We start from the raw sequence: 118,412 nt of genomic DNA, 5'->3' as shown, positions 1-118,412 counted from the left end.
ATACATTTTTTCTTCATTTCTATTTGAGTAATACCCCAAAATTTAACCTTCCATATTTCAAAAAAAAAACCAAAACCCCACTATATTTTTCATTATAGAAAGTAATGAAAATTTCTCCCTCAAATTCACTATGATTTATATTTTAATTTACATGGATTTGTTTTTATTGAGCCTTAGTCGGAGATAGCCTTCATCCAACTTGCATGTCTCATGTATGTTTTGTTACCTACTTACCTGAATGCATTATATTTAGATGATTTGGTTTTTCAATCATATTCATCTATTGAAGATTGCCTTGGAGGAAAGTGGAAGGAGTGGGGTTTAAATGAAAACTCTATTCAGATTTTATGTATATTGGTCCAAATATTAAATTACAGTGTAAGAATAGCTCTTGATAAGATTTTTAGCGCATAAAGAATAAGTTTATTCTTATTCTAAAAATATTTGAAATTGTACTTTTCTTCTCTTATCAATTAAAAAATATGGCATCTAAAATGGGGAACATAAATGAAAACACGAAAGTAAAAATTTGAAATGAAATATCGCTATGATTTGTGATTTGAATGAATGTGCAATGAATATTATTACAAAATGAATATTGTTCATTTATTAAAAATGTAAGTTAATGATTTCCATCTTTTTTGTAGATAGTTATTTATTGTGCTGTTCAGTTTTAATATTTTTTCATGCCGTAGTAGTTGTGAAGCAGTTCTGTTTGCAATTTTTTAAGTTTATCTATTCAAATATCTAAGCGATTTTGTGCATTCCTTCTCACTATCAAAGCCTTCTTGCTGAAAAATTCGAAATCGATCAAAGAATACGATTAAAATTCATCGAGTCTTCTAATGGTCTAAAGATATGTTCTATATACTAAATCTATTTGAAATATTTCGATTGTTTAGGAATATTATTGTTCACGTTGACTATCGGCAACGGTATTGTTTAAAATGACTAGTAAGAAGAGATAGGAAACTGCCTATTCGCAGTGTTCATTTTAACCCCGTAAATCAAGTTCCGTTCAAATATTCAACTAAGATGCTCATGCTCATCCTCTATAATTTTCACTATTATGGCATGGCACAAGCAAGCTATCTATATGGTCGATTGCTTACGATAGTTTGGTGCATTTATTTAGTTCACGATAGTTTGAAGAATATGTAAGCAAGAGCTTCAAATTTTCAAATTCTTTCAAATCAGTGTTGCTATTTCATCAAGAAAATATACCGTAGAAGAAAGTCATGATTTCATATTTTTCTTATAACAGAGTATTATGAAAAAATACTGTAGAAAGAAGTGCTTAGAATACTTTCTTCTAATGTCACAGTATTCTTCTAGACTAAAGCTTATCAATTGATTATTCCAAAATAAGCGATTTGAAATTCTAAAAAAGCGACTTGAAAGTATCTAGTTTTTTAAAAGCGACTCAAATGATCGTTTTTCAACTTTTTATCCTATATATCCTAATCATAAAAATCCTCACTGATTGCTTTTTCCTTTCACGTTCTTGAACATAATTCTTCTAATACTGTTAATGAAGGTTAATAAAGAATACACTGTACCACATTGTTAATATTGCACTTAGTATTCTAATCACCTTGTTGGCGGATTAAATTCTGAGTCCTGCAAGAAAGCATTCGTTGGCTCTAGTTAAGTGTTGTAAAGATGGAAGATATTGCACCAATTTAATGCTTATAGAATCACTATAATCAATTAAAGTAATAGTAGCTACTTATTTGGATTTCCGTTTATTTAATATATGGAATTATTACTATTGACTTCAAATTTATTTCTAGAAATATAAGGCTGAAACTTGATATTTTCAGTATAAATATTTTGTGCAAGGATATGAATGTCAAAAACTGTATCAAATACATAGCTAATGCTTTCCGGAACTTGATTTACAGAGGGTAATGTACTACTAAGTCTATCGAATTAATTACTAGGGTTAAAAAGGCCTTCACACTATCACTAGAATTTGAAACTCCTAGAATCTAGTAATTGAAATATACTAACTCGATCAAATCATGCAGAGTTTGAGCAATAATAAGTGGAAAATTAAGTTGTGTGGGTTTAAAGAAGTTTCAGTAAGAGACGAAGTGTTTATTAAGTTCTACTAGGAAAGTTTTGTAATTTTCTCAAGTTATTTTTGTTTGGAACAGATTCTGTGTCACAAACCGCCAGTTATAGTATTAAACTCACCAATGTACCTATAGTAAAACGACATGTAAATTAATTTGTTGTTTCACCTTTTTCATTTTTTTCCACTGGAATTATGATAGATATTAATTTTTTATGTGGGTAGGATTCTCTTGGGCATCACTTTTTTCTTTTTAGTGAAATAGATAATCATCGATCAAAGATAAACTATTAATTATTATTACCGTCAAATTTTATCAATAGATTCGACAATAATCATCCTTGTGTCAGGTATGGCTGGAATAGATGAGAACGTTTTTATTGTAGATTCCTTTTGACTTTAATGTCCATTATTTAGAATTTTTATCAACCAGTAAAATTAATACTTGAATAATTAAATTTCAGTGCTGTTCTTATTTAATGCGAAGACGTTCTAGTTATTGTTATATCACAGTTAAAACCTTGAAATTGAATCAAGTATTTCAATAAAATATTACAAAAGTTCAAGACTTTAAATAGTGCTTTGAATATATCAAATATTTCAATTATAAGGAAACTTGATTTAAAGCTAATCAATAATTGATTATTTTACCTATGAATATAAATTTATAGCTTATAGCTACATAATTTATTTTAGAAGAGACATTTTTCAGGAAAAGTATTATCATCCCTAATTCTTCTTACTATCACATCATAAGGTATAATATCGTACATTATTCTTTTAGTCTCCTTTGTAATCACCTATCAAGGAAGCTATTCATCTCATCCAATAACAAAAATTTTGTTATAAGATTGTGCTTGAAACTCATCGATTATATAATCAGCACTTAGTTATTCTAGTTTTAAATTTTATCTCATAAAGAAGCTTCTCCATGTACAATAGAACAACGACTCTGTTGTACTGCATTTTCACTCAAGACTGAAAGAAATAGTTACTCTGATAATATTTAATCTTTCCATAACAGTTCAATTTCAAAAGCATTTGGAGATCATTTCGGTATTCCAATGTCTCGAGTAATACATTGAAATACAATATTTTATCTTTTCTTCACATCATTTACATTGTTAGAATAGTATATTGAAAGAACCCCTTTTCTTTTTATCTAGATGAACTGGTTGTAACCGTTCATTTTGCTTTATAAATTCTACTAATCTTAAGATGTTCAGTTTTAATATCAATAAATTTTCTACAACAACCAATGCTGCTCTTCAATTTTGAAAACAAAACTCTGTACGATGGTCTCAATTTTGAATGAAACCTTTTGAAAACCATAGTTCAGTTTTACAGGATCTTTCTAAATGATGGACCCATTTTCAAAGATTGGTATTTATTAAAGTAAAAATGCAAAATGGACAACCTTTATACAAATGGAAAGAGAAAGTTTCAAAGTTTTTTTTTAATACCTTACAAGTGTTCAATGTGGTCTCCGGCTGCTGCACGACAGCGGAACCGTATCACTGCTGCCGTGCACTCAATAACACCAGACACGCTTTCTCGCGTGTGGGACGAGTTTGGTTACCGCGTAGATGGGTGCCGTGCAGCAGCCGGAGGCCACATTGAACACTTGTAAGGTATTAAAAAAAAACTTTGAAACTTTCTCTTTCCATTGGTATAAAGGTTGTCCATTTTGCATTTTTACTTTAATGAATAACAATTTTTGAAAATGGGTCCATCATTTAGAAATACTCTGTATATTCTCAACCATAAATGTGTCCTTGTGTATGAATGTGAATATGCTGATAAAACCATAGAAGCTTCACATATAAGGGCTTTATTCATAAATGAACGTTCCTAAAACGTTTCTAGTGAAACTCGTTTTAGTAAACCAATCATTTCAGTATAAATCTGTGAAATCGACTACAGAACTTGCTTCAAACGATTTCTTATAGTTTCTTTTATCTGTTGAAACCCAAAAGTCAAATAAATTGAGTACGCTTTCCAGCGGCCTAGCGTCATGAAATCAGTTTATAATCACCAGTGGCGCTTCGTGGATTTTTGAACTTGTAGGAGTCTAAAAGTATAAGTAGGGCTACAACCCCTCTCCCTAGTATAGTCGCAATGGAAAAGAACACATTGACTTTTTCTGCCATAGACAAATTCAAATGTTGTATGGACGCTGGCAAATACATAAGGTGCGTACAGATATACTTGCCGCGAACATGAGCAATTCACTTCTAATCAGCTGATTATATCTGTATTTTTAAAGAAATGGTAAGATATAGTTATTAAAAACTTGGCATCAGCTGATTAAAAGTGAATTGCTATTGCTCATGTTCGCGGCGCACCTTTAGGCCTATATAAACACAACATGCAAGTTCACAACTCAAAATGATAAGTTACTCACATCATGGTCTACTTTTAATTTTATTCGATTCGTCGATCCTTCTTTGAAGCAAACATTTTGGTGACAGAGTCGTAGAATTTTGCTTCTGTCATCAATTTCTTGAAATACTGTTCTTCAATACACAGGGAAGCTAGTCCATTGAGTCGATTTTGATGGTTGAATTCCTAGTGTTTTTTTTATGCATTTAAGAGCCGAAAAGGTGCGTTCGGCAGAAGCACTTTGTAGCTGGGATAGTGAGCACTAGATGAATTAGTCTGCTTTTTCAATAAAAAAAGTAAATTCGTATGGCTTTTGTTGGTGGGGAGTCCCTTGCGGGAAGGTCCCACCGCCTGAATATATAATTTAAGCCGTCAATGGACCTTACGACTGTCATACTTCAGCCGGGACCGACAGTTTAACGTGCCCATCCGATAACACGGGAGTGATCTGGTTAAAAAACTTTTGGTTATGAGAGGGATTGAGCCCGGGATCTCTGTGCTGCTACGCAAGCACTTTATCCACTAGACCACGGATCAATCCTGCTTTTTCAATGAATGTCCCTGTTAAATATTTGTCCACTAAATAGTCATTCAATTTAGAAATGCAGTTAATGATGGAAGAAGAGGAGTAAATTACGACAACTCAGCCTCCAAACTATTTACATTGAAATATTGTCCGTGTCCGTATGGAGACTTCATTAGGTCTTGCAGAAAGCAGAAACATTGTCGGCAAGTCAATCGATTGGATCAAATATCGATTATTTCGTTTCGATAATCCATGTGGTTGAGGAGCTACTTACAAAGGACCTTATTCAATCATTCATATACGAGTAGTTCCTTCCGCGTCCACTTAGCATGTAGCGCAGCGCTAGTGTCGAATTGTAGGAATAGATGAGACTTCCTACAATGCTACAAGCCTTCTTATGTTGCAAAACCTTACTGCTCCGTATCTTTCAATTCCGTATTTTCTATAATATTTTGATAGGTATTCGCATGCTCCTATAACCTATAGATACACTATGAAGACATTATTATTATTATTCTGTATCAAAGTGTAGGAACTTCCTCACTTCCTACATGGAGGAATCGCCCTAGATAATCACATAATTTTAATTGCAAGTATACTCCCATTGGTTCAGCAGAATCACAGAATTATAGCTATGAGTAGGCTTCTATGGCTTCTCAGCATCATAGTCATATTATCAAAAAAATCAAAAACGAGTATGTTTCTATGTCTGTCACTATCATGATATCAGCAGTATCACAAAATTAAGTGGCGAATTTTCATTTTATCTATCGCCTCTCAATGAGTCAGGTTCATATGCACCATTCACGTTTAGACTCAATCTACGATTATATGAAGTTACGGTAACGTTTATTATAATGTGTTTCATTCTGGGTTTAACCAACAGCTGATCTATCTCTGTTTAAATTGAGATGGTGCACATGGTCCTTGACCTTATGGTATCATCAGTATAATCTTGGAGAAAAGATAGTATAAGATAATAATGATGCCTAGCTGGATCAGTTCTGGGAGTTTTCAGGTCGCACCTGATCAATTTCAGAGCCTCTGACATGACTTAACAACTAGTTTTCAGGCAGCCGGGACCAACAACTTAACGTGTCCATCCAAAACACGGGAGTGGCCCGAGGAAAATATCTTGCGCAGGCCGGGATTCAAACCCGGGTCTCTGGTTTACAAAATCAGCTTCTAAACCACATGAATATGCCTACTAAGTGTAAAGTTAAGTAACCTTATACTATCTTTTCTGTATGGTATGTTAACTGAGTTGAGTGGTGACTATGTTTCTGTTGCTTCTCAGCGTCATGGTTGTCATGAGAAAAAGTCGACTGTCCTTAGCATAGATACACCATACATTATTATTTTTGGATGTACGATTTTTTGCCGTCCTTATAAGTTCTATTAGATTGAACCAAGGTACCTAGAACACTAATTACATTGTATTCTAATTACATTGGATTGAACATAACTTGACAAAAATTATGATGTGATCATGTGTTTGTCAAGTTTCATTCGATCTGGTAGAATCTATAAGATCGACAAGATATCGTCATTTCAAAAAATCGATGTGAGTAACTGGCTTTACGCCGCTGGAATATCAATGTTGTTCTTGTGACTAAACTATGAGTAGAATGTGAATGAGAGAGAGGAGATTAGAAGACAGCAGTGGTGCGATAGAGACCGGTGTAGCCGCACAGCCGGGCCCTGAGGGCTGGAATGAGCACTGCCGCCGCAGTCAGGTCTTGCATGAAGTTGGAGCACTCGACCAGCAGCAGGTACAGCTTGTCGCCGCTGCCCAGCGACTTGTGCAGTGTGATGCGTCGCAGACCCACTGACTTCGGCAGGTAGCGGTAGATCATGCGAGCGCCTGTCAAATCAAATCAAATCGTTATTATTGTCATAAACAAACATTGATTGCATGGACAAAAGTCAATTAAACATAATTATTCATATAGAACATACACAAAATATACATAAATTCACATAATCTTGAAACAGACCAGAGTTAAAGCAATTGAGAACAATAATATTATGGATAGGCATTGCAGTTCAACATTTCTTCAACCGAGTAAAATGCTCTTTCCTTCAACCATTTCGTTACTATAGACTTGAATCTTCTACTGTTCATATTTCTAACTTCAGATGATAGAGCATTGAACATTTTTACACCTGAATAGCTGTTCATAAATAGTACATTCTCTGCGTCCTAGCAAGTCTGACCCGACACGAATCTATCCGACCACCAGATCTTGTGTTATATTCATTAATTTCTCTTCTTAAATTGAAAATACTAAGGTTATCTTTCACAAACATTCCAAAATGAAAATACAAGGAAGAGTTAACACACCACTAGCTGAAAACACAGGTTTATAAGATTCCCTCATGCCCAAATTAAATATTGTGCGTAGTACTCTTTTCTGACAAAGAAAAACATCTTTCGCACCACAAGAATTACCCCATAACAGAGTTTCATATTGCAGATGGGAGTTGAAAAAAGCATAAGAACTGATACAATATTTTAACCTCTTCAATAAAAATGAATCAATGTTTTATTGAAATTATTTGAATAAAAGACTTTTCTGATGTGTTCTTGTGGCATTTAATCACCAATTTAACAGACTTTTGTGCAGCGGAGCCTCAAAACAATAAGATAATCAATGTTGTATCAACGCTTTTCAAAATCAGTCACCCGAATGAACCATGCAAGCGAGATCAGTAAACACCACACTGTTAAGCATGATTGTATGATTAGCTAATTCAAGATGGTTATCTCCCACTTTATGACAACCCGGCTTCGAAGAAATTTCATCCAGAATCACTTGAAAGGCGAACGCACATAATGGAACCCTACTTTTAAAATCACCTTCATATCATAGTTAATACAACAATGCTTGTATTGATGAATTACCAGTTCAGTAGAGCTCCAGTACAGTAGGATTGTCTCACTGATATCATTATCATAATTTTATATTCAAACCCTACTGCAGCAGATGTGATCCAACAATGTTTGTATTGATGAGTTACCAGTCCAGTTAAGATCCAGTACAGTATTATCATAAATTCATATTGAAATGCTTGCTAGGAAATCCTAAGCCAGGAGTTGCCACTGATAGGATTGTCTCACTCATAGGCCTATTATAATTTCATATTGAAACCCTACTTTTACATCCACCATCAGAGCTGATGCAACAATGTTTGTATTGATGGGTTGAGCTCACCAGTCCAGTAGAGCCAGTTCTTCTCGAACTTCTCGCCGTCGTCGCCCTCGAAGACCTTGTAGACGGAGATGATGAATCCGGTGGCCTTGGTGTGCGGCCGCTTGCTCTGCGTGTCCAAGGGAGGTCGGGCGATGGTGGCCACCTCCTGGAACAGGTCGAAGGTGTGCGCCGCCGTGTACTTGAAGCTGCGCGGGTCGAACTTCTTCAGCGACGCCGCGCGACACTCGTCGAAGAACGAACGCGGGTCCGTCTGGCTCTTGTTGATCACGTAGTACGAGATGAACGGAAATTCCGCTGCAATCGAAATCAAAGAAAAAAGATTTATGATTAACTAGCTTTGATTAGTGATAACTTAGTGGCTTGTTACGAGATGAACGGGAATTCGGTTGCAATAAAAACCAATAAAATATTGATGATATTAAAACACTTCACTTATATGGGCTACTTTTGTACAAATATATAAAAACAATATAAAAACTTGTAGTGCCCTTTATTATTGAAAACTTAAGAATATTTCAACGACTAGTTTCGACCATAACTTAGGTTATTTTCAAGTTAAAATAATTGAATTTTCAAGTTAATTTTTTTTAAAAGTGACAATGAACAATAAATGAACAATCAAACAATATGAATTTTTACAAGGAACAAATAAATTTTAATTTGAGTTAGTCATCTCCTTAGCTCGAGAAAATGGCAACTTAAAGTTTCATAAAAATGCTAATGGAAAATGGTAACTTGAGTTTATTTTGCGTTGGGAGCGGGTAAATTTCAAAGAATAAATTGAGATGAACCTATTATACAGTGTTATCCGCTCGTTGGGCAAGACATCCTACTAGAGCTTGATAGATCTGTGACACTGACATCAATACTTAGATTCTACTCTACTATACAGAGTGTTTGAAAAAGAACTCCCAAGTTTTAGGTTTACATTAATTTAATGTGTAAATTAATGGAAAACTTCATCAACAAGTACATACAATGAAAGAGAGAACCTTCAAGTTCTGTTTAACATCAGTACACTTCAACATGGGATCCATTTGTTGCCTTGCACACGTCGAGATGATATTCAAGCTATGTATTCACCAATATATCAGGTGTAACTGTCCAACCACCGTGACGATTCTTTCCCGTAAATGGTTTATGTCTCGGATTTTTCCACTGTACACAAGATTTTTTATGTTTCCCTAAAAGAAAATGTCCAGAGGGGTTTAGTCCGGGCTTCCTGGTGGCCAAGCAATTGGGCGAGCTCTCCCTATCCACCTTCCCGGAAAGCGAGTGTCAACTGAAGGAACTGTTCCCTGGTGCCGTCTTAAGGTCAAGCAGCTTTGCCAACTGCAGGGGGGGGGGGGTAAAACTTGGACAGTTGCTGAATCAAACACCACAAACTAGAATAGTGTCACTTTTTACAAATTCTATGACACATCAAAACTAGGGAGTTCTTTTTCAAACACTCTGTACTTAGATTCATCTATATTATACAAAACACTGATTCTAAAACTTAGCTCTGAATAGGGTATACGGTACCTAGGTATTGAAGAAATGCAATTTTATAGAGCTATATTATTTCATTTTATTATGTCATCATCCCTCCTATAATATTAACCCCACTCATGTAGGCATATTTTCAACGTCATCATCCCTCCTCTAATATTACCCCCACACATGCATATAGGCATATTTTCAAAATTATAAAATCCCAGAAAACTCAGTGAAAGTTGACTAACCGTTCTTCTCGAGATTGGCCAATAGCATACCCTCAGTGGCCGACTTGGCAGACCCGACTTCGCTGAGCAGATCGCAGGCGGCCGACTTCTGCTTGACCAATGGCATGGCGAGTGGCGACTCGAGGATCGGCTCAATCGGTTCCATTTGGGTCATCAGGTGGATCAACACGCACAGCTTCGGATCATCCACCTCTAGCACGCTCAGCACGCTAGGCTTCGCCTCGGCCAGGGGTAGCTACAACAAATGTGTTTATATTCATTGAAAAACTGTAATATTCTAAAACCTTTTTTCAGAAAATATTTGTGACATGGAAATGCGACAGTTTTTATTGGATCAATTCCAATTGGAATAATATTCTATTAAGAACTTTCTATTCTGAAAACCTTTGCGACATGGAAATGCAACGGTTTTTATTTAAATAAAATATTCTAGACCCAATTTTCCGGAAAATCTTTGCGAATATAGCCTACCGTTGAATAACTTAATTGAATTGAAACAATTATCTGGAACCGTTTTTCTGAAAATCTTTGCTACATGGAAAAATGTTACAGTTTTTATTGAGATAAAATATTCTAGAACTATTTTCTCCGGAAAATCTTTGAGAATATTTTGTTGAATAATTTAATTGATTTGAATAATTGCCTATTGATGGTGGAGTAGGATGCAAGGTCTTTTTTGTCACACAAAGGTAAAGAAACCCTCTATGATTGCTCTAAGAGTTTGAGAATTCTTATGGAAAATGTTGAGACAGTTTTGGTTGCTCCATTCGACAAGTTTTTGCGGGCTTGCAGATTACAAAGTTGAAGGATTCTTTTTGAAGAATTCAAATAGTCTGCTACTTGTTATATGACTACCAAAATCAGATAAGGTAGCCTAAAAAGAATACAATCTAATAAGATATAATCACATTAGTTATGTACATAATCAACACAGATTCAACCAAAAAAACCTGATCAAACTCAAGATATTAAGAATAAGTCTATGTATTTAATTCCAATTAGGGCTCAACAAGGAATAACTGATAGAATTTATATATTTTTTCATGTGTACGAGTTTATTTCTTTTTCAATTTTATTTTTCTGTAGCCCAAGTAAAATATATTGTTCTCAATATGAATATATATTGTTCTATACAATATAATTATTGTAAAGGCTACACTTTAAAACTACTCTCAAATTGAAAGCTTACACACTACTGTTCTAATTGCTATGGCTGGGAAAAGATAAAAAAAACTTTATGTGAAAAGTATGGAATGATTCATTTGAATTCTTCATCAAAATGATAGATAAATTTATAAATAAATAATAAGAGTAAGTTACGGTATTCCATGTAGACCTAGAATTTATTGACATTGAAATGGGTTGGAGCAGCCTGCGCTTATCTTCTTACCGTTTCCATGATAATTTGAGAACAATATATTTTTTAATTATAAGAAATGACAGTGGATGTTTGGAAACTTCACTATTTTGTCTTTTCTTCCTTTTTTAGTTCAATCCTACCTTTGCAACTACTGTATTGAAATAATCTCCATTTTTATATAACAGTGTACGATATTTATAAAAAACAATTCTTATAATTTGTGCTTGTATTAATAAATAATTGTAAACAACTATATAGCCCCACCCAATAGGATCCCCTGATATGATCCCCAATCACACCCACCATCAAATTACCTTTGTGTATGAGATATTAAGCCGTTCTCGGAGTTTTCACCCACTCTGTATGTTCGTGATTTCTCTTCAAGTTTCTCTGTGTTCCTCCATCTCCCTCTCTTAATTGAATTTGTAAAGAATTCAACCAACATAATTTCCAGTTTTCTCTAAGATATTCATGATACTTCGTCTTAGTTACTTCCACCCTGTAACCAACCTTTAGTGCCGGTTACACAAAAGCCGGTTAAATTTTAATCAGCTTTTGTGCAACCGGTGGCCATTGTCCTCATTAATATTTTTGGTAAATCTATAATCAATTTGTTAGACACTTTTAGAGTTGACACCTGTACGGTGGATAGTTGTTTCTCTCCTGTGGTTAAAATCTTCATTTGTAGGTAAGCCTTTAGTTTAAACCTACAGGTAAAACAACTGTGAACAAGTTAAACGAGGTTCACCTTGGTTTACATTTGTTTACTATAGATAAACGCTATAATTGTAGTGTATGTAGTAAGTTAACCTGTAGTTAAAACCTATACAGGTAAAACAACTGTTAACAAGGTGAAAAAGGTTCACCTAGGTTTACAGTGTTTACTATAGGTAAACCTGTAGTTGTAGTGTAGTAAACTTAAAATTAATAAAACAATATTGGAAAAGAAAAGAGATAAACAATATTGGAACTTGAAGTACCCTCTATTATCTAAAATATTACAACGACTAGTTTCGACCATAACTTAGGTCATTTTCAAGTTGAAATGTGGAAAATAAATAAACAAGTAGATACTATTTTAATAAGAACATTTATGCTTATTTTCATATGATTAATTTATTATTTCTTATTAATAATTTTTTTGGTTGAAGTTATTGAATTTAAATTTATTCACTTTTAATTTTATCAAAAATAGGATTATTATTAAGTCAAATTGAATTATAGGCCTATATGTATTATATTATTCTTATTTAATTTTGCAGTTTTAAAGGTATAAAATTCTTCTAAATGCAATTTATTCCTTTCATTAGCAATGCTTAATATTTCCATATTAGAATTTATATCGATATAACTATGATTAGTATCAATTAAATGCTCAGCAAAAACGATTTTTGAGTAGTATTTTTTTTATTTTAAAACCTGAATATGTTCATTGAACCTTTTTTGAAAACATGTACGTGTCTGACCAATGTAAAATTTTTCACAATTACTACATTCCAGTTTATAAACGCCTATTTTTTTATTAGAAATCTTCTTTGTTAGTTCAAATAAGCCATTATTTGTTGTTTTGTATCCTACATAAAATTTATTTTTTGTGAAAGTCTTCCTAATTGCCTTATTGAGAATAGTGTTGTATGGAACACAAATATATTCTTTATTATCTGAATTTTTATCAGTTTGTGGATTAATTTGTTTATATTTTTGCTTATATATCATCTTATCAATAATAATTTTGGTATCATATCCATTTGTTATTGTAAAATGTTTTATAATTTTCACTTCTTATTCATAATTTTCTTTTGACAAAGGAATATTTATTTTTTGTAGTAAACTTGTAGCCTATTTGAAATCTGTAGAACAAACCTGTACTTGTTCGCTCAAAATACGGTTTGAGCTGACAACTTGTTAACTGTAATATTAGTCACACAATTTAATCATTGAATGATAACAATTGAATAATTTGATGATATTGCGACTGAAAGTCAGAAAATAGATAAAATTGGGACTAGGCTGACCGGCACTCCAGCGGGCAGGAATCGGTCGACGCTGGCGACGGGGATGATGAAGCAGTCTCGGTCGAGGGTGGCCAGGGTGAGGGGTTCCGCGCGGGGCACCTGCTGCAGGCTGATGGAGGGGGTTGTGCTTCCCCCCATGGCGCCCCCTCCTCCTCCTCCTGTTCTCGACTGCCCGTTGTTGAAGCTCACCTAGTCAACAACATGTCTCTCAACGTTCTCATTAAATTTGTCAACTCCAAATTCTACAAAATTATGACAAACATTGTCAACTGATTTCATCCATCAACAGATTCAAACGCAAGATGATATTTAAATTTCTCAATTTGGTATTCTAGTTTTTTCTAATACCCACCTCGGGATTACCAACTTATATTGTTTCTTGGATAGAGAAAAATAGCCTTTTTTCTAAGAAAATCACAAATTGTATCAAATAACCCTTGAAACAAATCACCCCGTTTATACCAGTACCGTACAAAAATGGGAACTACAGTTGAGGTTGTCAGAGCATAGGCTCATCTTGTCAACTAAAGGTTTCTGCTGGTTTTGATTAAATTTATCAACAAAATAAATTTTACAATTTTTCTCTTACAAATTACATTATAAATACTACACACGATATTTCTAATTCAATATGTAAATGGAATCCATAGGTACTTTTTCAATGTGAGGAATGAAGTTTGTTTACTCTACGACTGGAGCGCTTTCAAGTCTCATGAAATCACCTGTCACTGAGTTATAAACGTAAAACTATGCATTTTCTAATGTTTAGCTCTGTGGCAGTGATCGATGGAGATTGTTCGGTAGAATTTGTTAAGAAAACATGTGCGTACGTCACCACTGTTGGAAATGAGTTTATGGAAATTAGAAAAAACGTAATTATTGTACTGTATAATAATTGTTTCATACATGAAAATAATTGTCTGCACGCTTGTATAAAAGTAAATAAAACTAAGTTTTATTACACACAAGTCTTGTGTGTGTACAGTGATTTATACATTGTAGTTTGGAATGAATCAAAGAATGACTAAATAAAAAGCATTCGAAAAGTAAATGAATAAAAAAAGATATTGTTCATGGCTTAGGTGCATAGATGGCTTTTTCAATATGTCATTTACAAGAGACAAACTCATCTGTGTGAGAATCTAGTTTTAAAAAGGGATACAATAATAGCGTGTAGGCCTGCCTAATTTTACATTGCAGTTTTAAATGAATCAAGGAATTACAGTTTAAAGTTTATAAAAAAAACATTGCTGAGTACGAGTAAATGAATGAAAACAGATATTGCTCATTACATAGGTCTATTATTATATAGGTGCCTAGATTTTTTTCATCTGTGTGAAATATGCAATATTATTGTTTCTATATATTCATCTTATTGTTTAGAAATTCCACTAATTTATATTCCTATGTCTCAATTATTACAAATGATAATAATATCTATTTAATAGTAGAATTGTAGAGTATACATATCAATTTCTGTGTTTTTCGGTGCTTTTCCATGATGAAAAACATGTAGAAAGAAAACAATTTTGAAGTATAGAAAACCAAATACCGTATAGTTTCAGTAGATAAGTTATTTTGAAATTAAAATTCGACCATATCATTGGTCCTATTGATTAATGCTATGGAGTAATAACTATGAAGTGGATATTAAAATTGATGTTTGTATTCTCAATGTTCAATAATTAAGTTTATACACTTTGCACTGTGAAAGTTTAAATTGAATGTGATTCACGTTCAAAATTGAAGATATTCTCAATTAAAAAATCTCTGAAACTGTGTCTTGCAATCCTGTCAGGTAAAATTGTTTATAATTTTCTGCTTGAATTGGATTTTAAATAATTTTACAATTTCAACTTCTTTTCAAAGAATATTTTAATTGTCCTATCTCACTACAAATTGAAGACATGGATAATTAAAAAATAAGAGTAAAACTAGTTTAAAATAAAAACATGAAATCTGTGTTTCATAAAAATATCCTCAAATAAAGAATTAATAAATTTTGAAATAAAAATGATATCCAAAAGTGAGATTAAATAACAATAATTATTATTGCATAGACAGTAATTTATTTTCATGTAGAGTAATGTTAATAATGAATAAAAGAGTGATTTCATTGAATATCACAATCGTAACTTATTTATACCTTGCTTCAAAATGAAAATACGATGGTGTATGAAATAATGCAACTTGATATAGTTTTGTACTAAGGGTAATACGTCTCCTACTGAATAAATTCCAGTCACGTTGCAGCATATTGTCTCGAAAAGAGGGGATTTTATCACCAGAATAAAAATTCGAAGCAAGGTCCACATTGAATGTAAATCGTCCGGCTATTCTCCCCTTCACAATGGAAAACTATGGAAATTATATGCTAATCTTAGCTTTATTTAGTTGGCGTTTCAACAGAAATATATTCAGGAAAAGGTGATTGTCCTAATTCTAGAATATATTTGGAATAAGCAGCGACATCAATAATGTAGTCAAGGTGCTCCTAATGTGCAATCCATTTACTTGGGAATAGAAACGGGTGGTAAAAACTAAAATTAGGTAAGTTGAATGAAATAAAGGCTAAGAATTACTGTCACAAAAAATACTATTCTCATCTTTCATCTCGACTTAGTCTTCTTAAAAATTAGAATTTCAATGAAATTATTAGGCTTCAAAAGAAATATAAATTTTATTCTATATTTTGTGAATATTTGAAGTTTGGTTTTTGTTTTAACGGAAGTTTTATTATCAATTTATCTAAATTTGAAATTCTTTGTTTTATTCTGATTCATAGTTTCAGATTGAAGATTTGGTGTTGAAATTGAAGTGAACATAACCTACATAATATTTGGACGATTTGTGACAAAATCAGGAAATTGAAGAAGTTTTGGGCAATAGCCTGTTTTTTCTTTTCCGACTATTGTATTGTTCGCTCTATCTAATAAATGAATAAATAAATAAATGAATAAAGCTGTAAAACTGTAGTTCAAATTTTTCTTTTTTGTACTTTGTACTTTTCATGAGCTGATAATTTGTAAAGACTACTTTGCTGATTACTAACATTCATTATGTAAATCATTTCGACGATCACTGTTCATTCTAATAATGAATATAACCATGTTCACAATAATAATAATAAATAAGAAGCTTTCATGAATCATAAAAAATATCGCAATATTCTCAGCAGTTTCTAAAGTTATGCCAAAGAATTGTGATACCGAATACTCAACTGTGAATCACATGAGCAGTTTTGATTTGCTAAGTGGCCTATTAATCTTTCGGGGAATGAATTTGCTAAGAATTTATTAATTAGCAACAAATAATAATATCAAGAAAGATCATCATTGTAGTTTTGTAATTCACACTATAAAGTTCTCGTCTACAATAATAATTGTTTGGATTTTCAGTAATACATATCGAACTGATGATATATGAAATAATGACTTATTCTGAGTAGTAGAATCGATAACTTCATTGTTTAGATTATTTCTATTGAATGCTTGAGCTAACAATGTACGAAAAATGTTCTAAGCATAGAAGTGATTCATTTTTATATAAAAAATTTGTTTTGAGAAGTCGGAAAAATATTTTTTGAAGATTTTGTCTGAAATTCATTTTTATTCTCAACTAATAAGGCCTGACAAAATTCTCATTAATTTCAAAACTAGTTGCGTTTCTACTTGAATACAATGAATAATCTCAAGGCGTCAATGATACACCCAGAAGAAACGTTAATAAAAAACTGAGCATCTCTCTTGTAATAATAATTGATGTTTGAAGAAGCTGAAAAACGGATTTTCAATTTTGAGTTTTGAGGATGATATTTATGAAGAATATCCTTACCAAGGAAAACATAATAACTTTTTATTGTTCTTTGATTCTACCCTGAATCATCTCAAGTGAAAATAATAGTAGGCCTAAGCTTATTTTACATCCAATAATAGATGATCATGAAAATTGAAATTAACAGAGTAGTTTGACGATTTTTGTGAAACCTTGATTACATGTGAATTTCAATATCATGGAATATGAAGAATGTTATTGTTGAAAAACAAACGATTATCACAAAACAACTCTTGAAATTATTCCGGGTCCATCTAATTTGGAATTGAAAACAGGGACGGCTTAGCGACCAGGAATTTCCGTCGTATAATGAGTGAAATTTCAATCACAGATCAGTATTTGTTCTTTTTCAGTATTGGGAGTCTCACTTCACTAGCATGCCAATCTGTTTCTTGGATAAAAACTCACAAATGAAAGGAGTAGAGAACCACAACTCATTTTAGGGAGTTAGTTTTCATGCAAACTGTTTTTGGAAAAAGGATATCGATGAAATAAAAATATTTTTGACATATTTTCACAACTGGTAGATAAGCCAACATTTGTGCAAGTATGAGCACTACTGGAGAAATATTTCCTGAAGCAAAGAGAAATCCCAACATTAATAATATGAATAAACTGTTGTAATTTTGGAAATAGGGTAATGTAATGAAATGTTGACCAATGGGGAACTTTCACAGAGACTAAAACCATGCAAATGGAAAAATCAATAAAGGAACGCATGAATTGTAAACCAGCAATTTACATGCAAATTCCTCCCGAAAACTGACTTATGAAAATAAAATAAAATTTACACATAAAGCTGTGTCGTAGCCAGCTAAAAAATCAAAATCGCACACAAAAAATGTTAAAAACTCAAAAAGGTGGGCATCACATTATTTTTAGTCTGTATAGTGTAACTTATATATTGCTTGAATTCGAATACCTAATGAATTTCATACAGACATTGATGACAGTGCTTCTCAAATTTACACAAAGTATCTTCCAGAAGATGAAATTTGAATTTTTTCTTTCGTAGCTTTTGTTCTACTCATTTTCTTGCAAAACTGAATGCGACAATACAATAAACGTTTTCAATAAATGATATTTTCTCAATAATCACTTGCTTTCTCATTTGGACTCAAATAAAGTGAATACATTTTCACTAGTGACTCAAGGTTACGAATCAAAGAACAATAATATGAATTTGAATAATTTTCTGGATAATACAAGTACCGTATTCATTTTAGTTATGAGTTCTTTATATTTTTAGCTTCAAGAAAGCTAATTCTCAAAACTTTTCTGAATCACACTCACCCTTAATTCTGAAAGGAGGATGGAAAATCTGTGACTTGTATTTTCAATTATAATACTTGAATGATATTTAGAAGACTTATTCATTGTATTTGTATCACGATCTCAAGTTGATTTTATCATGCCAGCTTATTTCCAAATTTACTTGTCTGATACAATACACCATACAATATCGTATTGAAGAAATCTACGATTTTTCTTGCACAAGTTTTGACTTATCTACCATGGATTTATTTATAATAGGTACTTGAAATAATATAGTACCTATATTTGTTGAATTTCGCTCTACTAATGTGAGATATCATGGGAATTGAGCAGTTGCAGAATTATAAGAGATGCTTGTTGAATAGAAGATAATCAATTTTCCTATGATCTTGAACTTGTATAATGAAAAGAAATATTGTAAAATTTGATACTGTACCAAATCAATTTCTTGCAAAGATAAAAAACAAAACAAAAGGAATATTTGTCTTCCTGTTACCGTACTTGGAAACAGTGTCATATTTTGAAACCCTTTCTTTCTCAGACAAAAATTATAATTTAGACATACGAGCGTAATATCTAGTGTGATCTGCAGTCACGTATATAAAGTGTTTTCTGATGTACAGTATGAGACCTTTATTTTTTTTAGTCTGATCTATATTTTTATGGTCATTTTCTGATCTCTATCTGGATAATAACAATAATAATAAATTGATATCACAGTAGCCTATAGCGTGCAAGCTGTGCTAGATGGGAAGGGGGTGTGCTAGGGTATTATTGTTTGCAATTTGACAGGAAGTAAGCTAAAAATGAGTGCAGTGGTTTTCAAAGGTAGTAGTGGTGGTGGTGGGGGGGTTTCAAAGGGTTGTGTTTCATGATAGATGCTGAGTGGGGGGAGGGTATCGAACGATAAAAATATGAATTTTATTATTAAGATACTTTAATTCATTGGAAAGTTGATTATCGGTAGCTATGTTTGATTATGTTTATTCGCAGCTTAAAATCCATCTAAAAATGTATAATTCACAACTTTTCTTACATCACATTGTTGGCACGAGACATGATTTTTTCAAAATTCAATTAAAATCAGAAAATTAGAACATGATAAGATTTGATTTTGTACCTACAAACCGCAAGTAGCTTGGTCCAGTAAAACGTTTACAATGAGAGACATCAGTACCATATTGCAGAAGTGCTCTAGTATATAATGACAAACAATGGATAAATTAGATTGGTGAATAAATTATTCCATAAAACCATAGAGAAAAGATAACATGCTATATTTTCTCTATGATGAAATACAGTATTATTGGAATGGAGAATCTGAAATGTATTTAAATGTATTTTATAATTTTCATTATATATTATAATGGGCTATTCAGTTTGATTTTATTGTGAACGAGTCGATACCCATCCCTGGTAGTTTGGTGAGTCAGAGGGAGGAGGAGGTAAGGTGCAAATATAGTGAGTGAGTGAGAGAGACAGACCTGCCTGCTAGGAGTGAGTTGTCCGCCGTTGGAGGCGGGAGGGGCGGCCGGATATTCAGTTGTCCGTCCTCCGGACGGTTTCCGTTTGCCACCCCCGACCGCCCACTTCATAAGAGTGACCGAGGGCCGCTTGGCCGCCGCCCCCAGGCCTCCCAGAACACCGCCTCCGCCTCCGTACCGTTCCGGGTCGCTCTCGCCGTCCGAATCCTGCAACCCCAAATTAGACGGACTGAAGAAGATGTGAGTACGCACTGTGTGGTAGCCAGAGTCCTCCATGGACGAGTAGCCGCCTCCACCGCCCCCCATCGGGTCCCGGGTGCGTTTGCCGTGTACCCCTTTGCCGCCCCCGCGACGGCCCGCCCCCTTGCCGAACCTGTCCTTGCTGCCTCCACCGCCATCCGAGTGGAAGTTCTTCCTGATCAGGATGTTCATTTTAATACTGTTAATCCGCCTCCGAAATAATCACTCGGAAAAGAATAACTCACTAGACATCTAGTGTGGTTACTCTCCATAGAAACACAAATAAGTAGGCCTACTGGTTATTTGTGTCATCACTTTCACTCTCAAAAATTCATCACTTGAAATAAGTTTTTTCAGCAAGGAGGATCTCCAAAAAAATTGAGTCCTTATAATAAAATACCAAAAGTACTACGGAGAATACTGCTTATTTGTGTCATCACTTCCACTTTGTCTCAGTTAAATCACCTATGCTCCTTATGATATCTAGTAGACGCCTGTCCTGTGTATGACTACCGATACTCAAGGATGGTTGATATATTCTCCACAATTTATCTACAATATTTAAGATCTGAGGATTTGTCCTGAATATTGTTCTCTTGAACAGAATAAAAATTCATGAATACTCCATGAATGGTACATTCTTCACAGCTCGATTAGTATAAAATACAATATGAAAGACCACAAGGAATGACTAGACTGTTCTAGACTGAAGTACTCGACAAGTAGTAATTAATGATGTGAGTGATCTATGATGCATCTTGCTTCGTGTCAACACATGCATTCACTCTCCAAGATCAACTTGGAATAACTTTTTCTTTTTGGGATCATGTGTGATTAGGTGAAAGTTCTGCATTGCAAGAGGGAGGCACTAATGGAAGCACAAAGTATACTCCTTATTCAGAAATATTATTTTGGTAGATGCACTAGGTTTATTGCAACAACTGCACACATTCACTGTCAATTACAATCTAATCACAGCCTATACGAACATAAAATTGCGATGAACTGGAGCTTCACTATTTTCGAAAATCCAATATTGGATCAAATTCGATTGTTTTCCCATTGTAGTTTCATCATAATGTTTTTGTTGGTTGCCTGTGAAAATGTGGATGGATGGTATTGATATTCGATGATTTAATAAAAGTTTCCTACTGAAAATAATTTTGAGTAATTCCGAACGCCTAACAAATAGTACTGGAAAGTGGGAATACTAGAATTGACCAAAAAACTGAAACTGAATAGCTTGTGATATCGAGTATGTGTATCGAGTGAAATGCAAGTCAAAATCTCAATATGAATTTCCAAAATCAATTGTTAATTTATGAGGTTAGTCTCATGTATATCAATACCGTAGTCTAACGTTTTGTAGAGAGCACCAGTTTTCTATTATTAAATTGGATGAATCAAAATTATTATGGGCTTAAACCATTATCATTATAATGAGTAGGGAGCTGCTTATTTCTCAATGAATTCATGTTTTGATTCATGAATAATATCTAATTAACTAGGACTTTGATTCTTTGAATGAGGACAGATTGCAACTGGATAGATTTCATATGAGAAACTGTTTATATTGAGAACATTGGAAGCAGACCAACCAAAAATGTATCATCTAAATGTGACCCGAAAAAGTTTAGCCTATTCCAAGAGTCGAACTATGTTCTCCGAACTTAGAAACTTAGAGACTGAGGACTTCGCAATAAGATATTCTGATTTTCGGTGTTTTTGGAGGGGGAGCCTAACGATCTCGCGTCTCTTCTTCAAAAGTGAACTTCGGAACGTATCTTTTACGGCAGCTGTTGCCAATATCAATAAAATTCTAAGCTATACTGACTATACGCTCAAAGCACTGTGAAATACGTTCCTTCTAAAATTGAAATTTCTTCTTTGAACATGTCACTGGTAATAGAATAGTATAATAGTATTGTAGGTACTTCAAAGGAGATAGCCTTCATATTCCTTTGCTGTAACATCTTAATTATTTTTAAATGTTCCATTCAATAATATTATGTATTCCTCTCAAGCTCTGGTAATAATTATTTGTCAGTTTGAATATACTAAACACGTTTTTCGATAAAATCGGATTTGATGTCGATGAATTGTTCACAAATTTGATAGTTCTAAATTGTTAAGATGTCACGTAGATTACTATTTATCATGAAATTTCCAGCTCCGCGGTAAAACCTTGATGAAGTAATTAATATAAGTTCAGATTCAAAGATGAGTAGAATAATTTTCAGATTTTATTAGAATAATTTCGAGAGATAACCAAATTTGTGAAGCTCTTTCTAGAATCCTGCTATTCTATTAACTCTATAACGTTTTGGAAAATTAAATAGTTAGAATTAATAAATGTCTTGTAGATGCTTTTTGTTTGGGAAAAATGAATAAACTATTTTAGGAAACTTTTGATGTATCAATCATCCACATACAAGCATCAATGGAGAATAGAAATGTAATTTCCATTTATTATACTTGTAATAAGAATATGGATTGATTTTATTTTAAATGTTTGTCAATAAAAATAAATCAATTTAAATAAATTCAAGTAGATGAATAAATGAATTTGATTGCTTAAAGTATTGAGAAAAATGGTTTGGATGAGTTATGTGCTTCATTATTTTCAGGTCTCAGAATCTTCATGAATTAAGAAATACGAGTACTTTCAAGTATGACTTCATCAAGAATATTTTTCAGTTCAAGAAGCATTCAAAATTCAATTACAATACTAAACTTGTTTGGAGATTCTTCTAAAAAGGCTAAGACTTTATTGGAATGAATGAATGGCTTTCTATAGTAATAATACTCATTACTCATGAGCTATAAACTAGAAAACCATAAAACTCTGCAAATCAATACCATAGAGAAACAATAGCGTAAGTAGATATCCCATGGTATAGGGTGTTTATGTCGCAACTTTTACTGTTATCTCAAGTCGATTACTATCGATTATTGTAGATTTTTACTGTTTCGGCCGGGTGAGAGTGTATGAACGGCACAATATGAGAGACTACCAGCGTCACACAGGTTTTTGGGAAAGAAATACGTGGACTATCGGCTTGAGATAATAGTAAAAGTTGCGACATAAACGCCCTATACCATGGGATATCTACTTACGCTATTGTTTCTCTATGATATTGATTTGCAGAATTTTATGGTTTTCTAGTTTATAGCTCATGAGTGATGAGTATAATAATAGTATTATAGTTGCGACATAAACGCCCTATACCATGGGATATCTACTCAAGCTATTGTTTCTCTATGTCAATACTGAGTATTTTAATGAGAAGTATGTGGTTTAGCATTGAATATTCTGTTGCCAGAATCAATAGATAGGCAATAATCCCTCAAGATCTTCTTTATCATTATTAGATGGACAATTTCCGTAATTGTTGAAATCTTAGGAGGGCTAGTATTCCACAGGAAGTCTGTTTGTTCTGCTCCTCTTGTGTTTTGTGAACTAATAAATAATAGAAACGATATTAATATTATCATCATGAGGCAGATAATATCTGATGGAATGTTCAGTGAACAATATTTATGGGGTTGAAGTATTATATGCATGAGCTCTCTAATAACACAATCAACTACTAGTATTCCCAGAATTCGTCGATATAACACTTTTATCAGAATTTAGATGATATATGCAGATAATATCTGATTGAATGTTCGGTGAACAATATTTATGGTGTTGGAGTATCATGAACACGCTTATAACTCAATCAATTAGTAGGCTACTCCCAGAACTCGTCGATGTGACACTTTAAACAGAATGTTGCAATTCTCACCAACGATGTGACAAGGTTACACTGTACACTAGAAACTAATAAGCGAAACGATGTTGTAACAATTGAGAACAGTGTTGAAGAAGTCACAACGATAATTTTTCGCGGCACTTCCGACCGAAAATAAAAACACGAGTCTTGGCCCAAGTCTGCTACTCAACTGGCAACAGAGAGGCTACTAGCGGAATTACTGTGCAGATGACAGTTGGGTCGCGATACATTGCGGGTGATGGTGATAGCTCCAAGGTTTTTGTCATCTTTTCTGTTTAGAAGAGGGAGAAAAAAGAGTTTCATTTTTGTCTCATTTTCTGTGAGACAGAAAATGGATTTGGATGGAATAGGGATTGCGAAGGGAGATAGAATTGAAAGGGGAATGAGAAGGGATAGAAATTGGGATGAACTTGAAGAGATAATTGATTGAGATGGTATTCTGTTGAGAGAGAGTAAGAACAGAATGAGAAGGATAATAAATTATATTAATAGAGAGAGAAAGGAGAGGATTGAGAGGAGGTAGGAATCGTGGAGTAAGAGGGGATGAGAATAAAAGTGAGGAGTACAGAAATTCAGCAGAGAAAGAGAAAAGTAGATCAAAAGAGTATGGGGATTTTGAGAGAATGAGCGGGAGAGCGCAAAAATATATGAAGTAGAAATTGAAATTAGAATGTAGGTGGATGAAGAAAAGAGAATGCAATAGATCAGGAATGCCTAAAGATTTGAAAAAGTAAAATAAAAAGGGGATAAAAATTGTGTATGGTGAGAAAAACATATCGAGAAGAGTAAGAAAGAGTTAAAATTTTTGTGGAAAATGGAAATGAATGAAGAGGAAACGAAATTTATATGTGAGGAGGAGGTAGAGAACGATGAAGATTGAGAGAAAGAAAAAAACAAGGGATGAATATGAAAAAGAAACAAGAGACCAGGAATAGAGAGGGAGAGGGAGAGAGAGATAGTAAGTACAAGGAGATGAAATTGAGAGAGGTCCAAAATAATATCATCCAACGAAAATTTCTTACCCAGAGAGAGATCTCAAACGATACAAAATTGAACAATATAAATAGCATCACAAACTTTTTGGCTTCGATCTACATTGTTGATACAGATCGCCTTCACTTGAAAACAAATGTGCATCAAAATTCTTAATTGTTAATTACTCTGATACAGTAAATTGTTTTTTACTGAATATACTGTATATTGTTTTGGTCTGCTTCACTTGGATTGAAAGTTAGGGAATTGTTGAATCCCTTATTCTCCTCACTAATAAAACCGTTGATTCAATTCAGATTAGTTAAGGGAATTGAGAATTGCAAAGATTCTAAGTTGAGAATTCATTCCAAGGGATTGAGTTTTTCAATTTCCATTAGCCGGTCACATTGTACTGGGGCGGATACCGATAGAAAGGACATCTCTGGTGGGAGGGATATCCGTTATATGAGGCAAGTAATTAAAAGTTTGTATCACTCATCAGATTTATTCGGGTCACCTGAGCTTTGAAACATTGTTACGAACTTTAAAAAAATTGGTCGATTTCCAAGGGGATTAGATTGTTGTCACTCATGGAAATGTGTATGAATGAAATGATATGTCCTATTAAACGTGTTAAGAGCTTTCAAATTGATATAGGATCAACTGACTTAACATTTTTTCTACCATTTACACATCTGATAATATTCTCCTTGCACTTTCCTCTCCCAATTCCACCACTTCTCATTGAGGTTTGAGTTTTCTTCATTGCTCTCTAAATATTTCTTTAGCCTATGAATTTCATTATTCGTATCATAAGCATATTAGTTCACGATCACCTAATCTAATTTTTTGAAGTTTAGGGTAATTCCACAAATCGCTTGAAATAAAATATATTCTCAGTGAACAATAAAGCTAGTAAAACTAAATAATACTGTACTTTCACTGTGTATAGTATTTCTAGATTTGATGTAGTATTAATAAGCGTGTTATTAATATTAAACATTCTATTATCTCCACAAGTACAATCAAAAACCGACTTCAGCCAAGAAGAAGAAAATGTGATTTTTTGGTGGGCATTTGAATACAAATCCATCACGTTATCTATTAGTACCATTTCAATCGGTGTAATTGATTTATTACAATTAATATCTACTAATTCCCTCTTCAAAGTTCATTTATATAACTCTTTCTGATGAGTGATCACTTCATCAATTCTGCAATACATTATTCTCATTTTCGACACTTTGTTTACATTAACTTATCCACTCATTGTAGGCCTAGCTTCAAATAGCTACTTTTTCCACACACTTCTCCTGGAACGCAATTACTTCTTAATTTTCGACGTCAACAATTTTAATCTTTCATTTTCGACGTCAAAATTTCTATCTTTACTCTGTGGAATTATGAAATTCTGATTGCTATTATCATTCGCTCAGAAAAAAGAATTATTTCATAAGTAAATAAGTCGTACAGAGAACCTCCTTTGAACCGACCTATTTATCTTCCATAATGCAATAAGGAGTTTTCATCGCTCTCTGCTATTTCTTAGATGAAATTCTTACGACTGGAGGCTAGAGACACGTATGCACATTCATGCATAAAACACATGAGAATGTGTAACGAGCATAAGTACTTCACTAACTGTCGTCTTTTGTATCTTGCAGAGCTTCCTTTCAACTGAATAGCAAGAAGCGCATCTACTAAAACCTCGTCGCAAAATTTGGGACAATTTTTTACTGCTGAAAGCTCTTTCCCTGTCGCCAGCAGTATCAGTCCGACTATAAAAAGAATATGAACATTCTTAAATATACTGAGAATATATAGAGCTGTTCTATTTTTCAAATCACCGGGCTCTACGATTTTAAATTTACGAACGCTAGAAATTAAACGTGGATATAATGTAGAATGTCTATAATTTTCCTTGCATATTAATGATGATTATTTGATGTTATTCACTCAAAAATGAAAAAAAAATCCCATACCAAATGGAAATTCAGTTTCTTCTGTTTGAAGCCAATGACTATCATCATAGACTATGTAAACGATTAAATCAGTGCTACCATTGGATTTACATCAATGTCAATTATTGATCTCTTACGCTTGAATCACTGTATAAATCAATGATCTTTTGACCAGATTATAGGCGTTCGTATAAACATGATCGATCCTTTGAAATTCCGACTGAATTTCGATACAGATCAATTTTGGATCCGTTTTCATCTTTGCCTGTAGACAATTTCCTATCAGAAGCCTGCATGATTTTGATCTATATGTTATAACATGACTCTTGTACACCTCGGTTCTGTTGAGTTTTCATCAATTTCCATAATTTTATATGGCTATACACAACTTCTTACAAAAAACTTTGCTTGACCTACATCATGACTTCATATTACTCTAGTACATCATGTACTATCGTTGATCTATCATTGTCAAGTTGTAAAAGGTATAACCTATTATAAATTTCAATAGAATATATAGATTCGCTGATAATATGCACAAATTGTCAACTATATAGTGATAGTTTAGAATGACAAGTTTCCTGATCCTCTCAGTTACCAAATTACTGATAAGGCAACTTCTCTGAACATCTCTGTTACCTACGAAGGATTGTGATGTATCAATCATATTATATTGATCGTTAAATTTATATACTCAGGGAATTTACGTCAGGGACTCCCCACCAATAAAAACCATACACATATTATTATTATCATTATTATTGATCGTACAATAATTTCTTCCAGGTAATGTCGATCAATAAAATATTATTCATAAGATTGTGGTCAACAACTTCTAGTTACAAACCGACTCATTTAAATATTTGTAGTTTTCGTATATTTTTACAGTTTCCACGCCCATAGCATCTCACACCTTCCCGCTGTTATGTTTTCATTTTTCATGTTATGTTACATGAAAATGATTACATGTTATGTTATGTCATGTTACAGTTTTCATTTTCTCTCATATTATACTCTTTCCTCTTTTACGCCACTATTTTTATATTTTCTCCTTCTTCATCAGCCTGGCTATCTACTTTGAAGATCTATTTCGGTTTGAAAACACGCAGGCGTATCCCACTCATTTTCAGCTGTCTGATAATATTCTCGAAACTCACCGACTTCTGTCAACTTCCTGATTCTTTATGACTTCCATTCACATTTTATTCTGTGCTCTCATAATCCCGCTTCCCGCACTCCGGCTATTTATATCCATCACTGAGTCATCCCAGCTTATAAAAAGAACTTTATGAGCAATTGCTTCGGAATATTATGTCTGCAAATCTAAGCCCATGAACGAGTGATATGACTTATGGCTATGTTTAATATTGTTGAATATATTGTTTGTACAAAAAGTAGGACTTACTATACGGTTCTATGAAAGCAGTACTAGAAAAAAAGGATTTACCAGATAGAAAAAGTCATCAAGACTTATATTATGATCATAGTTGGATCAATAAATGGATCGCAAAAATAATGGTTTGATTTATAAATTTGATTGAATGATCTCTATTTTTTATTGAAAAGCTTTAATCACCAACAATAAGCGGTTGAGGAATAAATTGATTAACAATATCACCAATCCATACTCATTATCTGGAATTGATACAGTAGATCATCGTGGATTTCCTCTTGAAGGAAATTCTGATTTGAAACAGGGAATGTTCTTCGAGAGAAGAGGTGGAGTTTTCAAGCTGAAATTTAAGGCGTGGTTTTGTTTGAGTAGGCGTTTCTAAAAAATGTTGAGCAACCAATAGCAAGCCTCAACCTTTGAAGGATCGATCAATCAAAGACGAGAAAGAAACTCCCGTTCATTCATTGAGTAAAGCTGCTATTCTAGTTCCAGTTCGATATTGAAGATTTGGTGATGATGATTATTATTTAGAATCAAAAATTGTTTCATCACTCAAGTTTAATATTATAACATCACGACTTAGACTTTTTGGAAATCGAAGTTGATAGAATCATAATACAAGTGTTATAGATAGATTACAGATTACTGTGTGCTATAGATTACTCATGATTTGTAGCGTTGAATGCTTAGGAGGTTAATCCAACTTTATTCCATGTTTGAAATTCTTCGAATATCAAAGCTTTCTATCTCTTAGTGAGAGATGTGTAGAGTTGAGTATTCAAAAATAAATATTGATCTCAATAAAAAAAAATCTGGTGTGGCGCACTCACACAACTTTCCTTGCCGTTATGAAAATTCATCACCTGACGCTAGTGTACACGCGAATCTCAAGTCTACTATTCAAAGATCCAAGCCAGCTGGTGACAGGACAATAACGCTGGAGACACACGAAGTCTGCTATCTTTTCATAGTGAATGATTCAATAGAATCAACAGTTGCCAACAATTTGCAATTGAAATAATAACATTTTCTCGAATTTCGAGCTTATTTTGAATTTTAGGTGAAAATGTTACTGAACATTAATAGTAGAGATTTTCATGCTCAATCTTTTCCACTTGAAATTTTTTGTTCAAATTGTATCTGAAGCCTGATAATTGGGAATCTGAAACCAAACTTTGGATAGATGGGGCGGAGCTCTTGGAATTTTTACAGATATGAGACTTGTGGCAGTTGATTGAGCTTATCAATGACTATTTCTGGTATAAATTTGATCAAAATCGTTGGAGCCGTTTTTGAGAAAATCGCGGAAAACCCTCTTTTTGACAACATTTTCGCCATTTTAGCCGCCATCTTGGATTGCATTTGATCGAAATTGTTCGTGTCGGATACTTATAGTGTAAGGACCTTAAGTTCCAAATTTCAAGTCATTCCGTTAATTGGGAGATGAGATATCGTGTACACAGACGCACATACACTCATACACACACACACACACACACACACACACACACACACACACACACACACACACACACACACACACACACACACACCAATACCCAAAAACCACTTTTTTGGACTCAGGGGACCTTGAAACGTATAGAAATTTACAAATTGGGGTACCTTAATTTTTTTGGAAAGCAATACTTTCCTTACCTATGGTAATAGGGCAAGGAAAGTAAAAATTGTAGCCTATATAAAGTGACATGACATCCGTAACATGAATAATCGAGCAAGAAACATCTGAAATGACCATGGCCGTACTACAAGTGGAAAGAGAGAAGGAACAAGAAGAAACGCTGAGAAAGCAACAGAGAGAAAAAGAAGAAAGGGAAAAGTAGAGAATTTATGAGAATGGGCTCTCATAAAATGATGGGATTTACGTGGCCACCAAAGTAAGTATTGTATCCTATAAAATCAATGCTGTATTATTAAAAATACCGTCCCAGACAGAGCAATACATATTCGATACATAACTCGTTTTCAGTTAGTCCAACTAAGGGAATGTTGAGCGCTATGGATATTTTCCAACTCTAATTTATAATAGAGCAGTTTTCTTGTCAGTAAATGTTGACTTCTTCCTCAATGACCGTGAAAAATTCAGACCCGAAACAATAATTTGTTTGGATATGTTTGACAAGGTGTTAGAAACGTTGGCAGACGCTCTATTTATTTTGGTTTGTTCTGGTTTCATCTGGATAGAGAAAAGCTGAAAGCTACTACATTCACTTACAATATAGTGTTCAAATACTACTGAATAGTGTCTACAATCGAGTTGGAAATATCAAATATCAGTATAGAAATATCTGTTAAAATGTATTTCTATTCTCGATTCTTCATTGTTCAACACACCTGTTCTTTTTGCAACGCTTGCATAAATTTGAAAACTCGCACTCAGAAAGTACAAAGTTCTGTTGAGCGAGAAAAGTAGGTTGGCAATAAATTCCGAGCATTTCTAGCAGCTATTTTGCCAACAGTTAATGATGGAAAAAAGTTGAACAGTCATTTATCATGTGGAGGATGAAGAGCCAAGAATGTGCTCTCTGATTAGAAAGTTATATCTGCCGTTCTTGAGGCCAAGAAACTTGAAAACGTCTGATACAACAAAGGTTTATTACATTTTCAAGTAGTATATATTGATGAAGTTGATCCTCATTCATTTCAAAATTGAAATGTAGGCCTTTTAAGAAATTTGTTTTTGGATAATCTAAGCTGGCAATGTATTTTCCAGTATTAAATCAATCTAGTGCACTCTTGATTTGTCGTAGGAGTAGAGTAGCGAAAAAATCTTCAACTTGGAATTCAGTACTCAATTCGTGCAATTTCCTGCACAATGAAATCAACTTCCAAGTCTGTATGAAGTAAGCATCTAGTAGTTATAAGTTAGTATATTGATGAAGCATCCGTTTCAATTCCTTTTGAATTCCAGTTGATTGGAATATTGTTCGATTTAGAAGAGAATTTTACAAAACATATAATATTTACTGGGTTTACCATGTTCTGTAACTTATAATTAGACTGGATCATTGCTAGGTTCCGAAAGGAATTTGACTGCCTATGTGTCTATACCTGGTCAATAAACTATCGATTCGTCAAACATGTTCTCAGGCTTTAGGCCCCTTCACCAAAATATACCTCACAAAAGTCCTTTCCACCAGACGAACGTTTTCAAATGTTGAGTTATAAACACGCAATACCAGCGATAAAGTCGCCGGGCCCAGGGAATAAGAAAGAACACATTGCGACAAAACAGGGAACAGGGACAGTCGGTGGATGTTGTACGAGTTTAAATCGTAGATTAAATCTGAATCCAGGACAAAGCCCTGGCTCGTAGAAATGGCCAAACTTTGAGAGCACACAAGTGACGATTACGTTATAACAGCCTGCTCACTGCCAGAACTTCGTTTTAGTGGGTTCACAATAAACAGCCATTAAAACTGCGTTGAAAGCTTCTCACTATTTGCAGCTTTGCTATGATAATTAGCTATAGGAAAAAGGCTGAGTGATCCCATTTATCATCGGGTCTTCGCTATTGTTCAACTTTTTTGTTTATGTGTGAGTTGTAATAATTGGGAGGGAATTAAACCCTTTTCTGTTTATATTAATAGTGCTTTGTCAATTGATTCAATCAATTGTATTTGAATAATTTGGCAACCTTACTTTACTCTTCAGATCATATCATCATCATATCATCATCGTCGTTGATATCGACGTTCCATCAGGTGTGAATAATTTTCGTGTAATTTGTAATTTTGCATTTTTTTGAGAGTATTCAAAGTGGTGTTTTTGTATTTTTTAATGTTATTATTCGATAATCAGATTCAATTCTTATCTTATCATTTACAGCTCTCAGCGATAGTTTGATATTTCGTTCATTTGTGATGGGTATTGATTGGGAATCCCATTACTTCATATGAATATTATGTGTGCTCTATTACTTTATCATGATTCATCTATTCATGAGTTATTGAATTCTGTAATGTGTAATGATGATCGTATTGAGCTGATATTTCCAAGACACGATGGCTTTTCTGTGTAGGCTTTGAGTCGTCTTATGATACAATATGATACCTATAATACAATAATAATAATGATACAAGTAAACGCAGGATCTACACGGTTATCAACTCCAATAATATTGGTATACTTCGAGTGAAGCTCGTTTGGAAGTTCATATCGATTTTGAAATGCTGCACTCAACACTTTATTGAACAGTGAGATCAACAATCGTTGAAAGATGCAAACTTATTGATCACAGTCACTGTTTATCCCCTAAATAGTCAATAGGGACAATATTGGAGACCTCTATTGAAGAGGATCCACAATGGGGTTGATAGTACTGTACATTGCCTGATCAGACACGCGATAAACATTCACAATACAGAATGTTTACATGCTGAAATCTCATGAATAGCCTACAACCACAGCTTTTTCCAGTTGTTTATGCAGCTATGCTGCAGCACGTAAAGGAGTGGCAATATGAAAACTATTCTATAGTTTCCAACTTTAGATATTCAAAGTACAACTTTAGATATATAATTGAAGAGACTTGAAATGTTGTCAATCTTCCACTTTATGTAGGACTGTCTCCAGTCTTAGTCAGTCGATGCCTGGGTTGACGAGATTGTTGCAAGGTGAGTGAATGAATTTCTACTTTTTTCATCAATGATGAAATACTATTTAGATACGTTTATTTGTTTTATTTTAGATGTATATTTTTCCTCATTCTGAAACAAATTTTCATCCTGAAACAAATTTTTATCCTGACTGACTGAGGACTGATGCTTTTCTTACGTTACTTTTGTTTTCTATTATACATGATTCAATGGATCAAAGTAGACTATATATTGTTCGAACCAAATGAGAAGGATATTTTCGATATTATCACATCACTATGCTATGCTCCACAAAATCAATGCACCTGTTCTTGAAGGAAACACTCAACAGCTGTTCCAAGAAAACAAAAAGTAGAAGGATCTACGATAAGAAATGAATATAATAAAAACCTGGCACAGCGTTTTGCAGAAACTTTTTCTCTTTTTTTCTCAATAATCACGCAGTCTCGTAATAATAGAATTAAGAGTCCCGTTTGTTGCAACTGGCATTATTCCAGGCTATCTTGCTTATTCGTTCGCACCCTTCTCACAATAAATCATTTCTCTCTCAACAACGAGTGTGATAATATTTATACATTTCCTATTAATCTCGTACCAATTATTGTCAGATATCTTTACAATTATTTTTAATGAGTGTGAATAGTAGTGTCAAAAATGATGTTCTCAAATTAATTTTATGGATAATTAGATATTATTATAACTAGTACTATTTAGGAAATTAATATCAAAAGATAGAAGTTCTTTCCCTCTTTCTATTTCATATTTTTTCAAGTAATGAGTCTGTTCAAAATTTAGGCCATGATAAAAATCTGAGTCATAAAATCAAAAATTAGAATTTTGTGGCACTACAGTATTGGCTAGTACTTTCGTTCATTATGTGATTATGTTTCTCCTTCTTGTAAATGCAGTAGCATCTTTGGAGGCTGCTCTAAATCTAAAGAGTTCTACTTTCTTCCCGTTCTATTCGCGTAGAATATTCAAGCCGCTTATGTTTCCTTCTGTTGTCAATTATTATACTCAGAGATTCATAAATTGAAGTTAGAACATTCAAGTTGATGTGGAACTTTAGAGGAATACAAAGGGACTTCAACAGAATATTGAAAAGAAGCAGAATAGTTCTGCCTCTCTAAAAAAGAGTTCCAGCTACATAATCATAGACAATGAATCACAATAACTTCTCAAAAATAACTAATAATACATTATTATAGTATTTCAAATACTGTGAATATTGTGAATACTGTTATTATTGTGAATACATTATTCACAGCACTGTACAGAATAGATAGTTGGGAAGATTGAGGAGTACATTATTTGGAATGATGATTCTCATGATTCTTTCTAGGAAATCATCATCAATAGATTATGGACCTGGAAAATCTACACCTCTGATGGTGACGCGGAATTTCGGCACCCCTGAAAAGTGACACAACTCCAAAAAATCCAATGGCTCAGATCATGAGTAGCCCTACTGCAGCACTCTTGTGAACATGTGGTTAAAAATATGAAGGTATGAATAAATAAAGAATCCTAATCTCCATTAAAGACAATCACTAACAATAGAGCGTGGATGTATTAGAAGGCACACTTGAGAAATAGTGTAGATACATAAGAAGATTGAGGCAGTTTCTAAGCAAATTCAATTGATTCAGTAGGTGAATGGGAGCTATTTGAGCAGTACATGTAATGACAAAGCCCTCGATGAGGATAATAATAATAATGTTCAAGCCAATACGGTGTAGCAAACGGCCATTAATTCCATGATAGCCTACTATATCCATTTCTGATACTATGGATTCTCTATGGTTGTAAGACCATTACAATCTTCGATCCAAATGGCCGCTGTTAATAGTAACTAAGTGATTTGACAAAGCTGATCTGCAACAATTTGTGGTCCAATGAAACCCTTAATTTCCCTTGCTAATCGGATGGTGTATCAAGAACAGCTGTGGTGTTATTGAAGGTCGTGTCAAGGTTGGAGTTAAACAGTCGGTGATAAATTCGAATGTTGTAATATAATGTTGTGTATCTGTTATAATCTTATGTCACAGGTTGCTAAAGTGGACTCATATTTTTCCTGATATCCTCTCTTATAGTCTGGATCATTGCAGCTATCGAGGGACACTTCGCTATAGTATCACTCAGAATTCAAATTATGATAGACTTCTATGGTTTCAACTTCCAGACAACTTCAACAGGAGTCTCAATATTTATTTATTAATTCGTTGATAAAATAAGTACATCATAAAAATGATAGGGAGAGAAAAAATAAGGTAACCTTGTGCTATTCCTCTGCCAAATTTAAACAGGGTTACACATAGTCCGAAATAGGTTAAGTCTTGTAGTTCCTCACTTCACAGAATTTTCAGTCCTTAAATATGTTCACAAAGTAGATTTTCAAATTTAGATGCTTCGAAACCAAAAATAGAACAGATATTTCGTATTATTATCACTGAAATAGATAAGACTTACATTAGAAATAATTCCGAAAAAGGAACGGAAAAACAAAATCAATTCTAAAAGCACTTTATAATATAATTGTAAAGGTTATTAAGGAGTAGGAATAATTGATGATTAACATACCTATAATTGTAAATCAATGTAGATGAATCATTAGAGCTCAATAATTTCAACTCTTGATCAATTCTCTCATCAGTTGGTGAAACATGAAATCAAACATCAATGACCAAGATTCATTGGATCACATAGAGTATATAAATCAGGGTAGGATTTTAAAACTATTGTCGAACCAAGTTTGGTTCGGTTTCAGAACTATCAAATCTAGCATGAGAGGAGGCATTATCAATTTTTCAACCTCATATTGGTATAATGTGGAATTTGTTGTGTAAGTCTAGATTTATGACCTAATTTTCTAACAAACAGTGGAGTTTCATATATATTCAGTTGCAAGAAAATATTCTGTAAGAATAACGATGGATTGTCAGAATGATTATTGGAAACTAACGTAATATCGGAGCAGCGATGGAGGCAGAATGCTATATCATTCACTACACGACTAAGTATCGGTAACAATAAATTGCATTAAATGAATAATTGATGAAGTATCAAAAAATGAAGATAACACTAGATTCAGAGAGAGTGTAAAATATCGTGTAATTTATATCATATATCCTATACACAATATAACAAATATTGCCAACCATTGTACAATTGAATAACAAGAACCTATGAAGTATTTGATAACAGTAGTTATTCGAAAGGAAGCCTTGTATATATAAAGGCTACTGTAGTTGCAAAACTGAAATTATTGGAAAAATAATGAGAGATCAATATGCAAAAAAGTAATATGAAGGAATCAGATGAATTATTACTGGATGAATCAATAATACATCTTGAAGTATGTTTCATGCAAATGCTAAATGAATTTACAAAACATGATACAATTACTATGAAAAATGATAAGGTGATTGATTAAAAAAATACTTTGTTATAAAAAATGTGAAAGTTTCATTAACTGGTACCAATTTGAGTGCTCCAATTGTTTTGACTAGGCCAATATTCAAATACTACCTTCAAACTATAGTTGCCTAATTTTAATAGATAAGTTGAAACTATTGATTGATGCATCATGAATTTCAGATGTATTGCAGTTCTACAGAGAATTTCGACGGAGAAAATGAGTAGCTGAAGTTGAACTCATGCATTGGGATTTATAGATATAATAATTATTATTATTTTCAACGTTGGTAGAATTAAATGAGATAAGAAAATGTCATTATGATATAAGATAATTTTAGTGAGTTTCAATGAATCAATGAAGTCAGTGAGTAGTTTTCCCCAGAAATTCTCTAAAGAGGGAAAATAATATAAACAGCGACTAACCTCTTAGAATAATAACTGAGGAGACTTGCACTAATTGGGAAGAAGTTCTGATATAAACATTAATAGCCGGACAGCGAAAACCGAAAAGGACGTAAGATGCTTTTAACCAAGTTAAAATCAAATAAATTTTATTCTTACCTTTAAAACTCATTACTATTCATGACAAGCTCGTTCTACACGAACTTTTCGCTTCAAAACCTGTCATCCCAGAAAATATTTTTCCCATTTTTATTGGCTAACTAACTAAATGAGAGTTCATTTTTATGATTTTTGAAACTCAAATATAATATGTGATTTTAAACATGATAGAATAATAATAATAGTATTGTATGGTCGAATGAAGTTTAGGAGTAACATTGAATGAAGTTGAAGGAATAAAAGCATCAAAAATGTAGTAATTTTTCTCTATTCAGAGAATACTTTGTTTCCCATCACATATTATAGAAACCCTAAGGAACCCTAAGAATACTACCGAGGTTTTAGCGGAATTTCTCGTGGATGCTTAATTGCAAATAATCATAGGATAAATTTCATTTTGTGTTGGATCATTGATTCCAGCAGATACTTTTGACAAGAACAGATATCTAAGTGTATGATATTTTAGATTTCGAAGATATAAATCGGTCGAATAAACTATGAAAGAATTCAAATAGAAACTAACATTTTTACAGTAACATTTGTATCTCGTCAAAGTACCATTTTCATATTTTTTCAATGACACTATAATATGTTTTGACGTATGAAATAATATAAAAATGAGACTTACTAGTTGTGTCATTCTACAGAATATTGAGTAGCCCTAGATATCATAGCCGTCGTTTCTATTATATGTTAGTCTTACGGCAAACTAGGAAAAAAGTTATAAGCGATAATTCAAAGAACTGTAGCGCTTTCTGAAGCATTAGAGAAGCAAACCTGAGACCAAAGTTCTTCTTTAATTCTTTAACATGCAATAATAAGAATTAAGAATTCTATATTAAAAGATTGAAACAGATTAGGGAATATAGCCTCCACTTCAAAGTTATATATAATTCTCTAATTAAGTACTACTCAACTTGATAGAGGATAAATATTATTTCTACGTCTATGGTAAATCTTTATGAAAACTATTTTATAACTTTGAATAAATTTCCTCATGGAAGCCAGAATGTTAATGCAGTGCACCGTAAGCGTGAATACTGTAATAAAATTATTCATCAGTCAATCGTTGAGTTCATGCAAAATTCAAAACTTACAAAAAACTTATAGTGAGCCAGAGGCAGATCCCTGGGGCACGGCTCGTAAGCCCCACATCCGGCATCACCAGGGCAATCTACAAGTAGATCACGACACAATATTTCAACTCTAGCGTTCTACCTCAATCTAGATAGTTTCAAAAATAAAAAGTTCACTAGATTCTCCGTATCTACTACTAGGATACTTTTGAAACTGGGTAGAATGAAATACCCATTCTACTAGAATCATCCTAAATGACTGGAATACATTTTGAACTAAAAGATAAAGTAATACTCTGGAGACTCTATAATTATAGAATTTCCAGTACAATGATAGCAAATTTGAAAAAGACTAGATTCTATGCAGATTCTAGATAATTATATAGTACTAAATCTCTAAAATATTTAATCTATGCTGTAGCTCTAATGTAATCTTCTCTCTTAGTGCGAAAAAGTCTCTCATGATTTAAAAGGTTGAATCACCATTATTCATCAACTTCATAAGCTTTCATTCATTGAATCATCATTCATCATTTAAGGAATTTGTATCGAACTACGTGGTTATTAATCGAAAATAATTATTCTATTGTTCATGATCTTGAAAAGATGAAAATGATATATATTTCAATTAGATGATAAATTCGAAGGAGAAACGTAAATGATATTAATAACAGAACATGATTGTGGACGTTATTCACAAATAAGGAAATACAAAATAAAATTTGATTCGCTCTGTAATATATGGCTTGAAAAATGAAAATCAATTCTATAGAAACTAGATTAGAAAGAAGGAAAAAAAATGTATGAAGAGAGAAATCTGAAACATATACTTCCAAGAAGAATGTAGGAATATTGAAAAAATCGATTGTCGTATATTTATGAACAAAAACTTCCAACTGAGCTAGAGTGCATTGGCAATTCAAATCTTTTTCAAAGTTATACGATATACACAAATTAACGGAGTTGTGCAGTATAGCTGCAGCACAGAACAGTTTATCAGTATGTATACATGCCCTGATTACAGGGATAAAACTGAAGATACAGTCAATGGCAATAATACTGGAAAAGAAAAATACGATCCTGATATCAAGGCATATCAATACATTCAGGTTTTGTACCGTCTTAAAGGATTATGTTCTATATTCTCCCACTGGAGAATTTAAATCAAGTTCAAGAGCTAATATCATTTTAATTTTTCTCATAGGCCTACAGAGAAAATGTGACTGCAGAGGTCACCCTTTACAATAGACTTGCGAATAATGTTGTAACAGGAATAATGTTGCATGTCTTATTTATTATACCTATCCAATATGCATGAAGGATAAGTCATGCAAAATGAATTCATAAATTGGAATTGAAACCTGAGCAACGAATTACGTACATTAGATACAGATTTCAAGCCTATAGAAGTAACTCTAGCTAGGCAAAAGTCATGGTGGAAATATCTCGTTTGAAATACCTACAATGAAACATTTTTGAGAGTAGAGTACAAGAGTTTACAGAACTATCTAGAAAAAGGAAATTCTTCAAGAGAAGAAACTAGTGGCCAGCAAAATGACAGCCATCGAAACGCCATTTAACACCACATGATTGGTCGAGAAAAGTTGTGCCCACTCAATCATTCGCAGCAATTTGATTGGTCATGACTGGGCACGCCCACTCATACAACCAAAAACCTACAACGTATACTCCTACAACAGTATGATCCAAAGATTCCTTGTGTTCGAAGTTTGATTGATAATTATACTGTTATATTGATTTTAATGTGTGAACAAATGAATTTGTTTATTTTGTTTGATAGATTAATAAATATTAGGCTATGTTCTTTCAACGGCGAACATGAGATGCATTATTTATTTCTGTATTCATATGCAAATAGAATTATCAATTTATTAGTATGATAGATGTATTATATTATTATTGATGAGAGTTTTTTCACTGTAAATAGTTGATAGTTAAAACTATCATTCAATTCAACTATTTTAAGATATATATCATCATTTTTGATAAGGAGAAAGTAGCATAAATGGATTTTCAATTTTTCAATCAATTTGAAAAATATTAAATGAGATTTTAAAGTGATTAAAAATCAGAAATGAGAATTCATGAGAGGTTCTTATAACTTTCTTAGTGGCATAGTGAATTATTTCTCAAAAATTCCCTATTCCCTATATATTCTTCATGCAGCATTCAATATTCATATTTACTGCCATAAAGAATAGCCTCTTGGGCGGGTTGCATACTTTGCCCCTTAAAACTACAAGATTCTTACTGTAATCCTTTTGGAAGAACAACTGTCGCTATTGGGATGAATATCGATATCTCTCGAGAAATTTTCATTGAATGAAAACAATTTTATATTAATTTCTGATGATTGCAGTTTCTCAATATTTCTCTCGTAATTATTATTCTCTATCTGACTTATAATAAACATAAGAACAGTAGTCAATGATTATTATTAATCAATAAAAATTATAGATCGAATGATTTGAAACTGTTCAAAAATCGACAATAGTATTGGAGCGAACATATGACACGGATATTGAATATTTCTACAATCTCACCCAATATTTGAAAGTTAAATTATTGTGAAAATTGAAGGAATTGGCATCTTAAACTCATTTAGACTAACATCAATTATCTTAATTCGAGAGAGAAGCAGTTTTGGATTAGTTTTGTTGTTTCTCTCCCAATCATTGTTTTGATTCTGTGCAGGTATGAATGGAATAAATGAATAAATAATTTAAGGCATTCTGTAAGAACCGTTGTATTCAGGTATTTGATCATTCAGAATTACACAACTTACAGGAAAGTACCACAGGCTTATAAGCCCAAAACGGTTCCAATTCTAATTTATACAACAGTCCAAATGTAGCTAGGTTATGTGTCACTTAACATTCTTCGATTAAGTACTCTTTCTACAGTTGTGATATTCATAAATTGAGTGTTATGTAAGCAATACTTGCGGAACAATTTATGATAAGTCCATTGTATCGGGAATTTTCTGCTCTATTTTTATAGAATTCACACCTAATAACCACAGAGCTTTTCCTGGAAAATCTTACTCGAGTCTAAAAACTTTCCACAAATAACTAATTTGTACCTGGCACAGGTATTAAAATCATGAATATCAGTTTGTTATGGAAGAATGTAACCGACAAAAGTTCCAATACCATCCCAAAACCCATCAAGAAAAAGTATTTCAAAGTTTGGTCAGAAGTTTGCCGTAACTTACAACTTTAGACCTCCTATACATCACGCCAGGGATAAAAAAGGATGAGTGGAGAAGAAAGAGAAGAAGAGGAACAAGAAGACTTTGAAAAGTCCAAGCATGGAATAGAACTGAGGAATTATTGATGAATGGGTGAAGCAGAAGAGAACACGAAAGTCTATGCCCCAATACTACTCACTCTGTAAACTCAAATGAGAACAATAAATGATCAATTGAATGTTTCTCAAACTTCCAACATAGAAACCAACCTTTTTTGAACAGGATTGAAATTATAAGGCACTTGATAATAGACAAAGAAAAAAAGAAAAAAGAAAGAGACAGAGAATTGAATAATAATAATAATTGTCTCAATTAAGGTCGGAGTTAGGACTCTAGGTTTTTTCTGCCACACAAACCTAAAGGGAGAGAGAGAGAGAGAGATGAAGAGAGATAGAAATGCTGTAAAAGAATGTGAGAGGGAAAGAAACGTACCGCAACAAAACCGTGTTGTAATAAAAAATTTCAATAGAAAAAATCGAGTAAGTTACAAAAAAGGGTTGGAAAGAGAGATAGAATGAGTCAATATTATATAGGATCGCTGAGATAGAATAGCAATCCACTATATAGCTGAGGAAAGTAGGAAAATAGAAAAGCAACTAGGGGCAAGAGGGCAGGGAAATTGATAACATTGCATTGTTAATTTCAGCTCGTAGGTCGATATAGCAGCCTACTCTATAAGTCACATGGATTTTGTGGGTGAGTTCACCCATCTTCACCCATTCTCCGAAGCTATTTGAATCAGTTGAATGATATTATTGATGATATCCACTCTGAAGCTGTGCAAGGGTTGACGTCTGCTGCATTAAGAATCAATAGAAGTAGATTTCCAGATTTTCTCATGTTGTATCATGGGAGAAAAATCGCTCTATTTTAAAGTATAACAAAATAGGATATCTGTAGAAAATAAAACTCGCATAATATTGTATTGTATTGTATTGTATCACATCGTATCTTATTGTATGGTATTCTATCGTATTGTATTTCATAATACTGCACAGTTTTATATCGTATTTGATGCTTAAAATAGTTAACTTTGAACGTCTTAAGATATCATGGTAACTTTGAATGGGAAAACTTGTGAATGTCATATTACATTGATAATCTAATTGAAACCATTGTTTATGATGAATCCATTATAGAAGCTTCATCGAGAATCAGAAGCAGTAATTGAGAAAAGGCTGTACTTGACTTCTCCAGCGAAAGAAAAACGTCAGCTTTCATTAAATAAAGACGGCATACTTGACCTCTTTGCCTCTTTGTAAGGTGCAGTTATTAACAGAGTAAACTTCAACGAAAATTGCCAAGCTGTTGCCATTATCAAAGTATAACTACCAATTTCAAAGTTTGGTCTTGAATTGCTTCTAGTTGATCTTGAACTTCAAAGTAGTGAACACTATTTTCCAGAAATAACATGAAGACCTTAAGTAACGTTTAAGTACTGGAGGATATATAAGTCATTATTTAGAAGTTTGAAATTTATTTTCTGTTTTCTATAGAATAATGATAGCAATGATCTTTTCAAAGGATACTAAATGTTTTAGTTCTCCTGACCTGGTTCTTGTGTGATCGACCATTAGACAACAGAAAGAATAATATTGTTCTGTGACATAAAATTGAAGCTGGTAAAACTGAAAGCCCCTGCAAAGTTAACATGATTCTTGATTAAAGTTTACATTTAGCTTTTTGTCTAGAGAGGAAATTATCCCACTACTCCACAACCGTAATGTCATTGGAAAACCGAATTAATTTATTAATAAATGTATATCAATAAGCTAACAACCTCAGATCTTCGTAATCATGTAAAGTTCAAATTGCCAGTCTACTTGCAATTTGTAATCTAAATTTATAATCGACTGAGTTTTATAGAGTTCTACAGCTTATCAATATTATATGATATTCCAATAATTAGTTCAAAGTTTAAACAGAATCTAATCGTTGTATATTGAATATTGTAAATTTGCAATTTGGACTTACAATTTCAATCAATCACCTACATTATGTAGAGTTTGTGCTAATTGAGTTTGAATACTAAATTAAGCTACATTGTCATAATCAATTCATACTCTTATGTTTATGGAGACTAATTTGACTGGATGGTCAAGGCACAGAAATATCGATGACTAGAAAAACCAGTAATTTTTTCATTCCCATACAAACTAAAAATAAAAGTTAATTTTAATAACAGATGATAATTTCTGTTAAATGACAATAATTTTTATACGAAAAATATGGGAATTGTGAGAATTTTTCAATACTATCCAAGAGAAAAGTAAATGATCTTAGTAAAAATGAATCAAGTGACTTCAAGTGGAATTCTTGTCTTGAGGAAAGCAATGGCAGAAACTGATTAAAGAGGTTTCACGTGAAATAAAAAAACTGATCAAATTTAGAGGGATATGGACGACTTTTCACAACTCTCACAAGAGTTTAAAGATAGGAATGGCAGAAATTCAACAGCTAATTCTCCGTTCCACTCTCTGCTTCCTCATGTAAACGAAGGGGGGTGTTTCTACTCTTCTATAATATTTACTAAAATTGAACCGCTATCGAATCATCCATTTGAATCCTTGATTGGTTGGCAGCTTATAGTGGATTTGTCCATTCAAATGCACAGATTATTATCATTATTTAATTGTCACCTTTTTTAGCAACTAGAACCTAGGTTTATTGAATTCTAAATAGAACGGATGAATAAAAGTAATGTAACATGTCAAATTTCCAAACAAAGTTATCCAGTAATTTATTATTGATTTTGGACTTGAGGCATATTCAATGTTTAATTCTCACACTTGGGAGCTTGCTAACTTGCTGCAACTAAATTCGGGCCTCGGTCATTCTATGTAACTAAACTTTGAGCTATATAAGACAACAACAAAAGTTTGGCATTCACCATTTTAACAATATTTAAACTTTGAGTGTTTAGAAACACTCACATACGATTTAATCAGATTCACCCACGCAATTAATCTCCTAATTCTACTTCTACTAATTTAATTTTATCGGGTTCTTCTTCAAACTAGATAAAAATTAATGATATAACGAGAACTTGTCAATTTGTCCCTCTGAATGGAAAAAGATCCATTCAAAGGACCGAGGTTCGCACACCGTTACATTTTTCCCCGGTTACGTCTCGATTCGAACTGTGGCCTTTTCACTGAAAATTATTCCCCCTCCACGAGAGTGAGCATAACTTCCAGTGGAAAAGACAAAGCTGCAAAATGGTGCTCGTACAATTTTCAAATATAGTGGCTTTTTCGACATGAAATTGAAACTGTATTTGAAAAATGCACGAAAATTGTTTTAATTTTGCAAACTTGGTTACAATTTAGCAAATTCAATAAAAACATGGTCAATTATTCTCACACAAAAACTCAAAGTTCATTCAGTTCAATAACCTAAAAAGAAGACACAGAAAAAAACAACTACAATGATACCCACTCAATTTCACACTATTATACTCATAAATGTTCCAATTTGTTTTTCAACAATTGAACAATAAAATTCGAATATGAATTTATATTATTCTATATTATTTATAGTGGCATCATTTAAGGTGAACATTTAAAACATAAAAATTTAGTTTGATAAAAAAAGAGAATATGAATGACTTTTGATCCCATTCACACCTCACTGTCCAACTCTGTGTCTCAATCTCTTCCTGAGTTTTCCCTCGACAACGCTAAATTATTCAATGAGGGAATATGCAAGACACTTCAGCGCCAGGCTACCTGCACCGAGAATCCATGGGATTTATGTGAAGGTCGCATCCAATGTACTTGTACTGGTTGCGTGGTTGGATAATAAACAACTTGATGAGAAAAAAGAAGGTTGACAGACATGTTGACATGAAGAGCAAAAAGAGAATGGATGAGTGAGAAGAAGGAGGGAAAACTGAGAGAAAACTCGAGAGCGTGAGCGAGAGAGAGTTATGGCTTGTACTGCGTGAATGAGAGAGTAGATTGTCGCAGTGCGTCATTCATTCCTACAGCTGCAGTTGGAAAATCTTCCCTCGCACCCCTAAACCGGGCCAAACTGTTTCGATCCCCTATTCACATGCCCAAAACGAGGGAATTTGGCGGCGTCAGGTTGGCAACGCATTGAGAAAATATCTACGATTCCGGGAATCCCGTTTGGCCACAGCAGGTAGGTTACTGCTTGCCTCCAGGATCCATTCAAGATAAAAGTGTTTCCCCACCCCCTCTCCATCCGCCACTCTCATACCACGTGGAACTCTTGACATGAATGATCGTCAGTTGGAGATGAGTGTGTGAGCATTTTGGCCAGAACTCAAGCAAAGGGATCTCTTCCAACCTTGAAAAATGCTATCTCAATCCGATGAGCTGGGATTCTGGATTAACTTCCGTCCAGCAGTAAAGTCCTTCTCTATTTACTGATTGCACTTTTTCGAGAAAAGAGTCCGATGTCATTCAACGATAAATTTTGGGACGGAAAAGGTACTGACAATGATATTGAATATAACCAATTAAAAAGTTTAAATTCCAATAGACCTAATTAATAATTGAAAGTTATTAATCAACCCTTCTATCAGAATAAACTCTAAAAGCCAAATTCAATGACATCATGATTAATGTGTTATCTGTTTCTGAAACTTGAAAAAACTTTTTCGTCAAATCATTAAACGGTATATTCTCAACTCTATTCAACATGAGATTTTCCAAGTCTCTTGAAATATTTTTCTCATCATACAAATACAATAGTGAGAAAATATTTCTAAACTTATTCAATATGGAGCTATACTACCGGTTTTCCAAACAATGTGATTCGCATAGAGTCGAATTCAGTTTTTTTTATTGCCTGAACTGAGCAGTAGAGGAATATATCAAATTTCAATTAATATGGTTTCATCAGCAAATCAATGCAGTTTATGGATGTAGAGGAACAAGCACTGGTAACAGGTTACGGCTGTAAAATCCAATAACTATTCTATCGATGCTCCAATTAATTTTTGGAACGCAAAAGCAATATCCCACCAAGATTATTGTGTGATTTCAATATTCCATTTAAACGGTCCAATTCTGTTATGGGATATGAGCTTATAATATAATAGATACAATTTACAATCGAATTACAAAGGAACAATATTTCAAGTAAACAAGCTCTACAGAGTTGAGGGAAACACTATTAATATACAGTAACTATATTATTCATTACTATATTGGATAATATAGTTACTGTATACTAACACAGTCATGTGAGTCAATAAAAAATTGTGTCTGAGTAATTTATAATAATTTTTCTCGTTAAAAATCGACTAAATGAACAATCTAAATTGAACATATTATATAAACCTTCATGTTGTTGAGACTAGTAAAAAAAATGAATCAAAGCGTATATCTCAACTTACCACACTGTGAATGATTCACTTCCTGGCACTAAAAATAACTCAACGAAAATAACCTATGACATCACAAACTTATGACCTGATTGTACTAATAATTGGATGTATGTAGAGAAAGACAGTCGAATAATGGCGTGAGAGGGGTGAGAAACACAGGGGATCAAAATATTGAGAGTAAACTTGTCTTGTTCTGTATGTGGTTACCAAATTGAGCAAATGACATGTAATGCCAGACATAACAGGAAGAGGCTTTCAACTCATTCAAACTCTCTGAAACTCTCTTGCTCTCTCTATATTTAGCATCGCTCTCACTCTGGGCTTGAGTGAGTGGTCTTGGTCAAAGTCCGACTGACTTGGTTTATTTTTAGCGTGTACCCAATTAAGTCGGCCAAACAACCACTGCATTCAATTAGGAAGCGCCAACAATCTGTGATCCACCTTTTTAGTTGTGAGAGCCACTGTTATTAGATAGACTACTTGACTAGGCTACTGCACAACACTTGTCATGCACCTCAAGGAGGCTTCTATTCCTTTATGCAGCTTTCATTTCTCATCAGTGTTATCACAAACAAACACTTTTGAGGGCAGAAACGTGATCAAAAGTAACAAACTATTCAAATTTCTTATGAACTGTTACTGAAATATTTCACTGCTACGGTATTGTCTAGATTGAGAGTAGGTAGGCCTATGGACTGTCTATGAGTACTTCATGTAGTTCTGGGAGAATCTATTGAGATTACATAACGTCCCAGGTGTGGAGTGTGGGAGTACATCAGCATCATATAACAAAGGATAGGGCTGATCGTAATTCAACCGTTACAGGAGAAAATAATCAATTCCGCTTCACGTAATTTGAGGAGCATCATCCTTTCGCACCCTTGTCTGTTAGTTTCAACGATGAATGGACCATCATCCTGAATTTATCCAGTATTTATCAATCTTCAGATTATCCAATCGAATTTATTATTCCAGGGATACATAGTTCTGGATCACTTCAATATTTTCAAGTGAAAAAGTCGAAATAGTTAAAAGTAAGGGGAAAAATGGATCGATGCATTTTCACTCAAATCCAAGTTCTTATGAGTCTCAGTAACATTACAGCAAACCTAAGTAATGTTACAATAAGTTGGATATTGAAGTCTGTACTAAGAAGGAGAGCTTATGTGAAACTCAACTAGAAACAAACCTACACAGAAATTTTAAACAAGTTTTGAAGAGTCTATTGTAGTTCAGGCCTATATTGTATATAATTGAAATGAATTTACATTCTGATGTACCCTACATGTACGAAATCCGACGTTATCTCATATCATGTCATATACGTTATCTTATCAACCTACTAGATAAATATTATCATTCTATAGATTAATGTATTGCTCAGAAATTTGTGACTTCTGTCAACAACTATAGCAGTATTATCTATAGTTACTCCAAATTGCTTTTTTTCATATCATATACAGTTCAATAATCATTTTCTCAGTTAATTTATCCAAATAAATAAGTTAATTCATCTCTTGTAAAATTTATCCAAAACTTTGCTGTATTGTAATCTATTGTATATATTTTATAAGCCAGTATATATTGTAATCTACATGAATAAAGAAGCACTCAATCAATCAATCAACTGCCAAGCGAACCATAGTGCAAGCTGTGTGAATCAAATAATGTGAATTATTGTTCAACAAGTTTTGCTGTAACATTGGAAGATTTTTGATTGGGAGGAAGCGGATTGGTTTTACTCTTTTTCATAATGTTAATTTGGATGATGAAAATATAACAGTAAATCTCTTACAATTTGTTTATTGTTTCTTCAATCATTCAATTGTTTATGTTTTAGGTCTAGATGGCGAGTGAAATTATTGTAATTTCAAGTCTCTAATAGATTATGATTCCTACATTTTCCATTTGCGATCTAATGTAAATTCATCATCAATAGAAAGGTTGATGTCCTCTAATAAATCAAGATTGTGTACGGGTGTGGCAGTCCTCAATCAGACAAAAGCCTCCTAATTGGAAAGTCTCATTCGAAATGACAGATGTGATTGATTGACCTGATGAATTGTTGGGTTCAAGACAAAGTTTCTAAAAACTCAAAAGCTGTTCGGTCAGAAAATATATCTTACCAAGGAATCATTTTATTATTCTAAAAATAAATTAACAACACACAATCCAACATAGTATCTTAATGAATACAATCCAAGTCAAAATTTCATTCTATTAATTGATATTGTCATATTCAAGAATATGGAGCTTTTCAATATTTTGGCTCAAGTCACTCTGTTTTCAGAAATATTGTTACTGTATTTTTCAAAGATTAATACATGGAAATGAAGTTTTAAATTGTAATCTTCACTGAAAATTAGGATGGAACGCCAATTGGTGCGTAGAACAAAAAATAGACGTATTTAGTAGAAAATAGAGCTTTACTGCTTGTGAAAAGTTTGTGGTTTCCGCAATCCTTTTATTGATTTGTCCAATTAATTTGTTCATTGTTTCTTCAGGGATTAGGCAGGTTTACCTAGTTCAATGACGATAGGCTATGGATGCCACGTAGGGTAACGGAAAACCAAAACTAGAAAGAACCAAGCTCAAACTTAGTTCAAAAAATAATTTGATCTGGATTTAATTTTTTGCTTCTCTAAAGGTTTTCAGAATACTATGTCATCTTATGGCTTTTTCGCTCCGGCAACCTTGGTCAACATATTGGTGACGTCATAGCCTGTCAGCGCTTTGACAGCTGGAGGAATTTGGCTGGTGAGTCGATTCACTTCGCCCGTCACCCTATCGCTGCCACCGAGGATGACGATCTCGTCTATTTTGGAGAGCGGTGCACTGATCTCTGCGGCTATTTTCGGCAGCGCCTCCAGAACTAGATGAGTGATGGCTGCGTCTCCGAACTTCTTGTAAGCTTCGGCCTTCAGACGCATCCTCTCCGCTTCCGCCAGCCCTGTTCGCTTCGAATACTCCGCTTGGGCGGCTCCTATCTTCTGAATCGCTTCACCATCCCCAGCCGCAGTTTCCAGGGTTTCATTCCGTTTTCCATCCCCTAACGTCTCCAGTTTATAACCTTCAGCATCCGCTTTCAACATCACTTCCGTTTTTAACACCTTTGTATTCTTCTCTATCTCCATTTCCTCCACCTCGATCATCTTCTTCCTCTCCACAACATCTATCCCCAACTGTTCCAACCTGATATCTTGGGTTATTTTTGCCGCCTGTAATTCGTATGCAAGATCAGCTTCAGCCCGTGCTTTCTGTACTTCTTTATCGAATAAAAACTTCTCCAACGAAAACATCCTCTTACTATTCTCAATCTTCGTGGAACATTCGTAGGTTATATTTTCGGATTCTTTCAAGCATTCAGCTTCCCTTACTGCAGCGTCTCTCTCACACTCAGCCACCCTGATAGCTGCATCTCTTTTCACGTTGGCGATATCAGTTTTTCCCAATGACCCCAAGTAGCTTATCTGATCGGTGATGTCTCTGATGGTGAACGACAATATCTCGATGCCCATTTTTGCAACGTCGGGTGCCGCCACCTCCATAACCATCTGAGCGAATCTACTGCGATCTTTGTAAGACTCCTCAACCGTTAGCGTGGCCAGAATCGCTCTCAAATGTCCCTCCAACGTTGAAGTGATCGTTCGCCTGATCATAGCTACTGATTTAGTCAAGAAATGCTCGGCAGCTATCGGTAGCATCTCTTTCGAACTCATTATCTTGCATTGTGCCACTCCCGATGCCGAAATTTGTACACCAAGTGCTGTTTCAGCAGACTGACACTGTAAATGCGCTGTTATAATGCCTAGCGACATTTTTTGGATTTTGTGTGCACATCTCCACGCCCATACCCAACCACCCACAACATACTTAACCTTCCGCTTACCACAGAAACCTCCCGATTTCACAAGAACTTCGTTTGGTCCGATGGTGTGGATATTTCCCATTTTTACGGCTTCATATTAAACTTCTCATGTTAAAACTGATAAAATCTTGACAGAAACTTAATAACTCTTAACGAATACAATACGATCTCAAATAAATACAATCTCAAAGAATACCATATTGGAAAATTATAAAAACTCTTTGTTTTTGTAAAAAAGTCTCTTGACTTTGAATTTGTCTGAATCACATATGTTTCGACAGACCACATCATTAGATTACGTAGAACAGCTGAAGTCCCATTGACTATGATTTACAACGAACATTGAGATCAAGTGAAATCTTCAACGAAACTCAGTCGGTGACAATGAGTGCACTGGCAATATTGATAACATCTGAATATTCCCATTCTGTGCCAATATGATTGTGATACTGTGATAATATATTGTGAGTTGGGTCAATGCACGGTATTTAGATGAAAACGGTAGGGGTCATGAAATGTGTGCGCAGTGGCCAGCCACCTAGATTGCGTCATCACCACCAACATATAAAACATTTAAAAAGTTAACATATAAAACATTTAATTATAAATTCCATGTAAGCTTCATCCCGTTTTTGTAGTGACTTGTAGACGGGGAAAGTAGAGACTGGCGGCCAGTGATTTATCATTACGTCACTTCCCATAAATTTCCATTCAGGCAAATTTTTAGTGAATGACAAATTAGTGAAAGTGCCGCAATGAAAAGCACCAATTTTCTTTTAAAATGCTTGAAATAAGAATAAATCATACACCGTTTTGATTGAGTTTGATATGGCTGGATATGTCTGTGGTGGATAGATAAAGTGATAGATATTATATTTTAATATCAATAGAGTTTATTCTGTTTGTGTACAGAGTGGTGTATATCATATTAATAAGTTCAAGACTGTAAACTTCTGCATGATATAAACTGCACAAGACTACACAAAGCATTCTCAAGCACGCGAGTCATCTTCCTTGATATAGTACACTATGGAGTGGACAGTTTAATAGAACACAATTCACCCTCGTACATCAGAGCTGTACTTCATAATAATTGGTATTCACCCAATAACGCAGAGATTCCCTAATGAACGTTCTAGTAAAGCAAGAAATAATCTTCAATACAATACCTAAGCGAATATATTATTTCTTTGTTCAATAATTTTAAAATGAGATTGAGCAATACATAATGTTGAGAAAGCATTATTTATTAATCATTCAATTCTTAGGGTCTCGGTCCCCAAAATTCTCATTACCCACTCAACTACAAATACAACTCTATTAACAACCACTTAATTTCTTGAACGAGCATTCTCTCAAAGACATGTTGTTCAAATTTGCTCCGTTGAGTAAACTTGATTCAAGTATCAATGTAATCGCTCCTCTAATCGTCATCTCTCATAAATAACAGCTGTGCTCTTTCTTTCACTGTACTTGATAATAAACATAAATACTACAGTGGTATTTTTATTACTTTCCTTGCCCTTTTACCATAGGTGAGGAAAGTATTGCTTTCCGAAAAAATCTGGTGTGGCGCACTCACACAACTTTCCTTGCCGTTATGAGAATTGCTAGTGTTCTCGCGCATCTCAAGTCTACTTATAAACAAAGATCTGAGCCAGCTTGTGACAGGACAATAACGCTGGAGACATACGAGGTCTGCTATCTCTCCATAGTGAATGATTTAATAGAATCAACAGTTGCCAACAGTTTGCAATTGGATAATCACATTTTCTCGAATTTCGAGCTTATTTTTAAATTTTAGGTGAAAATGTTACTGAACATTAATTGCAGAGATTTTCATGCTCAATCTTTTCCACTTGGAATTTTTTGTTCAAATTGTATCTTAAGCCTGATAATTGGGAATCTTAAATGTCATCACGTTCTTACAAATTAAACGAGCGCTTACCCTACGATTTTGATCAAATTCATAACTAAAATAGTTATTGATAAGCTCTATCAACTGCCGCAAGTCCCATATCTGTAAAAATTTCAGGAGCTCCGCCCCATCTATGCAAAGTTTGATTTTAGATTTCCGATTGTCAGATCTCAGATATAATTTAAATGAAAAATTTCTAGTGGAAACGATTGAGCATAGACATCTCTTCAATTAATGTCCAGTAACATTTTCATCCAAAATTGAAAATAAGCTTGAAATTTGAGAAAATGTAATTATTCAATTGCAAATTGTTGGCAACTGTTGATTCTATTAAATCATCCACTATGAAGAGATAGCAGATCTCGTGTGTATCCAGCGTTATTGACCTGTCACCAGCTGGCTCAGATCTTTGACTTGAAATGCGCGTTTACACTAGCGTCAGGTGATCAATTTTCATAACGGGAAGGAAGTTGTGTGAGCGCGCCACACCAGATTTTTATTGTATACATACCACACCATACGGTCGAAGAATAAATAGTGTGAGATAACCTAAAAAATTCAAACGAAAGTAACCTTTTCATAACATTGGTACATAACCTTCAAGGTTTATTAAGGGAAATTTGGAAATTTGTCAACCGAAGTTGTCGATGGGTAATTTCTACACGACAGGCCCCAACAGAGTGATGGTTTTATACGGCGGTTGCTGTGGCAAGAAGACCAAAGTGAAGTACATAATAGGCGGATGGACTTGGAAGTGGGCTGCAGCAGAGAAAATTAATTACATTCCACTAGAAATAATAAGCGCTCGTTTAATTTGTAAAAACGTGATGACAGCAATGGGAGTTCCAATTACGGCAACCGGATTGGCTCACTTTAAAGTGATGAGTGCAAGGGAAATGTTGCCTATAGCTGCCGAGAGTTTTCTGGGGAAATCTAAGGAACAAATCCGCCACACAATAAAATTAACATTGGAAGGACACCTGCGAGCAATTCTGGCCACGTTAACTGTGGAAGAGATTTTCAAAGAGCGCTACCGATTTGTGGATCTAGTGCTGGAGATTGCCAAACCCGACGTGGCTAAAATGGGTATTGAGATCGTGTCGTTCACGATCAATGAGTTGAGGGATGAGAATATGTACATGCAGTCTCTGGGGAGGAAGCATGTAGCTGTTGTGAAGAGTGCGGCTGCTATCAGAGCGGCCGAGTGCGAGAGAGATGCCTGCAAAGCCGAGGCTGAGTGCCACAGGGAGACAGTGGAGGCTTGTATGCTAGCAAGGCTGATATCGCGAAGAGAAAGGAAAAGGTAAACCTTGTATGAATCATGAAATAGATCAACTTTGCTTCTTGAAACTGATAGATATAGTAGGAATATAAGTTTGTAATAGAATAGAGTGTTTTCGACTTATAGTAGATACGGTATATTTTTAGGGAAGTAATCATGAGGGTTGCTTTTTGAAGTGAGTGCGAGATTGAATATAATTAGCGCAAATAATAATATAATAATAGAATTAATGAATTTTGTTTTGTGTATTTATTTATTTATTGTACAAAATACTATAATCATAATATAATTATGACATTGAAGAAAAAACTAGGCTGAGCCTGTACTATTTAACAAAATGTGTAGCACTGAATAAGTAACATTACTACTGAAATTTGAAATCGCTTCTTGAATCTTGGCTTTCAATTCTTCCATTGTTACAGAATTGAAAGCTAACATTCGAGAAGCGATTTCAAAATCTAGTGGTAATGTTACGTCAAACCATGAACAATGTGATGAAGAGACTACAGGAATGTTTGCGTAGAAAAGGAATAGACCTGCAAGATGTCATCTTCAAGAAATAAATGTTACGGTATTATTTATTCTGAAATGGCATCATTTTTACTATTGAATGATATGAAAAACTCAATTTAAAGATTTGTCCTACTTGAAAATATTTAACTTTCAAAATTTCCCGTTTCTCTGAAACACTGTGTATTATGTAGTGTGCTGTTAATGAATAAATGGATGGGTGGAACAAATAATATTTGAACAAGAAATGAATGAATTGAGTGAGTGAGTGGGAAGAATGGGTGGAAATGTATGTTGATAAACATGATGAGTGCATTCCTATAATCTGTGTCATTTTTAATAAGTAGATTTGGTTTACAAAGAAATAAATTATTGGTTCTCCATATTGTTTCATTCATTGTTGGTTTCTCCATATTTTATTGTTTGTTTGCAGATGTATGCTTGAAAAGATGGTTTACGAACAGCAAATAAACCGAGCAAAAGCAGACGTGGATCTCGCTTACGAGCTGCAAGTCATCCGAGTGAAACAGGAGATCGAAAAAGAAACGAAGAAAATTGATGTAATTGAAAGACAGAAAATGGTCGAAATAGAGAACAAAGAAGTGGTGAAAACAGAAAAAATATTGTTATCCGAGGTTCAACTTTTAGCTGCAGCTGAGAGTTATAAGATTCAAACAATCGCCGAAGGGAAAAGAATTGAGTCAATTAAACTGGCTGAGGCGGAAAGTGAGAGAATTCGTCGGATTGGATTATCCATGGCTGAAGCGTCGGAGAAATTGGGAAAGGCAACTGCGTTGAATATGAAATTGAAGGCCGAGGCTTATAAGAAATTCGGTCGAGCTGCGTTGCAAAATATCGCGTTGAACGCTATTCCAAAGATAGCAGCCGAGGCTTGTTATCCTCTATCAAACGTGGCCAACATTGTGATGCTTGATAGTGGGGAAGTTGCTTGAAATCCTGTTAGAATTTCAACGGTTCCTACGTTATTAAAGCAGTTCATGAAAGTGATTTATTTTTATGACGTTAACGCTTTCGAAAAACACAATAATATTGATGAGCATTGAACTCGTTTGGGAATATTAGATGTTTTGACCAAAAATAATACATTCAACTACAAAAAATACCTGATTTTTTCCAATAATATTTCAGTCGAGGTATAACTTATAACAGTTACAATGCTTTAATATTTTCTACAATTGTACAAAAACTAGGTCTAATTTTGTAATATATTTAATTCCAGTACATTGCAACCCTGATATGGAAGACTTTGCGTTGATTGTTGTTCACTTTATCTAGTTGAGAAAGTTATATATCAGAATGAAAAAAATATATAATATGCTCAAAACCTATATTTGGGCAGTTCCTCCCTATCAAGCCTGTGCACACCACTGCAGTTTGCATGAAGGCGACGATTTCAACCATTTAACCAAGGGTAAAAAGTTTTCTCGTCGCTGTGATATGAACAAAGAAAACTTTGTCTATGGCTTCAGACAGATGAGACGTTATACTTCTCTGTTTTATGTCCCACATTGCATTCATTAATCCCAAAAAGCAATAATATGTCGGGTGAAACACAGATTTGAGTATACATTTTATGTGATCCCTACATGAATTCCATTAAAGATTCTTTCAGTCTATAAATCCCTTACTTATTACATTTGTTTGTCAAATCGGTTGGTTAATGAATATCGAGTGTGAGCATAATACAGTCATCGGTACCGGTAGTCAAGTATGGTAGTCAAGTTGCATTATGATGCAATGTTTTCATGGAATGATCATTTATTCTCCTGAATAACGTTATGGTACCATATTCATCGGTCATCATCCTTTATTCATTATTATTAAGTATGTTTGATCTTTAAATTATTAATCGATTAATATATTGAGGCCTATAACACAACCATTACGTATCATAAAAATCTGGTGTGGCGCACTCACACAACTTTCTTTGCCGTTATGAAAATTGATCACCTGACGCTAGTGTTCCCGCGCATCTCAAGTCTACTATTCAAAGATTTGATTGCCAGCTGGTGACAGGGCAATAACGCTGGAGACACACATGAGGTCTGCTATCTCTTCATAGTGACTGATTAATAGAATCAACAATAATTTGCAATTGAATAATCACATTTTCTCGAATTTAAAGCTTATTTTCAATTTTAGGTGAAAATGTTACTGGACATTAATTGTAGAGATTTTCATGCTCAAACTACTCCACTTGATTTTTTTTGTTTAAATTGTATCTGAAGGCTGATAATTGGGAATTTAAAATCGAACTTTGCATTGATGGGGCGGAGCTCCTGACATTTTTACAGATATGGGACGAAAAACCCTGTTTTTGACAACATTTTCGCCATTTTATTTCCGCCATATTGAATTGCATTTGATCGAAATTGTTCGTGTCGGATTCTTATAGTGAAAGGACCTTAAGTTCCAAATTTCAAGTCATTCCGTTAATTGGGAGATGAGATATCGTGTACACAGACGCACATACACTCATACATACACACACACACATACAGACCAATACCCAAAAACCACTTTTTTGGATTCATGGGACCTTCAAACGTATAGAAATTTAGAAATTGGGGTACCTTAATTTTTTTCGGAAAGCAATACTTTCCTTACCTATGGTAATATGGCAAGGAAAGTAAAAATATTCATGAATTATTGCTATCCCTTGTTAATTCTTCCCAAATAAAGTGCAAAGAATCTCTTAGAAAAATTAAAGAGGACGAGACCTTTCAAAGCTCACTTCCCTAGCATTTTTGTTCAGAAGTCATTGCTCTAAATAAGATTGCTAACCGTTGTTCTGTTGAGTAGCTTTTAGCGCCATTTGAAACTTGCCTCTTTATTAATGTCCCGGGACATTAGGGACATTCTAAAATGCTTTTGTACACGCTTGCTGCTGTTTGAGCCCTCAGCCACTCAAATGAATTGCTGCTGAGTGGAGAGTGATGAAAAAATGTTTATCATCAGAAAATGATTAATAAAGTCATCTCCTTGTTGGAGAGACATTAAAACTCAAATAAATTCTTGGCAATATCTTCATATTATGTGCTAATGGACAACTCTGCTCTTTGGAGAGTTCATCACAATAGTCGAAAGCAGTCGTTGGGTCATGTCAGAGACTCTGAAATTGATCAGTTGCGATCTGAAAACTCTGACACCAGACCTGAACCAGCCAGGTCACTCAATATTATTATTATTATTATTATCAATAGTTCATAATAAAGCACAATAGTTGTTGACATTGTGATGAGATTTCATTATAGTTAAAGTCATAATAATTTTAAGACTAGTTTGCTTTGTTTGCCTAGTAATCGGGAACTGTAATGATCACTTTCTGCTACTGACTATCGAATACTAATTATTGACTAATATCTGGTTTCTAGGAAACTTATTGATCTGATAAACCATGAAACCTATTGAATTGATGGTTCATTAGATTCAACGAGTATCCTAGGAACCAGTCTTCCAATTCGGGAGCTCTACGGCTGATAATAATAATAATCACAATTTATTTCTGGTTATACAGTATATCTGAGCTTCACTCAATCAGAGAAAAGTACCAGAATTCATTCTTACTTATTTGAGAAAATATAACATTAACAATGGAGAAGTAACGACAATTCATTTGCCAAAAAAGAATTATCAGTGAAAATTATTGTTGATAGTACTAGCCTGTGAGCAGAAACGGTTCTTGAGGTTATATATATGGGTTTCACCCTATCAGAAAAAATACCAAAATTTATTGTAAATTGTTTACAAAAATATAACATTAACAACGAAAGAGTATCAACAGTCTATTTTCCAAAATGGAGGATAATCAATGATATTTTTTCAACATATCTTTTGAAAATGTTACTGTTTAGAATTTGTGGGAAGAGCAGTTCTGGGCTAAGCCCGATGCTCTCTCATAGTCATTGCTATTACTATAATTTGCTATGGATTTGTAATTTTATTAATGAATGAATAAATAAATATTACTGACCTGTGGGCAACAAGGGCTCCTGCGCCGCACAAAGGGCACAATCGGCGAAGGCGTAGCCAGGAGGGGGTGACGTGGCGGGGGCCACGCGACATGCTATGACACGCGGATCCCCCCCGATCATGCAGCTTGCATCGGTGCACAGCATCATGTGTGTCTCTCTCTCTCTCTCCTTGTCACTCTCCTTCTCAGTCCCTGCACGTCAACCAGCTACTTGTCTCATCTCATCATCTGTCAACAATTGAGAGAAGTTATAGTATTAATAGCCTTGATCGTTTTTGAAATAAATTATGAGAATCTTTCGATATGGATTCACATACTTTATGAGAATAAATTATAATTGGAAGAGATAAGTAATTGAGGACCTTATTCACAATCCTATACTATTAAACGAGCAATTTATGTTTATATGTTTGTATTTCACCGGATCTCGAAAACGGCTCTAACGATTCTCTCGAAATTCAGAACATAGTAGGTTTATAATATAAAAATTCGATTGCACTAGGTCTCTTCCCTGGGAAAAATCGCTGAAGGACATTAAAAGGATATATTCATCCTTGGAAAAACAGCTGATAATTTCGTTGTTTGTTGATGATGGAAGTGAGTGAGCGAGTGCATGTGTGTGGAACTGAGACAAAATTATGACTCCGCTGTTAAACTCTTGTAATCATTCAATCAGGTACTTAGTGCTGGTTGTACAAGAGCAGGTTGAATTTCAATCCTGATTTATTCCAGTAGAACCAATCTGATAAGCTATTTTTTTGAAATGGTCTTCTCTGATTTGGATTAAAATTTAACATACTTTTGTGAGAGAGATTTTTGCATTCCTCTGGGAATTAATCTCAATCCACTGTGATTAGGTAGAACCTTTCTTTATGAACTATAAATATATTATAATTTCTTCTTTCGTAATAAATTTTATATGTTTTTGTACTCCAGAGCGGAGCTCGGTACCCCGATATTATCTGTTTGAACGGAGAAAGATCAGCTGTTGGTTCAAACCTGGAATGAAACAAGTTATGGTAAATGTGACCGTGCCTACATGCAATGTTAGATTAGCGTTTAATATAGATTCACCCTGATGTATTAAATCATCTTAAACGGGATAACTTTATGTCAATTTTCACGTAAATAAATTTATGACAGATAGATATTGTTTCTCGGTTAATGACTTAATGACTTCATGTTGATGTATTCTGCATACAAAAATCTTCCAGAGGTGCGAGATTTTCTAAACTAGGTAGCTGAATATTAAAAGTTAGCAGGCCTACTAATACATTCTAGAAGACCTTGTATATAACTTAAGGAATCACTGTTATTGATTTAGCCGTTACATTGGCACATCACCTTTAATATTAATGAATTGAACCAATGTACCTAGATTACATTCTAGGTACCTTGAATTGAACTATGACGATCGTCATTATAACAACATATAATTTGTAACTCTATCAATGAAACTAACGTATTGTATTGCATTCAGACAACAATTAGTCTACAGTAGACCTACTCTATTACAACTCTTACATGTACCACCTACTCAATGAAGGACTAAAGAGGACCAAACCCCTTTTTTAACGCCAAAATAAATCCTATACATCTTTATTTTTGCTACATCAAGCGTTAGAAATTAAGCCAAAATTGCGTTTTCCTGCATGGCATTTTCGAAATTTCCTGTTAAAGAACCAGCTTTCGGCCGGAATTTCTGTATAATACCACCGGATACTGTGTGTATTACCGCCGGAACTGCAGCAGTGACTACCTCAGGGATCACTAGGCCCATATGTTCCTGTGGGTGATACCACTACAACGCAAGCTAAACTTCTCTGTTAGGCTTTTTCAAACAAACAATAACGTTCTTTGAATGATTATAGAACAATTGAAGCACTATGCATTTTGGGACTTTTTCTATCCTATCTTCAGGTGAAAATTCGAAATAAATAAACATCATTATTGACTGATTCAAGATTATTAAAACATAATTTGTTGTTTATAGAAATATTATATTTCAAGGTTTTTAATGTTATAATGTTCATATTATAATTTTAATAAGTCAACAGTGATGTTCATTTATTTTGAATTTTCACCTGGATATGGGAGTAAGTCCTGGAATTTATATAGTGCTTTCAATCGATTTTAATGGTTTTATAATGTTAGAGGTTTATTGTATTTTAAAAAGAAGTAAAAGGTTTTTTGAAAAAGCTGTACTATTTCCTCTCCATTTGTATTATCTTTATATTAGTTAATAGCCGATTAATTTATCTATTACTGCCAATGAATAATTGTGATTTTTATAATAATTGCTCTGACATCCGGTATTACAAAAAGCTTTGAAAATTAGAAATCAGAACTGTTATACTGTATCACGATTAATGACCAAGTTGCCCAAGCCGCTTATATATTCTACAAGCCTAAACGAAGCTTGACAAACATCATCTGTTTGACATAATATGATTGTTTAATCTGATAGAATTTATAAGGACGGCAATAAATCGTACGTCCAAAAATCGATGAGTGTATAACTAGACTAGTCGCGGTGAAGATGTCGGTTTCGATCGATACCACTGATCAGCTGCAAATAATAAAAACATTTGAATGTCATCCAGGTGAACGGAAATCGAGACTTAACCTTACTGATCATACCCACATGCTTTGCAATGGGTGTTTGTGTTACATGAAGGTCGCGATCGCGACTTACATTGAGATCTGTAAATCGTTCTGTTCGTAACCTGAAATCGACGGAGTACTACGTTTCAAACACAGCCAACTGATTGAAATAGCTCATCAAAAACGAACATAGAGGTTTCATTTCAGATCTCTAAGGAAGGGTTCCAGGGTAGTTTCTGAGGTAAGCCCTAGACCCTAGAGTATTTCTATACCCTCAACACAATTCTTCTTGATGGTAATCAAGACTTCAATACCGAAGGCAATTGATCCTGCAAAATCAAGTGACGAAGCAGTGTGTGATATCTTGACCTCAACCCTCAACCTTTGGAAAACATCAACTTTTTATTACAAATTTTGGAGAGAAATAGTACAGGCTCAGCCTAGTTTTTCCTTCAATGTCATAATTATGTTATGACATAGTTATGATTGTAGTATTCTGTACAATAAATGAATAAATAAAGTCTGGATCCTCCATTGTATTCAAATTGAAGTACCATTATTCTATGTATTCTTCCGGAATATTATCAACGATAGTTGTTTTTGAAACGTTTTCAGAAGTTTCTAATTCAGTAATTATAAATAAATACGATAATTTTCAAATGCAGTATTGATAGCTAAAAGTTTGTATCAAGTGGTTTCCAGTCATTGGCAAAAATGATGTTGCTCTGTTGAATATCAAGCCGTAAATCATGTAGCTGTTTAATGAGCCTTGAAATCAATTTTACAGATTGCAGTAAGAACTTCGGGAAGAGTTTCCATTCAATTTCACAATAAAAGTAGCTAATCGAGATCTGATCTTGGCAAGGAACCATCCAAGACTCGTTTAGTGCCTTAAGGGAGGGAATGGAGGGATGAAATTCTGTTCCAATGATGATAATAAATTAGTGAAGCATGTTGCTTTTGCTGGATAAATTATTCAGAATTAATTCCAGGGTCTCGTCTCGTTACAGTGAGAAACAAGTCCACTTCCATAAAATATGTTTTCCTTCTTCTCTTTCTTCTCCTTATATACTTTACTTCTTTCCTCTCCTTAATAAAAATATCAAGAAGATGAAGAGTAAAACCAAGGGAGAAGTAATTTTTTGCATTCTCTTTTTCCTTCCCCTATATAATTTTTTTTTCAATCCAGTAATTTTTCCAACCTCTCTTATTTCTCCCCCGAATTCATTCTCATATACTTGTTAAAAAAACATATATTAGAGCTCCATTGTATATCCATACTTTTTCACTGTTAAACTTAAACTTGAACACTTTTGAAGTGAAAATGCACTTACTTTTGTAGTGACGATCGTTTCGACCTGTTGTTGGTCATCATCAGACTGTGGGAATTTACTCAGATCAAAATCTGATTGATCTGAATGTATTAGAGATCTGATATTGCCCTCTATGAATTGAAGAAACATGTCTTATACAGATAAACTTGAAATTTGAGAACAAAAGTGTAGGCTATTCATTGTGTTTTTGCGCAGCCTATGTTATCACCGTATCTTATATTATTATTTCTAGTTTCTGTCAATAAAATTGGTAAAAGTCTGTCAATGACTCGAAAACTGTTTCAGTACCTATTCCTCCTAACTATCCATATACCGTGGACCTAATGGGATAGGAACGCAATTCCTTGTCTTGTTCGGATTTAATAGTAGGGTTATCAAAACTCTATGCATGCCATTCAAGCAAGCAACAAACCTTAAGTTTTGTTCAATTTTGAACTACTATTCACGTGTAACAGATTAACTTATTTCGTGATTCAATCATGATAATATTTAAATATCATTTTTTCAAAAAGTAGTCCAATATTCTACTTGAAACTTCTGTTATTAAATCTATTTTTTACATTATACGCTATACATACCGGTATTGAATTACATCACATATTACATATCTTACGCATTACATATTATAATGTGCTACAGAACGATTGAAAATTTATCCAACGAAAACCCCAGTTTTACTCTCAGTCAAGTGTTCTACAATCGGGCCAAAAATTCAGTGGGAGAGATATAATCGCATGTTATCCTTTCACAAGATAAGTTCAAACTCCACAATTTGTTTGCACAATGTGTAATTATTACTATTATTATCGTCATCGTGAAACCGCATAATCATCTTTATAATTGTTGATTATTCTTCAATTCCCACTCTTCAGTTTTTACATTTTTAAATTTCATAGGACAATAATTTCTATTCTTAATTACTATAATTGACAAAGATTTGAAGAAGCACATTATTTATTATATTCTGTTATCTTCGTGGATAACCTATTCTAGTAGTAATCTATTCTAATCTAATCCATTCAGAAGTGAATGAAAGAGAACATAAGTCAAGGAACATATCCCATGAATTGCGCTTATCGGGAAAAATGAGTGCAATTTAATGAGAATACTATGATTATTCAAATAAACTAGTAGTTCTGTGAACAGTAGACCTCACGCAGTATTCTCATCCATAAGTAGGCCCTACCTGATTGAAACTATAGACCTTATGGAAATACAGCAATAGACTGGCTTCTCCACACATCTGTGTAATCACTTGTCAGCTGATTTATGATGAATAATTCTATAGTCTGATTTTTACTCTAATATTGGCGTATGAAGGAGGCTCCTTTTCCCTTTTATAATATTATTATCCTAGGAATGCAAAATTTCCAAATCCTTGTAACAACGCGCAATTTAAAAGGAACATACTTGTCAAATTTCATGAAAATCTATTACCGCGTTTCGCCGTAAATGCGCAACATATAAACATTTAAACATTAAGAGAAACGCCAAACCGTCAACTTGAATCTTAGACCTCACTTCGCTCGGTCAATAAGAGTTACTGGCCAAATTACAACTTTTCCACATACAAGATTAATATTGGGGTGCGTTTTTCAATATTCAATTAGAATTCAATTTGAACGGAAATTTATTTCATTTCTGAGAATGAATATTTTTTATTCAATATTTGAAAGAAGTTATCCTATATGAAATAATTTGACTAATGTATCTTATACATATTATATAAAAACTACCGGCCAAAATTAAACGGATTTCCCCAGCAAGCATAATATTCGTGTTTGTTTTTCCATAGCTGGAACGAAAGGTTACCTATCGAATAAAAAAAAAACTAAAAATGATGCTACTCACTTTGCCGGTTTATGATGGTGTATGGTCCGCTGTATTAGGGCCGGAACATTGAGGACGCAATCTAGTGTGTTACGATGAGTCGCACAAGGCTGACTGGAAAATCGGAAAAGCCAGCTTCAGGGTATGAATGCAACCCTCCCCTCCCTCCTGGCAAACCCCCACCTCATGTCCGTGGGGTATTTTGGTGGGGGGAAACTTCTGCAGGGGGTCCGCAGCAGCCCTTACCCATTCCCCAACCCTTCTCACCCGACCATGCACAACTGAAAATACGTATACCTACCCCATGCTGTCAAGGGTTCCAGCTTCCACAGTAATGTTCGGATATTTGCAACGGAGACTGATGGTGTATTTTCACCATCTTATGGAGAGCATCCACTTCACATACATGTAGAGGAATAGGAGTTGGCAGCATAGGGAAAATTATCCTACTCTCTCAGCGTAGGCTATATACTATGTTGAGTAAACAGTTTGGAATAAGAAAAATTATAAATTTTTCTCTACAACTCTACATGACCAAGCTCCTAAATTTTTCTAGAAGTAGAATTTCAAGAGAAAAAATTAGAGAAAATTTTTCTCGTTTTTTCTTTGAGACTCACAAAGTAGAAGGAATTAAACTTTCTTCTCTGTGTGAGACTACAATATAAAGACGTTATATACAGAGTGTTTCTAAAACAGAACGACAAACTTCGTGATTGGTTCCCTTACATAAAGAAAAAGTTTTAGTTAACTTGGATCCTACAATGCTTTGTTGGTGAGACGAAAATTTTGGATGATTTCACAGCTTTCTCGAAATTTTTCATTTTATAAATTTGTGGCGGCTTCATGAGGGTAATAAAATGGTAAATTCTAATGTGAAATTAGCTGAAAATCAAATAAACCTACCTAGTTGAAAGTATATATTAGGACTAACTCAATGATTGTGGTTGATGAGGTTTCCTAATTCTGATTTATAAGGTTTGGGTTCTGAAGCGAGAAAAAAAAGCGCGACAGAAACGCTACCAAAACCATGACAAGTCTATTCCAGCCGTATTCAATGATTCAATCTTCAATAAAAAATCTCCCAATTCAATAATAATTTTTGAGATAACGAGAAAAATATGCTGAAGACGTAATTTTCAATTTAAAATAGACATAATTCTATAACTAGAATAGTCATTGTTTAACGGATTTTTTTCAATCAATGAGAATTGAAGATGTGTGCTCTTTTCTGTTTCCTTTTAATTCTGATTTATGAGATTTGAGTTCTGTAAAGAGAAAAAAGCGCGACGGAACCGCGACCAAAATTATCTGGAGTCTATTCCGCCCGTATAGTTGAGCCTTAGCTGTTCATATCAGAGGTCATCATAATATCATTACCCACGCAAGAGAAGAAGAAAAACAGAAAATGACTAACGATTACCAGATAGAACGACTTCAGGAAGTATAGAATTCATAGCAGCTATTAGTTCTTCAATGTTGTTATCCATCACGAACTGCTTACTATTAAATCACATTTTTGTTACTAAATAGAACGACTAGCAATCAAATTTCTTCAATAAATGAATTTATTCACTTACTGTGACAACAAGATCTTCCAACGAGATCGTAGTCTATGAAAATGGCGAACCTGACGAAAGTTCTCGTTGTCACAGTAAGTGAATAAATTCATTTTTTAAAGAAATTTGACTACTAGTCGTTTAAATAATTAGTGTTCTCTGTCAATGTTAGTCAAATAATAGCAGTTCGCAGTCTATTACTTGAACTGAAACAATCAGATACCAAGAATTGGATTTCCCAAAGATTTCCGATTTAGCACAGAAAAAACTTGGTGGATTCAGTGTAAGAAGACAACTGAGTAATCTCTATATACAAGACTCTTCACGTCCAAAACTCCCCTTGAGGGAATTTTTTTGTTCCACACATGACCAAAACAATAAAACCTGACGTGGCAAACAAAGACAAGAAATGAGGTAAGGTCAGCACTAACTACCTACCATGAGTACATACTATGTTTCTCAGTGAAAATTCCCCCGAGATGTGTTTCTTTCTTATCTCATTCCTTTCTTTTCTTGTTTGCTTACTTTGTTTTATTTTTCAACCGGTACTGTGTATGTTTTGTTTTGGTATTCAGTGGGGTATACTTTGTCTGTAACGAGCTACATATTTGCAGAGACTGGAAGCAATTTGTAGTTTCAATAACTTTTCAAAATTACGGTAACGAAGAATCACGAAGAATGCTATCATCTTGATATAAAAAATATTAAATCAATTTGTAGTATGAATTATAATCCATATAATAAATACTATTTATTATTATTTCTCCAGGGCAAATGACCTAACTATTTTATAATTGACAGTCTATATTATAGATATTTCTAGACGAGAAAAAAAAGGCATAGGAAGGTCAGAGTGAAGCTTTAAAATAAATAAAAAGGTATAGTAATTATATCAAATAATAAAATTATGTTATTCATTCATGATCCATTATTGAATTTTATCATATAAATTCATAATTATATTCATTAATATTCATAATGATGATTGATGAATGATAAAGTAACAGGAGTCAATGTTCAATTACCGGTAGCTACTTATAAAATTCTTCAATCCAATCTACCAAGGGCCATAATTATTATGAGAGTGAAATTGAGTATGATAAGGCTATAAATATATGAGGATGAGGTGGATAGACAGAGTGGAGGCTGATCTGCAGGAGAGGGGTTGGTGACACGGGGAGGAGATGGACAGGTTTTTGTGGAGGAGACGGCTGAAGGAGGGAAATGCCGACCCCATATGATTGGGATAAGGCGTTGCCAAAGAAGAAGAAGAAGGTTATAAATCATAGAAATAATCAAATCAAAGATAAGGATTCTCAAAGTTCAAGTACAGATAACTTGAGAATGTTCTTTTAAAAATCAGTATAAAACTTTACAATGTATAAAACTTTTAAAGCTATTCAACTGCGGTAAGAATTAAGTAAATGTGAAACAAGTAATAAGTGTCTTTCTATTGGAGGGTAGAAAATATGCATATTCATGAATATGGAAATCAACTAGTGAAAATAATAATATTTATAGAAATTATAATAATAGACTGAGAAATTCTACCGTTTTCTTGATTAGATAATTATATTTTCAATGAGAATTCAATAAATTGATGAAATGATCGATAGATATTAGCATAAAAGCTTTAACCTTGAAGTCATTTATCATTGGAACAGATAGGATGATAAAATATATGAAAAAATCACGCTGTCGAGATGAATTTATACAAGAAAGCTACTTTTTTAAAGAAATCAATTAAACTGGAAAACTGAGCTCATCTTCTGGTAAACGCGCTTCACAAGAAACTATCATCAACTCAAAGTATCTAACTAACAAAATAACACTGAATAGTTTTAAATATATTAATTCTCAGCAGCATTCCAACAGTAGACCTGAGGACTCGACTATATAAATGTCAGTCTATATTCGATACCGTACATATTTCTAGACGAGACGAAAAAAGGCATAGGAAGGTCAGCGTCAGAGTGAAGCTATACCATGATAATATAATGTAGAACTACAACAAACTTATCGATTGCGCTTCAGTGAGGCACCAGGTACAGAACTCTACACGTTTGCACTGTATTATTCTCAGTTTTATTATTATTCTTGCGGCCTTCACCTTGGTCCTTGAGAAAGGGATTTTTGATTGAAAAAGAAAACGGTAGCGCATGATGTTCTCAAGAACAAGAGAATATCTGCGAGATTGGAAAGTAAGCCGTTTAAGAAATATTTAAAAAAATCCATAGCGAATATCTCAATATGCCTACTACATTATTCATATCTGGAATAATTTGTGAGGAACCAAAATATGATTATTTCAATAGAGTACAGTAATATATAGAGTCTAGAATGTTAAGAGCCAATTTTCGAATTTTATAGGAGGGGCAAGCGATTTCTTCTTTATTACTTTCATCTATTACATTTTTTCTCACTCCTACCCTATTAAAATGTAGTAAATTAATTTTTGTAAAAAAACTGCAATAAAATATACAACGAAAATCAAATCTATAGTTATTCTCTGGAGAGGTGGTGAGTACCCGTACCTACATAGTTTTCATCTATATATATAAAAGTGAAATGGCACTCACTCACTGACTGACTGACTCACTCACTCACTCACTCGCAGAACTAAAAATCTACCGGACCAAAAACGTTCAAATTTGGTAGGTATGGCCCTTTAGAGGCGCACTAAGAAATCTTTTGGCAATATTTTAACTCTAAGGGTTGTTTTTAAGGGTTTAAAGTTCGTCTTTTAGCATGTATATTCTTCTTCTCCCAATCTCTTAATAATTATAATTGAAATTTCCATATTATATGTTACTATAGAACTATAATCTAGATAGAGTACCTCTTCGAAACAGTTGTTAACTGGCAACTAAATTAATAATTTTGTCAGATTGGCATTAAATTGAGTTGACTTTGTTAGGTTGGCACCAAGTTGAAGATTTAAATGCATTTATCGCGGAAAAATTGATTGGGCACTGCTACTTCAATCCTGGGAATATTATATTACTAGCCGTCAGGCTCGCTTCGCTCGCCATATCCGTTTAGCCAGACGTTTAGTCTGGACCCCGACTGGATTGTCCTAACATATGATAAAAATTCTCAAATGAAAAATGCAGGCGAACAAAGCGAGGTCCAGGGGGCGGAGCCCCCTGGCTAGACGGATATGGCGAGCGAAGCGAGCCTGACGGCTAGTATGAATATATTTGTGACTTAATTACTTTCCTTGTCCTACTACCATAGGTAAGGAAAGTATTGCTTTCCAAAAAAAATTAAGGTACCCCAATTTCAAGTTTTCTATACGTTTCAAGGTCCCCTGAGTCCAAAAACATGATTTTTGGGTATTGGTCTGTGTGTGTGTATGTGTGTGTGTGTGTGTATGTGTGTGTGTGTGTATGTCTGTGAACACGATAACTCCATTCCTAATTAACCGATCGACTTGAAATTTCAAACTTGAGGTCCCTATACCATGAGGACCCGACAATAAGAGATTCAATAAAATTCAATTCAAGATGGCGGAAAAAATGGCGGATAATTACTAAAAAACCATGTTTTTCACGTTTTTGTCGAAAATGGCTCTAACGATTTTCTTCAAATTTATATCATGGATAGCTATTTATAAGCCCCATCAACTAGCATAAGTCTCATTTCTGGGAAAATTTCAGGAGCTCCGTAATATTCTTGAGAAAAATGGCGGAAAATGACTAAAAAACCATGTTTTTCACGGTTTTCTCGAAAACGGCTCCAACGATTTTCTTCAAATTTATACCATGGATAGCTATTTTTAAGCCCTATCAACTGGCATAAGTTTCATTTCTGGGAAAATTTCAGGAGCTCCGTAATATTCTTGAGAAAAATGGCTGATAATGACTAAAAATCCATGTTTTTCACCGTTTTCTCGAAAACTGCTCTAACGATTTACTTCAAATTCAAGTCATGTATAGCTATTCATAAGTCCTATCAAATGACATGAGTTTTTTCCTTGGAAAATTGCAGGAGCTCCGTAATATTCTTGAGAAAAATGGCGGATAATTACTAAAAAACCATGTTTTTCACGATTTTTTCAAAATAACTTGACCGATTTTTTTCAAATTCATACTCTGTATAGTTATTTATCAGCTCTATTATCTGGCATGAGTCTCCTTTCTGGGAAACTAATGGGGGGTCCACCCCATCCTTGAGAAATGGACTTTGTAACCTCCTTCTCGTGCATGAGGTAGGTAGGTAGAGCAGTTCATAAAAAGAACACATAGTCGAGATATTTCATCTGTAGAACAGCTGTTTTGACGACTTTAAAAAAATGACGACTAAAAAAATCATTGAATTTCACAATTCACACAAAGGAAAAAGTACTCTGAAAACAATTATATATACACATATACAAAAGTCTGATCGTAGTTTCGAATATGAGCAAGGAAAGTTGTGTGAGTGTACCACACCAGATTTTTTTTATTATGATAAGAATAAATATGTGAATTATTTCATAGAGTAAATCTGGAAAACATTATTATTCTATCTTAAGATCAGGGTAGGCATGGGACGAGCTAAATCATTCATTATAGTTCCATGCTATAATTTCAATACAGTACAGTGCGTAATATAGGGCCTAGAATATTAGGAGCCAATTTTCGAATCTTAGAGGAGGAGCTATAGTGACGAGGTAAGACAGTTTTCATTATTTATTTGAGGCACGCTAACGTTTAGCATCACGCAACCATATCAGAAGAATATGAGAAACAAATTATTCAAACAAATATATCTCTCTTGAAATATATCTCAATAGGAAAATATATATATTATCTAATACTTTGACTATAGAACCTTTAAACAGTCTTGTTCGAGACTTGTCTAAGCAATAAATAATGAAACATCAATTTTCAATCAAGAAATAATTAAAATTTAAACAAGATAGGCTACAGATAATATGGAGAGGAATTAAAAGTAAAATTTATTCATAGGAATCATTAATAGGAATTTATTCATATTAAAGCTGAGTTCACACCTAAGTTATTAACAAAATATCAATAACTTAATTCTTATAGATTCTATTAGATTGAACGGAACTTGACAAACACATATGTTCATCATTGTGTATGATAAGATATATTCAATCTGATAGAATCTATAAGGATTAAGTTATTCACTATAAGTTATTAACTTTGGTGTAAACGAAGCTTAACAAGGAGTGAAATAGAACACTATTATGTGGAATCTATTTCATCTTTTTCATTTAACCTCACGCAATAGTTACGGTATCATATGGATTAGAAATCCACCAGATATTTTGAAAGTTAAATTGCAATTTAACTTGTAAAACAAATAGGATCTTATCTTCAACGCATCAACGGATGTGTACTATGCAGTTTTGAATAAGTCACTCTATTGTGCCAATTTTACTTATCTCGATAAACTGCTTCCCTTAAATGGATTCTCAAACAAATCCCGAATTAAATCCATATTAAGTTAGTATCGTTTGTTATAATGTGCTCCAGTTTGAGATATTAAACCACTAGCTGATTCAATTCAGTTTAAGCTTTCACTTGTGCAATCGACCCTTAAGGTCGTATTTATAATTTTTCAACTATTTCCTAGAGCTGTCTTTACCAAGTACGCTTGCTTTGGTTGCTACAACGTTCTGATTAGGTTACCAAAGCGTACTTAGCTAATATTGCGTTTTCAATTTTGCCATTGATACTGTGGAGTATTTACGCCATATTCAACAAACCTAGGCCCAGTTCTTACTGAAGTGACGTGGCACGGATGTGGCGATGGCGTGGCGCTGATTTTTATAACGTCCATACAAACCTATAGTTCAATGCAAACAGAATGACTTGGCGAAACGCAGTTTGCATTGAACCATAAAATGTTTATATAGGAGTGACTTGGAAGTGGCAAAAAGTCAGTGCCACGTCATTTTAGTTTTAATTGAGCCTGATAGATGCCTAATGACTGTCGTTTAAAGACTGCTTTCCTCGACAAAACTTGAATCTTCAAATTATTCATATCTTGGTGTTACTTGGAAACTATGTTCTATAACTATAAGAAAAAACTTGAAAATCGCAAATTACAAATTTTTATTATTAGAAAAATATAAATTTTTACGTGAATGACTAAGCAATATTAAATTGGTTATCTTCAATATTAATATTACTGGAATTCGATAGCTCTAACAAATGTAGCCCGAATATTTAGATGGATAATACTATCAACTTCAAATGTTAACTGTTTCAAACACAGTTATGTTCAGGTCTATCAAGAGGCAACTCGAGTTCACAGGTCATTATTGCGCCTGTGTATCACTGTACAATCCACTGTTTTTCTCTTAAAACACTGTTGCTGAAACTTATTTACAATGTAATTAAATCAGTTACTTGTTACATTTTTACACAGAACCTATTTACACTTTACATAATTATAATATCTTATGGAGCTAGACGTTCAAAAAATAACAAATATTTTAATAATAATAATAATAATAGATGACTAATTCTGACAACAAGAAATCATTTCGAAATTACTGTTATTTTGATGAATTATTTCTTTCCTTTCTACTATTTTTCAAATAGTAGTTTGATAAGATAATTCACAGATTCAATGTTTTTTTTGGCAATAACGATTTTTAAAACAGTCGTCTTTTATAATAGGTATGATAATTTAATTTCCTTCACCTCTTACTAGGATTTATAATAGATATCAATGAATTAATCAATTGGAAGATTCATTGATAGATAGATGAATAAATAAATTAATCAACAATATTTTATATTATTCGACTAGTATAATCATAGAAACAACACCTGTTTCTGATGTTTAAACACTAAAAATGAGTGTTTTTCTATTGAAAACAGAATACTGTTTATATAATAATTTCTATAGTCATATTTTTGTTATGAAACACACAAGAGTTGGATTCGACAGGATCATCAATAATACGTAAGACGTATTTCTAAATATATAGCAAGGTCATGCAATTCTTAAGTCTTGAGTTCTAAACTTTACATTAACAATATCAATTCATAATAAATTATGAAAAATAGACAATAAATCTTAATACTAATTACCAAAGCATAGTGGAGAATACACTATTGTCAACATTGAGTAATAGACCTACTATGAACAAAAAAAAAAAAAATGAATCAAGTTTCAGTACACAATCCACTGAAAATGAGTAAATATATCAAAATTGATTGATTTCTATACAAGTATTCAACAATAAACTCCTTCGACGACAATTGAGGATCCAGGTGTTCGACCAGATGCCAAGCGAGATATCCGCGTCTGAAAAATTACATCAATTTATTTTATGTAATTATTTCCAAGATAGTTAATTTGAATCATGTGAAGCCTCAACTAATTCTAATTGCTTAAGGCTAAATATTCTAGGGGCTATTCAATATTTTGTTGAGTGAATTATAAAGTATTCTTTAAGTTTTTGTTTGTAGACTCCGAGAGAGCATCAATCGTGTTATTCTTTCATTCTAACTCGATGCTAATATACACAGCAATAATGGAGGATAGAAAATATTCAAAGCCACAAAACGCTGGTTGAGTAGGAAATAACAAACAAAGCAAGAAAGGTCTCTGCAAAGGCAAAAGCCTGAAGTAAATTAAAACAACCAGTTCAGTAGAAATTTAAATAAGATGCAAACTTGAGAACTGCATAGATTCCAATATTGAAGACATTATTTAGCAGATGTTATGATATAACAATTTTTTTCACTTATTGTACAGTAAATGTGGAACTTTTTACTTCATTTTTAAGATTTTCCAAAGAATTAGTCACATATTTAAATCTTACAGTCTCATTGAAACCCCCTATTTAAAAATAATAGAATAGAATTTCAAATAAGGATAGTGTGTTGGCTTTACTAGGGAGGGTCTCAGTTCGTCAAGATTTCAGCTCATCAAGTGTCTATTTTGACCATTTCTTGAGACAAGTAGGAAATTGAGCCGATTAGTTCGTCAAGCATCAAGTTTTTGTTGCAGGCTGATATGTAGTAAGCTACACCGTTATACACTAGTTAGGGATTATTGTGGATGGGTTGTGAAGAAGTTCATTGAAGGTTAGGTTAGGGAAAGGTTGGAGGTGAGGTTTTTGCTTTTAAATGGCAATGTGCTGGTAATATTTGATAATTTTATAATTAAATATATGATACTGTATCCAATGAACTTTCTGGAAGCTACAGAACTTGAAAAACTGGACGTACTGAAGTTGCCTATTCGAGCTGACTCTTGATCAACTGAGATCTCCATGGAGTGGATATCACATTTTATGAACATGGTTTGGATTGATACATCATGGCAAGGTCTTGATGCTAAAATCATTGGAAATGATTGATTTATGTAAGAGCAGCAGGATCTAGATTTCCTAGACAACCAGCTGAAGACACCTAAATAATATTGTTGCACTAAGAGCACGGCCAATCAGACCAAACCACTTGCATAAAGCCCTACATTTACTTGAAATATTTGATACCATTGAGGAAAGATAGCATAAAGAAGATAGCTCATGGTATAGGGCGTTTATGTTTCAAATTTCAAGCTGATTTCTTTGTTAGCTCAAGCCAGATATTACTGTCTTGACCGGGTGAGAGTGTATGAAAGGCACAGTATGAACGACTACCAGCGTCACATAGCTTCACAAAAAAGAACATCATAAACAAGGTGCGCCAGAAAAACTTACTTATTTGAAAAAAATCCCGTACGTTGAATTGGTCGTGTAGAGGGGCAGGAGGGGGCGCATCTGGAGAGGGAAGTTCTCAAGTTTATTCTCCCACAAGTAAATTAGCCATCATGCTCTGGTCTAGAGAGCGGCGGGCCTTCGCAGTTGAGAGCTTCTTTTCTAATGTTCCGCGCTCGATTTAAAATTCCTCCCCACAGACTCGTTCCTGGCCATAATTCGATTCTGTCATGAGTTAACTCATTTCAGGAGTGTGAAAATGTCGCTAAAACCAGAAATGGACTTCAACGAGCCATCAGAACTCCAAAAAAATATCAAAAGAGTGAGGCAGTCAGTTGTGCGTCCTCCCAGGAGTTCGGCTCGCAAACATGCAGTTGCTATTGCAATTTCTGTCTCCACTGTTCAACGAATTTTCCATGAAGACCTTCAAATACATCCCTATGAATTGGCTGTTGTTCAAGAATTGACTGAACGCGACTTTGTTGCCCGTCAAAATGCATGTGATATGCTGATTGACAACCTGCCTGAAGACGCGGTCATTTTTCTAGTGACAAGGCTCATATCCACATGCGATTCGTCAATGCGATTTTTTATGGGGTTATTTGAAATCTCTGGTTTATGTCGATCGACCACGGACCATAGCACACCTAAAGAACATCATTCGCGACGCCATTGCCAACATACCGATTGATATACTGCAACGAAATTTCAAAAATCGACTTCATCAGTGTATTCGCAATGGGGGTCGCCATTGTTCTGATGTGATTTTCAAGACTGCATGGAAAAATTGAAATATTGTATCTATATTATTATATATATATATAAATGAATGTCTGTTTGTGTGTTTGTTAGTTTGTGTGTTTGTTTGTTTGTTCCCTATAGACTCGAAAACTACTTGACAGAACGGCATGACACTTTGTGAATATGTTGTGTGAGTATTGGGGATGGTTTCTGACTAGAAATTTTAATAGGGGGGCTAATAATTGACCGAGCGAAGTGAGGTCTAAGACTCAAGTCGACGGTTTGGCATTTCTCTTAATGTTTAAATGTTTTTATGTTGCGCATTTACGGCGAAACGCGGTAATAGATTTTTATGAAATTTGACAGGTATGTCCCTTTTTAAATTGCGCGTCGACGTATATACAAGGTTTTTGGAAATTTGGCATTTCAAGGATAATAAGAAAGGGAAAAGGAGCCTCCATCATACGCCAATATTACCGTAAAAATCAGACTATAGAATTATTCATCATAAATCAGCTGTCTAGTGGACTATAATACTACCCGTTCAAAAACATCGAACATCTTGAAAATTTATCTTTCCATCAACGTTAGTAGACAGTTGACTATAATTCTACCCGTTCAAAAACATCGAACATCTTGAAAATTGTATCTTTCCATCAACGTTGTAGACAGTTGCAGCCAGACCTGATAACAGCGCTCACACTCACATTCCGGGACGACACGTCACGGTACGATAGGACAGAAAGCTCTTTGTTTATTTAGGATTTTTTCTAGAGATTTTAAATTGATAAATTATTTATCAATTTTTGAGAAAACATAACAACAGGTCAATGTAACTTACTGAGCGCGAGGTCTACTGTTCACAGAACTACTAGTAATAATTTATTAATCCATTTTACAGACCTATGTTTTCGTACTTGCCGGCCAAGCGGCTAACGTAGAACGGGAAGATGATCATGATTCAAAATCATATTGTGATAATATGATTTAGCATCTAAAGTTACCAGCTGTATGATAAACACACCATCCTCTGATAAATTGTGTACTGTTATTAAAACGGAAGTTTGGAGTTGAAGTTAGTGTAGTTGATTGGTACCAGCTGTAGATAATCATTCCTTAGAAGACCTATACAAATAATACACTCCCCTATCATTGAGAAACTGGAAAATGTTGGAAAAAAATTATTCACCTTATAAAAGAGAGTTGTTCATATTGCATTCATTAATTACTGAAGAATGACAGACTAATTTACTTTTTTTTAATTTAGCTCAGCTTATATTCATCCTGAAAGAATATGAAATTCTGTGTAATTCATCGTACATCGCATATTTCCTGAACCATCTATTGGCAATCAAAAACTATTTTTGATTCAACACTTTACTGATAGATAATAGATATTACTACCAATTGATTGAGAAGAATATGTTTTCGGAATAATAAATGCTGCATGACTAAGCACTTAGGAAGTCCGTATTGAGATGTAAATGGAAATATTGGTCAGATAAAAAAAACCCAAATAAAGTCAAGTGTGACATGAGATACATTGACTTTTTGGCGGTACGAAGTTCGCCGGGTAAGCTAGTCTCATATAATAAAAGATTAAAACTATATCTGAAGTACTTTTGTTTTTATTGACATTTCGAATAAGTAAGTTTCTCTGACGCACCTTGTACAATCGGTTTAAACAAACAATGAAATTTGGCCCATGTACGCCCTATACCATGGGATATCTACTTATGCAATCTGTTCTCTATGTTGATACTCACTTGAGGTTTTGAGTGATTCGTACTCATATAACCAACACATATCGACTGGGTTGTATGCGCCCACAGGAACTCCACACCTGCGCCCTCCATCCGATCCTGGAGAGCAATCACTCCACATAACTTGTCTTTAACGTCTTGGAGGAAAGGTGACTCTGAAACCAAACCATGAAAATTGAAGTGAGTACTCCACATATTTCATCATTCATTTTATTTATCAATCAAATGGGATGAATGAGAATAGTAGAATAGTACAAGAAATACATAGAATATTATATATTTAGAATAATAGGACAATAAGCTAATTATTCTAGTTATACAGAGTGAGTCATATGTATGGGAACCCTTCTATAAGTTAGAAACGGTTGTAGATATAATACTGTAATTTTCAGGATGAGTTATTGGTCGAATACTCCTCCTTCTGACGTACAACTGAATTTCAACCCCTCATAAGGGATGGTAACTCGAATATTTCAATAATATCAACCCATTGTGTGGTACATCATTTTAAAGGCCTTTTCAAAACAAGAAAGATGGCATCATTAAAAATGCTCTGTAATATCTGAATCAAGAATGGCGGCTGATTGAAGTTTTAGTTTTTACTTGAAATTTTGGATAAGAGTATAATAGAAAATTTTTATTCATGTCATCCAGAGCCAATAGTTCAAACTTCATAAAAAGGTTCAGTTTAGGTATTGGTTCATATTTTTATGTTATTATCCAAGAGCTACATTTCAAAACAACAAGCGAGTGAAGCAAGTTCAAAATAACCTTTTGACTGATATGATGCACTAGAGAGATCCGTTTTAATGGGATTTGCAGGCGAGCGGAACAAGTACGCTCCTGTACGAACTTGCATATTATATTATATACATAAATACAGGAATCACTTGCGAGACGCACAGACACTCATTCTGAAAATGTTTGCCAATTCAATAAGAAACATTTCCAAGTCAGTTGAATTCGGAAAGAGAAATAGTTTATTTCATTTTATGTTTGCTGTGATAGAAGTTACAACATCGACAAGCTCTTCTTCTAATAATCGAATTCATAGAGTGTGTGAAACAGTGTCTGTGATTGTACTACTTCCCCGCCCGCTTCAAGCTGGTTTCAATGTTCAATGATCAGCTGTTGAGGAGCTTGGTTGTCGTTAGCGTGCGAGGAGCCTAGTTTTCGGGTACGATCACGACAACCAGACCCCTCATATCCAGCAGGGGATCAGTTGTCGGGGATCTTGGTTGTCGTGAGCGTATGCGGAGCTTGGTTGTCGCCGACGTTCGTTCTAGTAGGGGATTAGATGTCGGGGAGACTAGTTGACGGCAATGGTATATTTTGCCAGGGGATTTACTGACGCATATGATCAAAATTGCGAGGAGCTTAGTTGTCGGAGAGACAGGTTGGCGGCGACCCGCAATATTATTGTGAAATATAGGACCTATTTATCAAATGAGGCCTCACAACTGTTGTAAACAAGTCATAGACACTGCGTTGGCCACAGCTGATTGCTCAATTTGAGTGGCCTGTTGTTATAAGTAGCTACTCACTTGAGGTTTTGAGTGATTCGTACTCATATAACCAACACATATCGACTGGGTTGTATGCGCCCACAGGAACTCCACACCTGCGCCCTCCATCCGATCCTGGAGAGCAATCACTCCACATAGCTTGTCTTTAACGTCTTGGAGGAAAGGTGACTCTGAAACCAAACCATGAACATTGAAGTGAGTACTCTACATATTTCATCATTCATTTTATTTATCAATCGAATCGGATTAATGAGGATAGTAGAAGAAATACATAGAATATTATATATTTAGAATAAAAGGACAATAGGCTAATTATTCTAGTTATACAGAGTGAGTCATATGTATGGGAACCCTTATATAAGTTGGAAACTGTTGTAGAAATAATACTGTAACTTTCAGATTCAAGATAAGTTATTGGTCGAATACTCCACCTTTTGACGTACAACTGAATTTCAACCCCTCATAAGGGGTGGTAACTCGAATATTTCAATAATGTAAACCCATTGTGTGGTACATCATTTTAAAGGCCTTTTCAAAATAAGAAAGATGGCGCCAATAAAAATGTTCTGTAATATCTGTATCCAAAATGGCGGCTGATTGAAATTTTAGTTTTTACTTGAAATAATGGATACAAGTATCATAGAAAATTTTTATTAATGTCATCCAGAGCCAATAGTTCAAACTTCATAAAAAGGTTCAGTTTAGGTATTGGTTCATATTTTTATGTTATTATCCAAGAGCTACATTTCAAAACAACAAGCGAGTGAAGCAAGTTCAAAATAACCTTTTGACTGATATGATGCACTAGAGAGATCCGTTTTAATGGGATTTGCAGGCGAGCGGAACAAGTACGCTCCTGTACGAACTTGCATATTATATTATATACATAAATACAGGAATCACTTGCGAGACGCACAGACACTCATTCTGAAAATGTTTGCCAATTCAATAAGAAACATTTCCAAGTCAGTTGAATTCGGAAAGAGAAATAGTTTATTTCATTTTATGTTTGCTGTGATAGAAGTTACAACATCGACAAGCTCTTCTTCTAATAATCGAATTCATAGAGTGTGTGAAACAGTGTCTGTGATTGTACTACTTCCCCGCCCGCTTCAAGCTGGTTTCAATGTTCAATGATCAGCTGTTGAGGAGCTTGGTTGTCGTTAGCGTGCGAGGAGCCTAGTTTTCGGGTACGATCACGACAACCAGACCCCTCATATCCAGCAGGGGATCAGTTGTCGGGGATCTTGATTGTCGTGAGCGTATGCGGAGCTTGGTTGTCGCCGACGTTCGTTCTAGTAGGGGATTAGATGTCGGGGAGACTAGTTGACGGCAATGGTATATTTTGCCAGGGGATTTACTGACGCATATGATCAAAATTGCGAGGAGCTTAGTTGTCGGAGAGACAGGTTGGCGGCGACCCGCAATATTATTGTGAAATATAGGACCTATTTATCAAATGAGGCCTCACAACTGTTGTAAACAAGTCATAGACACTGCGTTGGCCACAGCTGATTGCTCAATTTGAGTGGCCTGTTGTTATAAGTAGCTACTTTAATGTACAATATTGCAGGTCAGGTCTATTTCGTAAAAGATGTGAGTTAACCTACTGAGGAAGCAATCATTGATTGTTTTGTAGATGGCGGCTGTGGGACAATTGGAGGTTTGCAGTGATCTGGCAGCCTCTTTGGCTAGGAACGTTTTGATGATGTGCTCTCCGCATCCCGAGGTCGAAACAGCCACGCCCGGAATTCCATTTTCTCTGTGGCCATCTTCAGCCCAGCACCCTCCTCCAAATATTGCTGCCTAGAATGGTGAATAAAAATTAAAATATATTCGACAGATGACAATAACTAGATATCAAGAATAAAAAAAAATCAAAACCATTCTACAAAAGATTAATTCAAGAAATCATTTATTTCACTTCGAAATGAAATGATATATTGATAGGCTACGTGTTTGCCTCTTGAATACAATAAAGGGAATTGAGACGGCAAATACGTTTTACTGTTGCCACAAAGTTGCAGAAGTATTTGTGGACTGGGACTATTAAAATTGTATATTCATGTCACATTGTTTCTTAATTTCTCCTTTTTGTGAGTGTTGTGAAATACAAACTATATACAACAATCTCGAGAGATTACCGTTGAGTCGTTTTATGGAGGGCTTCGGAGATTGCATTGATTTCATATTTATTCTATCAAACACATTAAAATATTGGGAGGAAAAACAGGACAAAGTCATTTTGACTGATTACTTTGGGTTCCAAACTTGGCACCTTATACAAAGGCCTAACAAGATATTATCATCGCATCATCCCATACATACAACTAATAATATTATTTTGATCTAGTGTTATTCTTTTATAAATTATTTGATTTGAAGAAAGTGAAGGACTAACTGATAATTACTTGACCAACTCGGCCCGGTGGCTTGAGAACGATTCCCCCACTGGAGCTTGAAGCAGCTATATGACCAGACTTATCCATACAAATTGAGCCGACTGTGTCCATTCGCACATTTCCCTAAAAAACACACAAATAATATATATTTATTCATTTATGGATGAAGCAAACAAATAAATGAGAACATAATATGGATAAACGATTAATAAATTGTGTATGCAAACGAATACACTATTTAGAAAATAAAATCAGAAATACTGTTCATATCTCTTGCTTATATTTCTGAATTTTCTCCCAAAATATAATTGAAGAATGAACGTTATGTTCAAAATTTATATTCACAACAAAAGCAAATTGCAATTGGGTAATTAATTTAAAATTCAAGTAAGATAAGAAAAACACTTGACAATTAATTGAATTATTCGATCTTGAACTGGAAAAGAAATCACTCATTTTTTATATAATCGAAACTATTTCTTTAGAATGTATTTACTTGTTTTTAGGACTATTATGGAAAGCTTTTATTCATTACAGCATTCAATACAGGAGTTTAAATTGATAAAAATAATACCTCACCTGTGATAATTTGATATTGTATTTTTCGATACGTTTCTTGTAGAGATTATGCTGTTTGAGAGCACGCTCTGTGGAGAAATAGAAAATCGATAATCAATATAAATTTAACTAAAAAAGTAGTAACAGTTTATTCACAAATAGAAATACCTAATGAAAAGTATATGATAATGCGATAATAAGTTTTTTTTTTTTTAATCACATTACTATTGCTATCTAGTCTTGAGACTAATGAGCAAATTTTATCAAACCTAATTTACTAATTGTATAATTATAATATGGACTACAGTGAAACTCTCTTTAGAATTTCTTACTGCTACCTACTAATAATTATTATGTACATCTATTAACTGTACTACTTAAGCTAGATTTCACTCAATCACTGCTCTGCTTTTTCACTAGACACCACTTTCACTGCACACCAATTCAAATGGTTTCCTTCTTTTCAGTCTCCGCACCAACCCTCCGTTGTCTAGCAGCTGGATTGCTTCGACGTTCGTGTGTTGGTGGAGCCGTTCTTCATGACTTTCTGCATACCTTTGAATCTCACAGGATACCATGTTGACTCCCAGGTCCCTATGGATGTCGCTGTTCCGCACATACCAGGGAGCATCAACGATGTTTCGGAGCACCTTGTTCTGGAATCTTTGTATGATGGTGACGTTGCTCTGTTTGGTGCAGCCCCATAGTTGTATTCCATAGGTCCAAACAGGTTTGAAGATCTGCTTGTAGAGGAGCAATTTGTTTGGTATTGAAAGTGATGAGTTTCTTCCAATAAGCCAGTAGAATTTCTTGTATTTTATGTTCAGTTCTTCTTTTTTCTTTTTGACATGCTCTTTCCAGCGAAGCTTAGCATCAAGAGTCATACCTAGGTATATAGCTTGATTTTCATGTGGTATATTAATTCCATTGATGTTGATTGGAAGGTACACAGCTCTCTTGTTGGTGTTAACATGAATCGACTTTTCCTCATTGAGCTTCATTCTCCACTTTTTGGTCCAGTCTTGTATCTTGTTGACAGATCTCTGAAGCTTCGCTGTTGCAATACCAACATCACTGTCTACTGCTAGTAGGGCGGTGTCATCTGCTAACGTGGCTGTGGTATTCTCCTCCAAATTAGGGATATCACTAGTGAAGAGAAGATAAAGGACTGGTCCTAAAACACTTCCTTGCGGAACTCCTGCTTTTATCTCTCTTAGATCAGAATATGAATCTTCATATTTGACTCTAAAGTACCTTCCTGTCAAATATGATTGCAATATTTCTGTAAATTGCTTAGGAAGCATTTTCTTCAGTTTATAAAGAAGTCCCTCATGCCATACTTTGTCAAAAGCTTGCCCTATGTCGAGAAAAACTGCTGAACAAACCTTTTTTTCTTCCAAGCTCTTCTCTATTATATTAACTATCCTATGTACTTGATCAATTGTGGAGTGTTTTTTTCTGAAACCAAATTGATGATTAGGAATTAATTGCTTTCTCTCAATTATTGGCTTGAGTCTACTCAATAATATCCTCTCAAACAACTTTGATAACACAGGTAACAATGAAATTGGTCTGTATGAAGCTACTTCATGTGGTTCTTTTCCTGGCTTGAGTAACATTATAACTTCAGCTACTTTCCAGACTCCTGGTACAAATCTGAGTCTGAATGAAGCATTCAGGATGTTTGTTAGCTTGATGAGTGCTTTCCTTGGTAGATGCTTCAGGACTAAGCCAGTTATCAGGTCAAATCCTGGAGTTTTCTTAGCATTCATAAGTTTTATTTCCTTTCTCACTTCTTCTACTGAGACATTCATTAGTTCTTGATTTTCCTGCATGATGTTACCTTCAATTTCTAGATCTTCTTGAGCTGCAACGTTTGGCTGGAAGACATTCACAAGATGATCAGCAAATGCCTGTGCCTTTTCTTCATTATTCTTGGCCCATTGTCTATTCAGTTTCCTAATAGGGGGAACTTGTTGGATGGGTGTTTTTATTTTCTTAGAAGCCTTCCATAGTGAGTAATCAGTGTTGCCTTGTCCTGTCAAATTACTCAAGTAACTGTTGATTGATTCATTTTTAATAAACTGTATCTCTCTTTTCAGTTCCTGTGTGAGAGTATTCAGTAATCTTTTATCTTGAGGAGAACGTGAATGCTGCCACCTCCTTCTAGCTCTTCTTTTCTCTGCAATCATTTCTCTTATTTCCAATGGATAATTATTTCCTACTGTTCTTCGTTTCCTAGTCTGCGGAGTATTACACCAGGCTGCCTGTTGTATATCAGTAACAAATTTTTCCAGCTCCTCATCTATTTGATCTGCAGTTGTTAATGGTGAATTCAGGTTAATTCTTTCCTCCAACACTTGCTGAAAGCCATCCCAATCTGTATACTTATTAACTAGTGTGGGATAATTATTTTGTTTTTGTAAAATAGTGTCACTCAACTTCAGAATAATTGGAGAGTGGTCTGAATTGAGATCAAAACTTTCCTCTACTTGCAAATAGTTTACTGAAATGTTTTTGATTATGAAAAAGTCTATGAGATCAGGTATCTTACTTGTATCTGTAGGCCAATAAGTTGGTTTTCCAGTTGAAAGAGATTCACATCTTGACTCTCTTACAGCTTCGTAAAGTACCTTGCCTTATGAGTGTTAATCGTGATCCCCAATGAATGTGTTTTGAATTGAAGTCACCGCCAAGGATAAATCTCGTTCCAACATATCAAACATTGATAGATGATCTTCTTTTCTGAATGAATATCGAGGAGGACAGTAGACAGCTGCAACTACAAATCGATAATTAACTGCTTCCACACATACTCCTATCAATTGAATTCGTTCAGTTTCTAATTAACGTGTTCATTATGCTGAATGCTCTCTTTGATTATGATTGAACTCCCCCCTCTCGCAACATTGTTGGGATGTAAGGCGTGGTAGGTCCTGTAACCTTTAAATTTTATGTAGGACTGTTTTGTAAAGTGAGACTCAGAAATGAGACAAATATCTACATTATCTATGTTTAGAACTGCTTCCAATTCCAGTTGTCGTTGTAAGAGTCCATTTGCGTTCCATTCCATTATGTTTAGTGAACGAATCATTTTGGTTTTTGTTGTCTATTATTGTCTAATTTCTCGATGCGAGATTGAAGGGATGAAATTATTTTCTCTTGTTTATCAAGTTTAGATAAGATGAGCTGTAGGATTTGTGAGGTGTCTTTTACTTCTTCATTTTTCTTCATCTGCGATTTATTTTCTTTGGATACGATTTCGGCGAAAGTCATTCTCTTTTCTGTGGGCCTACTTTGATGTTGAGTGGGCCTACTTTGAGAATTAGCCACATTTCGAGCCTGAGAATCGACAACATTTTTTGATGTTATATTCTTACTGGCTACCCTACTCGAGTTACGTATTTTTTGTAACTCAATTGCTACAGAGCAACCACGGTAGCTTGCAGGATGAGCTTCACCACAATGAATGCATTTCGGTAGTGCTTCACTAGGTTTCGTACACTCCTTTGATGCATGTTTTCCAGCGCACTTCACACATCTGGCCTCCTTGTTGCAATAAGCCTGAGTGTGGTTGAAAGCCTGGCAACGCTTACATTGAGGTATTAGATTAACTTTCTTCAATTCTTCAACTTCTACTCTGCAACCCAGAATATGTTTAAGTTCAAAAACCTTCTTAACATTCTCTTCTGCGCTGAACGAAACCATGAACATGTCTAATGGTTCTTTAGTTTTCCACTTCAACTTATTCACTACATCTACCACTAGCAATCCCTTAGCCTTTAAGTCCTCCATTATGGATTCTATACTACAGGAGTGATGAAGTTTTTTTATCATCACTCTTATGGGTCTCACCTGTTTGTTTTCATACGAGTGCCAGTTGAAACCATCGTTGATTAATTCTTTTGTAATATTTCTGTACGTTTCTGAATCTACTGAATTTACTTTGAAAGTCTCTCTACTCAAGAGCTTTATTCTAAATTTTTCATCTAGTCACTTTTTTCAAACTTTTATGAAGAGACTCCAGGCTCTTTATACCATCCACTATGATTGGTGGCGGTGGCGTTTCTTTCTTCTTGTTCTTTACTTCCTCACCTTTATTCTTCTGCAATGAGGTGATTTTGTTCAACTGACGATGGTTACCAGTAGGCTCATTCTTTGGTTCAGGAGACAAAGTACTATTTAGTTTCCTCTTCTTTGTAGTACGTTTGTTACGGGCCCTGATCCACTCAGTCTCTTTTGCCAACTCCTCCTCATTAGTTGAGTAGTTTTCAGCAACTGCTGGACTGCATGGTTGTTGAATGTTCTGTTCTATTTTTTGAAATCGCAATTCTAAGTCTTCAATTCTCCGCTGAAGTTCTACGTTGCTCTTCTCTAGCTGCTTTCTCTTCTCATCCGACTCCTTCCAGGCGATGAAGAGTGCATGCTCGGCGGCTGAATGGAGCTTATTTGATTTAATATAACGATCCGGTGAACACTGGATCTCTGATGGTTTGGTGGTGTCCATGTTCTCGATGTTGCTTTCCTCGTCTTCTTGCTCTTCAAACTCCGGGGCAAGAAAACTGGGTAGTTTCAACAATTTTCCACTTGACGTAGCCATAGTCAATAATTTGCGAACATACTTTTCGAAAAGCCCTCGTACTCACTCACGATCGCGGAAACGCGAGCGCGAACGAAAATTGAAGGCCGCGCGAAAGTAGGTCACTTCGATTGCATAAAGACGGCGGATTTTAACCGAAATTTGATGCAATGTTTTGTTCCACTTAAATACCGTGAACAATCAACTGCTGACTCACTACTTCTACTGCACTACACTACGAGTACGTCTGCACTGTATGAGAGCTAACGCGATACTGCGATAATAAGTGAGATTTCGGATTGATTTAAAGATTTCAATAGTTATTACTACAAAAACATCATAATTTTGCTTCATCAACAATACTATCAAAAACTATCACAGGATAACAGCAAATAAATTGCCAGAATAATGAATACTGAACAATTTATTTGTAGAACATAATCCTGAACTGAAAACCCATAAAACATACTTCAAAAATGAAATAGCATTATCCTGAACTGGAAACCTATCTTCCAATACACACAGAGATCCATCGTAGAAAAAAATGGAATGGAAAACTTTGAATGAGAAAGAAATATGTAAAAATTAGAACTAAATTTGTCATGCACAACTGAAATTTGACACAATAAGCACATTACACATTCTCACCTGATATTAAACAATCTTCATCGACAAGAGGAAGACCATTGTTGGAAGCCCATTCACTAGCACCTGATCCTACCAACAGACTTTAGTCACAAAACTGTTATCAGAAATATTATAAATGCTAACTTGAACATAAAACATTCAAGCTTTAACAATATGTTGGATAAAACTCAGCCTAGTAATATTTTTTTATTATTAAATCTAACATAGGGGTAACATTAGAAGGAGGAGAAGAGTTCTTACTTTACAAGAAATTATCCCAAAATATAGACCTCTAAGTCTTGTTTCATCAAATATGAGAAAGTACTAAAATTGATACCACAAGTATAATATTCAAACTTTCATTTTAACGATAAATTGATCAAATCTTCAGATGGGCATGGTATGGAATTCGATGAAACATTAAGAAATTGTAAGATTCTAATTGGATGTTTGAAATAATTATTATATACCGGTATTGAAAAAGTATTTCTCAAGTCCTGGGAAGCCATTATACATCCAAAAACGGCTATAAGATTATTCATTCAAGCTATATTTATATTGAAGTTTTATGATTTAAGCTCTTATGCCATTATCAAGTATCTTGATAACAAAACTTGGCCAATTTGACTCCTAGAAACTTCTCATGATCGTCATCTACTGTGTAATGCTGTAATATCTACTGTGTAATATGAAAGATAAAATATGTTGAATGAAAAAGACTAAGAAATTGTCAAAAAAAACCACTGATAAATCACTGATCTATCAGTGGTTTTTTGACAATTTCTTAGTCTTTTTCATTCAATATGAATAATTACCACAATAGGCTATCAACTTCTAAACTACACAAAATGATAAAATATGTGTTTCAATAACTTGATCACTATCCCTACTTAAGATGAATAGTGGTATTTTTAGTAAGTTCAAGATGTAAAAGATCACAAATAAAAATTGCTATTAGGAATGTGTGGAGGAAAAAAGTTTAAGTTAGTTATCAAGAAATTTTATCCTACACTGCATACATATTATAGATCTCTTAATGTGATAAATTCGAAATATGAAAGATTTTTGTGTGCTTGCACATACCAAGGCTGCATTCTTCCTAGAGACAGCGGCTCGAGCTGTTTTTTGCAGAGCGTCTGAGCCAACAGGACAGGGTTCTTGACTTTGGAGACAGCGGCGCATGCTCCAAACTGCAAATTGCTGCCATCCATCACACTGGCGTCACACTCCACCCGCCCGTCCCATGTCAGGTTAGAGCCGTATCCGGCATTTGTCAGAGCCGAATTCTCCAGAATCTCAGTAACAGCAGCTACTGCGTCCAGTGATGAGCCGTCATTCATCAGAATCTCGATTCCCTGAAGGTCAAAAAATAGTAATTGAAATGAACGAGATAGACTTGAACAATACATTTTCTCAAGTTTATAAGAGAAATTATAGTTTTACAACAACATGCTGTGGATTCCAGAGAATTTATTGGCCAGATCAATTTTACTTAGTTCACGTTAACCACCTTACTTTTTCTCTTCCGATAATTTTAATGATGTGATTTTTGTAATAATAAAGAATGAAATAATATTTCAATCACATACAATCAAGACTTTAAAAAGAGTTGTCAAATGTTTGGAAGCAAAAACCACGATATGGAGAAGATCTAAAGAAGGCCTATAGCAAAGTGCCTGGTCAAGAAACTTGGGCGAAATATAAGAGAAAGAAAGCGCTTCTACGAATTGTATGTTAGCTTGGTGGAGGAGATGTATCACACAGGAGTGATGAGCTCATTCAATTAAGATGAGAGAACACAGTTAAATTGTTCAAACCTCAGAGCACAGGAATAATAGTGGCAGCTTAATTGAATGCCATATTTAGTTCCTTCAAAAAAGAATTTAGACTCTGCCAATGTCTTTTGCAACAAATGACGATTAAGTTACTAGTGGACACCATTATTGTCCCTGTGTGCAGGTGCTTTTACTTTGAGTCGTTGGGTTCAAGCATGCAGAGTAATAATGGGCTTTATTGAAAATAAAGCAAGAATTGAATTGAGGGTGGCTGAAGTGATGTACTTTGTGACATAATGGTGAGGTAGAGAATTATGAGCAGAGTATGAAACAATAATGATATGGTAGCTATGCTGCAATGTACTGAAACTTAACTCATTTTCAAAATAAAAGTGACGAAGATGTGCATGTTGAATCAGGAGCTGTTATGAATATGCATGCTAAGATTGATAATGTGCATGAAGTGCAGAAAATCAATGATTATTTTTTTCACCTTTTTGCATGCTTTTTTACAAAGCAGCTCCTTCTTGTCTTGCAAATTCAATGAGTGACTTCCTGCACCTGAAAGAAAAGCAAGACCATTATTCTAAAATACTCAAAGTCAAATTGCAAAGAGCTAGGATTTCCAAATAGACAGTGTAAAAAAATTTCTCACATAGCCTACATTTAAAATAAACTGATTGGAGATTTATTTTGTGGAGGTGCCAGATCCCCCCAAAATATGCTACTCACACAACTCCCCTAGTGAGTATAATGTTCATTCATTGAAGTAAGTTGAAGATAAAAACTACAAAATTTGATCATTGAGTAGTATTATGGAAACTTAATAGAAACCTTTGCTAATCACAACAATTTAAAAAATAGAAATATCTAATTAAAAAATAACTTACCCAGATGAACGCCAACAAATCCAGCCATTACTTGGTATATTGAATACTTATATAATAAGTAAAAGTATATTAATTAGTAAACATCATTGTTACTGTTTTTCAATGTAAAAAAACTTTCAACAAATTTAAGAAAGCAAAGATTCCAAAATATATCTCAAGAAAATCCTGTTATTTCTTACTTTGTCTACTATATAACATTTAAAAACAATTATAATATAATGAAGAATCAAAATCAACCACTAGACAAAGTAATAAAGTATTTATTATTAAACTGACTTAATTCTAACCTAAAAATTTAACCAAGTGAGAATTTGACACTTTGAAAAAACTGCAGCTGGCCAGCTGCTCTTAACGAACAGCTGATTGAGTAACCGACCGATGATGACTACATGTATACCAACATAATGCTAAATAAAAAACTATCTAAAGTATTTCAATTCACTAAATTTCAGATGGATTTGATATTTATTTGAAAAATTCACAATATTAAAAGAGATTTTTAAAATTATATATGTGATTCAATGTTGAAAGTAGAACGTATGCATGTGTTCATCTACCTAACCTTTAAAAATGACCGTTGATGGCGGCAAAACAGTGGAATTCTCTGGTTTGACAACATACTTTTCTGTTCTGTCTTCTGTGAATGTAAATGTGGTGTATTGTTTTACACTCATAATAATTGGTTTTGTGGTTGGTTTATTACCCTTTTGTGACTCATTATCAGATCTTAAATTAATTAGCTGGTAAGTAAATAACAATTATAATAGACAATTATTCCATTTAGTCAATGAAATTAAGTTTTAATAGTTTAGCCTACAACAGACATCATGAACTTATAAGCTATTGTTTCGTCTGAAATTAATAAAATTATTTTTCAGAAGAGTCTCGTAAATAAAGTTTATTGTGAATGGATCATCAACGAATTAAGTGATAATATAATATTATTTATGGAATAAAATCTTTTGATTTTGCTGATCAATAATATTTATGGTCAGCAACTTAGTGCTTGCTTACGGTAAGGGCTTTAAAACTGCATTATTTGTTGACATTTGGTGGTTGAACGTTAGAACATTGCTAGAATATCTATTTTCTTTATTAGTAGTCATTCTATTAATAATTTTTATGTGCGTCAATATTTTCCTCCTTTTGGCTTTCACAAAAAACTTAGGTATATAGCCCAGCTGTATACTTACTATCTTTGTATATTTATGAGCATTATCAGTTGAAATATTTAACAAATTGATTGTATATGCATACGGTTGCGATAAAAATATTTTATTAAAATTGATTATTATGCAGAGGTTATTAGCTATCAAGACTAAAAATGTCAAAGCATGATTATTTATTACATCTTTGAAAATTTTACATGGTGGCTTTTACAATAACTAAAATAATGATGTCTCATAACTTGATGTAATGCTCAAGTATAAGTTGAATTTTCAGTACCTAATAACAAAGTAAAGAATGTATTAAAAATGTTCTTGTATAGCATTTTCATCTATTTTTTTTCTTTTAAAATTTCAAAGTGCATAATGGAGACTGATGTTGAAGATTTTCCGATGGAGGATGACAACCAATTCTCATTGGAAGAAATGGAGAATGCACTGCAAAGCAATGATGGTGTTCAGCTAGAATCAAGTAGCAATAAATCACAAAAATCGTTACCGGTATTGAAGGAGTTGAATAGTAATCCTGTAAGTTTCTTCTATAACATCTCATAAAAATAATATAACAATTTTTAGTTCATTGTTTGTTATTCTGAATTTTAAAACTTTGAATGAACTCAATAATAAATATTAATTGAGTATATTTTCTTTGTTTACAATCGAATTCATTAACTATGTTTTTTACCAACCGAAATAAAATAAACCGCAATAACTAAGTTAAAAAAACAAATAAATAAAAAAACCGCAATCAGCTATTTTCAATCAGCGGAGCTACCTATCATTGTGTTGATCTCTTACTATAGTCGATCGCAGCTGGTGCATTCCAGCATTAATAGCATGCACATAGCATACCGGTGCAAAACGTGTGACCGTGATGGCAGCGGCAGAGTTTTTAAACCGTGTTTGACTGGTTGAAACCGTCGCCGTCACTGTCATGCGATCCGCTTCGGTGTGCGCAACGCTCTAAGGTGATCAATACTTGTTCTCTCCGTTTAAAACAAGCTAAATCATTGATTAATAATAAATTTAGTCCAATATTTTCACATTCTAGTCGATTTTGCCTTATTCATTCTAATTTAACTATGATAATTCTACCCTCATACTGCATAATTCTAAGTTTGTGGGTCGACAACGGCATGCCGATCTGCTTTTTACTTGAGTGTAACTTGGCTTTTTGTATTCATCGGTATGAAATATCTAGGTAAATGATTTCAAGTTTTCTAACTTACAAATCGCTTGTATATTGTAACATTGTCAATGTGGGAAAAAATTTTGGATTATTTTTACTCAAAGAAATGTAAGGATTCCTTGAATATTTTCTCTCCAGACATTTGTACTTGTTGGAAATCCAAGTTAATAAGAGTGAACAATATTTTTATGGTTCATTCACTTTGACCCTGTTAACGTGAATCATTCTGTACTATACAATATGTTATATAAGCTAGACGAATTTTTATGAGAGAAAAATGAGTGTTTTTCGACTGATCTTCGTGTCAAAAAGTAGAATATTATGTCCTTCTCAGACACCTTAGTCAGCCATTGTTTATGCATTCTTAATTGTACATTTGTTGACGTTGTCTCTTGCCGTCGTGGTCTTCTGACAAAAAATATTAGTATTTAAGATCAGTTCTCAGATTTAGTTATAAAATCCTAGCTTATGTTTGATTGATTTTAAAGAAAATAATGAATCAATATTTGTTTTTCATTTTGTAGGCAAAACGAGTCAAACGATTGGTTGCCAATAAACCCATGTATCGTCAACTCTCTTCTTCGGACAACTCCGAAGTGAACACTTCCAGCAGCAATAGTTCAGACAACATTGCCAAGCAGCCTGCGCCGAAAAAGAAGAAGATTACGCGTCTGAAAAAGCCGTTAGCCAAGAAAACCAAATACATGGACAAGGAGAATATCTCTGAGAATGCATTGGAAAACAACAACAGAATGGCTCTTCTGGATAGAACCAACTCTTCAGAAAGGCTGCTCAAAATGCCCAAGGATGCGAATAGTGACAAGGTTGTCACCTTTGCCAAGGATGGCAAGGATTTGAATGCCACTGAAAAAGTTGTCACAGGTCCAGTGAAAGAAGGGGTAACAGAGAAACCGATCCCTGTTTACAAACAGGATCTAGGTAACATGCGGTTAACTCCTCCTCCGGTAGACAATAGAATGGACTTGTACGAGTTTGAAATCGACGAAAACGAACAACCCGTCAAGAAGAAAGCGAAGCGGCAACCGAGAGCTGTGAAAAGTCGCAGGAAAATCGCTAAAAACCCGGTGAAAAACGTTTTGCAGAATATTGTTGTTCCTGAGCGCACAATCAGTTTGAGAGGGGACACCACTGTTAAGGAGAACAAGTCGAAAACATTACAATTTGGTAATGTGAAAATGAACATTGTTTCACAAAATAAAGAGTTCGATACCTCTGATGTTCCGGTGATTTTTGAACCAGAGGTTCGTGGAAGGGACCAAAATCATTCAGTTCATAAAGTACATCCAGCAGTAAATCATACCGTTCAGCAATCTAATAAAAGCGACGAGAATTCTAATAAAAATGTCAGAAAATCGATTTTAGGAAACGGGTCAATTCTAAAAGTCACTTCGAGAAATACAATACAAACCAAAAAAAATCAAACCATCCATCGTCCAATTTTGCAAACTCGTTCAGTGAATCCTGCGGCAAGCACGTCTCTGGCAAACGATTCAACCATTGATTCGGAGGACGATTTTCTTGGATTTGATGATGTACCAGTAGTTGAAGTTCGCAAAGATAAATGCAGTTTATCGAATGCTAATCATTCAGTTCATAAAACCCATCTAACAGCAAATCGCACGGCCAACAAATCTCTGATAATCGATTCAAGCATTGATTCTGAGAACGATTTTCTTGGATTTGATGATGTACCAGTAGTTGACGTTCGCACAGATAAATGCAGTTCATTGAGTTCCAAACATTCAGTTCATATAATCAATTCAACACCAAATCGCACGATGAACAAGTCACTGGCAAATGATTCAAACATTGATTTTGAGAACAACTTTGGATTAGATAATGAACCAGATGTAACACTAGTTGATGTTCACAAAGATAAAAACAGTTCATCGAATGCAAACCAATCAGTTCATAAAATTCATCAAACACCAAATCGCACTGTTCAGCAACCAAATAAAAGTGACGAGAATGGATTCGACAAGAATTCAATAAAAATGCCAGCACATCGTGTTTAGGGAACAGATCAATAAGAAAAGTCACTTTGAGAAATGAAAAACCAGATCGATCAGTTGAAGAAATGAGAAAACAGAATCGCGCGATCCATCATCCTATTTTGCATATTCGTTCAGTAGATCCTGCAGCGAACAAGTCTCTGGCAAACGATTCAAACATTGATTTTGAGAACAATTTTGGATTCGATGATGAACCAGATTTACCAATAGTTGATGTCAGCAAAAATAAAAGCAGTTCATCGAATGCAAATCATTCTGTTCATAAAGTCCATCCAACAACAAATCGCACCGTTCAGAAATCTAAAAAGAGCGAAGCAAAATTTGGTATCAGTAACAATTTTGGATTCGATGATGATTCAACCAATTCGGTCATCGTTGACAAAAATAAAACCAAAACATCGAATACATCCACAGCATCTACTGCAAATACATCTATTAAATCTACTTCAAATACATCCCTCGCATCTACTTCGAGTGTATCCATCAAGTCCACTTCTAATGGCTCCATTTTAAATGCATCTACGACAAGTCTGGAAAATGATAAGGCAAAAAGTGAGTAATCTTCTATTTAAATCCATTGTCTAAATAAAATCATATAATTCAATTTTCTGATAAATTTCGTGCTACTTGAACTTGTTTTTCATTTGAAAGCTAATTGAACTGATAATTTACTTTCATCTTTATTGTACTAAATCTCTTATTCACTTGATAATTTTACATTCCATAGACATATAATGTTCATAAAAGAACATTATGTCTTAGACATATAAGTTCTGAAAATTAGTTTTATATAAGATTAAATTCGCCTTAAGAGATCTTATTTTACTATATTGGAAATTTTACAAAGTGTCATGTATTTCAGAGATTAGTTACAGCGTGTTTCAGATTTCCTTTCAATGCTGTATTTTCAGATTTTTCCATTGCGCATATTACCGTATTACCACTAGTAGCAAATATTATGCACAAGTCTGAGTATATTGTAGATGCTCGGTTGCACCAATCAGGATGAACTAAGCTGAATTTCTATGAAACTGAATTGAACTATTTCCGTTAAGGCCTATGTAACCTAGTAAAGATGCTCCAGATTTAGGAATTTTTCTTGGATATTTTCCATCTTCAATTTGAACAGAGAATAGTGATCGAGGATCAAAATTGATGTCTGACCTTACTATATACCATTTTTAAGAGTAATTCAATTAAACGTGTAATATTGAACTATTTTTATTCCATTTCAACTCAATTCAATGCCTGCCATCTCTTATTAATATTGATTTATTTCATGTAGTTATAATAATTGTTCTCTACTTAATCTTCTCGGAAATTCAAATCAATCCACCTTTTTCATAATGATTGATTATTTTGTAACTTCCATTCTCATAATTATTAAAAAAATACAATACAGTATCATAATGTTTTTCCAACTTTTATTTTCGATGATAAATGTCAAGTTAACTATGCTTCTTTTGTGTCTCACATTCAATTTTTCAGTTTTTTTATCTTGATATTTTATGTGTCTGTATAAAATAATTCATAAATCATTCAACACGTTTTTGTGTCTGTCTATTGCAGAACCAGAAGTACAATTCAATGATGTGATAAAGCGATTGAAAGGACAGTTGAACATCACTGCTGTTTCCACGCCTGTGTCAACCAAACAGACAAAACTGAATTTCAGCAGCTTCAAAAATAAGAGTACAGTCAGCAATGAGTCTGCTGCTGACACTACAATTTGCTCTCCGATCGCTCAGCCGACTAGTTCGGGTAATTTGGGACTAACACCTACTTTCTTGAAAGTGAGTATCCTTTCTACGTATGGATGAATGAATAAGGCCGGTTACAGAGCTCGACCGACCGTCAGTGCGTGTTTACCATCCTGACCATACGCATCCATAAATCAGTTTTACACATTCAGAGCTCGATCGACCGTCAGTGCGTATGCACCATCCTGACCATACGCATCCATACATCAGTTTTCCTGACTCACAAAATAGACAACTTTACAGATTGTTTAATTGCAGCTTATTATCTTCGTAAACGAAAGATTAAAAGACGTAGATATCAAGTTCACCTGATTGTCGCCCAAAGAACATTTCAAAGAGTATTTAGTACCATTGGGTACATCATTGCTTGGGGATGAAGATACATTTTCAACTACCTCAGAATGTCCATCAGAAATTTTGATGAGTTATTTTGAGCTTGTATCACCATTGGGAATACTTGCAGTCACTTTAAGCTACAGATCAAATAAATGTAGATAATATTAATAATGTATGCTTTTTCCAATAAAAAATTTAGAAATGATTAAAGAAATGTATAGAAAAACTCTGAATTTAAATATGACGCTATTAATTGAATTCATTCATTATGCTATTCAATTTAATATCAGCTGATTGTCGGGCAGAGGTGTCAGAACATTGGTTATGTTGTGATCGGGCTACTGATCAGTACAGCTCTGAAAGCTTCTATTTGTTTCAATAGCGCGTCAGTCTACCGATGGAACGGATGCGCACGAGCTCGACCGATGGTCTTCGTACGCAGTGTAAAACGCATGGTCCTGACCGTGCGCATGCGTGCCGTCAGTCCTGCTCTGTACGGATACATGGAATATCTATGGAAAAGACAAGCGTGACTGACGTACGCACTGACAGTTGGTCGAGCTCTGTAACCGGCCTAAGTTTAAATTTAATAAATGGAGTTTTAATTCTAGTAGGATTTCAAGTGTTGGAAATAAATATCAAGTTGTATTCTCAATCCAGTGATTGTAATTTAGGGTTTAATGGTGTTTGAGAGCTGATATTGGAACAGCAGAACAGTTCACAATAGCTACCTTAGATATTTGTCATAATACTAAGGAATTAATTATTATTATTATAATTGCAATATCTCCGTAATTTCCATCTATAATACTAAGGCCCGTTTTCCAGAACACATTAAATGAAATACACCATTAAACCTATAGATTCAATATAGGTTGAATGGTTCAATAGATTCAAGTTTCCTTCAAACCGACTCTTATTGAATCCAATGAATCATTAAATCTTAATGATACTTAATAAGTGTCGTAGAAACTAGGCTCAACTGAATAATCACAGTGCGTGATTCAGTGTTGAAGAAAAGAGTTGACAGCGTACAGTAGTCATTACTTTTATACGCACAAACACAAACTTAATGTTTCTATTATTGGCTCTCCTTTCCATTATGAGTGGCACCTTATTTGAACAATGCTAGCGGCGTTTTGTGTCCCCCAGGCTTGAGCTATTAATCTGGAGTAACTAAACCGAATATGTGACTGGTGACAATAGTTCCTTTGTCACTAAATGCAATTTGGATCAAGTATTTATTCAAAGATAGATCAAGATCAAGGTATCTGTTCCAAGATAGATCAATATCAAGGTATCTATTTCAAGATAGATTAAGATCAAGTATCAAGATATAGAACAAGTATCTATTTCAAGTTTTCAGTATAGATCAAAATTATTTTGTAGTAAGATATGCTTGATGTTTTCTACTACCGGATTTTTAACTTTTTTATTCGGATTCTCTCCACTATCTGATCCTAATCTCTTTTCAATATAATTTGTAACATTCAACATATTAAAATTTTGGAAGGGGACAGTTTTGGGCTGACCCTGTTGACTCCTTCCCGATCATTCATTTATGATTTGTGTATATTTTCAATGTAAAATAAATTGATTATTTATAATATTTAATATAACCCACTTTATACAGGTGTTTATTGTTAACTACCTGATATTTTACATTGGTTTGCAAAATAATTTGGAACAGATTATATTTCAGGTACTGGTAGTTACTAACGAGCTTGTGATGTTACACAAAAAAGCTCATTTTCAAGATTCCATAACTTTCTTCTTCTTATTTCCCTTTTACGATACAAATGACACTAATGTAATAATATTGGTAGTTGAAATAATAATGCAAATCACGTACAATTCCTATACAATTTTAGTTAATTTAATAAATATGGAAACTGTAAATTTTGAATTTAGATGGCTTAAGTTAATTGATCAATAATTTGAAATATTTCACTCAATTACCACTTAAACGATATAATATTGTATCAAATTAATGAATGAAAAATAAATTACAATTGACAAATTAATCTATGAAATTAAACTTGTCATTTGTAATACATAATTTAAAACTTCTAAACTCCTTCCTTTTTCTATTCTCAAAATGATAATTTTCTTTGTGTGTTTTTAGCCACCAAGGAAATCGTACACGCACACACCGACAGCGAAGAAAGTAGTGCGCTTCGGCACTTCGTTTGCTGTCGATCAGAATGAGATGAAAGACGACGATGAGTTGGCCAAAGATCTGTTCGAAGAAACTGTCAAAGAAAAGCCGGCTCCCAAGAAAGCTAACCAAACCTATAAGAAGACCAGCAAAGCTGGAAAGAAAGAGGTTGGTATCCTTTTATAAAGAACTAGCCGTCAGGCTCGCTTCGCTCGCCATACCCGTCTAGCCAGGGTGCTCCGCCCCCTGGACCCCCGACTGGATCGTATAAAAATAAGATCAGCGTAGTAGGGGTAAAGTGAGACTTCTGGAGAAAAGCTGCCCCCAAGCTGCCCCCAAATCTACCCCAAATCTGATTCTTGGTTCTAACCTTGCCCAATCCAATGTAATCTGATCTAACCTAACCTAGCCATACCCCTAATCTCACAATAAACCTCAAATGAAGATTTCCCACTTTTTTGGAAAAAAAACCTAGATCCAGCTTTTTTTATTTCTTGAATAACTAAGAAACCGTTAATTTTACAAAAAATCTACAAGAGTAACTTTTTCCAGTAAATCTAATAACGAATCCATTGACACCCCATTTGTCAAGATTGAACAAAAAATAAGGATCTCATGGAAAAACTAGATCCAGTTTTTTTTTATTTCTCGAATAACTAAGAAACCGTTAATTTTACAAAAAATCTACAAGAGTAACTTTTTCCAGTAAATCTAATAACAAATCCATTGTCACCCCATTTGTCAAGATTGAACAGAAAATAAGGATCTCATGGAAAAACTAGATCCAGTTTTTTTTATTTCTTGAATAACTAAGAAACCGTTAATTTTACAAAAAATCTACAAGAGTAATTTTTTCCAGTAAATCTAATAACGAATCCATTTGTCAAGATTGAACAGAAAAAGTAGATCCAATTTCTTGAATAACTAAGAATAATTTTTTTCAGTAAATCCATTATTTGTCAAGGGATCCTAACTCTGAAACTGAGCAACAAGCATTTTTATGTTGAGACCCTTCTTAAACCTCAGCACTAAACCCCCCCCCACCACCCCACAGGGGGGGGGGGGTGCTGGGGGCTTGACCCTCTGCCTTTAACTGAACTACTTGAAAACTCACCTCAGGTTGTATTAAACATTTATTATAAAAATAGATCATGAGTGTTGATAAATTTGGTCGATATTTGTATGATAAAGATAATAATAGTGATATTAATGTTGATATCAAAAATTTGATTCAGAATTTTTTCCATTTTTTACAATGTATACCATTAGCTGCTACTTTCATACCAAACATCAATCTCAATAATGAAAAAGAATGGAAGTATATGACTGATCCAAACTTAATCCAACAATTCTCACTTTCTTCTGGAATCTCTTTTAAAGAATGGTATGAAAAAAATGTAATAAATATAGGTGAAAAATCTTAGGTTTAGGTGAGTACACCCAGAAAGAAATTGTAGATGTAGGTGAGTACACCCAGAAAAAATGTAGGTTTGGTTACCCAGACCAAGAACATTATTCAACTTTAATGAAAAATCTAAGCTCATATAAATAGCACAGTGAGTATTTTGCTTTGAAAGAAGCTGATAAATCAAATAATAATATAAAATGCTTTAAAATTAAATTTGAAGAAAATGGTTGGAGATCAAGACAAGAACAATTCTATAAATTAATGGGATGATGCTGAAGGTAAAATATTGATACATTTGTAGATAATACTTTCGATTTGAATATTGTCTAGTTCTTTGTTATTTTATAGAAGATTTATAATACTCTTTTTACTGTTCCACTCAGTGGTGTATATTCAAACTCATTATCATAGAGGATTAAACAGTAGGCACTGGTTTTTTCTGAGAAATTATCTGTTGTTTCCAATGTCAACTTTATGTCTATTGCACCAGATTTCAATAGTTCATTTTGCTTACTACAGTCTATAACAACCAATGGTGCATATTCATCAAATGTTTTATACTCAATTGATGTACTGCTGTTATAAGGATAGTATTCATTTTGGAATTCAGAGAACATGTGATACAATAAATGTTTATTACCAACAATATTTTCATAGGGGAATGATTGAGCATTTAAATAGAGATTAACATTGTTCAGATTACAGAAATCGAAATGTGACCTGTTAGCAGTTATAACATTTTTCCTATTCTTTTGAAATCCAAGAATAATGAATCTAGGTTTCAATATGTTTGAAGTTGTCTTAACTGTCCATTGAAGATTAGTAGTTTCAGGTAATTGTGGAAATTCATGCAATTCCCATGACCTGAATGGAATGGTAATTGGTATATCACTATGTGTAAACTCAGCAGATCAAGACGAACAGTGTCAGAAGCATGTATATAGGGTACTTTCCATTGTAGTTTTGTAATATCAATTTTCACCGATTTTGCTGTCTCTGATTCAATACAATTTAAGTCTGATGATGATCTTAATAGAACAATTTCCTGACGAACATTTAATAGAACTTTTCTATAGTCTTCCATTACACCTAACCACATATCCAAAGGAATGCAAAAGCAGAATTTATCTAAACTTTTCCATCCAGTCAACTTCCATCCTGCATTCTCCATAATTTTTTCATTGAGTTTTGATTGACGTAGATAGTTTTTCATGGTTGTTGTCAATCCTACATTACGTGTGCGATCAACTTCAACCCCTCCCAATTCATATCTGATTTCATCAAATAGGTATGCAACTCCATTATTGATAAGTGAAAAGTCCTTGGTTTCAACATCATTCTTATCTTTCACTTTGATTTCGCCTTCAATTATGAGAAAACTCCTACTTGGAAGTGTATAAATATCTTCTTGTTTCAAACTAATTCGAATTTCATCATTGTAATTAAATGTCTGTTGAATATATGGTGTGTGAGTGATATAATCATATTTGGTAATACTCTCATCAAGATGTACACTCTGATCAACAAGTAATATATCCGACTTGACTTCTTTCTTATACATTTTTATTATATATTTTTTTCCTTCTCAATACAACCTGAGGTGAGTTTTCAAGTAGTTCAGTTAAAGGCAGAGGGTCAAGCCCCCAGCACCCCCCCCCCCCCCCTGTGGGGTGGTGGGGGGGGGGTTTAGTGCTGAGGTTTAAGAAAGGGTCTCAACATAAAAATGCTTGTTGCTCAGTTTCAGAGTTAGGATCCCTTGACAAATAATGGATTTACTGAAAAAAATTATTCTTAGTTATTCAAGAAATTGGATCTACTTTTTCTGTTCAATCTTGACAAATGGATTCGTTATTAGATTTACTGGAAAAAGTTACTCTTGTAGATTTTTTGTAAAATTAACGGTTTCTTAGTTATTCAAGAAATAAAAAAACTGGATCTAGTTTTTCCATGAGATCCTTATTTTCTGTTCAATCTTGACAAATGGGGTGACAATGGATTTGTTATTAGATTTACTGGAAAAAGTTACTCTTGTAGATTTTTTGTAAAATTAACGGTTTCCTAGTTATTCAAGAAATAAAAAAACTGGATCTATGAGATCCTTATTTTTTGTTCAATCTTGACAAATGGGGTGTCAATGGATTCGTTATTAGATTTACTGGAAAAAGTTACTCTTGTAGATTTTTTGTAAAATTAACGGTTTCTTAGTTATTCAAGAAATAAAAAAAGCTGGATCTAGGTTTTTTTTTCCAAAAAAGTGGGAAATCTTCATTTGAGGTTTATTGTGAGATTAGGGGTATGGCTAGGTTAGGTTAGATCGGATTACATTGGATTGGGCAAGGTTAGAACCAAGAATCAGATTTGGGTAGATTTGGGGGCAGCTTGGGGGCAGCTTTTCTCCAGAAGTCTCACTTTACCCCTACTCAGCGTGCTCGCGTCGCTCGTCAAATTACTGAGAAAACGCAGAAAAGCTGAGAAAAACGTTGGAAAAACGCTGATTTTGGGTGTATCTTTGTCGTTATTTCAAATTCCTTCTAACACAACATTATTACACCCCAGCTGAGCTTCTGTAGTAAATTTGAACATTTTCTGTTGATTTGTTCTCGATAAAGCTGAGAAAGCGCAAAAAGAACGCTGGAAAAACGCAGATTTTGGGCGTAACTTTGGCGTTATTTCAAATTCCTTCTAACACAACATTATTACACCCTAGCTTAGCTTCTGTACTAAATTTGAACTATTTCTGTTCATTTGTTCTCGATAAATCTGAGAAAAAAAAACGCTAATTTTGGGCGTATCTTTAACGTTATTACAAATTCCTTCTAACACAACATTATCACACCCTAGCTGAGCTTCTGTACTAAATTTGAACATTTTCTGTTCATTTGTTCTCGATAAAGCTGAGAAAACGCTGGAAAAACGCAGATTTTGGGCGTATCTTTGACGTTATTGCTAATTACTTCTAACACAACATTATTACACCCTAGCTGAGCTTCTGTACTAAATTTGATCATTTTCTGTTCATTTGTTCTCGATAAAGCTGAGAAAACGCTGGAAAAACGCAGATTTTGGTCGTATCTTTCCAATTTTTTCCAAATCCGTTCTTAGTGCGCCTCTAAAGAGCCAATAATTTTTATCTTCGAAGTTATCCAACCGATCGCTATAAAAATCGGTAGGTATGTTCAAATAAGAGAGATGAACTGTAGAAAAATATTCAACTTTGTCCTATTCGAAAATTCAAAATGGCGGCCATTTTAAAATTTCAATCCAAAATTTATTGCGGGAAAACGGTGATAGAGAAATTTACCAAGAACAATTTTTTTTAGGAAATTTTATTTACAATCAGTCAACACCAAAAAAATGAGAATCGGATAAAGCATAACAGAGATACAATGAAATGTGTGTTACGAGGCAGCAAAACATAAATTACTTGTAAATGGCAAGGAAGCCTACCAGTCTATATTAAAATCAACAAGTGTCAATTCAGCGGTTCCACACCTTCAACAGAGGGGATAAAGATGCGCACTTTTGCTATGTTCACCTACTAATTAGTCCAAATCAAGCTGAAAAGTCCAAAATTGTGTCACAATACCCCCTTCAAATGTCATTATCAAACGACCAATTGTTGCAGCAATGAAAATTTCATCCCCTACATTAAAGCTGCTGAAAGGAAAACTTGGAATAGTGGAATAATACATCATTTCAAAGAGAATTCAATGATCTACAAATCCACGATAAGAATCAGTTTTTAAGATGCATTGTTGGAGAGTTATAAGCTCTGAAAGAGCAAAACATTGGATAACACACCTTCAAGAGCGAATATCTGGGGAACTGTTGGGAATATCACAAAATTCCATAAAACAAAAAGAGTAGAAAATTTATCAAGCTTCATTTTTAAATAGTTACTACTTATGTAAGATGAGCGCATTGTTCTCAATATATGAGTGTGGAAGCAAAACGCTGAAAAATGCAACTTTTAAACCACCCTCATCCCCTTAGCTCATGAGTTAGGAATGGGGACTTTTGATAAATGTTCTCCTCCTAACTAGTCTCAACAAAGCTGCCAAGTCAAAAATTTTGTTTAAAACATTCCCTCCAAATTCCTTTGTCAATTTATTGGTCTATTGTTGCAAAAATGGAGAGTTCACACTCAACACTAAAGCTGCTGCAAAAGGTCTAGGGAAATTCGTAAAGTGTTAAATTATACATCAAATTGAAGAGAATTGAATGCTCTATAAGCTCATATGCAGCATGGATTTTTCCCATCGATTTTCAAAAAGTTATAAAAGCAAAAATAGAAAAAAAATTGTAGCAAACGTGTTTTTATCAAAAATGTCACACCTTCAAGAGCGGATATCTCGAAAACTAGAGGAGATGTAAAAAAAGTTGTAGATTGAATATTGTAGGAAATTATGTAAGCTTTAATTTGTTGTAGGAGAGTCAAGTCCTTAGGATACTTAGTTTTTGAGTTTTATGCGAGAAACCAAAAAATGGTACCTTTAAACCACCCCCACCCCCTTAGCACAGGGGGTAGGGGTGGGGATTTTGATATGTTTACCTCCTTTCTACCCTTTACAGAACTGCGGGGTCAAAAATTGTCTTCCCTTTGTACCCTTTTTTGAGCATTCATTGCCTGTACTATACTCCATATCCAGAACTATTTTTTGAATAGATTACTTACTTGAAACTGGTCTCCTTTGCACAGTAATCATTGCACAGAATCATTGTGCAGAGGCTTAAACGACCCCAATTTATAATCTTTCTCTATCCTAGCACAGTGGAATAGGTTGGCTTGTCTGCCTTCATGATACATACATTTTTTGATGAATTTCGTGAGCCAAATATTGACAGTTAGTTCTGGGTTGAATTTCGAATTTTATTCCTTCATAATCCAAATCAGTAACTTCTGATACATATATTTATTTTTTAGACTACTTATTTTTTATATTTTACTAAGTTATCAATGGATCTCTACTTGAGTTTTACATTAGTGATAGGTACTATGTGAATAACATACTTATTCACTACATCACTGTGTTATGTTCTCCTGCATTCATCGGGAGATTCACTTGCAACTGTTAGCATTGAGTAAATGGGGCGGGCCATTGGTGTTATTTGTAAGAAATTCTGACAGTTTAACCTTCCGGCAGTCGCGCTGTCGTAAAAAGTACAACAGTGTCAGTTTTTTTGCTGCACAAAACTATTGGGGTGGTGTCAGTGAATGAGTCACCTATGCATTCCAAAACTTTTCCCCCATCACTCCTCTGAGTTGCAGTATCAACCGAGCAATGGTTCAGTCTTTAGGTGCCATTTAGTCGCGACAGTGCATAAGTCGCACTGTGCATAAGATAGGGAAAGACTGTATATGAGGACTGTAAACGAACCAATAACACAGAATTGATGGCTTTGCTTGATGTACCTTATTGGGCTATGAAATGGTAATCATTCAAATGTTCATAGGCATAAAATAATCCAAGAAGATGGAAATAGTTATTTGTGCAACTAGTGCGCAAAGTGACAGTTTGCTGCACCGAAAGAAACGAGGCGAGGGCGGAATGGTTTCTTGAGTGCAGCAGAGGAACTTTGCGCACGTATTTCACATTAAGTTTTTCCTACAGTTACCATTGAATATGAAAAGTGGGTAATTATGGGTAAAATTGCCTGAAATGCATCAAATGTTTTTCTGTGTGATTTTATTATTGATAAAAACCTTAATTTATTGTCAAATTGAATAAAAATATTGTCCTCGGTTATAATATATAATTAATAATGTGCTCGTTGTGCTTCGTTGCACCTCTGCCCACTATAGCAGCCCAGTCACTGTTACCAACTTCATTTTGATTTTGCTGCACTGTTGCTCCATATAACCTACTAAGTATTTTGCGTTGCCATGTTGCAAATCTGGAGTGCAGAAAAATTTTTCCCGCACTAGAGCGGAAAAGTGATTCTTTGCGTTCTGTAATCAGTGCAGCAATGGCCACTTTTCAACGTAACTGTAGGAAAAAGTAATTATACAATTAATTAATATGTTTTGACAGTAAACAGAGTGCATAACACTTGGAAAATTGGATGTTGTACAAAATACAACACCGGAAGGTTAAAGTGAATTTCAATATAAGAATGTATGATTGTAACTGAAATTCTAACATAAGTTACTACCTGGAATTGATTTTTCTACTTTTTACTTACAATCCAGTGTATACTGTTTTATGTCTGCATAACAGATTAAAAACCACTTATAAGCAAGCTAAAATATCTGTTCATCTTAGTTTTATCAAAGTCCATCATAGCATGCTTTTCATAGTGAGTGGAGTCAAGAACAAATCATAATCAATTTGTGAACCAGTGATTTGTATAATATTGTTAAGTCTCTTTTCTATGAATTATCTATTTAGTTGGGTCGGGTGGAATTACTACATATTTGTGATTTTGTGGCATCGACAATCACAACAGTAATAACGACAAGAAATCGTAATATTGTAGAACATAATATGTCATGAACTTTTTTCATATTTAGATGCTTTACTTTCGATGTTTTTATAATAATATGAGTATTATTATATACGATATAATGGTTTATAATTTTTTTTTCATTTCAGGAGAAAGAAATTGAAAGACTGGTATCTGCAATCAATTCTCAGTTCCAAAAAGTCGAGGAATTCCAGCTATGCGTTGAGAAGTAATCACATTCAACTTCACTTGTAAATAAGGTCAATGTAAATATTCTTGAATCGTATTTTTATTCTTGTACAATTCCTATAGATTCTTATCATTCATTCAAGTGATATCTGTAATTTTCATTGTCTTTGTGATTTAATATTATCAATATTAGTAGAATTAACTTTTTATGGATTTTTCTTATTAAAACTTTCAACGAGTCATTATTATTCAAGTTTGTTGTAGTTCATCGTCTTATTTGTTAGAATTTACTGCTTTTACTAATTTTTCTTTTCGTTCCCTCATATATCCTATTTTCTTAGTTTGTCATCTTGGATACTGCTCATGTTTTAGATGGGGTTTTCAATAATATGAGTGACCTTCCCCTTACTTTTTGGGTTATTAGTGACGATTTTTATTACAATTTGTTGCTTAATTCAAGCTCAACTTAAATTTGTAACATCGAAAAATTTGGAACTTCATTAAAAAAATTATTTTAATTTTTTTCAAATTATCAACTATTCTCAATTTTAGAGCTCTTACTTTACCTCCTAATCATAATCCAATTCAACAAAGAGAAAAAAATCGATTTGTAGTTTACTTATGTAAAACTTTTGCCTGTAATATAATCATTAAATTAATTAGTATTATCGTATGATAGAATGACGTTAGTCTCTCCTACTTTTTTATGTTAATAAACTAAGTATATTATTAAATTTTAAGTGAAATGACTCCTCAAGTAGACTGATAATTCTAATTTTTAGCTGAATACAACAAATTGTATTTGATATAATTATTTGAGGGAAAATACTAACCTCATGCACTGTCACATAGTGAAAACTTAGGCTAGAATTCATAAAGTTGACAATGGCTCAGTTTTTACGTATTTTTACAAACAGAAATCACAAGTTTTGAAATTAATGTGCATTTTTTACTTAGCCCAATGTTAAGGGTTGATATTTTATTTTAATTGATATTATTATGAAAACTCCACTTCCTAAAAGGATATCCGTTGCACGTTTTAATGCTGGCAGACCATTAAATAAGTACAATTTTGAATTTAGATTAATATTGAATTAGCGTAACTGCAATTTGTATTACTATACTTTTTTTAAGAATTTGTTGTCCACTCGAATTGAGTATGAAGCTGATTAATAACGTTTTAATTCAGTTATTTTTCTATCATTTGGTGATAATGAAAGTATTAATTCTTCATAATTATCATCTATGGTTTCTCATTATTGTCACTTTTTATAGGTGTTTTGTAATAATGAAGTTTACAAAATTACAAATTAATTTATGTGATTAAAATCTGATTTTGTGAATCAAACTCTGATTTTAATAGAAACATTTATAGGATACGTATTGTAAATAAGATAAATTCACTCTCTAGGCTTGAAAATTTATGTATCTGTAATTTATATAATCATAATTTGAATTTTAACTTTATATTCTATATTCGCAATGAAAAAATGGGAATTAATTTCCCTTACAGTAATAAAGACCCAATTACAAGATTATCGGAAATTCATAGCTCATGATATTCATATGAAATTATTGTATATATTCAGTACCTATCGGAAAAACATGAAATCTCCTGAAAGTTCAGTACAGCTCATCAACTCATTTCTTTGAAATTTCTGTATCAATTTATATTTGTTCTTTAAATCTAATGAAAATCTAATAAAACATTGAGAACAAATTATTTATTATTTTTACCACCTTGGTCCTTGGAAGTCTTATAATATGAAAAATCACATATTTCATTCAGGTATCGATTCTATTATTAGCCTATATTGCTGTTGGTCTTTGAAAATAACTGGTTGTTAGTGTAACTGGAAATTCTCCTACCCTCTAATGACTAAATTTCTTCATAGAGAATTTCTCTTGAGATATTTATAAAATAAACTTTTCTGAACCAAGAAATTTCTATCTTCAAATATTCTAATGTAGTAGAAAATTGAAGAATCAGAATCACGTGATAAGACAATCATTCTAAAAAAAACCGGAACAATTTCATACTTTCTTCTACATAACATTTTTGTTTATTCAACATATTTTTTTCGTTTATTGTTAAAAAAAAAATAGCACCTAAACCTGAACTAGTTTTGTCTTCAATTCACCAGCGCACCAGTAATGACTCAATAGTGTTATTATTATTATTATCAATCATCTATTGACCACCTTTAAAAGGGGTATGTTCGTATGTAGATTCGTCAATCAGCAGTCTAAACGCTTGTCTAGATTTGTCAGTTGCTCGAAATGAGCCGTAAATTCCGCAGTTGAATATGCGGACACATTCAATAACTCATTTTTTATTTTTGTTTTAATATCCTTACCGTTCATTCCCTTGAGATGCGTAGGTAGAGAACTGAACAATCTTATACCAGCACTTTTCACACCCTGCTGACCAAGAGTTGTGTGATGGATCTCGTCTCTCAAGTTTTGCCTGTATCGAGTTTCGTGATTGTGAAATACCTCTCCTGTATTGAACTCATGTTGGTGTTTGTTTATAAAACAAGAGTCTCGAAAATGTAAAGACTAGGCAACGGAAGGATTTTTAGTTTTTAAAGAATCGGCCGACAACTGGTTCTTCTTGTTTCTCCTGTCATTACTCTCAATGCCCATTTCTAGACCATTAGTAAAATAAGTGACTTTGGGATGCTTGATTGACGTTTATAAAGTTAACGGACACTGTCAAGTGCTCCTTATTCAGGTGCTCAAATATGCATTATTATTTATATTCAGGAGGGTCCAATCTCAATTATCTTGAAAATCACAATCTTCATTGAAAACTTGTATTATGCTTTCAAATTTGTCTGCATATACGGTATTCATTTATTTATACATTGATAGATACAATATCATTCTCAATTCATGAATGATTGGAAAAGGAACAACAGACTTAAAGCCCAAAACTGTTCCTTTCCCAAATTCAGATAGAAATTGTACAAAAATAGGTTACCGTATGTTTACGCTTCATGATTTTTGTCCAATGTTGAGTCCAAAACATAATTACATAAATTAAGAATTTAGAAAAGTTGAAAACCAAATTAAATAAGAATACCTCACTAAATCATCACTAATTATTGAAAAATACTGTATTAATAATTGAAAATTTTAAAACGTGAAAAGAAACTTGATCTTACTCCTAAAACAACAGCTAAATTCCAACAAGGATATTTCAAGAATGAGGAAGGTTCCACACAACGGTAACTCCACAGGCCTACCTCAAGGAATACTTAAATCCCGGCAGATTACTCCATACATATTACATTTTCCTTAAGGGGATCAAAGGATTTAGTGTCGCGTTTCAAAGGAAAAGACTACACTTGAAATTCCACTTTTATTTAAATAAAGTTTATGGTACAAGAGAATATTTATCCATAACAAAAGCTACAATCAGTAATATCCATCACAGAAGCCTACTCTTATTTATAATAATAACTTGAGGTACTTAATAGGAACACGTTTGTGCTCAGAACTCTTAATTCAAAATATCTTTTATATAATATATTATTACAGTATTGAGGAATCAGCAAGTATCAATATCATATTATATTGCTCACAATATCGAATCTCAATATCAATAAATATCACACGCAATAAAATATTGAAACATGCTATACAGTATTTAGTCTAAATGGTAAATGCGATACCCGTATTCACCATGGTAAAACTTAATTTCTCATGCATTGTTAGTGTAAAGTTGATTGGTATTGAACATTAAAAAAAGCAAACTTAAAAACTAACAACATATATATATATATAATAATGCACCATAAAATCGAATCAATAATATAATAATCGTCAGCAGGTGGATAATAATAATAATAATAATTGCAGGCTCAACTCTACTGAATGAAAGATCTAATAAAAATGCACGTGCTTAAATTTTATTTCAACCTATTCCCTTTGTTTAAGTTGAATAATCTTAATTTCGCCAGCTGTTCACAGCATCTACAATGAACGTTTTAGTTTCATATTCCTTCTAATATCTTACTCTCGTATGTCATTATTCCTTCAAAATGTGATTTAGAAAATGTCTCGTTGCAAAAATATTTATAATTCTACAGTTAATAATATTTATTTCAATTCTACCGATTTCTATTCAAAAAGAATATTTGTACCTCATGACAAAATTCTCAAAATTCAGTTTTGAGTTGTGTTGAATCTAACAAACATTTGTCTATTACACGGAATTTGCAAAAACTCAAAAGCTTTCCAAAGTTCCATAACTAAACTTTACAAAATCGGGTAACCCTCAAATTAAACTTTATGAACTTCACACACTTTACTTACACTATCTACTGTAGTCAAATATTTAATACAAGAATAATATTACTGTGTATAAAATTTCCTTAGTCTTTTCATTCATAGCACAATAGCAATAGTATTTGAATATCTGCGTTCCATATTGAATATTCATGGTAGGTATGATTTATACTATGGTATACTTCACAAAAATGATTTATTCTTTATAAATAGTTGAATGATAGACAATAAAATAATTCATTTTATGAACTTTCTTTGTAGCAATGAAAGTGATCTGATATAGGTATTATGGTAGGCTAGATATAAGTATTGTGAGAAAGGACATGATATTGTCAGAAACACTCATTTATCAAAAAACAAGAAACAAGGTTAAGTTGCTACGCCATCACCAATCTCTACTTAACTTTTTATAGTTTTTATTCAATAAATGTGTTTGTGTCCGTCTCAAGTTTAATTTATGAAAGTAATTTGCTAACTAATAGGAAACTTGCAAATACTCATACTTGTATTATGGCAAATGCCGTGTAACTTATTATTAATTATTCACTAGAAATATAATTAATATTTCCTCCCTGTTGGTAAGGTGGCGCAACTTATTGAGTATCATTGAAAATTCATTGTATGAATTCTCAGGAGAAGAGAAATCATAAGTCTAATTTATTAATTATAGTAGGTAACGTACTGTTTATTGCACTATAATTATTCATATTGCTCCTGTTTGCTAGTTTATTTTGCAAGCAAACTAAAAAAATCACAAAACTTTAACCACTTTGAATAGGGTCTCCTTGTTGGTTTAGTATTACTGGATAATACTGAATTAATCATACCGGTAATCCATGTTTACTGGTGGTGAATAACCATATTTAATTCAATTTATAATTATAGTAGGTAATATATACTGTAAATAATGCAATAGTATTGTATCATACTTAGTGCCGGTTGCACAAAAGCCGGTCAAATTTTAACCATGATTAATTTACGAGAACCAAATCAGAGAAGGCCTTTTTGATACGACGGCTTTTGTGATTGGTTCTCGTGGAATTAATCCAGATTAAAATTTAACCGGCTTTTGTGCAACCGGCACTTAATTTTCCTCCCATTTGGTAGTTTATTCATTGAACTAACTAAAATTTACCAACTATGAACCACATCTATTCTATGTTGCTTTAGCTATTGAATTTCATATTCTATAGACAAAAATACATTGTATCAATGCTATCTGTTTACTGTAGGAAATTGTCCACTCATTTATTAATAGTAGGTACCGTATTGTATATTAATGCTCTAGTTTTTCAATAACGTATTTCATTAGGGCTACTTGATTTGTTAGTTTAGAAATAATCCCAAAGTACCCTTTAAAAAAAACTTTGTTATATACAAAAACAACTAGTTTCAGATGTTCAATTCATTATCTAGTTTTCTTGAAATAAGATTTTCATTTTAAATAAAAACTCTACTTCAAATAGAATAAAACAAGTTGTTTAAAAGAAAACTTGAAAATGGATTGAACCTCCGAAACTAGTGGTTTTTGTATTCTTTTAAAAAGTTCTGTAAAAGGGTATTATGGGATTATTCTTTAACTAATACACTAGTACCGTATTTATCATGTTTCGTTCATTTCGTAGTTTATTTGGTTAACTATCATATAAAAAGTCTTACCAAATTATTTGAACCGCTTGATTTCTTGAAAAACAAATGTTATTTTTGTAATTTATACAAGAGGTGCGGTGTCTTTATTGCTGCGCAGTGTTCTGTGCAGATTGAGTGGCGGCAAATTAGGATTGTCGATTCGAGTGGGACACGAGACTCGTGACTTGGTGACAGGAGCGGTGTCGAAGTGCACCGACTTGACGGGGGCCACGAATGTGGTGGGGCCCTTCGGTGTGAGGGTGGCCCATATGGCTCTGGTGTCGGCAGCCACTGGGTACAGCACTGCCTCGCAACTCCTGCCGCCCTCTGAGGCCGTCACTTTCACTTTGCTCGACGTGAAGTCTCTGCAAAAAGTGACATTTGGCATACAACACAGTTATACAGTAAACACTTTGAATGTCCTATTAGAAGACAATCTGAAATAATTTTAATTTGCTTTTTGCCGGCCAGGTTAGCCGAGACGACTAAGGTGTTGTGCATGCACCCTTCAGTCTGCTAGCGCTACTTGGTCGTGGGTTCGAATCCAACCGGTAGACAAGGACGTTTGATCATTTCATCAAATCACACAGACACTAAAAAACCTAATATGGGCATCATCCGCAATGAAAAATGAAATTAAAATATTTTCAATGATATTGACACACGCCAGCATACGTTATAAAGTCATTGGAATCTTTGCTGTCAATTTTGCTTTTTCACCTCCTTCTACTAAGATAGCTGTGATTCAAGTTATCCTGGTGAATTTGATCTCATATTAATTCAAATCGAATAAAAATGTAATGTTCCAATTCCACTCAACATACAGCATTATAGTATGAATAATGAAATACGGTACCGTGATATATTGTTGATTGTTGTTAATAATAATAAATTCTGTGGAGAGGAAAATAATCAGGAGAATAATTGGCCCAAGGAAAACGGAAGAAGGCTATAAGGCTGCAAAAGAACTGCGTTGTTGAAAAATACTCGAAAGTATCTGCCGATATCAAAAGGAGGAGATTAAAATTCTTTGGACATTTGATGAGACTGCCGGGGGATCGAATGACGAAGAGAATCCTACTTTTTGTGAAGAGCAAAAAGACGGGGGGAAATTGGATTTAAAATTTATAGAAGGACTTATTTGATGCAGGAATTGATGATGACATAATATTTGACAGAAACCAATTCAGAAGGAATGTTGCAAAGTGGGAAATAAGAGGAGAAATGTAGTCCTTTCCCAAGAAAGAAGAGAGGCTATATCGGCTAGAATGAGAAAATTTTGGGAGAATCGAAGAAATAATGATCTAGTACGGCAACGTAAATCCAAAGTAAATACTTAGCGATTTCCATACAAGGGAATTTGATGCATAATAATAATAAATTCTATATTCCATCAATAAATATTTTTTCATAATCTGATAATGAATTTTTATAATTTGATAATAAATTTCCATAATTGAGACGAATTATTTTGGTAACTCATCGTATTTCTATATAGTGTCATCCCTAATGACGGTCGCCAATTGTTATTTGACCGAATTTGTCATGGGCCCGTTTGGTTGACTGAAGGCACTTTTGCAAAACACTCATTTCATACACTGTTGAGACTGCTACAGGTGTGTTCGTATAATAATTAATTATGTAACAGAATGAAAAAATAATTAGGCTATTAATAATAAAGATTATTAATATTAATTATTTTCAAATTATTATTAAAAATAATTTATTATTATACGCTAATCCTTATACAGTATAGCTATCATCTGCTATCATCTAATGGCTTATGAATGAAAAATAAGATTATATTTCTTTGTTTGACATATTTTTTATCAATAGTCTATTAGGCTACTCACTTTTTGAACTTCAACATGATTATAGCTAGGAGAGTTCCCAGGCTAAGAATTCCAATGCAAAATGACGCGATCAGCATCAACCATGTGCTGTCAAATCCTGCAAAATAAATGAAGATATTATATTATAATTTTCAACATTTTTTGCAGATATAGAAATTTCAAACGAGAAATAACACTTCTTAATGTACAATTAATAGTAGATTTCGCCTGAAGCTTGTTACAAATTTGGAGCATTGCGAACAATATTGAAATTATAGAGTCTAAGATACGATAGTATTTTCAATACAGATATTTTAATTGTGGACCTTTTCATCACACAAATAAATTATTTTAATGAGAAGTAGAAATTGAATCCAATATACACTCTCTTAATATAGGTATAACTGGCATTCTATAACTTATAATTTATCAATTTACAGTATTGGCATTGTTATAATTATTTCTTCTTCTTCTTCTGCATATCTTCATAATTATCTGCCACATTACTATAATGAATATTTAAGTTTTATATTTTTATACTGTGAAAATCTTCTAGTTATATTTGATCTAAGAATCTTCCATATTTGCTGATAATTTATTAAAAAAATCAACACTATCGGCTCTGTGCTCAGTTTTTTTTAACCTTGCAGGGACCCTCTTCTTAATTACTTATTATACTACCTAATGTATATTATGTTATGTATTTTATACTTCAAGTTTCAAACTTTGTAACTATCATTGAGGATAAATAAATTTGAATTTGTTTTTACTGTATAATGTATTTCATCGCCACTTACAAAAACTACATGAAAATCATAAATAAATATTATTTCTATTGGATATTTCAACTAATTTGTTCTACAAAACGCCGAAAGCCAAAATTGTTATTTCATTGTATTTTCAAGCATAAAGATAACATTGAATCTGTTTGGATTAATGATGTTCATAAATTTATCTTTCAAGCAACTTCTGACATTGGTCGTGCTGTAGATGAAAAATGATCTATATGATTCTCCACTGTGTGATAAAATTCCTACTGAATTGATGTAGGCTACTCCATTCTATATTCTAAAATCTAGAGGAATCAAAGTAATATCTTGTGATATCACGGGAATAAAATCATGCGTGTAATAGGATTCATTAATTAATTCAACTAGGCTGCTTTAAACATATTTAAACTTTCCAAAAATTAAAAGCTTCAATGAAACTTAGCAACTTACTTGAGTGCATACTCAGATCGATGAATTCAACCTTGGAAGGCCCTGTGCCTGAGTCGCACAGGAAGGAACAAGGAATCGCTGTGAGGTTGTTGGAGATGTCCAAAGCCATGGGTATTGGCGGAGGGGGGATCTCCATGATGGAATCTGGTGGAGGTCCGAGCTCCCTCCACTCTGTGCAACCATCCATCGCGCTTCAATCCGAAATTGTCCAATCGATTCAAAAAATTTGTTCCTAGAAAACGAATAGTTACACATTAAGGGTGTATAAGTCCTGCTAGGATTCGATTTAGAATTTTTGATAGTTTATTGGAAACAACAAACATAGTAAGAGAGTCTCCACTCTAGAATACAAACTGTAGATGCGACTCTATAATGCCGTATAAGTTGTAATACAAAGAACATAAGCATAACAAAATATAATATATAAGTAATGAATAATGACCGTTTAATATATGAAAATGAATACAAACAAAAATGTAAGGAAGATGAATAGACAAAATAAACTGTTCCATGCAAAGAGGACGTAAAACTCAATTTTTGGATAAATATTGTAGTAATATAGTGAATAGTGAGGACTGGTTAATGATATTACTGTCGAATCTGAGAGAGGAGAAAATGAACAGAGTATACATTTATGTGTTGAAAGCAGCAGAAATAAGACAAATGATATGTGATCTTGGTTGAGGGTGATGTATAGAGTGTATTTTCTACTATGTTTGTAGGCTCAATTCCATTTGTATGATTACTTTGATTAGATAAATTTATTATTATTATTAAACAGACTAATATGTACCACGCACACGTATTATGGATATCTCATCAATGAGAAATTTTTTACCATAAAACTGAATTGTAATACTTGAGTATCATAGGAGCTATCAATGGGTATTGATAGAAGGTCAGGTCTGCTGTCAGGTATTAGGTATGATTTGATAATCTGGAAGCAAGTTCTGTATCACCTATAATATTTTGCAATTATCCTCAATCGGATGTGTATGATTGGGGACTCGAATTTCAATTTTTATGATCAGTTCCAAATTTAGTGTTGAGAGTAATTGTCTTGTACATCTCTGAGAAACAAATTGTTAGTTACTATTTTTGTGACTTGTGAATATCTTGTCCTTGTAAGGTCAAATGGTGAGTTGAAATTTATCAAGTCTGGAAATGCTTTCAAGTGACTGCACTGACGTTATCGAGTGTATCAATTATTCAAACTTTTTTCCAATCAATAGGTCAAGTACTCGTTATATTTTATCAAGTGATACCAATGACAGACTTCCCACGCTTTCCATCGCTTTGTTGTAGATTTTCCTTGCTGATATTTCTATATATTCTCCAAATAAAATAAAGAAAATACAAATAATAAAAAATAGACTGAATTTCAAAACGGTTTGAATGATTGCGTTTTTATTGGAGTTATTATTGGTATGTCAATAAAAAGAAATCATTGCAGCTTATCCTTTGTAGCTAAGCCTACTTAGATCTTATCATCCAATTCATTTGCCATCAACACCTCAATAGCATTTCAAGGGCTTCTCTTTCACGGCTTCTGTTTAGAACATGTTTTTTCACACCTCTTCTTACAGCTCAAGTTTCGACTGCTTCCATTGTTGCCCACATCCCTCGCAAATGAATAGTTCCCCTTTATCTACCCCTGGAACCTTTGAATAAAGACCAATACTTCCCTCTCATCTCTAAATCTCTTTCATGATTAATTCTTAGTAAAATTAGCTGAATTTGAAAAAGTTGATTTTGTCTTCCCAATCTTGATTATTGATGTCGTCGGAATGATGAATTCACGTTATATCACTTGTGATAGGATAGGGCTATCATCATAGCCCAGTCTACCTTCAATGTATGAGGAATTTAATAGTTACTGTTGACAAATATTCACTTTTCTTAATGTAGCCTAATGTATTTGAATAACCAATGTTTAACATAGGGCCTAACATTGGCCTACTCCATTTTATATAACATTTTAAATATAATTATATAACACTTTTTGACATGTCACATACTACTGAGCAATGCTCCATAATGTAGTGTTTATTGTGATTCAATAAATTCTGATTCTAATTCTAATTTAATTGAAATAAGCCAAAATAGAAAACGAGAATAAAAGATTCTCAGAAGCGCTTCCTATTGTTCCATATTATAGTTTCCTAGCTGTGAATGTCTTACTATATGTAGAGCTCCCCTACATAGCAATCAGCACGAGTTCAATAAGATCAATCGATCAATGTCTAAAAGTATTTAATTGTAGATAATTTTATAATCGTAGTTGACAACGATCAAAGTATTTCTGAGTATCTTAACGAAAACTACCATCGAAATTTAAACTTCAAGATACCTAATTTAATACAAGATACCTATAACAACAAATAGTAGGTATTGGTTCAAATAATTCACCATAAATATTGTAAAAACTCAATAATCGAGGTTAATGTAGATTTAGTTTTGGTTAACCAATGTTAACCAAGGTTAATGTATAAACATACTACACAGTTCAAATTTAATTTAGATACATTAACCTTGGTTAACATTGGTTAACCAAAACTAAATCTCCAAAAATCGTCAAATTTTAGTCTAAAGGTTCCATCCCTTACACAGATCTGTTTATCAACAAAGTAGGAGGGGACTCCAATTCACATTTCGTACGATTTTGCACAATTCATAATACTTGAGAATGAGAATAATTATTGTCAAAAGTCAATGTTCACTGTGAGTCAGAAAAAGTTAAAATAAAAACTGAGAACTACAAATCTACAGAAAATCCACTTTTCTGCTATGGGATATATTCATACTTCATCAACAAAGGAATTATCATGTGTTCCAAAAAGCTTGAGTTCAATAACCTACTACTAGACTCTACATGACGACTATCAGAATTTAGAAACCAGAAACAAACATTGAGTTGAGTTTCCAGTGAAACCCTCTCGATCCCAAAATCACAACAAAGAGCAGGTGGGAATTCTAATGAGCTATCCACTACTACTACTATCAGTACACGTGAGAAACTACTCAAGCTTCACAAATGTTGGGGTGATGCATTTAAGATTTATGTGGATAAATCTAAAAAAAATGAGTGAATAGGATAGAAAGTTGATAGAATAAGTAGCATTATTGACTGACTCACCTTGTTCAGCTAGTTACTGTTTCTGTATTACAACGTACGACTGGTTCGAGCTAAGCGCGTGGAAATTCCCTCTCAATTGGTCAGGCGCCAGTTTATTGATTACTCCCGCGCCGCTTTTCCCCGTTTTGCCAAAACAATTTTCCCTTTTCCCTCTGTCACTGTCAATGTAAACAGATATACGCTCTCTGTTGTGAGTACAGATACTCGTTCTCTTATATACATGTAGATTCTGTGTTGTAGTATACATGTAGACAGGGTGTAGCGTATAATCGCGGGTCTTTCCTCATAATAATACCCCATTACTGGCACTCCGCTGAGCGCTCTTCTCTCATCATCTATTTAGTAGGTCTCTCTATGATTTGCTTCTAATTTGTCTCCACTGTAATACAGCACTGAGCTTCCTTCCAGTTGTTTGCGGCCTTTCTCTTTTTACGTTTCCTTCTTCGCATTTCCTCTCCATTATTCATTTAACTTTTCACTTTTCTCCCTGCCACTTATCCTTTCTCCTATAGCTGTTTTATTCAACCCTTTCGCTCACTTGTTGTTCTTCTCTAAACTTTTCTTTTTATGAGTCACCCTGAATGTCAGTTCTCATTTCTGTACTTCCCCTTCCCAATCAATGTTGTTTATAAATATTTAATTCAATTTTCTTATCAA

General features: G+C 33.8%; 5 protein-coding genes across 11 annotated transcripts; 2 read left to right on the top strand and 3 right to left on the bottom strand.

The window, feature by feature from the left end:
* Window positions 1-5,560: 5,560 nt before the first annotated feature.
* On the bottom strand, window positions 5,561-63,985 carry LOC111051300. 5 transcript variants are annotated; one of them, XM_022337781.2, is made up of 8 exons: window positions 63,893-63,985; window positions 58,104-58,331; window positions 37,926-38,002; window positions 19,893-20,099; window positions 13,300-13,488; window positions 9,925-10,159; window positions 8,201-8,494; window positions 5,561-6,849 (listed from the first exon to the last, which is right to left on the bottom strand). In XM_022337781.2, exons 2-8 carry the CDS (start codon window positions 58,249-58,251, stop codon window positions 6,635-6,637), a joined length of 1,365 nt encoding a protein of 454 aa, XP_022193473.1. In that variant the 5' UTR covers window positions 58,252-58,331; window positions 63,893-63,985; the 3' UTR covers window positions 5,561-6,634. The 5 variants fall into 5 exon arrangements, with proteins under 5 accessions (XP_022193473.1, XP_022193474.1, XP_022193472.1 ...); XM_022337782.2 differs by lacking the exon at window positions 19,893-20,099; XM_022337780.2 differs by lacking the exons at window positions 37,926-38,002; window positions 58,104-58,331; window positions 63,893-63,985 and adding an exon at window positions 23,921-24,106 and having other exon boundaries at window positions 19,893-21,227.
* Window positions 52,803-55,744, top strand: LOC111051107 (flotillin-2). Its single transcript, XM_022337536.2, has 2 exons — window positions 52,803-53,620; window positions 54,543-55,744. The coding sequence occupies exons 1-2, from the start codon at window positions 52,965-52,967 to the stop codon at window positions 55,060-55,062; spliced, it is 1,176 nt and encodes a 391-aa protein (XP_022193228.2). The 5' UTR covers window positions 52,803-52,964; the 3' UTR covers window positions 55,063-55,744.
* Window positions 63,986-71,478: 7,493 nt separating the features above from the next.
* On the bottom strand, window positions 71,479-89,329 carry LOC111051293 (threonine aspartase 1). Of its 2 annotated transcripts, none has more exons than XM_039432188.1 (9): window positions 88,963-89,329; window positions 88,448-88,633; window positions 87,381-87,652; window positions 86,319-86,398; window positions 81,113-81,180; window positions 80,543-80,656; window positions 79,742-79,937; window positions 76,609-76,760; window positions 71,479-72,699 (listed from the first exon to the last, which is right to left on the bottom strand). In XM_039432188.1, exons 3-9 carry the CDS (start codon window positions 87,635-87,637, stop codon window positions 72,628-72,630), a joined length of 939 nt encoding a protein of 312 aa, XP_039288122.1. In that variant the 5' UTR covers window positions 87,638-87,652; window positions 88,448-88,633; window positions 88,963-89,329; the 3' UTR covers window positions 71,479-72,627. The 2 variants fall into 2 exon arrangements, with proteins under 2 accessions (XP_039288122.1, XP_022193463.1); XM_022337771.2 differs by having other exon boundaries at window positions 88,566-88,633; window positions 88,963-89,287.
* Window positions 89,330-89,547: 218 nt separating this feature from the next.
* Window positions 89,548-107,365, top strand: LOC111051299. Of its 2 annotated transcripts, none has more exons than XR_005571747.1 (6): window positions 89,548-89,705; window positions 90,489-90,656; window positions 91,842-93,902; window positions 94,920-95,143; window positions 97,572-97,772; window positions 105,606-107,365. XR_005571747.1 is itself a non-coding variant. In XM_022337779.2 (6 exons), exons 3-6 carry the CDS (start codon window positions 93,416-93,418, stop codon window positions 105,687-105,689), a joined length of 996 nt encoding a protein of 331 aa, XP_022193471.2. In that variant the 5' UTR covers window positions 89,568-89,705; window positions 90,489-90,656; window positions 91,842-93,415; the 3' UTR covers window positions 105,690-107,365. The 2 variants fall into 2 exon arrangements, 1 of the variants encoding a protein (XP_022193471.2); XM_022337779.2 differs by having other exon boundaries at window positions 89,568-89,705.
* Window positions 107,366-111,625: 4,260 nt separating this feature from the next.
* Window positions 111,626-117,850, bottom strand: LOC111051298. The gene is made up of 4 exons (XM_022337778.2): window positions 117,756-117,850; window positions 114,620-114,851; window positions 113,421-113,517; window positions 111,626-111,932 (listed from the first exon to the last, which is right to left on the bottom strand). Exons 2-4 carry the CDS (start codon window positions 114,804-114,806, stop codon window positions 111,650-111,652), a joined length of 567 nt encoding a protein of 188 aa, XP_022193470.2. The 5' UTR covers window positions 114,807-114,851; window positions 117,756-117,850; the 3' UTR covers window positions 111,626-111,649.
* Window positions 117,851-118,412: the final 562 nt, after the last annotated feature.

The sequence above is a fragment of the Nilaparvata lugens genome, chromosome 7, assembly GCF_014356525.2.
Source record: "Nilaparvata lugens isolate BPH chromosome 7, ASM1435652v1, whole genome shotgun sequence".
NCBI classification, from domain to species: domain Eukaryota; kingdom Metazoa; phylum Arthropoda; class Insecta; order Hemiptera; family Delphacidae; genus Nilaparvata; species Nilaparvata lugens.
Note: the sequence above shows the minus strand (reverse complement) of the source record. Positions and strands in the feature narration are given on the sequence as shown.

Excerpts from the sequence above, each read along its gene's own strand:
- LOC111051299 (XM_022337779.2), top strand. The coding sequence starts at position 93,416 with ATGAGAAAACAGAATCGCGCGATCCATCATCCTATTTTGCATATTCGT. Across the intron at positions 95,144-97,571 it reads TAACACCTACTTTCTTGAAA|CCACCAAGGAAATCGTACAC; the intron begins GTGAGTATCCTT and ends GTGTGTTTTTAG. Across the intron at positions 97,773-105,605 it reads GCAAAGCTGGAAAGAAAGAG|GAGAAAGAAATTGAAAGACT; the intron begins GTTGGTATCCTT and ends TTTTCATTTCAG.
- LOC111051107 (XM_022337536.2), top strand. The coding sequence starts at position 52,965 with ATGGGTAATTTCTACACGACAGGCCCCAACAGAGTGATGGTTTTATAC. Across the intron at positions 53,621-54,542 it reads TCGCGAAGAGAAAGGAAAAG|ATGTATGCTTGAAAAGATGG; the intron begins GTAAACCTTGTA and ends GTTTGTTTGCAG.
- LOC111051298 (XM_022337778.2), bottom strand. The coding sequence starts at position 114,806 with ATGGATGGTTGCACAGAGTGGAGGGAGCTCGGACCTCCACCAGATTCC. Across the intron at positions 113,518-114,619 it reads CGATCTGAGTATGCACTCAA|GATTTGACAGCACATGGTTG; the intron begins GTAAGTTGCTAA and ends TTTATTTTGCAG. Across the intron at positions 111,933-113,420 it reads ATCATGTTGAAGTTCAAAAA|AGACTTCACGTCGAGCAAAG; the intron begins GTGAGTAGCCTA and ends CACTTTTTGCAG.
- LOC111051300 (XM_022337781.2), bottom strand. The coding sequence starts at position 58,251 with ATGATGCTGTGCACCGATGCAAGCTGCATGATCGGGGGGGATCCGCGT. Across the intron at positions 10,160-13,299 it reads TCCTGCCCGCTGGAGTGCCG|CTACCCCTGGCCGAGGCGAA; the intron begins GTCAGCCTAGTC and ends CATTTGTTGTAG. Across the intron at positions 6,850-8,200 it reads GAACTGGCTCTACTGGACTG|GCGCTCGCATGATCTACCGC; the intron begins GTGAGCTCAACC and ends TTGATTTGACAG.
- LOC111051293 (XM_022337771.2), bottom strand. The coding sequence starts at position 88,990 with ATGGCTGGATTTGTTGGCGTTCATCTGG. Across the intron at positions 79,938-80,542 it reads CACCGGGCCGAGTTGGTCAA|GCAGCAATATTTGGAGGAGG; the intron begins GTAATTATCAGT and ends TCACCATTCTAG. Across the intron at positions 76,761-79,741 it reads AATCAATGATTGCTTCCTCA|AGTCACCTTTCCTCCAAGAC; the intron begins GTAGGTTAACTC and ends GTTTGGTTTCAG.